The sequence below is a fragment of the Plectropomus leopardus genome, chromosome 18 (genome assembly GCF_008729295.1).
Source record: "Plectropomus leopardus isolate mb chromosome 18, YSFRI_Pleo_2.0, whole genome shotgun sequence".
NCBI classification, from domain to species: Eukaryota; Metazoa; Chordata; class Actinopteri; order Perciformes; family Serranidae; genus Plectropomus; species Plectropomus leopardus.
Window position 1 is genome coordinate 5,721,463 of NC_056480.1, and position 121,896 is coordinate 5,843,358.

The 121,896-nt window shown below is 38.9% G+C and overlaps 5 protein-coding genes and 1 long non-coding RNA gene across 6 annotated transcripts; 3 read left to right on the forward strand and 3 right to left on the reverse strand.

Moving 5' to 3' along the window:
• Positions 1-35,235: 35,235 nt before the first annotated feature.
• Positions 35,236-73,853, forward strand: nedd9 (neural precursor cell expressed, developmentally down-regulated 9). The gene is made up of 7 exons (XM_042506507.1): positions 35,236-35,453; positions 53,604-54,014; positions 66,451-66,549; positions 67,768-67,893; positions 69,258-70,421; positions 71,124-71,213; positions 72,876-73,853. The coding sequence occupies exons 1-7, from the start codon at positions 35,442-35,444 to the stop codon at positions 73,425-73,427; spliced, it is 2,454 nt and encodes an 817-aa protein (XP_042362441.1). The 5' UTR covers positions 35,236-35,441; the 3' UTR covers positions 73,428-73,853.
• Positions 73,854-80,306: 6,453 nt separating this feature from the next.
• Positions 80,307-81,464, reverse strand: LOC121957555. The gene is made up of 3 exons (XR_006106789.1): positions 81,419-81,464; positions 81,262-81,323; positions 80,307-80,371 (listed from the first exon to the last, which is right to left on the reverse strand). It is a non-coding gene; the product is annotated as an uncharacterized LOC121957555 (long non-coding RNA).
• Positions 81,465-82,513: 1,049 nt separating this feature from the next.
• On the reverse strand, positions 82,514-87,380 carry smim13 (small integral membrane protein 13). The gene is made up of 2 exons (XM_042506612.1): positions 86,918-87,380; positions 82,514-83,706 (listed from the first exon to the last, which is right to left on the reverse strand). The coding sequence occupies exons 1-2, from the start codon at positions 86,991-86,993 to the stop codon at positions 83,516-83,518; spliced, it is 267 nt and encodes an 88-aa protein (XP_042362546.1). The 5' UTR covers positions 86,994-87,380; the 3' UTR covers positions 82,514-83,515.
• Positions 87,381-92,474: 5,094 nt separating this feature from the next.
• Positions 92,475-104,239, reverse strand: zc3h12ab (zinc finger CCCH-type containing 12Ab). Its single transcript, XM_042506573.1, has 6 exons — positions 104,142-104,239; positions 102,575-103,075; positions 97,440-97,579; positions 94,507-94,741; positions 94,318-94,418; positions 92,475-93,517 (listed from the first exon to the last, which is right to left on the reverse strand). Exons 2-6 carry the CDS (start codon positions 103,039-103,041, stop codon positions 92,628-92,630), a joined length of 1,833 nt encoding a protein of 610 aa, XP_042362507.1. The 5' UTR covers positions 103,042-103,075; positions 104,142-104,239; the 3' UTR covers positions 92,475-92,627.
• Positions 104,240-111,080: 6,841 nt separating this feature from the next.
• On the forward strand, positions 111,081-117,681 carry oscp1a (organic solute carrier partner 1a). The gene is made up of 11 exons (XM_042507211.1): positions 111,081-111,192; positions 111,382-111,411; positions 112,640-112,794; positions 113,170-113,337; positions 113,552-113,632; positions 113,749-113,852; positions 115,423-115,551; positions 115,653-115,707; positions 116,591-116,736; positions 116,823-116,880; positions 117,559-117,681. The coding sequence occupies exons 1-11, from the start codon at positions 111,081-111,083 to the stop codon at positions 117,679-117,681; spliced, it is 1,161 nt and encodes a 386-aa protein (XP_042363145.1).
• Positions 117,682-119,081: 1,400 nt separating this feature from the next.
• Positions 119,082-120,865, forward strand: lsm10 (LSM10, U7 small nuclear RNA associated). The gene is made up of 2 exons (XM_042507029.1): positions 119,082-119,184; positions 120,180-120,865. The coding sequence occupies exon 2, from the start codon at positions 120,217-120,219 to the stop codon at positions 120,631-120,633; it is 417 nt and encodes a 138-aa protein (XP_042362963.1). The 5' UTR covers positions 119,082-119,184; positions 120,180-120,216; the 3' UTR covers positions 120,634-120,865.
• The last annotated feature ends 1,031 nt before the right edge of the window (positions 120,866-121,896 follow it).

Genomic DNA, 121,896 nt, shown 5'->3' on the forward strand with positions numbered 1-121,896 from the left:
TGGTATCAAATTTAGTAAAGAATTCCAAAAAATGAACCATATTTATGTTATGTTGTGTGATTAGGGATTTAAAGTACCAGTGCAGGTAAGACAAGACTGAATAAGACATTTCATTAAATTATATTTGCACACAAATCAAAAAATGAATGTAACTAAAAAAAAGTGCACTCAGTAGGACGAGGACCTCTTAAAGTAAGAATATGCTGAAATAATGATATTTATGGCTCACTGTAGGTTTTTACAGAAATAAAGTGTATTACATTTTACAAATTCATACAAGAGCATACAAATTGATTTTAAAACTGATTTTAAAACACCTGAAAAAAATAACTTTGCTAATGACTCTAAAAAATGAAAAAAACAAATGTTTTGGGGCGTAAATATTAGGATTTACAGGCTGTTCTGTGAAGTTGTTCACATCCTCATGGTATTTTTTACAGAAAACAACAGAATCTCTTTTACAGTGTAGCCACTGCAGACAGTTCCAGCAGATGCAATGCAGCGTATTTCAAATACGTCCCACAAGCTAAAAAAAGAAATAAAAGAAAATACACGCCTCGTCTACTTTTGACAAAGCTGCGGTGTGTTGCACAGAGCAGATCAAGTTCCTCTACTAACAGCCACTGTGTGGAAGATACAATGTAATTATACCTGAAAGGCAGCCACAAATTTTTGAGCCATGTCGCTCATAACTGGACTTTTAACAGAATTAACTTTGTCTGTAGGCTGCAGCACAACAACAAACAACTAAAATGGAAAAAAGAAACCACTAACGCCAACCTACTTACTGATCATAGAAGCACAAATATCAAGAAAAAATGACAAAAATTAACAAAATCTGCAAATCTACAAAATCAGGCAGCTAAAACGCCCTGATTCTGAACGCTCCAGATATGGTATGACACTGCAATGGACAAAACCAGATTGCAGCCGGCAGAAAGCTTAAAAAAAAGGGTATTAATTCATCTCCAAACATGCCTAACTTCAGAGTTTCGTACCATATTGGTTATGAAATTAAACTGCAGTTTCTCCGGTTCAAAATGAAACCAAACTGTTCCATGGGCGTCGGTTTTTGGTCCATGATGAAGGCCAAAATGTGGCATTCAACAGACTTTTCGGCTTGTTGTTTTTAGCCAAACCAATTTCTAAATTTCTGAACATTTTTGGTTAACATTTCTGGTTTGGACTGAATATTTCCACAACTACCTAATGGATTGCCATGCAATTTGAAACAAATATTCATGCCTCCTTCAGGATAAATTGCGTTAACTTTTGTGATCCTTGAAGGCCAAAGTGTGGCCTACAACTAGGCTTGTTATATTTTAGCCAAGTTCAGACAATTTTGGGAAAACCCGCTTCCAGTCAGCGATAAATGACAGTGTAAAAGTGAATGAACCAGTTCTTCTACAATTGTGAATCACTGCAGCCACGAGAGATTTTTTAACATTCAGTCATAAATTTGCACACACAATATTTGGCTGATTGCGCCAGTAGTTTACAATATTAGCTGCAGACAGACGGATACACACAGTAAACTGACCTTTTAAGGTCTGCATATAAACAAACTAATTTTCTTCTTTACAACAAAGTTTGATTTATAAAGACTTAAGCAGCTCACCTGCATTGTTTTTGAACTTCTATCAAACTTTAATCAATGAATTGCTATTTTAAAAAAAGAGAACCTAGTTGATAATTTTGCACTAAACATACAAGCCTGACCAAAAGTACTTAAAAAAATGGAAAAACACAGTAAGCTAAGATTTACAATGAAAAAATGCAAGAAATATTAAAGCAAATGGAGCAATAAAATACAATATAATCCTTTTTCAGATTATATAAATGAGCTTCTGATTGTAGCCAGAGAGAGTAACTGCAGGACTTCAATTGTTTTTATAGACCTTCTCAACGTTGTTAATCACAGACGTCACTTAGTTAAACTACTAATAGAGCCGACATGTGTCAGTGTTTTTGTGACATAAACGCTCAGCCGATGACAGAGACAAGCCTCCGTCCGTGTTTAGACAGGCGTGTCACAGAGTCTCGCAGTGAAGCTAAATGGCTGGTTTTTGCTTTTTCAGGTGGAACCACAGACAGTCGCTGAGGTCAGATGGAGACGGCAGCCTCCTGCACACTCTGCTGCTTCCTGTCTTGCCTCGTCTGTCCCACAATATCGATACATCCTCCCACAATCTGCTTTAAGATTTATTCTCACATGGCTTCACAGTGTGGCCCTTTTTTAGCATTTTACTTTAGGTGATTTATTGATGCATTGTGTATTGTATTTTATATAATTTTTGCATTTTACTCTACGCACAGACTTTGTCATAGATTTTAAAAATAGCTGCTTCAAACCAGTCCAGATGTTTTGGTTCATGTATTTTAGTGCTTTTTGTTGGACGGACCACAACAAAGATGGAAATAATACATTAGCCTGCGAATAATAATTTTTCATCTCCTGACGCTCCTCCAACACTAAATATTCCCCTCGGTTACCCCACAGGGCTCGCTGCTGTTTCCATGCACATCCCGCTCCATGTTGAGTCCCTGATGACTCAAACCGAGACTTAGTAAATCTCCCAGTGACGCGTTGGCGAGCCTCTCGTTGAATGATAAACTGCACACATGTAATGTCTCCTGCAGTAAGTGGCAGGCTGTGAACGCTGAACCAGAGGCTGCGTGATGAGGTCATGCACGAATGACCCGATGAGCTGAAACTCGTGCTGTAATTTTTCTATGCACTTGAACACCATAATATGACGGTAATTAACAGCGACGATGTCATGAAAGATTTGTCTCGGCTTGTAATGTTATAGGTAAAGTTCTTTGGAAAACCCCTCGACAGCTGCACTTATCCCATCCACTTTCATGCAAATGTTTCTGTTGCAATTTTTGCCATTAGCTCTGGCACAGAAAAATATGTCCTTATTGTAAGTTTGTATTATAGTTAGCTTTTCATTATAAATTTACGTGGTTTTGCATCTCTTCGTAGTTGTTTTGTGTCTCTTTGTGATTGTTTTGTTTCTCTGTGTGGTTGTTATGATGTTCTTTGCAGCAGTTGTGCATCTCTTTATAGTCATTTTCTCTGTTTTGTTTTTGTGTCTCTTGTTATGTATTTTTTGTAGTAGTAGTTTTGCATCTCTTTGTGGTAATTTTGTCTCTTTGTAGTCATTTTGAGTCTCCTTGTGGTTGTTTTGAGTATCTTTGTAGTCGTTTTGTGTCTCATTTTGTTTTTGTTGTGTTTCTTCGTGATCATTTTTTGTCTCCCCGTGGTTGTTTTCTTTGTGTGCGTCTTGTGTCTCGTCATCGCTTTGTGTAGCTTTGCTCCATCTCTCAATGAGCACAAGACCAAAACAAAAATCTGAGAACTAGAGACCATCGTTTAACCATGTTCTCACGGTGAATTAAACAGTACAAGAAGTTATTATTAATACTGCTATTCAGTGAAGGTCAATGTAATAAAAAACAAGGTAAAAATAACTAAAAAAAGCAACATTTAAGGTTTTATTGTAAAAATTGTTACAGCACATACCTCCCTCTAAAACCACCACTGTTACTGTTTGTGTGTATGGATCAATTATAATCAAACTAAAGAGAAATAATGTGTTAAATAGTGAGCTTTCGAGATGTGGGTGGATAGATTTTTTAAATTTAGGGGAGAGAGCTGTTTCAAGTCTTTGTGCTAAGCTAGGCTGATAACCCCCTGTCTCATCTTGCTCTTGAAATGAAAGCAAATATTTCATCACAATTGTTACTTTAGAAGCAACTTTATCCCCGGCTTAAAGCATTGCAAAGCGGCGGTTTGGGTGAATGTGCTGTGTGTAGTTTACAGGATTTGTTGGTATTAAGTTCAGTTTCTCAAGAAGTTACCACTTGTTGCCATTTGGAGCCGATGTCGTGCAAAGTGTAGCTTCTTAATCTTTAATATTCAGTCAACATGTTGACCTTTGATGAAAGAACTGTTGAAGTTTCATCACTCTCCTGCTGCTGCTGTGGTTTCACCCGCTGAACTTCTCAGTGGGAGAAACATAAAAAACAAAGATTTAAACCTCGTCTGGGTGCAGAGCTGGAAAAACAAAAACCTCATGAGTAAACAAACTCCATTCATCATCAACATGGTGGCGCTAGATTTTACGTCTGAGTGACGTTTGGAGCAAAGGGTCAGCTGTCTAGTATCTAGCTTTCGGATGGGGGCATGTTCACCAGTACTGACTGAACTCTCCTGAGGCACAAAAGAACAAATGTAGTGTGTTTTTTTGAACAGGAGACGTTCCCTAAAGAAAACACTCTCTGTCAGCTCATGGTCCCTCAGCAGCTCTGAGAACACGTTGTGCTGTCAGTCTGTCTGCGGATGAATCCCCAGGGATCGTCCGGAAGACAAGATGAGTGTGAGATGTGTGATGAGTGCAAAGGTCAGAGGTCACAAGAGCCTGCAGGGGTCGGGCTTTAAACTTAAACTATACACTCTGTACCTGCGCTGCCTCGCAGACGCCACAGAGTCAATCTTACAAACTTGCAGCCGGCTGCAGAGCAACATGTTAACATGTTTAAGGTCAAGCTGTTTTATTTAGGGGCAGTGAAGCCATATGTGTTGAATTATAATTGTTATTGTGTGTATCATGATCACGGAAGAATAATAAGACAATAGGCCTCTGAGCATAAACATGGAGAAGGTCTCCCACTCCTCCTGAACAATGGTAAAATGAAAGAGACACAAAACAGCAAGACTTTGCTGTAGTTTTGTTGGATTTTCTGTGGTTGTTTTTGTCTCTTAAAGCTGAGTTATAGTTGTGCTTCGGCTGGTTTATACTTGTGTGGCGATGTCTGCGTCGCTCTGCAGTTACACTTTCAAAACACTAGTTGGCGGTGAGTTTTCTGTGTCTCTGTGTGGAGTTTCTGTGAGTCGCTGTTAAGTTTGATTGATTCAAAACAAACCTAAAACCCTCATCAAACATGACATCATCACAACATCTTGTTAAAAATAAGTACAAAATTTGGCTCCATAATTACTAAAAAGGTGAAGCCCAGGGTCCCTCCTGACAGTTTGGGCCCCTGAACTTGTGCCCAAACAATGGATGCGAATGGCCTGACCACTGAGGATACTTAATAGTTTTAATGCTCATCGTGCTTAATACTTACATCTATCTCTCTGTTGTTCAGCGTCAATGAGTCATAACGGGATGCAGTCATGTCTGTCACCCACACACCGCATTTTCTCTCTTTCAGAGAGCGTCATTGAGCGTCACGGTGACATATGCCGTGCTCAGTTATTGTGTGTCCCCTCAACTGTCCCCAAGGACTTCTCTTAACAAGGTGGGGAAACACCTGATCTCTCTTGTCCTTTAAGTGGTTAACTCTCAGGTTACGCTATCCGCTGGGGGTGAGGCTCTTTCCCACAGAACCTCAGAGGCCTCGGTACGTTATGTCCTGCATCATGAAACATTGGAAACCAGACCCTCCGAGCTGCAGGGAGATCATCTTTCAGCTCCCACGTCTGACTCTGGTTTACCTGAGAGAGCCACGTCAGGTTCAGGCCTGTCAGCGCTCTACTGTAGCTGCAGCATTTAGCAGCTCAGATAGTTTAATCCCCAACCTTTACTGACCTGACCTCTTCTCACACACTGCTGTGAGGCGTAATACTGATAAGTAAAGCAGACATCCAACAGAAAAGTGCAGTAAAGTTGTTTTTATAGCCACCATATGAAATATCAAAATGATTAAGTAAGGCTTCCTTGCTCTTGGTATCTCCATTTAAACAAGATCACATACTGGATTTTTTGATTTTTTGAGAGAAACGTGTATGAAATGGAGCTGAATTTGGTCAAACACTAAGAAGAAGAAGCCACTGTGCAGGGGACAGGACCTGAACTAATCAGGTTTCTGATAGAGATCATGGACTTCATGGACTTTGTGGCTCTACAGCGGCTGTTTTCCACCTTCGCTCCTGTCATATGTGAGAAGACAGCCTGCAGTGCCAAGGTCACATGATAACAGTCCGCAAGAAGCACCAATAACATCAACAAGCTGCAGACATTCATAATCCAGTGTCTCAGACGCATCCCTGCGATCTACCGGCCAAACACAATCAACAAAATCAACCTGTGACAAAAGAACAAAACAAGAGACACTTGAAGTTCAGATAAAAGTGTATAAAATGGAGCTGAATTTGGTCAAACACTAAGAAGAAGCAGAATAGGAATATAAGCAAGCAACTCAGCCTACTCATTGAAACATATGTAAATTTAAATATTTTGACTTTTGGTTTTCAAACAGGACACAAACTCCAGTCTCCTGGTCCAAAGTCCTGTGTTTGTTTGACCCTGTTGCTGCCAGATCTGTGCCAGAAACCTCATTTGATCTGCGCATTTTCAGAGATGGTTGGGATTAGACACGGTCAGGACAGCCCATTGTGCAGGGGACAGGACCTGAACTAATCAGGTTTCTGATAGAGATCATGGACTTCATGGACTTTGCGGCTCTACAGCAGCTGTTTTCCACCTTCACTCCAGTCATATGTGAGAAGACAGCCTGCAGTGCCAAGGTCACATGATAACAGCCCGCAAGATCATAATTTATGAGTTCTATACAAATTATAATGCATTACTTTTTGTAGGTATAAGTATACATTGAATGAGAGCGAATGAGAACTTCGAAAACTATTTCCACTTGTTGAGTTTTATTGAACTCCACATTCAAGATTAAAGCTGTCTGGTAATCCATAATTCTTCATCTAAAATTTTCCAATAAAATTGTTTTCTGAGGATTTGGAGACTCCAACAAAAAACAGTCAAAATAGATGGATTTCTAGTCTGACACACAGCTGGTCTTCAGTTCAGTTCAGTCCAGCCCGTCATGGTTCAACAGGTGTTTTTACCATCAGACAGACTCGACACCAAAACTGCTGTTTCCATCTCTGTGTTTCACCATCTCTGAAAACTGCAGGAACGACTCAACTTTAGCTCGGTTGGACTCCACATAGTTTAACAACTAAAGAAAACCTCAACAGAAATATTTTTCCACTTGCTCAATACCCCAAGAAGCTGAGCGCATTTACTCAACTATACCTAAGTACAATTTTGGAGACAATTTACGTAAACAAATATTATATTGTTGTGCACATGCATACAAGTCAGAAGTCAAAGTATTGACTTACTATGTGATGACTTATTAGGTGGAGAGAAAACAAATCAAACAGTGACTTTCAAAGCCAACTTGAGATACTTGTCATGCAAACTGTACTTCATAACTTGTCATTTTGAATCACTCTCTTAATCTCATAATTTGGATTTAATTTATGTCACCAGTTTCTACTACTTTATACTTCTACTCCAAAATATTTCACTCCACTACATTTATTTAACATCTATAGTTAAAAGTTACTTTGATTTTACATTCAGTACAAATACTTGTTAGATATGTTGCATGATTATAGATTTAATGGCCTTACATACCTTTTCAGATGTTTTCACTTATGTTGCTGATTAGAGGAGCTCAGCTTGGAGTTAAACAAAGTCATGCTGGAATTTATTTATTTATTTATTTTTAATCTTATCTATTTATTTTTGTTCTTGTTGAATCTTAAAAGGGGACATTTTGCACAGTGTATAGAACATTTACTTCTGATACTTTACTACTACTACTACTACTTGCGTACTTTTACTAAAGTATATTTCAAACACAGCATATTTACTTGTATTATTATACAGAGTATTTTTTCACAGTGGTATTGATACTTTTACTAAAGTAAAGGATCAGAGTACTTCCTCCATTGCTGTCTGGATGGAAAATTTTATTCTATTAAGATCTTTGTGGCAAAAATCAAACATAGCAGCATATGAACCAAGCTTCACTAAGTTGAACCATCTCTGACAAATAAAAGAAAACTTGAAAGCCTCATGGTTCAAGTTGTTTTAAATCATTCAACATTAGGATATTTAAAGCAAAGCTACTCTGGAAATACGAGACTGATGGTTTTTATATTTGGATGCTTTAGCTTGAGATCATCAGAACTGTGCTGCTAATAATTTAACCACCTTTTTATTTCCCTCTACATCAATGCTGACATTGCATGAAGTGGATTTACAACCTCCTTTCTGCGACCTAACGTCCCGCTGGCATCAAACCAAAAGTCTGGTTCTTGAAATAAAGCAGGAATTTTGTGCTTCAGCACAATGGGGATGTTTTATTTTCCGGTGGAGATGCACACGCACAGGGCCTAGTATGTGTGTGTGTGTGTGTGTGTGTGGGTGTGTGTTGTGCACATTCACAGGTGTTAGTGGCTATAACAGCAGAGGCCAGAGTAGAAACAAGAGTGTGTTAAGGAAGAGGATTTCTGGAAGTGAGCATTTAACACCACCATACCACTCTCACCCTGACCGGCTGCTCTGTGAGTCACAAATCAGAGTGTGTGTACAGAGGAATAAAAAGACACTCATACACTCCTAACCATACTAACTTTGATGATCCTCTCACTTTTACTCTATCCCCACCATTAGGGTTTACATTTGTGGTTTGGGGTAAATATCTCCCAAACTATGGTGATCCCCTGAAGGCCAAGCTGTGGCCTGCAACAAGGTAAGACTTGTTGGTTTAAGCAAAGACAATTTCCAGAAAACTTTCCAGTAAAAGATAGTATAAAAAGGTTAATAAAACAGGTTTGTCAGCAACTGTGAATCAAAGCAACCACAAAAGGTCCTTGAGCATACAGCTGATAATGTGCAAACAAAATATTAGGCTGATAGGTCCAGTAGTTTATAAAATTAGCTATGGCCAAACAGACACGCACACAACCAAACGCATGATCCCCACATGGCTATATAAAAAAAACAACAATAAAAATAGTACTAAAAGAAGAAATAAAGAAATCTATCAAACAATTACATTTTATTAATCTAATCATCTTTTTACCTTTGTACTATGTTGCAAAATTTGCCCTAAAGTGGTGAATTAAATTTTTTCGCTGAACTGTATTCAGCATAAAACAAATGAGTAAGTGGTTCAGAGTTTTAATGTCAAACCACAAGATTGTATTTGTAAATTTTAAGTGAACAAAATCAGATTTTACAATCAGTTCATCTTGAGGACAAATTGAAAACAAGCATTAGTTCAATAAGTTTTCATTTAAATCTTAAACTTACAAATCAAAACCTCAGAGGCTTCAATTACCCGGCGGGGCACTGCAGCATGAATCCATCCTTTTATAAAAACAATGATACCACACACTCCAACCACCAGGCACAAAGCCATGCCATGGATTACCATTGTAGCTCAGAAGCTACAAACTGGTTTCCAGCATGAACTCAGTCTGGATGAACATTAGGATTCTTGGTTTCCCTCTTTAAGTGCTTTTTGTTCCTGTGATGGGGGCTGCTGGGAGGGCGGAGGAGTACATGGGAAACATGCTTGTTAATTCAACTTACAGCAGGATTTCTATGGGCTTCTCTTAAACAGACAAAAGGAGGCGAAAACAAAAACCAACAGGCTTTTCTTTGGTTTTGTTGTGCAGTAAAACCAACCAGTCATTGAGGCACATTCCTCACAGCGTGAACAGACTTTTAAACATCGGAAAGTAGTTAACTGTGGCCTTTGGTTCAGATTTGAAATGTAAAACATGTCTATTAACTAGAGCTAAACTATATTTATATTTTAGATAGTTTGAAAGGTTCTGTTTCTTTGATATCAAATCAAAAACACAAGAGCAAAACTGTGAGGATTAAACTGTTTCTCTGCTCTTAGCTTAGCATGTCCAGCTAATTAGTTTACCACCTACAGCATTAATCAAATTTAAAATAAAAAGCTAAGCTAAGCTATGTCAACCCTCATTTAAAGACTTTAGAGTGCTGTTTTTACCATCCAAAACCAAAAACATGAGAGTACAAATGTATGGACAGGCCTTTTATCTGTTCTAACATTAGCTGCAAATGTTAGCATGTAAAGCTAACTATCCTTAAGCAATAATCAAAGGCCAAGAAGCATTTATTTTCAAATTTGAATTAAACGCTTAAAAGCAATCAACCTTAATTTGAAAAGTATGGAGGTTTAGAGCTACTTGTAAGGACTGCATAAAACTGTGTGTTTATTGTTGGCTGCTAACGTTAGCATGTCCAGCTAACTAGCTGACCTACAGCATTAGTCAAGCATTACTTATAAGCCTAAAGAGCATTTCAACATAACTTTGTTGGGTTTCAGGTTACATTAAGAAAAAAGCCTTTTTTTTTTTTTTAAATTAGCACACTGTGCAGTTTTACCTGGAAGCTGTCAGGCTAACTTAGCAGCTCTGCTAATGGTTTCCAAACACACACAGCCTTTCCTAATCTGTGTTCGTGCCTGTACTTGTGTTTCTGTTTCCCACTACACAAGTTTTTATTTCACCACAAGGGTTTGTTTGGGTTCATTGTTTTATTTTACAATTTGTGATGAAATTTTAATACTACATTTACTTCTGAGAATATTAGAGGCAAGAAATCAGTTGTGAATATTAGCAGCTTTACAAAAATGATAGCAAATTCAAAATGTTTTCGGAGTGTAAAAGTTCAATGAGCGCCTGCAGGTGTAACTAGCTAACTGGCCAGTCAAACCAGGCTGCCAGGAAGTACGCAAAGCTTTGAAGTCAATTTTAGCAGTGGCCAAACTGAGGAATTACATCTCTCAGGTCCGTAAGGTGACACCATGTAGCCCAAAAAGACTTTTCCCCATTGACTTACAATGCAGAAGAGACATCTGCATACACTTTTTTCACTCCCTAAAATGAGTTTGATCTATTTTGGTCAAATAACATTCCTAAATTTTAGTGGAGTTGTATGATGAAATCATTTTATCCACATTTAAGTTAACAGAGCGCTAAACCTGAAGTAAGCCGCCCCACAATGCACAATGCGAAAGATTTAGGAAATTTTGAACCCTGAAAAAAGAGCTTTTTTGGCTCCACACTAAGCAACATAAATAAACAGGGCATAAACAGGGCCCCACCTCCAACAATGTATCAAGGTCTGTTTACTCTCATAGCTCTAACAACAAGGCTATTTTATCTTAACTTATGATGAATTTTCACTGCATGTCATAGACAACTCGACTCCTACTGGCCTGGTGTGCATTTGGGGTCATTTTTGCTTTTTAGCGTCGACAGTGGTGATATTTTGTAAATGAAGGTCATGTCGATAGTCATTTTTAAAGGATAAAAGAAAAAGCGTGTGTAGACAGGGCCTTGAACAAATATCCTCTCTTGATTTTATCGAAACTAAAAGGCCAAGGTTAGTTGTGGGTCTGAAAATTAAATCTGTATCCGGGACATTAAAGGTCTAAAAGTTCAGTTTACACTGAAACAAGCTTTAGGATGTTTCCTAAATAACATGCACAGTTTGGAGACGCTCCACAGGTAACAGGGAGATAGAGAGTCGCTCCTCAGTAAACATTACCTTGAAATGGGACTTAAATCTTAATGGACGGGAGATTTTTCACTATAATCCAGAAAAAGGACACTAATTTAATGCTTTGTTGCATCATCAAACAATTTAAATGTTGCGTCCAGGAGATCCAGCATGAAGCCGTCATCCCTCGGTTAGTTTGTTGACAGTGAAAACATGTTTGTTGACCTCAGTTCTCCCCTGGGCGCTCTACATGTTCTCTGGGATAAAGACTGAGCACCAGGAAAGCCGGCAAGTGACCTCAACCATCAGCCCGAGGCTGGAGGGATTTCCCAGCATATAAACAATGGTGTGATCCCTTTGAGTTCACAAATACACATACACAGCCGATATTATGTCTACAGGTCACGTGTCTGAGCAGAGAGGATGAGTTGGAATAAACCCAACTGGGGTTAAAACTCAGAGCCAAAAAGCCATTTTATGCATCCTTGTGGTGCCAATATTCACATTCACTATAAAAACAAGCAAAAAGTCAATTTGCTTTTTTTTCTGTTTATATTATTCTGAATTTAATACAATAAGGATGAAAGACTCAGTTTTATTGGCTAAGTACGTGTATACATTCAAGGAATTATTCTAATTTCAAGTTTCTCTCAATGTAAATACACACAGATTAATCTACAAGAAGATATAAACAGACATAAAGCTAAAAACAAGGACAACAACATTAATTTATGCATATGTTTTGCATAAATTCGGTGGTTATGCTCAGTTCATACATGTAAGCACCTCGACAACAGGCTTGAAAAGGACTCACTTTATCTAAATCATGCAGTCTTGATAGGGCAGAGGGTAACTGGATGATTGTTTTGTATATTTTGATGCATTTTTTGCACAGTGACTTTTTAGAGGCTGCTCAAAAATCCCTCTCTTTGTCAAAAACTGTTTGCCTGATGAAGGGCTAATGCTAAAAGGCCGCATTAGAATAATGATTCTTGCAAGTAAGACGCAGGAGGAGTTTTTCTCTTAAAAAAACTGCTGATTTTTTGCTTTTCTTTGTCTTACCTGGGTATAAAAGGTTATCTTTGGATTTAAACAGTAAGTCAGGAAAAACAACAAGATGTATCGTGGTTATTTTGCACTTTTTGGCGATATTTTTTAGACCATATTATCAGCAGATCAGTTCACATTTATAATAATAGTTGCAGACAACCAGTTATTTTTGTACAGTTGGAAAAACAATTTTCTCCCAGCCAGTTTGTCACAATAAACATAATGATGGTTTTTTTTCTCTCTATCGTCTCGTTTCATTGTGCCCACGTTGCATTGTCGTATCACTTCATTATGTTTCACTCAGTTTGCTGTCAATCAGCCGCTGCCTGCACAAAGAAACTGTCAGTGGAAATTTGGGTGTCTTTGTTTTGCTGGAACAAGAAGTTAATTTCAAGCTTGGTTTGACACAAAAAAATGATAAGAAATATGTAAATGTAAGAAGAACCTGCAGTACAGCAACAGACTGGGCAGGCTGTAAACTATAGAGGGAAGTAAATAGTCGATAAGTGTAGAACAGAGGTTGAATTTTTGCGTGTGGTGCTGAGACAGCTCCGTGAAACAAAGCTGCATCTGTTCTTGTGTTCAGAGACGGATGTGAGAGCAGCAGGGGAGCAGGTATGAATCCCCGCAGGCCTCCACACACTCGCTCTGCTCTCTCCTGTTAAACCTCGGACCAATATTTCATTGATTTCTGTGACAAGGTAGAGAAAAGGTTTCAAAGACATCAGATCCTCAGAGCTCTAACCTAAATGTAGCAGCGGTGGAAAAGGCTTGAGGTTGTTGTGCCGATGGGATTCGGCAGTCTGGCCAGGCTTTACCGTCTGGTGAGGAAACAGCTGCCATGACCCACTTCTCTGCTCCGCGTGACGCTCGTCTCTGGATCTGATATGACGTCCGTGGTGATTTATCTTTATGATTTCTTACAGTTCGGACCTAAAAGTGGCTGCACATGAAGGGCAGCTGAAGCTGATCGATAAACTGTAAACTGTGGTGGATGTTCTAAAAGAGTCCTGTTTTGAGGCTCTTTTCTTTCCATTTCTATTTCAGTCCCTCCTGAATTTCGTGGGCTGTTCTGGGGATTGTTGCAGAAATGCCTGATATCACAGCAGCTTTTTTATCAAAATTTGGATGTAAGTTCCAATGTTTATAGTTGTGTTTTTACAGTGAAATTGTGGGGGCAAAATAACAAACATTGCTGTGACCCTACCACGAATGGGAAATATTTATTATTTATAAGTCAAATTTGCAGTGATTGGACAAAATGACAAGGTCGCACAGAATTTATGGGAATTGGCTGAATTTGTGTCAGTTTTTGCAATTGAAAGGTTACTATAGTTACTAGTTGCTTTGCAGATTATTTATACAAAATATAATAGAACTAGGCTGTTCTCATGCATTGTTCGTACCTACAAAAAGTAATGCAAAAGTAAAAAGTAATGCAATTAAGATTAATAAAATAGTTCATGGTTATTATGAGCATATGGCGTGTACGTGTGTTTAAGAATGAAAGGAAGTTTCTAAAGCTTACAGAAAGATAATTAAAGTCTCAGGGTCTTTCCTGTAGTCTCCTCTAATACATCCTATTTGACTTAACTTGTTGGAAGCCATAAAAAAGCCTGAAACTATTTTCTTCTCCGTGTCCTCTCAGTAACTTTAGTTTGCACACATACAGTCACGCACACACACACACACACCTGTGTTAATAAAATTTAGCTCCTGCTGCAGACTGATTACATCATTTAACAAAAATTCTGGTAAAATGTCTAAAAATGTCTCCTGCAGTTCCAGTTAACCTCAAAAATCTTTCTTTTTATGAGTCTTGGAAAGGAGAAACACGAGCAGTCATGTGATCTTAAACCAATCACAGACAGTGTGAGGAAAATATTTTGAGCTGACACCGGCTGTAATGATGACAGCAGAGGTTTTCTAATGTATTTTATCTGTATCATCATCTTGAACCGCCAAATTATGAAGAAAACCTTTTTGACTTTGATGACGTACTGATGTCTTTATTTTTATCTCAGATTTCTGCAGAAAGCGTCTCAACACTTCAGCCATTCCCGTGGAGCACGGTAATAAAAGGGCTCAGGTTGCCTCTGTGTTCATTCAGTGGAGACGCAGCACAGCAAACAAACAAGGAGAGTGAAAGGCTAACCCTGTTGTTTGGAGTCAACTACATCCTGTACAGTATAATCCCTTAACGGAGGTCTTTTGTTGTGAAGGGCTGAGCTAACTGCAGGGCGTGGTGGTGTTACTGAACTGTACCTCGACTGAGCTGTCAGGGTGAAATATAACTCACACCAACCAAAACCAGGAGAAAGAGGAGACGAGAGAACCAAGGAGGCTGATATGTACCAAAAAATACAACCTAAAATAAAGGCTTTGTTGTTTTTGTCCTGGAAACAACACATGGATTATAGTTCAGACAAAGAAAGGCCTGCGGTCGACAAGCTTAAATCATATTCATAGCTTTCAACAAAATCAGGTCATTTCATAACGTTGCATCCCAAATGACAGACGGATCCAGCCTCAGTGTGAAAGTGAATTACAGTAAACGCCCCGGCAGGGTGGAAAAGGATGGAGGCGACGGATGGCGATGATAAGTGAGAAAACGGCTTCAGACGGACGTGTTGTTATAACAGGACGCGGCCACATCCAGCTGCAGAATTGCATAATATGAGAAAAGGAAATTCTGCTGATAAACTGTCTATTGTTCCAAAGTGCCAGCAGACCAACAAAATAAACACAATGTGGGCTCGTCCGCCCGGCTGGTACAAACAGCAATACTGGATTCATAACATGGATGTACCGGAGGTGTGTACCGGAAAATTGAAAGTTTATTTTGCACATTATAACATAACTGCAAACAACAGCAAAAAACATGAGCTGATTTCAGTCAGAAAAACTATTGCCAAGAAACTGAATAAATAGCGACGCCGAAATTTGGAAAGGCTCAACTCAGTCAAAAAATCTGAATAACATTATAATTGGATGTTACTAAATCAGCTGGAGCCAAGCAGCTGAAGAATGAGCTGCTGATTGTGAAGCACAAATGAAGCAGCTGCCAACCAGCAACTCTGTCGCATGAATAAACACTGCCACTGCATATTTCTGCAAATCATGCATATGTAACATTTGTACATTACTTTGGAGAAATATGTTGAAACTTAACCTTTCTCTATGTTTAACAACACTGTGGTTAACAGGTGGTTATATGTGTATGTATGTATGAAAAACCACTTGGTTATGATTTGTAAAAGATCATGTTTTGGCGTGAAATACCCATTGCTTTGGCAAAATCGCCACTGTACATCCCACCAATGTCTTGCCTAAAAAAACTCACTATTTTGGTGGCACAAATGTCGCTGGAAATGCCGTCTTTGTCTTGCTAAAAAACACCTAGTGTGATGGCATAAATCACAGTTGGGAATGCCGCCAATGTCTCACTAAAAAAAACTGATTTTATTGGCACAATCGCCAACATGTTGATGAAATGCCGATGATGTCTTGCCAAAAAACACCCAGGTCTGTTTGCACAATTGCTGCTGGTATTGCAACCATGTATGTCGTTGTTGTTGTTATGTCCCACAAAAAATGAAATGAAAAAATAAAAAGTTTAGTTTGCACAAACATGGCCAGAAATGTGACCAATATATTGCTAAAAATCACCTAGTTTGGTTGAACAGTTGCCACTGGAAGTGCCGCCAATGTCATCTGCACCGAGGTGAGACATGGTCTACCGTCCCCTCCACCTTCTGATTAGAAACTCAGTTCATGTATCTGTAATCTGAACTACATTTCTTCAAAAATGCTGATGTGATATGTATTCTTGTGATATTGTGATGTTCTAAAATGTACTAATGCATTTGTTGGGAACTATTTACAGCTGCAGATTAATTTGTTGCTTTAGTGAATCTTATCAGCTGAATGATGTGGTTTTAATAGTTTTTGGACAAAAATGGAGCTCCTGGGCCCAGAGAAATTAAGATTAGGTTTAATTAGGTATAAGCAATACTTGTTACCAGGATCGATTCAAAATTTTTATGAAATATGCTGACAATAAGAAACCAACACCAACCTTATCTTTAACTTGTTATTGGTAATTGTGATAAAATTATTTAGAAACTGAAGAGCTGTTTAATGTGTTTACACATGTTGATTAAAAAATGTCCATTGTGTAGCATTTGCAGCTGATTTTGTTAGTTTAAAGTTTTTTCTTGGCGTTCTTAAGGGAGTTTATTATTAGAAAGTGTCTGTATCGTCTCCCATACAGTAAATATAGATTGTTGCCCTTCAAATCTTAACATCTAACAGTCCTCTCGGGGTTTCGTTAGCGCGCCCTCACGACTCTTCTCTCTCACAAACAAACATCCGTCTCGTCTTCGCTCAGAGCGTAGCGTGGCCTCCTCACAGTTCGTGTGTATAATGAGATAAAATGTGGTCTTGGTAAGTGGGTGAAGTCGGGATGCCGAGCTCAGTTCAGCAACAGTGATGCCTCGGGGGGGATTCACGCAGGCGGGTTATATCAGGTCAGGATGGAGCTGGATCCCCCTGCAGCGGCCGGCGGTGTCGGTATCCTGCCCTGTTTTCATTCCAGACGTCGGCTCGGGGAGCAGCGCTGGTGGAATTGGTTTAGCCCCAGGTAGCGGTGGATGAGGAATCCATATTTGCAGCTAAATAGGGAAATAACCTCACCATCAGAAAACCAGACATGTGCAGCTCAGACAAAAGGTTGGCTGTTTGCATTGTTCCTTTTGTGTCTTTTTTATGCACAAGGCATCTCTTTTTCAATCACAAAAAAGTCATCTTACACTTTAAATTCTGGCAAGTTGATTTTTCGCCAGACTATCGCAGAGATGACACATAGAGACAGACGACAATTAACGCTCGCATTCACACCTATTTAGAGTCACCAGTTAACCTGCATGTCTTTAGACTGTGGAAGGAAACCAGAGAACCTGGAGAAAACCCACACGGACATCAGGAGAACATGCAAACTCAACACAGAAGGGCACCCGCACCTAAGGTCCGAACCTCGCCCCAACCCACACGCCACCGCACCACCGTAAATATAACTGTCAGTCTTAATTTATGTTAACTTTACTGTATATCTAACTGTTAAAGTTTACTTAAAATCTAGTTATATTTATTGACTTTGGGAAGTTGTTAAAACTTAAAAACAAGTTCAATTCAATCAATATTCCTAAGTTTTAGCAACTTCTGTAAACCAGGTTTACTATCTGCATTCTGCTGGTTGCAATCGTCAATCATGTTTGTTTTTTCTTAAACAACAAAACAGAACTCTCAAATCTCCAAATGTCATCGTTGGTAAAATCCTGTCATGATCAAGTTCAGTCAGACTAACTTGGTTTCCTGAAGGTGCTAACACTGCGAAAGAACAAGAAATTCAACTTCTCAAATGGCGTAAATACAGCAAAATTATGAGTAAACTGAGTAACTTAAGGAACATAACTTAAAATTAACAGTTTTATTTTCAAGGCAATCAGTTTTCCTATTTGTTTTTTTTTAAAGTAGGATCAGCTTGTCAGATTTTACAGTGTGTATTTTATTGTATTTGAGCTGGTTTGAGCTTTGGGGTAAAACTGCAGACCAAATGGCACAAGATTTAAATTTCCACACGCTGTATTTCATGCTCAACAGAACAGCATTTCCCAGGATCACAACACATCACATCTCCGACTCGAGCTCCAGTTGTTTCATCCACAACTTGGAATTTGAAATGATTTATAGTGAGGCGCGTTTTTCACCCACATTAAAACTCCAGCGAGCCAGAGGAATACAAATATAAACATCACTTAGAGTTCCTGCGCCCAGATGAACTCGATAGCAAAAACAAATGGCCGGTTAAGTCGGCAGCGAGCTTTTCTGCACATTCTTTCACCAAATGGGTTTCTCATCTGCTGCTTTGTCTCCTCTGCAGCATCTGTTGCTCCGAAATCTGAACGCAGCATCAATCTGAGGTGGCAAAAGTTTGTGGAAATGTTTCTCGGGCACTCAGTCTATAAACGGAGAGTTTGGAATTTCATAGGGGAAAGAAATTAGAAATATGTGAATGTGGTGAGTTGTTATAAAACCCTGATTTTACTTTGGTAATGACTAAAAAATGCACTGGCACAAAGAAATGTATAAAAATATGCATTTTTTTTTCTTTTAAAAACAACATTCCTGCCACAAATCTTCATCAGGCTCTAAACTCAAGATATGAAACATCTTTATACTGAAACTATAAAAACCAGACACATACGTGATTGATAAAATGCATCCGTACTTGCACGACTGAAACTAGTTTGTGCTGGAAATATATAATACCAGACAGACAATACAAAAAAAGAAATACTAATAAACAAAAGAAGTTCAAATAAAGTAGGGAGGATGAAACAATATGGCACCAATTACATAAAAAAGAAGCAGCATTATTCCCTGGCTGACAATCATGCTTTTTTTTTTTTTTAAATAACTGCTTTTTATGGGTCTCAGGTCAATTATGAGTGCAAATGTAAATGCACTTTTATATTTGAGCTGATTTAATATCTTTTCAGACACCTTCATGGACTGTTTGGCCACTTCTATCCTGTCCATCAGCTGACAGAAAACACCTTTTGCTTTTTGCTCTCCTTCTCCCCAAGACAGTTAGATAAAGTTAAAAAAGCTGCTGGTGATCCTATAGCAAAAAAATGTCACTTGTCATTCATTTTGTCAGCATGCCTCCAATTTCTGTGTTTTTTCACATATAGTTAAGGAGTAAATGTTAAACTCTCATGCTATCAAAAACATGTAAAAAACCCAATGAACTCTGAAAAACGGCATCGTCACAAAGCAGAAAACAGGGCTGCAGATGCTTAAAGGATCAATTTATTTCACATGTTCGCTGTCCTGTGAAGATGCCAACAGCCCTTTTATCAGCTTTGTGACGAGGCATTTTTCAGACACATTTCAGACACATTGTCTTCACAGGACAGTGAACATATGAAATCAATTTATCTTTTTGGCACCTATAGAACCGCTCTCAGTTCTTCAGCCTTGTTTCTACATCACAGTACGTTCCACAGCTGCCCTTACAAAGTGCGTACTGTTGCAAGTATGCAACAACTGGGAGATAATATTATAACTGTCATAATCTTGCGCCCTGAACTTTGACCCTCATTTTCTTATATCTGTCACAGTCTGTGGCGCAGAATTTGAAGTAAAGGAAAAACATATGGAACGCGGAGGATCTTGAAGTTATAAATTTATGTCACATCGGAGATACAAAACGGTGTTCGCCGAGCTCACAAGAGACGAAGTAGGTCAGCTTGTAGAGCTCTGCTGTTGTCACTATGTGATGTAGTTTTAACTTTGAAGTTAGAACGGCACAAATTGTAGATTCTTTGTGATTAATTGATAGATTACAGTCATTGCAGCTTCTGTCAGCTGTCAACGAGCTGTCGTCTGTTTGCAGCTCAGTCTGTGAGGGCCAGAATACCCAGAAAAGCATGCCGGTTTGCAAACTGCAAATGGAACCAGATGCATTCGGACATCCACGTATTCTTGGCATTTCACGCAGTATGTATTGGGACACACTAATCTTTTTATAGCATATGAAACAGTATGGTAGTATGAGTACTGGAACGCACAGATAAATCTGGTTTTTATACACATACGGTTTTAGGTGACATAGCTGCGGGTGATGTGATAAGGAGGAGTTTAAATTTAAGTTGAGAGTGGAAAACATTGTTTTTATGTTTTTTGCCAATTTCATTGATTGTTTTATTATGTTTGCTGTCTGCACAGCATTCTGTAAATGAAAGGTGCATTTATTAAACTGAAGATGAATTTCATTACTTTTTATCCACATTTAAGCTATCATCTCCTTAATAATAATTGTTTAGTTTTGTCCTATGAAGCATTACGCTAAGTCAGCTTCGACATAAGCATCATGAAATCCTGAAGTTGAATAACAATATGGTCAATATTTTAACCGCAATGATGGTTTGCAGGAATGTGATAAATTAGCGACACCAACACTACAAATAACCACAGCCGCGTGTAAGGATAGCAGCTCTACTGCTTATACAGCTGGAGAAGTTGCATTACTCCTTTGCCATATTTCTCATTGGAAAGTCAAGTATTGATATGCAAGCAGAGGTTTAAGGTTTACATTTATTTACGGCAAACTGTGGGAGTGGAAATGAGGCTTGTGCATGTGCACCCAGCTTCACAATGACTGAGATTTATAAAACAGAACCAGGTATATGTTGCAGCTTTATACATCTAAGGAAAAAATATGCATGCAAATTTCTGTCATGAATTTTGAGCATCTGGCCCATGAGTTTCTTGGGAAACCTGACGTCAAAAGCACAAAATGTCTAAAAGTACAAGAAAGTAGAAAGCAGTAGAAAATCAGGTTAAAAGTATTTTGCAGAGCGGCAACGTCGTTCAACCCTGCAGAGAACTATATTCAGTCTGAAGGCCCGTGTGTAACTACTGTGTGTGTGGCTGCCTTTATTCAGATTGACTCTGACTGCACGGGGGGACGTGACATTGAGACGAAACCACTCCGGATGGCCAAGAGCAGAAACTGGATCGAACCGCTGACCACAAGTTTGGCTGTTTTTGTGCATGTTTGTGAGTCAGACGGAGAGCAGCAGAGAGCGGAGGACTTTCAGGTGATGGCAGACATGTCGGAGGCCCTCAGCTGATTGACTTTCTAAATATAAAACTCAGACGACGTGTTTTGTATCTGCAGACGCTGAGGTTTTCCTCACTGGAACATCGGATTGATTACTGTGTGCTAACAGTCACTGCCTTGTTGTAAACATCTGTTTTGTATGCAAGATAATGTGCTGGCGGCTTCTAGATGAATGTTTTCGGAAACAGAGAGAGGGTCAGAAAGAGAACAGGCCTGAAATCCTCCTTCAGTATCACTCAGATGCAGCATTCCCTTGTTTTCATTGTTTAACATTATCAAGTTAGTCAGCTTGTCAGCTTTCCAACAAAACCAATTAAATATTTGCCGAGTTTGAATGCGAGTACAGTCAAACATGGACAGAACCAAATCAATTATCTTTAAAATCTCTATTAGACAGCAGACAGTAAAGAAATGAAATGAGGAGAGAGAGAGGAGGGAAATGACATACAACAAAGGTCCTTGGTTTAACCACAAAATAAAAATAGCGTTTGAAAACAATTTCAACACAGATGACGACTTGTAGACAAAATTTAGAATGGAGACGTCATCCTCCTATATATTTAACCAACTACTGACTTGTAAAATAGAAAAACAAAAGCATGGATAAGATCAGAGAAAGAAATCAACTAACAAATAAAATGCTGAATGATATACTACAAAATTACATCTCACTCATATTATCAGCCAACCAACACACCCCACTTCAGCTAAATTCTAGTCCCACCATGTGCTTGTGTTGTTTGCAGCATCCCGGGATGTAGATAGCAGATGCAGAAGGACACTTGATTTTCAGACATGGAAGTCCGCTGCAAAGCGGCATCATGTGACGATTTGGGATAAGAACATGTCGCTATTTTCGTACATAAAAGGGGGTATAAATGAGACCTCAGTCTTGCTTTCAGGAAACTTTCTTTTTCCATTTATGTTGTTTAACAGATAACAGTGGTGGTGTGACCTTCAGAGTGGTGCCAGACAAGCTCTCAAAGCCTCCACTCCTTCAGCTCGTTGATGTAATCTGTTTATTTCCATTTCACATTCAACAAACACAGCGTTCGTCAATACCAGAGAAGTCCCATCACGTCTCCTCTGCCCGCGGGCCAACACCACCAAATCCTACTGTAAGCCAAAACGCTCTCTTTACTTCTTTTCAGCCGCAGACCTCGGGCAGAGCTCCGTGTCCTGACAACGGCAACCAGAGAGCAATCAGACTCCGTTCTCAAGAGCCACAATTAGATTTGTAGCGCTCCAGACTTGGTGTTGAGCAATCCGCCAGCCCAGACTACACCCTGCTATGAGTTCATTAAGAAACTACCCACACTACACCCATTCATCTCAGTCAGAAGGGTATGCAGGAAACCAGAACCCCATTTCCAATTCACCGCCAGCCATACCAGAGGCGCACACAAAGACCCCAGCACGGATGGCTTGCATTGTATCCCTCGCTTTCCTTCCTGAGTATTCACGTATTTGCTCAACCTCTTCAGCTATGATTGTGCTTTGTGTTTCGGATTAAGTTAAGAAAACATTTACATGCAGGTATGAAAACAGCGGAGTGAGGCCGCGGTGAACATGAGATGTGCTGGTTGAATGAAGTAGGAGAAAAGGTCAATGCGTACAGTGCAGTTTAAAGTAGGTCAGCTGGCAGAGCGCTGTTTGTCTGGCAACGAAAAGGTGAGTAGCAGGACCGGAGGTGGAGTTAAAGGTCAGGAATCCCTCTTAAAAATGTTCGGTTTTGTGCATATTTAAATACAAACTCCAGAGCGCTGTATTATGAAAGCTCGGAGGCACCGGAGCTCCTCACCGTCCACCAACATGTTTGGGGGGGTTTGTTGCCGCGTTTAGATCCCTCACTTCCCAGAATTCCCACCCGCATTGCGCCCCTGCCCGCAGAGCACAAAAAGGATGGATGGATCCTCTCCATAAATAACCAGCAGAGCAAAGCCAAAACCTCGATGTTTTTCTCTCCATGCTTTGTTTGAGCGCGCCCCCGGACAGCTCGCTGTTGAGAGCGGCCGGCCAAATGTGCTGGATCCATCACATGGGCAGATAAATCTCTGGCACACATTTGAATAAAGGGAAAATGGAAGCCCAGGATTTTGACGCTGGAGGAGAAGAAAAGCTGCAATATGATCAGATTAGAGCGACTTGTCCGCACATGAGATTATAAACAGTGTTGATATGGTGTGTCATGGAGGGTTTGTTCTTTACGAGAAGAGCTGAGTCATCTGAAGCAGCACTTTGGATCAGCGATGAAATGATTAGTCGAATCCTCAATGAACACAAATGTAATCACCAGTTTTGACATTAAAGTAATTGTTTTATGCCTTTTAAAGCATAAATGTCAAAACGTGATCTCCCTCAATCTACTTAAATGTGATGATTTGCAGCTTTTGTCCGTTTAATGCCATTTGAAATTAATACTTTTGGGTTTTTTGCTGGGTTGCTCAGACTACACAAGAAATTATATATGCTGCCTTGGGCTTTGGGAACTTGTGTTTGATTTTGAATATATAAATACGTCTTGATAAAAATCAGAAATCAATGAATAAATACACACAAAGATTTGAAGGTAACGGGGAAGAGTCAAGCAGCAAAATTAAGGGCTGAAAAATTATGCCAAATCAAAAGTAAAGTGGTTGATCAAACTGAGGTCTCCAACACAATCAATCCCCACAACCCCCATGTTAAAACTTCAACTTTACAGCAGAAACAAATATGTTTAAAAACTGGTATAAAAAACACTTTTGGACTCATTCATGACAAATGAAGAGGGGTGAATTTTTATATAACAAATTTATGGATATTTAAGGGCAGGGCTACTTGAGTGACAAGCTGTCTGCGAGGCCTTACTACCGTCTGTGAGTCAGATCCAGCCCTCGCTCCTCCACAGCTCCACCCTTTCATCTAAATATGGTCACTTCTTGCTCTAATGGTGATGCCCAAATTGCCAAATTCATCGCTTCAAAACAGCAGTCCACAAACTAATGGGTGACGTCAAGGTAGCTATGTCCATTACTAATACAGTCTGTGGGACGAATGCAGCCTTGACTTCCCAATTACCAAAACGATGGATTCCACAAGACAGCAGTCGACATAATTAGCTAAGTGTAATTATTAAATGGTAAAATAGCTAAACAGACAGCTAAAATGAAGCCTCCTGCAAACTGTGAGATTATAGTAGTCTTAGTTTAGTGCAGATACACTGTGTACATGGATCTCAATAAACTTGTGTATGACACAAAGTTTGATGTATGCAGACTGTGGATGACATCAGCTACTGAATCGCAGGTTACTGAGTGCGTCCACTGACGTCAATACTCAAGAGCAAAATGTGAAAAATACATGAATCGAGTCCTTACTGTAGTGGCATTTATGTGTTGAAAAAAATCTAAAGAGGAGGAGGAGGAGAATGTGGACGCAGTCGTCGCCGAGGAAAAGAGGCCAACTTGGCATGATAATTTTGCAACGAGAGCTCTAAGTATTTATCAGCATCTACTAGTCAAGCCCCCAGGAAGTGCTCCAGGCCCTGATGCAAATTTTACATGGTGGCCAAATGTGGTCGCCGTAAGTCTCTAGTGCGCATGCCTTATGGGCCTGTAGATCCAGGTATTTTATACCCAGAAAAAAAGTTTTTTTTGCTTCATGTGCCAATTAGCAGCTCTCACAGGAATGAACGAGGCCCCGTCTCTGTTGCTGTATCCAGATTCTTAATATATCCATTCTACTTACATTTAGCATCAGTGGCGTACTGATCAGTGCATCATTTCATGCTACATTTCTATTGGTTGGTTAGTGTACGCAGGTCATATGAGCAGTCACACACTGAGATGCTCATTCAAAATCTCTGACAGTGTCAGAATTTTATCCCGGGCTGTCTTTTATAAAATGACCATGATAATGGCCTTACGTGAACCTTTTTCACTGTGTGACATAGGGCCACCGTTTTAGAGCAACAACCAAAGATATTGCCAAGTTTGGTCATCTTTCATTGAGGACAGCCCAAAATTACACAGAGTATACCGGGCTTTGAACTCTCTAGTAGTATGGTTGCAGAACAACCTAAAAACAACCTATCATAAACAGTGAAAGTAGCAAACCTGGCTGGTGTGGATGAAGGTACTTGAGCTGATCTGTGAGGGGCTGATGGGGGGGATGTCAGACACTAAAGGTCGGAAAGCGCTGGTGTAGGATTTAGAGTCATGCTGTGATTTGAGGGTGATGAAGCCTGATAACGTGTTGACACTCACATTTCTGCTGCGAGATTTCACCGCCTGCTTGGAGGCACGATAAGACCTGCGGTTGGCAAGGTGACAGACTGAGTTTATTGACCCCCTCTGCTCTGTCTGATTGGAGAAGTGTGTGTGTGTGTTTACTGTATGTGGTGTGTTACGGGGATGTGTGAGCGCATGCAGCTTTAATCAGGCCACTAATCCCGGGGAGCTTTGAAGCTGCAGCATTGTGGGAGTGAAATAAGACACTTTAAGCCAAGATTGAGACGATCAGGCTGTTTTTTTATGCCTTTGTCTGTAAGAAAGAGCTGCCATCAACCATCAGTTATATTTCCAATCAATCAATTAAATGTTTAGTCTATTGTTACGACACCAGGTTGGTCGAGAAGACAGGGGAGATAACGTAAAACCATCTGAAGAAAATGAAACGTTGGACTGTACATTTGATCCCCGTAAAACTACGCAACCAGCTGTTATCACAACTATAGTTTCGAAAATGACATCGGTAGAAGGAATACGTCACTTGCTGCCGACTGGTTAGAGCAAAATAAAACAGATTAACATCTCCTCCCAACAAGAAATCAACTAATCTGAACACACTGCTGAATGACGAAAAACAAAATGCATTTCAGTGTGATTGTCATCCAACCAAGATGCCTGACTTCAGCTAAATTATAGTGCTTCTAGGGCTAAAGTTAAAGGGACAGTTCGACCCAACATCAAAACACACATATCTCCTCTAGTTCTGTTTCAGTCTGAAGTGTTTTGGTGTAAGTTGTCGAGTGTTTGAGATCTCACAGCAGATCACACAAAAGGGTTAAACGTAACGCCATGAGTTTATAGTGTAATACTTGAAGCTCTAACATTAGCAGTAATGGTAACACACTTTCAGCTCCTTAACAGACACACCTCCAGTGTCTAAGAGCAGAGAAAACTGCTCAGTTTTCATGATTTTGAAACCTAATTTTATTTAGTTTACACTTGGCAATTTCTTTAATGATTCAAATTTGTCTGGGTGGTCAATAACATATGTTTCTGTAGTTTGACAGACTCATTACACATATTTATTTTTGCTTTACCCGGAAATTTGAAATTAAACATGGACAGATAATATGAATGCCCTCAAAGTGGCTCTCAGATGGACACCAGCAGGAAAAAGGAAACAGAGCCAACCAAACCTGGTGACGAACGGTGGAAGCTGCTGGAGGTCGGTCTCTCATGGGATGAGGCACAGCTAATGAACGCGAAAGACCATGTTTGGTGGAAAAACATCAGCGATGCCTTGAGCCCTAAAGGGGGTGAAGAAGAAGAGCACTAAGTAATTGGTGGTATGATATGCAGCAGGCCGCGGTTATTTCTGACGTAGACAGGAAAAACCATAGTATAAAGAGCAAAAACGTCCATGTGGAAGGGAGATGAATGGGTCAAACAAATTCAGGACTTTCACCTGGGAGCCCACTGTTGGGTTTACTGTGAAATACCAAAAATTCAATCCATCAATCAATTTTAATAACTAAGTGCCCATATGAGTAGCATGCAACGCTAGAGACATATGTCACATGACATTATATGACATTAGTCACATTATTTAAATTATGATGTTTTTTCTAAACCTAACCATGTATTTTTGGTGTCTAAACCAATAAATGTAAACATAAAAACGTTTTTCAACAACTTTTAAGGAGCGCAAACTTTCCATTCCCTGTGAAACAAAATGCATGCATGTAACAGAGACAGGTGAAAGCAGCTTTATTTGTACGGCACATTTCATATAAAAGGGCAATTCAAAGTGCTTTACAGAGCAATAAAACATGTAAAGCGATATAGACTTTCAATAAAAGAGTGAAGAGGAAAGGTAAAAGGTAAATTAATTACTTAATTTTTTAAAAAAATCACGATTAAAAAAAGAGAGAAAAAAAGAGATACACATAAATTGACACGCTGTCCCTGAACGTCCAAAACTGACGCAGGAGGGTAACTTAGGCGTCATATTTTTATACGTGTAGGTCCACTGACAAAACTATTTCACGAGTTGAAATAGGAGCGTGTTGGGCTGGTCGGTGTAGTTTATCTTGACTAACCAGGTCATGATTTCTGAAAAGAGGCTTCACTGTTGAGTCCAAATGTATTTTTTTGGCGCTTGGGGCACCACAAGCTGAGTGCCATCTATTGGACAGAAGGCAGACATGTCTACAGTTGATATTTTCAACACTCGGCAACTCACACCAAAACGATCTTGACTGATAAATGGCACAAGTAAGAGGAAAAAATATAATTTTGAGTTGGGGTTGAACTGTCCCTTTAAATGTGAAAAGTGAAAACACAGAGAAATCCTTATACAAAATGTGTGTGTGCATATATATGTATAAATATCCCAGCCTGGTTTCTCCCCCCGCTGTCTGGCTGAAGATTTCTCTTGCTGTGTAGTGAATTAGAGATGAGAAGTGTTCTCCGGCTGTGGATTGAGTGACACATACAGCGGCTTATTGTTCAGTGGAGTGGATGATTGGGAGCGAGACCTGAGGCTACACTGTGTCTATCATACGTATGACCTCGGTGTCCTTTCATTTTAAAGTGGGAAAAAAAGGTATTTTTCACCTCTCTCGTTTCCACTAATAAAGCTCTGCTGTATGTGGGATCTGTATGTCGTCTGAATTTTAAAACTGCTCTTGACACTGAAGCATTATCCTGCAGTAGCTGGTGACAGGATGATGAACAGTTAGCTCTGCGGCAGAATACAAGACCAATCCAGAGGCAAATTACTCACAGGGGAAGGTGTGCCCGGGCAATGTACAGAGAATGAACAAGTGAGAAGGGAAGAAAAAACAGTGAACATTGAACTCTGGATTTTAAAAGATGGCCTTGGCGCCCGGTTAAGAGTAATTCACGTTCACAGTGAGCGTTTACGTGTGCAGCACAATCTAAGTCTAATTCAGACTTTTATGGCCTTGTTTTTCAGCGACCGTGGATCACTTATATCACTGCCAAGCTGAAGGCCAAATAAAGCTAAGCCTTTAGCGGCGCACAAGGAGCTATTCAGGTCATTGAAATACAACTGTGACAATCAGACGTAAATGAAACCCTTCATGTCAAACTGGAGCCTTGGAGTGGGTCGCTAAAGGCTGCAGAGCTCATAGTGCTGCGACTGTTTCCTCTGATCTGTGGTTGATTCAGCTAATGATGCAGAAGGGAATCAATCTACTGTGATGTTTGAGCAATGTGATGGAGGACATTAAACACAGCACATAATGTGAGCAGAGAGAGCAGTTGAGAGGTGGAAATCATCAGTTAAATCGAATCATTTCAACCAGTTCAGTACAAAGATTTTTAGTCATGATGTACAGCAGTTTGTCGTTACTTCACTTATCCAATGTACATTGAATTTGTCAATAACTTTGTTTTTCTCGCATGCCTCCAGGGTGAACGAAGAGTCCAAAAGCTTTATGTTCTTATCCCAACTCACCAAATATTGCTGCCGTGTCAGCATCATTCACACCCATGTACAACAGGCTAGGTTTGCAACACTTTCTCATACCGAATTGCAAGGAGGTAATCGGTACTGTGTTCAGCGTGAGAACGTGTCACTACATTAGTTACACTGACGATGTAGAGAACAACATAACTTCTACAGCTGCCAACAGCCCACCATCATTCCCAGTTAGAGAATGGGTGAAATCAAAGCAAGGCATTTGGGCTGGGGCACCAGGCCCCCAAATCACTTAATCCGCCCCTAATAACAACAAAAGCAGAGAGCAGCTGGATGAGAGATGGAGAGATGTGTTGCCAAATTTATACAGAATTAATAAGAATCCAGCTAAAGTCTTACTAGTCCTCTGTGGAAGTCTGAAAAAGTCACTTTCCTCCGCTGAACGTTTGACTGTCAGTCTGCTGCTATCTATCAATCAGCTGTGCGATCAGCAAAATGTGTTACTTGTTTTCATTGGGCCTATTTGTTTTTGTCAGAGGTTGAAAACAGTAAATTCAATCTCGGGCTCAGTTACTTTGGTTCGTAAAGACACCTGGCACACAGTATGTATTTAGGCATGGTTTGTAGAAATAAACAGAAATAAAACAATATCTATTTGTGTGCCAATAAAATACATAAAAATGTACTTGAGTTAATGTACTTCATTAATTTGCACCACTGGTTTAAGGTACAAATGTCAGAAAAACATCAAGACCCCTACTGTGAGTCAGACTCATATTTTCTCGCTCCTCTTCTTCTCTTGTGTGTTTTGTGCATTCCTCTCTGCTGCTGCTCGGCCACAAGGCTGCAAAAGGTCAGAGGTCACAGAGAGGGAGACACTGAGGACGAGTAGGGGGCCTCGCCTGTCTGTGGAGTTAGGGAGGTGGGACCCATAAATCTGCCTGAGCTGGTTTGCGAGAGTTTGAGGGACAGTGTTTCACAAGCAGCAGCGAGGGGCCACCTCCCTCTGTCCGTCCGTCCGGTAACAGAGGAGCTGTTGTCAAACCAACGCCTCCTGCTTCTGTCCGTCCACTGAAACAGCAGTGAGGATCTCCGCTTCAGGCCACAGAGCCCTGTGATCTCCACTTATGGAAGATGTATGGCTGCTCTGCTCTCTGTTAAAGCCGGGGTCAGATCTGCGGGGGCGCTTATGTAACCCAAACATCACAGACACCTGGCGGAGATGAAAGCCAGGGTGGCTCATTTTTCACTCGCACTATTACCGGCTATTTCCGCGCTGAAATGCTCCATAATGCCACTGAAAGACCTCTGGAGTCCTTTTCTGCTGGTGTAATACTGTAGGTGTGAGACCACAAATACTGCGGCCCTGGTGGCAGTTGTCATGGCAACCGGGGATCGCTGCTTCAGAGCCCAGATGCCAGTACAAATCTCCCCCTGGCCAGTGATTGTTTGACTTCTCCGCTGAGATTCAAAAGGAGGATTTTGGGCTGTAATTCAAGCTTGTAAGAGGCTCTCTAATTCTCTCATTTCTACACTCTGAAAAATAAAGGTTCCAAAAGGGTTCCACCTGAAGGGCTGAGTTTAAACCAGCAACCTCTTAACTCTGACGAACACTTTTTTTTTTTTTTCTTTTTACGAGATGGTTCTTCAAGGGTTCTTCTTGAAAAAGATCCATTAAGAACTAAAACTATGGTTAGTAGGAGAGAGATCTATGGCAGAGGTTCCCAACTGATGGGTTGCAGTCCAAAAGTGGGTCGCAGGTCCATTCTTAATGGACTGTTAGTGACTCGTGAACATGCCAAGTTTGTAAAAAACGCAATTTATTTTGAGGAGCCTCTGTTGTTCTTGTATTCCTGCAAGATGTTTTATTTCTTTGTGTTCTAGCGATTGTTTACAATTTGTGAAATTAAACTGAATATGTGCTCATTTTGAATGTGTGGACTTTGAACTCTCTCTGTAAAATACCTTCGGTGGGTTCTTGTTAGCACCCTTAACCTAAATTACACCAGGTCCGTCAACATTGCGCATTACAGCCATGGCACGGCCTCTGAAACCAATCGTGGACGTCCTAGACATTGCTGGTGATTCCACCGGATGCACCTCGAAACGTCTCAGAAGCATCCCAGACACGTCTTGCCGCTCTGCTCTGCGGAAAATATGCGCCAGGTCTATTTCTGCCGGAGATGGACAGCAGCCAGATCAAGCCGCACAGAGTAGATCATACCAGACAGGAAGTCAAGCACTTTCAGAACAAAACGCCTAACACGGATTCAGGATCATGTTTCACTTAACTGAAACATTTCATCAACAGTATCTGCTCCTTCTCCTTCCAGCAGCCCGCTGTATTTTGTCTAGGAGAAGCATTAATGCTGCTACTAACAGGCGCTGTACATGAAACAGACAGATGGTACATAATAACCAAGAAAAGCACTGTATTTTTAACAAAAACAGGTAAAATCTCCTACATATCTATTTTGTAATTGAATTATTAATTTTTCATCTGTATAGTTATTATGATAGGTATGTTTTTATATACAACATAGCCACAAATCTTCTATCTATTCCATGTTTAACTGGAATTTTCTTTACACTGATGTGTATAATCATCAAAATGTTTTTTGACTGACACACGGCCAAATTTCTTTGATCTACTTGGTTCATAGCAGGACTGTAGACTACAGCATAACAAAGTGGGTAAAAGTTGAAAGTTTGAACTTTAAGAAAAGGTTCAACGGAGAAGCCAAAAAGGTGGGCGCAATAGAAGCCTATACAGTTCTAGTTAGCACCTTTATTTCTAAGAGTGTACCAACGACGAGCTGATAATGCGCCGAAATGACACGCCATTAGAGACTGAAGACTAATGGACTCATTGAATCGAGCCAAATGTTGTGAAAAGGGGATAAACAACCTTTTTTTGGCTGATTTCAGGCTGTTTTCTTCCAAAGCGCTGATATAAACAGATGGGAAAATGAGTCGTGTTTGTCATAGGAAACAGGTGCTCACATGCACATAATCACATGCCTTACACAGAGAAGAATAGCCCCCCAGTACCCACTTGTGGCCCAGAGAATGGGCTCCAGCTGGGCACGGTGTATGTTACACAAACGAGTGTTTTGAGTGCCTTTACAAGAGGCATTCATCTGAGGATATGACTGTTCAGAGGGGGACAATGAGAGCCGATAGGGTCCCTGTGATTGTGATAAATGAGCTGACACAAATTAGAGCATTCGGAAACACATGAGAGGCAGGATAATTACAGGAGATTTCAACCCATTTAGAGAAAACAGACTGTGTAACAAACAAACAGGCCCACATCAGGCCTGTATGTGTGCAAGATGTTAGAAAAAACTTCTTTTGCATTTCTGCGTTTCACAACTTGCAGATCTTGAGTGCAATACTTTGCAGAGAGGAGAAGTGTGCGCTGAAGAGGTGTTAACAGGGTGATGCACAGAGGCGAGGGCTTTGCTGACAGTTTCTCAGAGATCAACCCGGGTGTTTTTTGTCACCTCCATTAGAGACTGAGCTCAGTGTGTGGAGGTGACATCTTTGCAATCAAACGTGCCGTCTTCACTCGAGTCAGGGTGAGTAGCAAAGATATGCTGTACATAAATCTAAAAATAATCTGTAAATTAGTGTGAAATAATATGTAGAATAATACAAAATAGCTTGTAAATTAATGTAAAAAAAGAAACCCCTAAATATCTCTAAAATATCGTGAAATATCTTTTAGATTAATGTAAAAATAACCTGCAAATTAATGTTAATTAATTACTGTAAAAATAACCTGTAGATTGTTATAGATTACCTGTAAATTAATTTAAAATAATATGTAAAATAATGTGTAAATTACTGTAAAATAATTTGTCAACAGTTCCAAAAAAGAACCATAAAAAAATCTTAAAAATGACTTGTAGATTGATTTTAAATAATCTATAAAATAATGTAACATGTAAATTAATGTAAAATCCCCTGTAAATCAGTGAAAAATAATCTGCAAATTAATCTGAAAGAACCCTGTAAATTGATCTAAAATAATTTGTGCTTTCCTGATTTTTAAAGCATTAAAAAAAAATCATATGTAAATTCATGTAAAATCACCTGTCAATGAATGCACAATAATTTGAAAATAATAGTGTACATTAACGTAAAAAAAATCTGTAAAATAACATGTAAATTTATGTAAAAAATAATCTGTAAATTTATGAAAAATAACAGGTATTGTAAGTTATCAGGAAGTTATTGGGATTGTAAATTATTTTAATTTACTCTAATTTATGATATTTATCATGCTTCGTGATTAGTTTATTTATATTAATGAAATATAAAAACACAGGGTTCCAGGTGGTACTGGTGCTCGCTATTAGCACAAAGACATCTTTTCTCCTTGTTTATCCGTATCTTTTCATCTTGTAATCTAAAACTTGAAAACACCTGAGAGAAATAGAGAATGACTTGTTTTTTTGTGCAGCCACTGTTTTTAAACAAGCTGCAGTGATTGCAGAATAGGTTACAGCTCAGTGAGAAACTTATTTGTTTATGTATTTATTTATTTATTCATTGAAGGGCAGGTAACAGGGCAATACCCAGAAACACAGCTTCACCAACGTTTCCGTGCAGAAGAAAATGCTACATAATCACACTTCCTTCACCCTCAGGGTTTCACTGTTTCTCAGAAAAACCACCAAAACACCAAAAGAGCTACAACTTCCTGATATGCAACCAGTGAAATCATGCTTTAAAATATACTGTAGCTACTGTAAATTTAGCATTTAATGTAAATCAAACCTACAATAATAACTTATAATACTAATAACTACCTTATTAAGATGGTTTGTTATATGATCCATTAAAAATGCTTAAAAATCACTCTAAAACTATTAGCCTGTGGCCTCTGTTTGCATCAAAATACTTCTCTGCCACAGAAATGATTTTTTGATTCATTGTGACGTTAACTTCCAGAGCATAAAATTTCTGATGACATCGATCCTGAATAAACTCTCATATATTCTCAAAGAAATCACAGGGAAACTAGATTTAATACTGCATGGTTGCATGCCTCTGTGCACCAATCAGGTTGCAGTTACAGTTTATATCCATATCTGTGAAAACATGGACGCTTCACACAGAAGATCTATTCAGCCAGTACAGTTTCAAGATTTGTTTCACCAATTCAGTATCTGACCAAATGTCTCTCTTTCTGTTCCTAAGATAGGATGTTGAGTAACAGACCGAAATATGTTTGCACAACACTATGATGTCACAGTTGACCTGTGACCTTTAGAAAATAAAATGTCATCACCTCATCATTTTATTCCATTAGACATTTAGCACATGAATAATCAAGTTAGGGCCAAAAACGTGTTTTATGAGGTCACAGTGACCTTGACCTTTGACCATCAAATTCTAATCAGTTCATCAGTCCAAGTGGACGTTTGTGCCAAATTTGAAAGAATTCTTTTGAGGCCTTTTTGAGCTATCATTATCATGAGAATGAGACAGACAAGGTCACAGTGGTCTTGTCCTTTGACCTATGACCACCAAAATCTAATCACTACATAATGGAGTCCAAGCGGATATTTGTGCCAAATGTTCAAAAAAATCGCTGACATGGAGCCATAAAAAGGACGTCAGAACTTGATTTAGAATCAACACATTTCAAAGACTCTGGAAACGTGTTTCAAAATAGTAAGAATGCACATATTATATCAGTTTCTCTCAAGTATCTACAAAAATCAGAGTGAAAATAAATGTTTCCGTCTATTAGAAAACCCGGTTCAAAACAGCTCATTTTGAGGATAACAACATTTCTCCAAACTGTGAGTGTGGCAGACGACATATATTGACTTGCGTAATATTGATCAGGCATAACCATGTCCAAAACAACCCAGCTTCAGGAAACTATGAAAAAACCTAAAACAATAATATTTTGATTTTGATTGAGGGTAATGTCTGATATGCATTTAAATATGCATGTAAGACCCTAAATTACATATTTCTGGTGATTTGGGTTCCCATAGGCTTTTCATCATTGCAAAAGCAATCCAGTGACACATGTCTATTAATCCATGGGTTCATAACAAATAGGAACTGCTAATAAAAAATAAAAACAAAACAGCCTTTTAATGATGCTGATTTAACAGCTCCAAATCTTAACCTGCAAAGAACTAAAACAAAAACTGACAAAATCCATCAATATGAACTTTTCTCATGTTGCATTCTCATTCTTTCTTTTTTCATTTACGTTACTGAGCGTCTACATTACTCACTGTTGGAAAAAAAATCGTTTTTTTATTATAAGAATATATCAACGGTTCCAGATAATTAATCTACTACTGTTTTCTAATAATGACGTCAGATTTGTAACATAGAAATATGCTCGGGGGGAGAGGGGGCGGGGACAGAGAGCTCCTCCAGCCAATCAGCGGCTCTGTATGTAAATGAGCGGGTCCGGGCAGTCAGTGTGGGGAGCAGCAGTCTGCCGTACAGGAGGAGAAAGAAGCGGTGCTGGTTCGCAGAGATTCCTCCGTGCGTGTTTCTCCGTCTATGAAACTCTGGATGGCTGGTTAACCACACAGAAAAACACTCCAGTCCCTGCACTTTTCACTCAGATGTGCGCTCTGTGAACGCCATAAAGCGGATATTTTACTCACTGTTTACTGGGAGTCACAGAGAAAAGCTGCAAGATGAAATACAAAGTAAGTGAAGCGCTACTTTCGCTTGTCCTGTGTTATAACGTATACAGGAAAATGATTGCAACAGAGCTTTTTTTGTATGAAGAGTCGACGTGGATGTTGTGATTTGAACTTTTCCACTTCTTGTTTGAAGGCGGTAATTGTAAGTTATTTAAATGAGTGCGTCCGGGTTTGTGTCAAAAATTGAATTGGTTAAAAAGGGAAACTGCTGCTGAGAGGATGCGGTCTTAGTATGTTTCTGGTTCATTTATTGGTAAATGTCTGATTTTGAGGCTATTTGATTTGTGTGCATTGTATATACCTTCAGGCTACATTTACTGCCATAACAGGGGCGTAAATAGAGTAAAACGCACTCCCACTCTAGAAGAAGTAGTAGAAATAGGAACAGAGACAGAAATGTGTTTCGGTTTCTGCCATCCCTGCTAAAATCATCCAGCAGGTATAAAAAGCACACGTGCACAGTTATTTTTGCTTCTTAGTGTCATGTATGTCCTCTTCAGTGATCCCCTCTTGTGGTGGTTGTTGGACTTTTCTTATTTGTTGCTGTATTCAGCTGCGATTTGGCATTAATAATTCTGATGTATTTCATTTCTTTAAAATTTAGTTCAAAACTGTTTTATTAGGGCTGTAAGTAAGTTATTTTCTATTAACTATTACTGTACTATAGTAGCCTATTGTGTCAAATGTTAAATACATTGTCTTAAAAATTAGAAACTGGCAACAATTTAAATGTCAACTCAAAGATTCTCAACTCTTACAATCACATTATAAGAAAAAAATCCCAGAACTGAGAAGCTGGAAGTAGGGAGCATCAGTGGTGCCCCAAAGGGGGGGCATGGGGGCCACTGTGATACAATCAGGCCCGCAGAAAAGTCGCTCAGACTTGCTTTTAATTTTCTCAGTGGAACCATTGTATAAGAGGCATTAACAAGACTGCAAACAATGTCAATTATTACCCATACTATAATTATTGTTTTGATCTATGGAGGTTATTTATTTGTGAAACTTTCCTCAAACCATAAAGAGCAAATTAAAAATCTGTGACGTTATCATAACGTAAAGTCTATGAGCCGAGCAGGAACTAGGAAGAAAAACACTAAACTGCATAGTCAGTGCACAAGGAAACCTGGATGCTAGAAAGTTTCTTTTTGCCATAATAGCTAGGCGAGTAACTCTATGGATACAATTGGTGACCCCTGGCGAAAGAAAATTTAAGGCATTTTTCACTTAAAGATAGTGGCACTTTGTAAAACAAGACAACCTTAGGCATTCATTTGGATTAACCATGTCACGGCAGCTTCTCAGACAGGGGGCTAAATAACGCTCTAAAATTAGGCTAAATTTTATTGTGGGAGCAACTGGCATGGTCAAAGGGGTACCTTGAACTCTCACCTCAAGATATCTGAATAAAAATGGGTTCTTTGGGTACCAACGAGTCTTCCCTAAACTGAAGAATGATTGTTTCAAATAAATGTTTGGTTCCTTTCAATCCATATTTTACTCAAAAAAATTAAAGCTGTGTATTTGTCTTTCTAAGTGAAAGGACAGCCTGTATGAAGTACAATGAATTGCCTAACATTTAAAGGTACATTACACATTAAAACAGGATGTTGTGAAACTCAGTGTCAACTGTACTGGTATTAAGACCTGATTTCTCATTTTACAGCTAAAGGTACTAAAGTATATCAGTATGTGATTCCTGAAGTCTGTTGATACAGTTTTTAACTCGCATCAAATTCCTGAAATTCAGGTGTGGCTTTTGGTTTTGGTGCCACCCCAACAGTTTTGCTGGCCACCCTAAGAAAAATTTCTGGTGGCACCACTGTTTGGGCCAGGTCAACTGTACATCTTACTGCACTTATTGCTCAGTACTTATTATATTTCACAAACTGTCCAATTCATCGGTTTGCAATGATCACAGATGAACTGAAATCAATTGTTGGCACGTCCTAAGAGCCAGTAAGCCGAGCCATAAGGGAACAACACAACAAACCATTGAAGGAGGTTCAAGAAAAATAGCCTGAGTTTGATTGCAAAGTCGTTTGAATACAATGGGATATCTTTTTAATACCACAGGGAAACTTTAAGCAGTTTTGCTTGAAAATCAACAGAAAGAATGTAGTTTCTTTCAATGAACCAGTGAGTTAAACTACTAAAACATCATAAACCGGATGAAACAATCCCATTAATGCTAGTAGTCGACAGATTATCAGCCTGGCTGATTATTGAGGCTGATAATTGGCATTTTGCCGATTATCTGTATATGCATTTTATTTTAATGTTTAATGAAAAAAAATAGCCATTATCAGTCTCAATAACTACTAATAATTGCTACCTGAAAAAACAGCATCAGTCAACCCCTAATTAATACAACCTAATATAATAAGAGCTGTTAAAAGGAAAAGAAGCCCAAAGTTGAATCCTTACATCAAAGACGGTTTTGTCATACTTTCCGCTTCCAGCTGAGATCATTTCAGCCTTTCACTTAAAAATGAATCATGTCCTAGTGAAATCGCCTCACTGCTGTCAGACTGCCCTTTACTTAAGCACGCAGCCAATCAGAGGATCTGTTATGTCTGTTAGTGTTATCATCAGCTTGACAACAGGGTTGACGTGACGTACAGGATTCACTGTTGTGTTAAGTTGACATGTCTTGACCCCTGCTTGCTTTGTGAATGCTCCCGAGCCTTCAAAAGTATTTGGGAAATGCAGGGCATTTAGCAATAGACTCGTTGCCTTCAAGTGTTGCAGTCTGAACTCTGCTTCACCATATTAGGGAAGCAAAAACTCTGCAGTCTCATGCAAAAACTGTGCAATGTCTTTGGATGATTCATGGGTTTTCAAGGCAGTGGCTGTTTTCTGAATTGTGAAGTGGCCATCTTGGCTCAGACTTGCTTATTCTCCAGTGGGCCTGGTGTCACCCTGTAGCAGGGTGGGGTTGTGATTGGAGGGTGGTGAACGCTGTGTGTCTGCGTCATGGTCCCAACTGAGTCATTGTCCGGTTAAATTCACAGAGCCAGAGCAGTTGAGCGTGATGGTTTTTGGCGCGAGGCCAGTGAGCATAAAAAGGAAACCGCTTTCATCATGGTCACTGTTTTCATCCTGAACAAGAGTATTGATCAGTGGATGTTAACAGACGTGATCAACACCAGTGGTTTCCAAGCTGTTATCTGTCAATAGGAAGGATATCTGTGACGTGGAACTGCGTCTCCACGTCTTTGTTTGCCTCAGGAGAGATAAGGCAAGCATAGAAATCATGCAGAGCGCTCTTTGTTTATGATATCTGCATTATGCAACACCGCCAGAGCAAAGTAGGGTGGCAGGAAGAGAAACGTAAGGTGGAAATTAGATGACACATTCTGCGTCACTCCTGTGTGTTCAAGTTTCTTGCATGTCTCAAAGATCCGTGTTTCTGTTAAACAATCTGTTAAACAGTGTCAAAGTTTAGCGTGTGGCCTATCAGATCCCTGCTCTGGATCTCAGCCACCATGAATTATTCACAGCTATATTAAGCGCTCTTTTCCTCGCAGAGTGGTAATGTTTCAACAGAAGTCCCGTCACATGCCCTGAGGTGAGGCGCTGCAGTCTGGCCAGGCGCTGCCCCCCTCCCCAACCCCCCCTCCTGGTTTCCAACGTGTGTTCAGGTGTGAAGGGAAGGCTTGTCTTCCATAGGTCACCTAATGCATATAATCCCCCTGATGGGACGGCAAACAGAGGGATCTCTTACAGCGTCAGTGAGGCCCAGCAGTTCATGAGGAGGAAGAGCACAATACCTTAAGTAGTTTAAAGGAACAGTTTAACATTTTTGTAAAATACACTTATTTTCTTTCTTGTGTCATCACACAACTTTTCTGGGGCAAAATACGTTTTTAAAAAAGTTTTACCTTCTCTCCCAGAGACTTCCACAAACTTTAAAGCCATTCCTTTGTAGCTGACGTAACTGTTGCAGAAATAGCTTCACAACCACTGTGAAGAGTGATTAGGTGAACCCACATTCAGGCCAATTTATGTGTGTGTGTGTTTTTAGTGTTTCTTTTTTATGGGCTCAGGCTCCAGGCACTGGTCCAAAAGCAGAGAGGGTTGGAGGAGAGCGCAGCAGACATTGTTCTGAGAGGGAGGAGGAGGAGGAGGAGGATCTGTGATGCTGAAAGGGCCTGCAGAAAATGAAAGAAAAGAGGAAGTTGTGGGGGGAACGAGAGGGCAAACAGAGTTGGGTGTATTGGGTCGTGCTGGTGGGGGAGGGGATGGGAGCCTGGAGGTCGAGGAGCGCCCCGTGAGAATGAGAGCATTCCAGGCGATCGTGCGTGGGAAGGTTGTGTCGGAAGATGCACATAATTGTTTCAAGGTGCCCCTTTACATTGTTAATGAGTCTGGCAGCACCGGGATACTCCGTTTTTTCTTGTTGTGATTGCAGAAGGAGACATTCGTATTCTTCGAAAAGAGAACGAAGTTGTAACGCACACAATCAAGCAGTGAAATAGCTTTTCCTCAGGCTCTCTGAGATTGAATTCAGCACAGACCATTTACTATCCCACTGCTAGTTAAAAAGTCCTGGTATTTTCATGCCGCAACGTTGGTTTTCAAAACAGTTTAGTGCTCCAAGTTTGCTCCTGTGCAGGATTTTCAGCGAGCATGAAGAGCTTCACCCCCAGCCAGAATGAATAGCAGTCCCTTCAACCCCCCTGCGGCGCCCTCGCACCGTGAGCCAGCCATTAACATTTGAAAACGGTCAGCGGGGAGACTGACTACATTGTGTGCTCGGTGCAGCCACAGAGAGAAAGTGTGAGAGAGAAAGAGACTACCTAACATAAGCAACAATGCATAATCATTTCCATGTTTGACCTTTGGCGGAAATCATCCCCCCCCCTCCCCCCCCCCCCAGGAATGCCAACTATTTTGCAGGGTCATCTCAAGATGTAGCAGGCCTCTGTCAGCTCGGTTCGACCCTGTGGAGAGTCGTTCTCCAGATAAGAGGAGACATGACAGCTAAGAAAAGTGTTTTTTATTACGGCAAAGAATTGGTACACATAACCTGTAGTTACTTATTTTGGTAAACAAGAAACAAGGTGGTAGGTTTCTGCTGCAGAGATTCTTTAGCTGGCTGAATATCTCATGAAAGTCTGATAATCAATTCATTGTTTCAGTCTTTATAGACCTTTTTACACCAAGATCACATTATAGAGTTGCTATGAAGGTCCTTCTTTACGCCACTGTTGCGTTTTTACACAGAGCTAAACAACGGCAGCATCATGCTGCTTCAGTGTGTGATTTTAGACAGCATGCCGGCATCACAGAGGAGTGATGGGCGTCAGTTTTAACACAACATCCGCCTCCAGTGTGACATAAAATACAAGGGTAGGCAGCACTTTCTAACAGTAACAGTTATTTATCAGTCCTGTTATATGACGGCTAATCTCATTGTCTGCTCGAAGGGTAAGTACTTTCCAGACCATATTGTTTTCCCAATATACAGATATTTACGGCTGCTGTTCTTCTTTGAACTAGCTGCTGCTTTTTAAAATCTCCCGTGGTGGAATGCATCCATAAGGTACTATCAAAACATCACACCAGTTTATGATCCCATCCTGCTGGCTGTACCTTTTACACAGATGTTTCAGCACTGTTACTATCTCTGCTGCTGCATTAAAGGTGAGATAACTCTGTTCAGCACTTGCACCTTATATACAGGACGGCGAGATGACATAACGCCACAATTTTCTCACCTCGAACAGGTAGTGTTAAAAAGGCTAATGTCAACCAAAAATCCAAACAATCTGTGGTTTCAGCTTTTCAATTGTAAGAGATTTGCTGTTTTCTTTGTCATATGTGAAATTTAATGGGATATCTTTGGATTTTTGATTGTTGGTGGTTGGTTGGATAAAACAAGTATTTTCGTCCTCCCTCACCTGCTTTTATTCTAACTTATTATTCCCTTGATTCATTTTCCTTTCCTTTATTTAATGATGGGATGATAGGTATTCCTACTTTCTTAGTATAGTTTGTAATTTCCAATGTTTTCTTTACTGATAGCAACAATATTTAGATTTTTTAAAAATATTTCTACAATCTGGTCTACAAAAGATATTGCTGTGTAAATTCACTGCCTTTAAACCTCACTAAAGTATCAGGAAATAAGTCAAAATGTTGTTATATGCAGAGCTAAAACAATCACTTAATTGAATAAACATGAACTGGCAACCAGTAAGTATTTTTAAAGCAATAATTCCAAATATTTTCTGGTTCAAGCTTTTCAAATGCCACTATTTAGGGTTTTTTTTAATCAATGTAAGTGGGTGTTGGACTATTTGTAAAATAAATCAAGACTTTTAAAGACAATAGCTTTAGTTCTGTTAGGTTTCCAAGGTCATTTTTCAGAGTTTACTGACTTTTTATAGAATAAAAAAATTAAAAGGGGCTTTTGCACATTCAACTATCTCGATGCAGGTGAATTTGTTTCAGTCTAGAGGGAGAGAAATCTTAGTCTAACCAATAATTTGTGATGCTGAGTGCAGTGAGCAGGATCTTCTGTTCTCATCGAAAAATAATTTTAAAATAATTTATAAGAAAGATAAAGCATTAGCTGAAGCCCTGATCACATGGGCAACCTCTGACAGAGATGAAGAAAATACAAAATCTAAAAGGACATCATCATTAAATGTTTTCAAAGGGGTATTAAAGTATTAAAAATGTTAAATACTAAACAAAAGATTCTCCTTTTATCTCTGATGCCCTTCATGTGTCAAAGGGGGAAGATGGCAGCCTCAGTTGTTTGTCTTTTTTGTGTCTGTGAGATCTTTTGCGTGGCGTGAAATCGGGAGGACACTGGAGTGAATATCATCTCATTGGCTATTCCTATATGTAAAAACTATTCAATGTGGCCCTGTGGAGATACCATGAAACATATTTCACATGTCTGCTAATGCCCCCTGGGGGGATTAGCGCTCGTCTCCGGGGGTTACCACGATGCACTCATGTACCCTCGTTTGGCATCAATGCCAGGCTTGGAAATAATCCACCGCTCTGTTCGCCAGCACTGAGCGCCTCTTGGCTGGGGCCCCATGAATACCATCCATACTGTTGTTTTTTGTTTTGCCTATTTTTTGACTCCTATAGGTGCAGTAAATTGTCCTGTGTAGGTCAGAGGTCAGCGTCAGCAGCCAAACAAAGCCCCCAAAACATACAGAGGTTCATAGCTTTGCTCAAAGACGCTTCAGCAACATGAATGGTGGCTACAAACGTGTCTTCAAACTGAGGGACAGTGTCTCTTCCTGCAGCTTCACAACATTCACAGTCCCAGAATGACTTGGCAGAATATGAGACGCAACATTGCACAATATGTTTCCCCAGCAGCCATTCCAGTTCACAGAATTGATACATATTTTAGGGAATATATCCAGTATGGATTTCACTCCTAATTATAGGCTGTACTTGGCGTTCAGGACCAGAGCGAGGGAGTCCAAGATGTGAAGTGATAAGAGGTCTCTGCAGGAGGCAGGAAGTGCTACAGGCTAAGGAGGAGGGCGTCATGTCAAGTTACCTTGTAGTTTATGTGACAGTAAAAAAAATAAAGCAGCTGTGATGAATGGACAGAGTGCGGAAGAGAACAGTCATCTGAACTGAGAAGTTGCGCAAATCACTTCCTGTGACTTAATCAAATGGTGGCTACCGGCCCACATTGTATTGTATCAGGACTTTTACTGCTGGTTGAGGTTCCCTCAGTTCACAACAAGATTGGAGGAAGCTGGACACCTTAAACAACAAATGAATCTTCATTAACTAATCTCACCATTATATTTTTTTCTATAAAATATCAGAAAATAGGTTAATTTTTTTAAAAGACAATCAGAATTTCCTAGAAATCACAAAATGACTTATTGAAACATATTGTTATGTTTGCCAAACGTGCCCCAAACCCCAAAATATTCAGTTTACCTCTAACACATATGACTAAAATCACAATTAGTCAACATTTGAGATACTGGAAGAAGCAAATGATTACAGTTTTTGCTTGGAAAGTCATTGGAAAGATGAATCAGTTATCAAATAGTTCCTTATTAGTTTTCTTTTAACTGGCAAGTAGATATACTAACATAAGTGGTGACGGTTAGAGATACAGCAACAATCGTAATAACTTTTTTTTTTTTCAAGACATAAGCCTGCATTGAGTGATAAATGTCCAGCCAACATTTATTTTATATGTGTGGCTCGTGTGGGTAGTAAATCGGCTCAAAGGACCTTATATGAGATTGTCCCCAGGCTCCATAATTGTTGATTCTTTGAACAAAATATCAGGGAGGACCAAACTGCACAGTTTGGAGGAAAAAATAAAGTTAGAAAGCTTGTTGCTGATAAGTGCCAGAGTGGCTGGCTTGTGAGGTTGCATGTTAGCTCCCTAACTATCCCTGCGAGTAGTATCTCCTTTACCAAACTAATAGCACAAAATATTTCACAGTTTATACTGTGACCAGGCCTTCAATGTAAAATAATGATGATATCATACTTAAATGTTAGCTTAACACAAGCAGCCACACTAGGACTAATATTCTGGTTATTTTTGCTTTGTTTTAGGGGAAACTCCACATTTATGACCCAGTTTTAGTCATGCACATCCACTGACTGAACAAACACTTGAGCTCTCAAACAGATATGTTTTGAGCATCAGCGGTTTGTCACAGCTTGCAGTGTGGTTAGACGCAAGATGGCACATCACATCCTGCCAAGCAGACCGTCGCCACACTGTTGCTATTGAGATGTTTTTTTGGGGGTGTGGAGATTTCCTCGCAGCACTGCAGCAACTCGTGAATCACAAATGAGAGACGAGGGGAAGGTGGTGGGTGTCATATTTACACTGGGGATACAATAGTCTTTTATGCAGAATGAATGGAGCCTTTTCTCTCAGCCTCGAGGAACTCGGTGTGCTGTGTCTTGACGTTTGTGAAGATTTTCACTTGACCACCAAATCACAAAACAAAAATTAGGCCATTCAGTGCGTTCAGAAAGAAAAAAACAAGCAAATTACGTGATTTATATCAACTAAGACGCTGTTCTTTTTTTCTTTTAAGAGAAGGGGGTGGCTTGTGTGTGACTTTTTTATGTTTTGTTTTTTGTTTGGTTGTTTTGTTTTGTTATGACCCTCCCCGAAGCTCCTTGTGCCTCCCTAAATTAACATTTATTTTGAGTCCTTGAAAAGTCAGGGAAAAGTTTGGTCCTTCCCGAGTGCATAAAAAATATTTGACATGCCTCCCCTATTTTGCACCACCCCCTCTCCTCTCATAAATAACAAACAGCCCCTAATCAATGACCATGGTGAAGGCCACAAGCCTGGAATGAGCTATTGATTGTTTAGCAGTTTGTGCCAGTGTAACTGTGTCATAACGATTGATTCAAAGCTGCTTGCATAAGATATCAATCAGTCATTGTGTGGCAGCAGTGTTTTGGATCACGTTTCCTTGGGTATAAATGAAAGCTCCAAACTTGTGACATTTTCCGAAATAGCGGAGGTGAAGTTTCACCAAGACTGCTATGTAATTACGTTAATACACGGCCAAGTGGCTGAGGCTGTAATCAGAGGGTCAACCTTCCTGAAAACTGTCCAAATGAAGAAATTACCATGTGCTGTGAGCTCTGAACCGCTTCCCATGAGCCCTTCCTACCCAGAACCCTTCACACGGCCCATTTATTTGAACTGGCTCTCACCCGCACTCTGAGGAACGGCTCGTAAAAAGTCATCAGGTCCTCATTACCGTCATTACTATAATTATTTTCTATATTTAACCATGTGAAATGAGGCCAAATGAGTGTGCTGGTTCGCCTCTTTCTCTGCGAACCATCCCCGGGACACGTGTTACAGTTGGTACAGCCCTTGTTTTTTCACCGAAATGTGATGTTCTCACAGTCGGAGCGTACCACTTTTTTTTGGGAGCAGGTTTGTTGTTTGTTTGGGTTGAAAACATCCTTTGAAAGTTGGACCGTTGCTGTGGGGACACTGTGTTTCTGCTCTGTGGTGTGGTTGAGTGTTTGGCCGCAGTAGCAAGGGAATTTGAGTATTTGTGAGCTTGTTTAGCCAAAGCCACCTTCATTATTATTAGATTGATGTGAACCCCAGAAAGGCCCAGCCAAAACCACCCAGAGAGCGCTTACTGAAAGCTAAAAGGTGGGGCCCTTTCAGCCGGCGGTGAAGTTACATAAGGTTTTTATTTTTGGACGGTCAGCGTAGGCTTTCCACACAGGACGTTTACACTGTTTGTGTTCAGGCGAGACGCTGGTGGAAAAAATGCCCCGTTGATGTCGAGGTGTGTGAGTCAGAGAGAGTGGAGGGGCTCAGACAGCTGGGTCTTCAGGCTTTTTATCGAGCTCCAGGTGCAAAGCTGGACAGCTCAGCTTTGCACGATTCCTCACTTTCTAATGACGAAAACATACGCGGCCGTGAGAGCTTCCCTGGGGCCAGATGTTGTTGCAGAGGGCAGCATGAGACCTCTTTTTATCTTTGAGACTCCTTAAGTATCCTCTGGGTTTGAGGTGTTTTACAGGCTGAAGTTTGTCAGACTTCATCTTTATGAATGAATCGATTTGTTAATGAATTGATTTGATGATCGACATAAAAAACATTGGCATTATTACAGCAAATAAAGTGAAAAAAATACCAAACCTCCTCTGGTTACAGCTTTGTAATTTTGAGAAATTTCTGCTTTTCCCTGTTTTATATCGCAGTAAACTAGAGATTTTCATGAATAGCCTTTTAACTGTTAACTGACAGTAAATATTTTGACTGATTCATTTAATTAGATTAAAAAAAATATATTGAATAAAATATACTTGTGCTACAGGGGAAGATGATAAGACAGATGAGTCCACTGCTGTCCAGGGCTGGAGTTGTTCAACACCGCCAGGGCAATGCCACAATAGGCGGGTTTCCATTAACCCTTAAATTGCGCGAACTGAAATTGCAAATATAAATACGCCCCCACCCTCCCACTCGGTATATTTTAAAAGATACTGAGTTAGCCTTATTTCCTGAGACATGTTGTTCAAGAGAATGTATGAAGCAATTCAAAGGCTCTTATGGGCCTTGAAGGTCTGAAATACAGCAAAGAGCGAAACCATTTAAGACCTTAACAGTCGTCTTAAGATAAGGTTTTGTTTTTACTATCTAACCGACTCTGTAGACCTCTGCCAGCCTGTGTTATTTTTTTAACATTCGAGGTCAGGACCACAAACTCTTCACATTTAGATTAGGAAGCAGCAGAACGCCTCTCGCCTCGCTGACTTATAACAGATAACTTCCTGGAAGCTCGTCTGTGGATGAAGCAGAAGGGGCCCTCCCCGCCTGCCCACTGACAAATGGCAAACACGTGTTTATAGGAGGATCAATGGCGAGCGGCGGAGTCACCGTGTTGTGACTAACCAATGTTTATGCCAGAGATCTGACACCCGCTTTAATAGTCAGTTTCACCTGCTGCGATTACAGTGATGCAGCGAAGCAAAGAAAAACATGACAACAGGAGGAGCGTCACTTCAAAAGGCTCTGCGTGTTGCTGTTAGCCATCACAGCTAACAACATGTTTGCTCAGTATGATCAGGGCTGATGTTTTCTGTTTCACATCACCCATCAGATCTTAAATCCTCCCTGACTCATGACTCAGTCTTTACTGGTCGAGGTGCTATTAAAATGATCACGAGTTCCATATATATTGTTTGTAAGTTTAATTTCCCACAAACTCTGCCCCATTAAATAAAAAAAACCACAGTGAGAGCGAAGTGTGTGAAAATGTGTTCCCTTTTGGGATCTTTGTGGTCGTCAGACTCACCGCTGTTTGTTGCAGCATTTTTAACCAAAACTCTGAGTTTTCTCGTGGACAGCCAGTGGTGATTACAGCTTTTTAAAAGGTGTTAGTAATCCTAATAAACCGACCTAAAATAAGCCCCACCTAAAAAAAAAACAACTAAAAAACACCCCATCAATATAAGCTTTAGTATACACTATATTTAAAATATTTTTGTAAGACACAACAGAAATATTAGTTTAGTTAGACCACTGTGTTTAATTCTATGTCTTTACATGTTACAGTTACGGCTGAAAATGACAACAGAAATAAACCAGTTTGCAGAATTTACATCAGCAATTGAATGGGAATTTCTAATCTAATCTAATTCTAATCACAGAGATTCAGTCTATAGATGTTTAAGTATGACATTGCTGCTGTAATGGTTAAGGCACTCATGTTTTGCTGAAATTAGCTTTACTTCTCATTTACTGAGTTGTGAACATGATATTTGCAAAATCAACCAATTTATTAAGCTTAGATATATATAAGTGTTGAAGTGGTAACTTTAAGCCAAAGGGACGAAATACAAAAATCAACATAAAGGATTGTTATTACACACCAAATTACAATCTATGTTTTCCAGTAGCTGTGTATCGTAAATTTGGACATTTTTGCGAGTCCATGCATGCAATGCAGGTATAACTTTATTAGTTCTTTTTCGTCAGCAGCAGTTTGAGGAGTTTGAGACGCAGTGTGGATAATTGATTGGTCATTATGGTCAGAACTGATCATATCAGATCAATGCATGAGAGGAGCAGCTGTTACAGAAGTGAATTAAAGCAAACTTTCAGACACATCACAATGAGCGGATAAGTTTACTTTCACTGTGCCTGACTTTCTCCTGCTCCATCTGTGCCCAGAGTATGCTCTGCGCTCTGAGATTGTGGTGCAGTTAATAACCAAACAACAACTATGTTTCAGCAGTGCTCCTAATAAACAGTCCAGCTCCAAAAATATAAAATCACTCTGTGACGGAAGATGTTTTTTTAATTGTGGCATGCTGCCACAGATAAATGAATGTGTGGGAAACCCTGCCTTCGTGGCCCCTAAAGAATGACACAAAGAAAACTGAGGAAATTGTGTTAAATTCACCATCTGACTCTCATAACGTTCCTATTGTTCTCCCTAATGGAAAAATGAAGCAGGTATTTCCCACAAATACCTGGGGGCAATGATAAACCATTTGTTATCTTGAAAAGACCACACTGAATCTGTCTCAGAAGGACAAAACAAAGCATTTATTTTCTCTGCTTAGCTCTTCTGGGGCGAGGAGAAAAATCCTCTTTTGTTCTTTGCCTCTGTGATTCTGAGTGGTCTACAGTATTGTAACACGACATGATACAATGGTTTGTCAACCATTTAAAGTCAAAACTGCTCCAAAAATCTGAACATAGGTTGTAGATCAACCCCCAGAGAAACACTATGAATCATCCTATCTTAACAACATATACAGACTGGCCAACAACACTCATCACAGACCCCAGTCATGTCTTGAAAACAGTGAATATGAATTGCTGCCTTCAAATCGAAGATACAGGCCAGGTCCAACACTTTAATAAGGTTAGACTGAAGCACTTGTTTGTGCAGCAGTCATTCCTAAAACTAACTATGGAGCTTATTCCCAGATCAAAAGCATGTTGAAGTATCTTAGATCTTGTTAAATGTATGTATCTTTGCATTCTGTCTTTAATGTTCATCATTTTGACATTGCACGTGTAAAAAATTCAGACTTGATCTGATAATAAAAGCATCATCGTCATCAAACCTAAACACACTGCAACTTAAAAAACACATGCAAATACACAAAACATCACTTTTCCTTCTCTTGGTTGTGTTGTTTTTGCAGCATTTAGGTTCTGCATGTCAGATTGATGAAGATTTTCTTAAACTGCAGTCTGCTGAGCTTCCACCACTAGCATTCACTTGAGAAAAGGGAGTGCCACATAAAAGAGTAATCAATCACAGATATAGAACATATGAAAATCCATCATATTTAACCATGTTTTTCAGAAGTAATTTGTAATTTTCTGCAGAGGACCTTTCAAACATAAGTTTAAGAATTGAGAGTTTAGGTCCTCATATTTATCATTATAAGCACTTCTCATAAAAGTAGGAAAAGCTATGAGGTACTGAGGTGACGTCAGGATTAAGTTCAGTCTGATTATATGCACCGAGGCTTCACACAGTGTGAGTATGTTTGAGTGATTCTGTCTCTGAAACCACCGTGAGAAACAAAATGAGCACCTCAGTGCAGTTTAGAGGACAGATGCTGGGCCACATATTCTTTCATACCACCACTTATATCTCTGCAAAGCATAGCTGAAATACCCACATCTGCTCAAATACAGATAGACCAGTACGTTTTATGTGGGAGTGTGGTTGTAGTCTATGTGTTGGTTTGTGATTGTGTGCACATTCTTGATTTGGCAGCAGGTTGCAGGGATCACTGTAATTAGCGGAGACAAAAGGAGCGTGATGCATGCTGTTCTGGTGTCTGTGAGGTGATTTAATTTCTCCTCCGAGCATCAAACACGTAGCCGTTAATCACAGCGGGACAGCAAGCCTCATGCAAGGAACATGCGTACGAACAGGGTCATTCTGAAGTAGCACCTACGAGTGATTTTAAGGTGCTGTATACGACATTAAGAACATTAATATGAAAAAAATGTTTTTAAAATGCTCTTATCACAATTCCACTTAGTGCAGCATTTTATAAATATAAAATAACCAAATAAACAAACTAAAATGTCGTTAGAAATTGCTTTCAATTTAACTTAGTGCAGCCTTTGTTTTTTTTTTAAATAAAATAACTAGGTAAACACTAAAATGTGTCTTCAGACAAGTCCACTTCAAAAAAGTGGTATAGCTGAACTTTAACATTACCAGTCACACTTTGGCTCATTACATCATTATAGTAAAACTAATTCACCAAAAATTTCAATTTCACTTTTAGAAGTTTAGCAGCTTACGCTGAACATGGAAAAAATACTCAGTTTCTACTTTTTGGAGAAGCAGCATTACAGTAAAACCTAAATATCTGCAGCAAATCTTACTCTGTTTATGACACCTCTGTGTTGGTGGATTTAAACAACGGATGGGATTGGGTACATGGTCAAAGTAACCAATCCTGACCAATTAAAAAATGCGTTGATCGGGCCTAATAACGACTCCTTCCGATCTGGTTGGGACATAGTCACATTCATGAGGCTGAAACGAGTGATTTATGACAAATTTGCGTAGAAAAAAAGAGTTTTGTAAGTCCGACTTATAGACAGTAAAAGATGTTTAGGATGAGAACACAAAAATGATCTTGCATGAGGCCAGAAATCAGCTTCACACTCGTCTCTCATTTCTTAGAACAAATATATTCAGACTAATTGGAGCTGCAGTTGTAATCAGCATCTTGTTTCCTCATGGATGCCTCTGCCAGCCTTGATCAAATTATTGCAATGAGCATGAACATCCAGGTCCGCTCCCATCGGGACGGCGTCGACCTCAGGGGGTCACAATTGAACTTGTTGCAGGGAGCTGGTAGCGGGGGGTGATTGTGAGGGTGTAATTGTGCGACAGGTGTTGCTGGCTAATGGCCTCAACAGTGCACTTAGACAATAGCCAGGGAGGCCGGGCCCACAGTGAGAGATAACGATGTCAGAGGCAGTGAGAGTTTCACATGGGAACCGGCTGAATCAGAGCGGATAAGAAAGCGGAAGGCTAAAGGGGGTTCAAGAAAGCCTCAAAGTGGGCTTCCTGATTCTCACACAGTGACTGAGGGGTGAGGCATTAATGACACCAGCTAAAAAAAAAGGCACTGAAACAATAAGTGAAATCGAGTGACACTTTGCTGCATTTCGATGCTTTAACAGTTGAAGTCACTGTTTCTTGTTTACATGCCTCTGATAATCCTTAATCTGAAAAAAATGTATTAAAATGTATTTTTGATCCAAATTTGCTTGTAGTTTACTGTCAGATTAGGAATCAGATTTTATCCTCTTTTTAGCTCATTTCATCTGATACAAATGAGTTTAATCCAAGATACAAGATGAGAGTTTATGAAGATTTAAATCCAACAGCACTGTGGTTTCAACTGCTCTGTTTTTCACTGGTTTGAAATACAATGTAAGATATTTTCATGCCTCTACACCGGCTGTAGCAGTAAAACATCTTGAGGGAATTGCTTCACATTTGGCACAAATGTTCACTTTGACTCCAAGATGGACTGATTATATTTCTGTGGTGAAAGGTCAAGGTCACTGTGACTTTGTCCGTCTTCTTGTGAACACTACATCTCAAAGACACCTTAAGGGAATTTCTTAACATTTGGTTAATGATGCTCTGACACTTTGAGGGTCACAGGTCAAAGTGACTTTGTCTCTAATTCTTGTAAACACAATATCTCAAGATGGCCTGGAGGGAGTCTCTTTAAATTTGGCACATCTACTTGGACTCAAGAATGAACTGATTAGAATTTGGCAGTCAAAGGTCAAGGTCATAATGACCTCACCAAGCATGTTTTGGCTATAACCCAAGAATTCATAGGCTAATTATGACTAATGTCTAATAGGATAAAATGATGGAAGTGATGACAATTTATATCAAAGAGGTCAATGATCAACTTCACTATTACATCTTAAGGGTCAGCAAAAACTATTTTCTGGTCCTTATTCAACAACATATCTGAGGAGCAGAAAGGGAAACATTTTGTCGGATACTTAATTGATGTGTGTGAGGCATCCGCGTTTCCACAGACATGGATGTAAACTCTAACTGCAACTTTACTTGTTTGTGGAGGCATACGACTGTGAGGCGGTAATTCTAGTTTAGTCATTTTATTGCTGAAGCCGAAGCAATAAATACGCAAACAAACTGGTTTTTGCTGTCTTTACAAGGCCCATCTGACTGGCTGGTGGTGCTGCAAAACTAAATGAAGTAGGGTTGTTCGCTGGGAAAACCAGACAACAAACACTCCCTTAGTATCTCCCTTAGTATCTACATTAAGGTGCCCTTGAGCAAGGCGCTTAATCCCTAATTGTATTTATGGAGCTTACATAGCATAAAGTACAGGACTGTTGTGTCGGGCAGCTCCCAGGAGTAAAACGTTTGTTATTATGTGAAGCAGCTTAAAAAGGAGTGTTCATACTCAGTTAACTCCTTCCATGGGTGAATAGAAGCTAAAGGAAAAAGACTGATGCATTTACTGAGGCAATTAGTCTTTAAATGCCTCTTTCAGACAGAGAAGTGGCACACTCGGGGGGTTTTCCTATCTCCAAAATCTGTGGTTTTGAGTCATTATCCCTCACCCCTCACTGGCCCTTTAGATAACTGTGCCCTGGAGCAGAGAGCAAGCTGAGAAAATCCCATCAAGTTCAGATTGGTTTGAAAGACATCTGGTATGGAGCTGGCGGCCTAATGGGATCCTGCATGGTAATTTGAAGTGCAGAGGGAAGTTCACCGACATTTCATTTACCAAAACTAAAACAGACGTTTGGTAAATGTTGGTTAACTGTTTTTGAAGGAATAATTTAACTAATTTTAGCAGGGAGACTGTGGAAATTGATAGCACTCTTGTATCTGTACACTAAATATGAAAGAAGAATACAATCTTAGCTTAGCATAAGGACTGCAAACAGGGGTCAACAGCTAAATATGAAACTATAACCAGTAGGGGATAGGGTGAGCTAAGCATAAATACTGAAAACAGGAAGAAACAGCTAAATATGAAACTACAGATGACAGGATAGCATAAAATTAGCTTAGCTGTATGGACGCAGGGGAAACAGTTAAATGTGAAGCTACAGTGAGCTCGATATAAGCTCAGCTTGGACTGGAAACAAGAAGAAACAACTGAATTAAACTACAGACAGCTTAAAACTAGCTTAGCTTGGCATAAATACTGAAAACAGGGAGAAACATCTAAATATGAAACCACAGACAACAGGAAATTGGCTTAGCTTAGCATACAGACAGGAAACGAGAAAAAACAGCCAGCCTGGCTCTGTGCACAAGTAACAAACTCTACCTGCCAGCACCTCTACAACTCACTCATCAACACATTATGTCTCATCTGCATAAAAACAACTGTGGTTGTACAAAGACTTACGTGCCGAGGTTTTGTCGTCACCTTAAAGTTGTCAGGCAGTTGTTAACAAGTGGCTAAATGAGAGTACAGAACATCTACATCATGCTGATTGGCCTGAAAAACATCATCCCTTCAGCACCTTTTACAGATAATATGACTTTCTAAAACTGGATCTTAAAGCTGTTGCTGCTTTGTCAGATCAAATGAAGCACAGATCTTCATCTAAAGGATGTCCACTCTTTCTTTCTGCAGAACCTGATGGCCAAGGCGTTGTACGACAACATGCCGGAGTCCCCGGAGGAGCTGGCCTTCCGTAAAGGGGACATCCTGACCGTTATTGAACAGAACACAGGAGGCCTGGAGGGCTGGTGGCTCTGCTCCCTGCACGGCCGCCAAGGCATCGCCCCTGGCAACCGTCTAAAGCTGCTGATCGGACCCATGTTCGAGGCCCAGTCGCCGGCCGCCTCGGCTGCCCAGTCCTCCCCTCAGAGCTATCAGCAGAAGGCCGGCTCAGCGAGCGCTCAGGGGATCTACCAGGTGCCGCCGTCCCTCCAGAGTCCACAGCAGCAGAGTCAGCAGAGCATCTACCAGGTGCCTCCAGGACAAGACATCTACCAGGTCCCACCGAGAAGTACGCTAGCTGTTGATAGCACCCCAAGCAAGGTGAGATGGAAAGAGAGCTGCATTTCTCCAGGGCGGCAACTAATGACTATTTTCACTATCAGTGTATCTGTCAGTTAGGCTTTTTAGTCTCCACACTATGTGCATTATGTTTTCAGGTTGTATGTCCCTCCGTCTGTATGTCCATCCGTCTAGCACATTCTTGTGAACGTGATATCTCAAGAACGCCTCGCGACAATTTCTTTAATTTGACACAAACATTCAGTTGGACTCAACTGTTAGCTGATCAGATTTTGGTTGTCAAAGGTCAAAGTCACTATGACTGTCTTTCTCATTCTTGTGAATCCATTGAATGTTAACTGTAACTGCAACTTGACTGGTATGTGGAGGCATACAAACATGCGGCAGTATCTAGTTGATTAATCATTTAATCAAGTCATGCACCATGAATCAGCTGATTGCACTCATTGGCATTCCTTCAAGCAGAGAGGGGATGAGCTCATAAGTTACACAACCTGTGGACTATTGGCTCGCTATGGCACATTATCCTCCATCCCTGGTTTAGTCAATAAAATGTGAAAGAAATGGCCATCACAGCTACAGTCCTCTGTGATATCTTACAATTTTTGTCCAACCAACAGTCCATAAACTAAAAATATTCCATTTACAATCATATAAAACAAAACAAAGCAGCAAATGCTCCCATCTGAAAGACTGGAACCAGAGTATTTGGGGCATTTTATCTTGATAAAGACAAAAATAATGGAATGCATAAATCAAAAATTAGGACATTGGGTCAATTTAGAGAAAAAGGAGGCTGTTGTATTTGTTGACCTCCGGAGGCGGCTCTTTGGGATCAGAGCGGATTTAAAACAAACTGGTGGGTGTGACCTTCACTGGCGTTCACTGGTATTAGATGCGATACGACATGGCATTTATACATTTACACCGTGACCCGTTATCCTGCCAGTCTGCCACGACTCTCATCAGTTTGATTGCACACACAGAAAGCAGAGAGGCCAAAGAGATTGTGGGTCTGCCATGTGAAATGTGGACAGGGTGTGCCGGGTCTGGTGCTTACCACAGAGCAGGGTAGTGTTTTTGTGCAGGGCTCCCATTTGGCTTTTCTGGTACATTGGCACACTGTGTGTAGCAGAGCCAATCTAAGCCACAGAAGGGCAGTGAATATGGGAACTTGTGGAAAAGCAAACAGCACAGAGCTGTTTTTTGGATTTTGGTGGAGTCCAGCTGCCTGAAGTAGTTTTTTATTCTGTATTTAAATGCTGTACACATTGTGGCTGGCAAACCCATTACACCTGGCATGGTTCTTTACTGTATTGCTATATATACACAATCCTCCAAGCAGTGTATTCATTGTGCATATTTGTTGTTTTACTGGCTGGATGGTAGAAAATTTAAAGCATATATCTCAAGCTGGTCTACAAAATATAACCCATTTTACACAGAGCTAGACTAAATCATGCTTATATAGGGCATAGAGGGTTTGAAGCAAGACTATTTAACTTTTGAAAGACGTAATAACAGCATTTCCCTTTTACAAACAAAAAGTTGAATTCAAAAGAAGTAAAATCACATCCTTAATTAATTCAGTACACTTTAGTTTTTTGCTTCTACAACCTTACATATGTGACCAGTCACTTATGGTAGCTTGTGTTTGCAGATATTAACCAATTAGACACTACCATTGTACCACTGACTCATCTCTACTTGTTCTACAGTTATACGCTATTTTATCATCTTCTCTTATTCAGTAATTATCATTTATGGCCCTTTAAAGTTATTGGATAAAATGCACCAGTTAAAAAGAGTGAGCACAGAGATCCTCCATTACAAATGGAAGTCATTGCCAGGTGTGTGCTTAAACGTGGGGGATGAATTTTCCCGTTTATTCAACCACTTAACTAGTTTTAGCACCTCGGACCAGATCATTCCTCCAGGAGACGGATAGTAATTATATGCTGGATGAGCTTTTGAAATCCCGAGAGGATTTTTTTTTAAACAAATCAGCTCAACCTATCATAGAAATTAGCTAAGGTATGCATTTTCAGTAGGTAAATAGACAGCAGGCACCAAGGGCTTAGAGGACTTAGTGTGATTGACTGTGTGATAAAGTCAGTGAGAGCTGGGGGGCTGAGAGGAGAGACTTGTCAATCAACCTGCATCAACCAACACTTCTCTTTACCACCACCAGGCCTCCAGGCTCAGCGTACATGAGGAACGGTATTAAAAGAGCTTCGGTGATAACATGGAAAATTAAATGTGCTTCTAATGAGAGTGCATATTGTGCTGTAATCATGTTATTGGAGAGATTAAATTAAGTCTTGGACGTTTAACTTTCCCTCCAATCTGTGGTTATCAAAGTGGTGCAATTTTCGGCGGTCGTTCCTGTCTATTAAATAGAAAGATTTTGACTGTGTCAGTGTATTGCAGGAGTTCAGACAAGGCTCTGTTGTTTTCCAGTGACGTATGTTGACTGTTGGACCGAGCAACGTGAGTCTCTGTGGCCATAGTCGGTCCTGTTAGAGCCAAACAGCAATATCTGTAGTGAAAGGTTTATAGAGTGAAAGCTGAAAGAGTTATTTTGGGCATTCAGGGTTTGAAACGTCCCTTTTTTGCATGTTAATTTTGCCTACCAAGGTTTGGAGGGACATGAAACCACCTGAATCATCTGTAGGCTACTAAAGATACATGGGGCATTAATTTAGCTCTTTTGGTTAAAGAAGAAGTTAAAGATACAAAGATGAGAAGACTCACTTAAACTGTAAGCATTCACAGCTAAGGATGAGCAGAAGCAAACGACTGATGATACATTTACCAGATTTGGTCAAATTCTTTGATAACTAATAGCTATTTCTTTCTTTGGGAATGACCACTTTGACTTAATCAGCATTAAATATGTTGTGCAACTCTTATCCAACACTCTGGGCTTAAGTTTACCAAACATTTGTGGCTTTCTTGCTTGTCCGTCCCTCTCCCTCGTGAGGTGATATCTCAAGAATAACTTGAGGGAATTTTTTTTTAATTTGGGACCAATGTACGCTTGAACTCAACAATAAGCTGATTAGAATTTGGTGGTCAAAGGTCAAGGTCACTACACAATGTCTCAAGAAAACCTTTAGGGTTTTTTTTTTTCAGATTTGGCGCAAACAACTACTTTGAGTCAGGAGTCAGCTGATCACTGAGACTTTGTGTCTGTCTCATTTTGTAAACACGTTACCTCATTAAGGCCTTGAGGGAATTTCTCGTTTTCAAACTACAACAGTTTTACCAGAGGAATGTTTAAACAGGTTTACTCATTATTTTTAACACATTAAGGACAATTAAAACTTAAATACGTTTTTAAAAAAGCACATTTAATTTTCAATACTTTCCAGTTACTTTTAGTTAATTCAAAAAGTTTGGGTTTTATGTGGTGCTTTATTCCAAATTTCATCAACAAAGCATTTACAGATTGTGTTTCCTCTATATAGCAACAGTGGCAAAGGTTTGAATACTTGGACCTATCACTTTATCCAAACTAATGGAGAAAACAAAAATGTCCAAAAGCTAAGACAATGGCCACGATATAAACCTGTATTAAAGTTATAATTATCCCTTTAAAGTGGCTCCCTCCACTTTAAAACTCCATGAGTAATACTGCCTCACAGTATTTATGGAGATGAGTTTTGTTGGCGTGAAATCCAAACCCTGACCTCTGCCCTTCAAAACACTGAACTCAAGTCTTGTTTACTACTGCTTGTCTCTGTGCAGCAGTATTGATGACAGGCTGCAGAGCATTTACTCACGCTGCACGCGGTGTAAATCTGCTAATAGCTGACAGAGCTGAAGGGAAAACAGCCATTTTCTTGTTGTCAAGTGACACTCACTTGCTTCCCAGATGATTATAGAGACTGATGTGGGCTTCCTAGACTGATAATCCCCTCTCATGTAACTCTAAAGCCTCCAGTAGAGAACTGTTCCTGCATGTCCTTCTCCATGTGTGTGTAGAGTCATGCATGCATGCGCTCTGCTTGGGTTTGCATGCCAACCCCGCAGTGCAAATCCAGATTGGCGACTGGTTGTTTTCCCTTCATGTGGTGTGGGGCTCTGGTGTATAAAAGGCACACTGAGGTTTTGGCACTCTCTTGCTCTCTGGCTGTTTGGTTTGATGCTGCAGCCTTGTCCTTGGGTGACCCTCCTGCGGCCCCCCCCCTCAAGGCTTCAGAGCTGGGGACCGTGTGGGACAGATGACTGGAGCACTCGGCCACACAAAGAGCCTCCTCACATGGAGAAGCCTTGTACCGCCTTTTATCGTTCAGCTCTCAGAGGCCCGTTTTTCATCTGCTGCTCTTGATTTCCTCTTTCGTCTTCAGCTCTGAAAGGTGTGTCTGTTTCACGCCGTCAGTTTCTCTTTAGCGCTTCCTCTGACTCAGGCGCTGAGGTCACTCTGTTCAAAGATGGGTTGGGTTCAGAGTTCAAAGATCTCCGCCGAGCTCCTTATCTACTCCTACCAGACGGCCTTTTCATTCCTCACTTCCTGACCTCGAGAGGTCTGCTCCTTGTACGGGTATTTCCTGCGTTCACTGTGTCATACCCGTAGATCCAATCTGCTCATTGGAGCCCATAAAAAGGTACACTGTAAAATCTGACTTAAAATAATCTTGGAAACTGATTGCCTTGCAATAGGAAGGTAAATGTAAGTATTAATCTTAATTTATGTTAACTTTATATCTAATTGTTAAGTTTACTCAAAATTTGGCTTTTTACTTTTTGTGAAGTTGTTTCAACTTAAAAATGACAAGTGAAATGACGTTGTTCTTTTTAAGTGTCAGCAACTTCCGTAAACCAAGTTAGTCTGACTCAACTTTATCATCACAAAGATGATTCTGCCAATGATGAAGTTTGGAGATCTGCAACTTCTGTTTTCTTGGCATGTTTAAGAAAACGCAAATATGATTAACTAGTTTTCAGCTTGCAAAATACAGATATATAGCACAGCAAACTTGGTTTACTGAAGTTGCTAAAACTTAGTAAGATTAATTTAATTAAATGTGTCATTTTTAAGTTGCAGCAACTTTACAAAATTAAGTAAATATAACAAAATTAAACTCAGCAATTTGATATAAACATAAATTGAGACTAATAGTTATTTTAATGTACATTTTTCAAAGCAATCAGATTCACACATTTTTAAAAAATATAATCAACATGTCAAATTTTACAGTGTAAGGGTGCAACAAAGGGATTCATAAACTCCCACACAACTCCAGGAAGTGGTCTGATAGCCGTATATGGGCTGTAAAGGGTGTGCCATCCACCTTGATAAAAGTCCCCCGTTGGAGGTAACACAGTTATGTGAAATGAATGGCTTGTTTGTTTGCCAGGGACATATTTTCTCGGCCTAATCATGCACATGACAATCTCAGCACCAGATAAGTGAGTTATTTCTTCCTGGAGCAAGCCGGCTCCTTGAGACGCCTGTCTGCTCACCATTGTCGCAGTTGTGATGAATCGCTGGCCCATGAGGTTTGACCGGAGGGGGGCGAGGTCATAAATCAGTGGTACCAAAAGTAATCTGCTCTGCCGTGTGTGCATACTGAGAGGACTTTCTCCCCTTGAAAGTTTTAAAGCCGAGGATGTGATAAAGTTACAGGACTTTTGCTGAAAGTCATCTTGTAGGGATGGAAACTAAAGCTCAAGCTTATGTTCAAACTGCCTTTTTCCCCCCAACAAAATAGAAATATTCAGATTTAAATGCAGAGGCAAGTGAATTTTGTGGCAAATTTAGCCACAACCGACGCTCTATGGATGCCACTGTCAGTCTATCTATTGGAGGCCCATCACATTAATTCAGAATAAAATAGCTTAACAACTAATAAACAAATGAACTTGAAATGTTGCACAGATATTCATGTCCCTCAGAGGATGAATCCCTCTGACATTGGTCATTCTCTGACTCTTCCTCTGGCACTACCATGAGGTTGATGTTTGTTCCAATTGTACCAATAATATACTTGGGTTTATGGGTACATACTATAAAACTAATGAGCATGCTAACACGCTAAATTAAGATGGTGAACATAGTAACATAACTGCTGCTAAACATCAGCATGTGAGATGTTTGTGAGCATGTTAGCATACTAGGGTTAGCATTCAGCTCAAAATACTAATGTGTAGAAAATGTTAGATTACCGAGACTTAAGTTTATGACCAGCCTGCACACTATAAAACTAATAAACGTGCTAACATGCATGTAAGCTTTGTCTTTGTGAGCATGTCATCATGCTACTAGCTCAAAGTACATACTAGCATGGCTGGAGACTCAGTGGAGTCAGTTAAGACATTTCTCATTTCACATTATCCTCTTTTTTTCTCCGAACTGTCTCATGATATAGTTTTCTTGGAAAGTAACACATCTTTTAGCATTACTTCTCTTCAGATAATCATACCGCCGGATTATGAAGCGGCTTTGATCAGAAAGGATGAACGATGATCCTTATTAGTGCTAAAAATCAGTGTGTTCTTTTTTTAATGCTCCTCATTAAGCCCGCTGTCTGTTTGGGTTTAGCCACTTGGATATGTTATGGAGAGACTGCTGAAAGCCTCGCAGGATTCACGAGTTAATTACCTGCATTAATTAGTTTGCCACTTTAATAGGCTGCTGCAGCTTCGAGTGGCTGAGGGGAACATTATCGAGCAGTTCTGGCCCACAACACTGCCAGAGACGTCTTTGTGCTGTGATTCAGCAAAGCAGAAAAGGGCAGGTTACTACAGAGCAGGAACACACCCTACATTTAGGCGACGCAGTCATATACAAAACACCACTCTTAACTAATATATGAGTGATAGAACCATTAGTTTGGCGCCCTTAGGTGAACCCACATGCACCGTGCTGACAGAGCTAAAGGCAAAAACTGTCTGGACGTCGACTGTCAGATGCATGAGAGCACAAGAAAGCAGATGAGGAGGTGTGAATAAGAAGATGGATGGATGACATTCAGTAAAGTGCCACTTTGACGACAATGTCATTGTTGTCCCCGCCTTTTATAAGCAGACCTTTAGCGAAAAGCCTCGTTAGGGTTGTTGATTTGTGTCAGCGGGCACATTAGCAGGGAGGAAGTGGTTGTGCGTGTATGTATGTAACGGATGAAAAGGTGTGACATGATGATTTCCTGGTAAGTCATGCCACACACTAAGTGCTTTTTACCCAGAGGTGAATTATGCCAGGTCTGAAAACACTGCATCATTTTTTTCATACTATAACCTATTAGTGACAACTTGTGCCACGAGTGGGAGATACTGCTTTTGTTATTGTATATTTCTTCACTTCACTTATTCAGCTTTCTTTTTTGTTGTTGTAAAACCACCTATAAAAAGGCAAACTGATGTTTGAGGCTTGTTCTGCATGTGTATGAACAGGGTTTAGAAAATAGAATAAAATAAGAAATTAGAGTATGCTAAATTGAAATAAACATATGACTGGAGATTTAAAAGTTACAGTGCAGTACAAGATATGAATAAGTAGTCACAACCTTAACAGCAGCAGACAGCCAGAATAATATCAGTAACTTGGCACAAACATTACATTTTAAAAACTTACCCTTTGATGTTTAAAATTAAAAATGAAATCATTTTTCACTATTACTATTAACTATGTATGCAGAGGTGCAGAATTTATGGGGTTTTTTTTTTACAGGATCTGGATAATCTGAACTGTTATTCTTGTGTAGAATAAAGTAATGTTGATGAAATATACTTTTTTAAGTTAAGTGGTTATGTTTCCTGATGGAAGCGCTTGTGGCGTATGATGTGTTCAAGGACCATCAGAAATTTGAAAGTCCAACAGTAATTGATCATTTCCCACAGATTTAGAAGCTACGTGTGGTGATAGCTGGTGACAAAGTGGTCAGTGTCAGTAAATTTTCCATTTCGTGTCCCTTCTATCATTCTGTGTCACCTCTTTTTTGTGGGTTTTTTGCGTTGCAGCTGATCAGAATTGTCACTTTATTAACAAATAGAAAAATTGCAAAATCAATGAATTTGCACACAGGAAGCTAGCGCATCTAGAGTGACATGTTTGCCTTTGTAAAGCGATAATAGACTCATATAATAACAATATGTCACTGCTGAAAGATGATAATAATAATTCATTGTTGTTTAGCCCGTCAACACACACTAAATATTGCCTATCAGTACTTTAAATCATATAACAAACTCCTGAGGTCATTGTTGACGTTATGACGACACCTCTCAAATAACTCTGAAGTAAAGCTGAAAAATCCTACCTGCCAAAAGCTGAGCCTGCCAGGATGTTAAGTAAACACGGTGTTGCTGAAAGAGCCATGAGTCACTCACCAGAGCGTGTAGGCGAGTTAACAAGGCATCTATTTGGCTCCTCAGGGCACTAGTTTAAACCTGATCCCTCTTCAGTTTGCTCTGCCTCCTCTATGAAGGAATCCTAAGCGCCTATCACCTGAGTGGGAACAAATGTTTGCTCAGTCGCCCTGGCTCTTCATGATGTCATCGCTCTCTGAAAAGGCCTGCCACTACTGCCGCCGCCACTGTGCGAGCGCCAACCTCATTGGGCGCGGTAAATATTTACCCACCAGCAATTACTGCAGCGCCGGGCGGCCTTAGAGCAACAGCCTGCTGGGTAAACAGAGGGCAGAGATGGGAAATAAATGAGCAGTGTGCATCTGGCTGCGGCTGAGAGGAGTCACTGATGGGACGAGTGCTACTCAAAGCGATGACATGTACCTGTGGAAAAGGTCACCGAGGTCTCTGACAGGCACCTCGCTGCCATCTGCGTATGACAGCTGAGTCCAGACATCCTCCCTTATCATCAGCACACAGACTCAACCCGCAGGGATGGCACACGGCTACAGTGACCTTTTACCATTCAGCACTTTGTTGTTACTCAGTGAAAGGACAGCTTTCTGTCTGCTGCCTGCAGAAGTTTTAAAAGCCTTTTAAAAAATATGAACACATTTTTCTCTTGCCTAAGATGAAAATATATATAAAATGCAGCTCTAAAGCCTGGCTAATAAAGCACAGTGTTTTTAACACTCAGACTAATGAGTGGGGCACCAACAATGAATACTTTGTACAAGACAAAACAAATACTACAGTCTGGCCTGACAGCCTGAATTTTGCATCAAAATTTGCACTCAGTGATAGTTGTGTACATCTATGAGTGCACTGCAGTGTGAACAGCTAATAGCTACTTATGCGTACTGGCAACAAGTACGAAAGATAAATACAGGTTTTAAGATGAAACCGATTCAAACCACTGTAATTAACTGACTCCATCACAACATTATACTTCCACTATACAGTCCTGAAGTCCCCAAAACATAGCATAAAAATATTAATTAATTTTGCATCAAAATTCGCACCTCTTCTGAGTCATGAACACAAATCTGAACACAAGGACATGATACTTAGATTTTTAAATTATGTGTGATTTACACTTCCTGAGGATATAATTATCATCAGTATCCATCACAACTAAACATCCACAACTCCACATGAACTTATAGAAAAAAGGCGCACTGAGAACAGTCAAGATTTTAAGTTTTCTTTGGTATTAAAGTCATTTAGTTATAGTTTTATGTATATCCATGGATGTACTCTAAACATGAACTTGTAATGGCTTATGCATCATACTTTTAATGGTGACAGTTTGCCAAATTGTGAACAAACACTGGCTTAAAAAAAAAGAAAAGAAAAAGGTTGCAAAACACTAATGAACTGACTCCATGCCAACATTGTACTCATTGTTTACAATCCTGGAGCAGGATTATCCCCCAAACTTAAGTAAGACAACAAATATAGAAGTTACAGAAGCCATTAATATTAACTATTTTTCCTGCACTGTCAAACTTTTGATTTGGCAACAATTTGCCAAAATGTAAACAAACAGGCTTTTAAAAACCTGAGTTCAAGCTATTATTGAGACTAATAGTTATTACCTGGCAACATATCAACATCACATATTATGTTTACACCGACTATGCCCCCAAAATAAGGAATTTTGGTTCACTTGAGAGTATGACTATCTTCCAAACTGAAGTAAGACAACAAAAAAACAAACATTAATTTTAACTTTTTATGTTTCCTGAGTATTTCCAAATAATGAACATTTTTAAAGTGCTATACAGCCAGATACTACATCCATAACAAATGGCAATAATAGTTTCCATGACTGTTCTCTCTACACTATAAAGCAGATGAAATATCTTTTTTTCCCCACTTGTAGCAGCCTGAAGTGTGCGAGCGACAGTGCGTGAGAAGAGCCAAAAGCAGCGGGGCTATTTATTCCTTCGCCGGTTTATTTCAGACGCGTTTTTAAAGTCCACGGTGTACGTTTCAGCTCTGACCCCACAGGCCCCGCTGGGATGATGTACGCACGGACAGGAATGCCAACAATGAACACCTTAAATCACCACGGGGCTTGTTCAGTGTCGGGCTTATGAAAACCATATGGACTACTGTTAGTCAGACTCCGGGCTCAGATGAATGGCATTCCTTTCCATACTAGGCGACGTATTCTCATTTTCCGTTCCTCTCACTTTCCACCGCTGTTACCTTTTTTTTTTTTAAACATAAATCTCTTTTACAAACCCTCCTCCTCTTCATCTCTGCTGCTTCCTCTGAAACATTAATCGCATTCTTAGCTGGCCGAGGTTACGGCTCCTACTGCTCAGACAAATGTACGAGAGATTGTATTAGGATATTAACTCGGCTGTACAGCGAGTCATGACTGGATACCGGGACTTATGCCTCCCTGGAGACTTTCTCCTCTGCCAGGAAGCCACGGCTCCTATTTTCAAGCCCTATTAATGAACAGAGTGTGGCGATAGTTGTGCACGGGGGCAGAAGAGGAGCACTGGGCTCGGGGAAGGACATTCCCAGCATTCCTCTGTCTGTCTGACGCAGCAAGGAGGTCTGATTTTAGGGGGGGAACGATGGCGCAGGGGGAGGGGGATGGAAACATTGGGATTAGGAGGTGTGGAGGGACTGATTAGCACTGACGGGAAAAGAGGAGGAAAAATGTGGTGAAAAAAAATTAACAGGGGCAAAAAATGTCACAAGCAGTTTGTGTTTTGCTTTCCAAGCACGCCATTATTCTGCAGCCTGTCTGCAGCACGGTGTAAAATATTTTAAAGCTGTGTTAAATCCTGCTGCACAAAATGCCAGGGGTTGTTTATCAGTGGCCCGATGATTGCCTCACCAGGTTTTAAAGCTCAAAATGCAGTCAGTAGTACAGTAAAACGGCTTCTCATTTAATCGTAAAAGAGTTCAGATGAAGTCCTTCAGTTTAAAGTTCCTCACTGTTTTCTTAGAGTGCTGCTCAAGTTTTACTTTTGCCCATTTTATCGCTCAACTGAACAACATTAGTTTTTATGTTTTTAGTTTTTATTGCAGAAAAGTTTTCCCTCTAGAGCCACAACCCATCAGTTATTTAGTTCTGTGTTCAGTTTTCTATAGTTTTTAATATTGTGTCAGGTTGTGCTGCTTTTAGTCTTTTATATCATTGTAAACTGAATAATTTGGACTGGGTTTTTTTTGGACAAAACAGGATATTTTAAAGGCCCTGAGAACTTGTAATGGGCATTTTTTATTATTTTATGGACGAAACAAGTAAAATACAAAAAAAACCAATACTAAATATTATTGCTAGTAAGAGCCCTGTAAAGTTATTTTTTTCTTCGTGCTGGCAATAGCTGTGACCAGCCACATAATGTTTTATAGGCTGTCCGTGCGTCCATCCGTCTCTTATATCTCAAGAAATTTCCTAAAATTTGGCACCAACATCCACTTGGACTTGAAAATGAACTGATTAGAATTTGCCAGTCAAAGGTTATTGTGACCTCACGAAACATGTTTTTAGCCATAACTCATGAACTAATATGCTAATTATGACCAAATTTCACAAAAACATCTAAAAGATTTTGAGATTCAAAAGGTCAAAGGTCAACTGTGACATCATAATGTTCTGCAAAAAACACTTCTCTGTCCATTATTCAACATCATAACTAGGGAACAAAGAGGAGACATTTGGTCGGATACTGGATTGGTGAAACTGTACTGATTGTATAGATCCTCTGTGCTGCTGGGGGAGATGTGTGTAACGCATCTATGATTTCAGAGATAATTTGGTGGTAATTCTAGTTTTGCATTACTTCTTCCTCTGCAGCACCAGGTTTCTTGACAAAAAGCATGCTTTCCAAAAAAAAAAAAAAAACAGGGAGGATGTTGAGGATATCTGCATCAGCTGTAATCACTTACTGTCCCAGGGTCAGTCGAGGACTGGGAATGAAAATGGACAAAACAAAAGGAGAAGGAGGACAGATGTACACAAGTCTGGGTGGCAGGAGGATTGTGTTAGTCTTGAGCACTGCTGTGTCCCAGGTGTCGCTTTTTAAGACAGCAGCTCTGACTGTTTCCCTCTCCCTCCCCTGCTGTGATTGGACAGGTGGTGACCCCGACCAGAGTGGGACAGTCCTACACCTTCAGCCCAGGCCAGCACAACCAGCAGGACCTCTACGATGTCCCACCCAGTAGATCACAGGGGGTACGTGTCTCATGCTCCCACAGCATGTACAGTCTACCAGTTTGACCTATTCTGCCTGCTTAATAATTTAATAATAAAAGTAAATCTAATAGCCTGCATAACCACCAGTCTACAGTCTGACTGAGCTCAAAGGGATTTAAAGGGACAGTTCACCCAAAAAACAAAAATAGATATTTTTCCTCTTACCTGTAGTGCTATTTATCAGTCTAGATTGTTTTGGTATGAGTTGCCGAGTGTTGGAGATATCCGCCATAGAGATGTCTGCCTTCTCTTCACTATAATGGCACTGGGCTTGTGGTGCTTAAAGCGCCAAAATGTTTATGAAAAACTCAACAACAGTGTTGCGAGCAAATCATGTAGGAACTATTTTCTGTCTACGAAACTACATCCACCAACCACCAACACTGTGCAGAAATTTACTGTAATATATATATATTCCATACCTGCAAACACACACTGGTACGGCTCTTTAATCTGCAAAGGGTAAAATAGTTTCTCTATTGTGGTTTTGATCAAATCGGTCAGTTTCGGTGGTAAAAGATGTGGAAAATGTCATGTGCAGCTTTTGCACCAGTACACTACAGTTCAGCATTCGAAATCAACAAATCAATCGATTAAAACAAAACAGAAATGTCAGTGGTCAAAACACCAAGAATAGTTTTTAGATAAATACAGTGTTGGTTATAACAAAACTGTTTCTTTGACCCTCAGCTTTTTCTGTATCCCCCACACATCCTGTTCTCTGCATTGGCCTTATTTTCTCAGAAAAGATCCTTGACAGTTATAGTTTTGTCCTGTCATCATGCCTTCAGCTAATGAACGCTGCAGTTACGACATGTTGCATTATTTAAAGCAAAACAAGATGTGGAGCTTCTACAAAATAAAAGGCTCTTTTACCTCTGTCAATAATAAAGAGCTCCGATTAAAGCTTGATATATAATTAAGAGAATATTAAATAAAGTTTTCTGGACATTTTTCAAATGATTTTTAAACTAATAACTATTCAAATAATTCCCTCCAGCTAACTTTCATAGCATTTCCTTGTCACCCTTTACTTTTTTTTCAGTTTTGGGGACATTTCTTGCCAAGTGCCAAGTTGCTCATCATGTTTTTCCTTTTTTTTTTAATTAAGAAATCAAATCAAATTTAATTAAGAAATTAAATCAATTTTCTTTTACTCTTATTTGGTGTTTATTTTCTTTGTCTGTCATGTTTCAGGTGTACGATATTCCACCTGGTCAGATGTTTTCTGGTGCGAGAAACCAGGGAGTTTACGACGTTCCTCCGTCTCAGATGGACCCGAGGACACAAGGCGTTTACGACATACCTCCCTCTTCACAAGGGGTGAGACAACGCTTCAACAACAGACACATCCTCGACCACAATGATCAGTCAGACATTCAAATAGAGTTTGAAAAAGGAAGTGGTGGCTGCTTTAGATATTTATTGATACAGTTCCTCATGTTTCTCTTAATTGTCTGCAATAAATGAATAATACGTCAAATGTCATATTTAAGACATTTTTGCGGCAGCACTAAATTAAAGCTTTGCCTGCCAGGAGAGTTTAACCATAAACTCTATGAGTCGTTCTGTGTCTGAAATTTAAAAAAAAAAAAGGCCAAGGACATAACTCTTCTGTTTCCAGACCCTCTAAGATTTCAGCAGACTTCCAGACCCAACCGGGCACTGGGCCATCAGTTTGTTTGTAATAACCTGAAATATGCCGGGACCTGTTATTTGCGTCGCTCCTAATTACAGTTTTGGGCCGGCCTGTCTAGCTGTAAAAGAGTGCATTTCAAGGCTGATGGAAATCACTTACAGGGCACCGTTTTATTCAGCCCCCACTGCGCTCCTGTTGAGCTGTGCCATGTAACGTCAAACTCTGCTCGCTTAAGTTAGTGGGAGGCTGAAGCCTTGTTGTATTTTGCCTTAGAGGAAGGAATCAAAGGCAGAAAAGTTAAGGTTTCAAATGTATCTACATTTGCCAGATGGTCTTCCACTTCCTCAAACTCTAACTGAAGAGCCGCTGCACAAACCGTATCCGGAGAAAAGCCGCTGACATTCAGTGTGCAGACTTCTTGCAGCGAGCTGGTTTCTTAATTGTCTTGTCAACTGGTTTTCTTAATAGGGATAATAGAGTAAATAAATCTGGGCTTCGCCGGGAGAATGTTATTTTTTTTGGTGTAGGTTTAACCACATTTCTAATCGGTTTTCTATAAGTGTGCATGACAACAGACTGCAGACAGAGAAAGTAACAGCAGAGAGACCGGATGTCAGGAGTGTTAATACAAAGTCAGAGTACAACTGAAACTTCCAAACTAACAAATGAATCTTAAGAACTCTGAATAAGTCAAATTAAACTGCAGAACATTTGACTTTTTGTTAAATTCAGGCAATCATACAGTGAGACAAATTAACCATTATCAGGTGCACTACGGCCAGCTGTACAAAGACAGGTTATCTGATTTGTTATGTGACTGAGACTGAAGATGAAGTCCGTTTCATGTTTTAGTACGTGTATATGATGGTATTATGGAGTTTTATAGTAAAGTTTGGAAAAGAAGACAAGTATGAGTAGTATATCAAGAAGATACATGTATGAAAAACGTGTCACAACTGCAACTACGTTTTTGTGTAAGAAAAAAACATGAACACAGTGATTGTGCTGCATGGTTGTGTATTTACACTAACTGCTGTCATTTCTGCAGGTGTACTCGGTGCCTCCCTGCAGGACCAACCCCGCCCTCCAGGAGGGAAACTACGACTTCCCGCAGCCTCTCAAACACAAACAGGAAGGCATCTACGACGTACCGCCACCTGTCCTAAAACCCGCACAGAGCCCTCAGTCGCATTATGACTTCCCCCCCAGTGTGGAGCCTCCCGCTCATCACCAACACACAAACACCAACGGCAACGAAGGTATTTACGACGTACCTCCACCCGCCCTTCATTCAGGGGCGGGGTCTCACAGGGACGTGTACGACATCCCCCGCGGCATGCAGCCTTCCCAGCACAGAAGCTCGCCCGCCGACAGAGACGGGAGCAAAGGCATCTACGACATCCCCGCTCAGGCAGTAGCAGACGTGACGGACGGCGTGAATCGTCTGTCGTTCTCAAGCACTGGCAGCACGCGTAGCAGCATGTCCACCTCCTCGTCCTCCACGGGCTCCGGCTCTGAGGGCCGCCTCGCTCTGGACTTGGACGCCGCTCTGCAGAGGTTGTATCGCCTGCAGCAGGCCTTGGATGCCTCAGTTGGGGCTTTGCTTTCAATGGCAGCTTCCCCGCACTGGAGGACTTTTCCCTTCATGGAGCGCCACGCCAACGACATCCGCACAGTGCTGGACAGGGTCCGGGCCGCTCTGGGGGACTTTGTTGTGTTTGGTCGAGGTGCTGCGGCAAACGCCACGGCTCTGTCGGACTCTAGCCTGCACTGTAAGCTGAGACGGCAGCTGGGACGCCTGGAGGATTCACAGCAGATCCTCCTGCAGGTCTACCAGGTCCTGGAGAACTGCAGCTGGGCTCTGAATGCCCTAGCGTCCTCCAGCAAGCACCACAACAAGAGCGACGACCTGGACCGCTTTGTCATGGTCTCCAGGACTGTCCCAGACGACGCCAAACAGCTGGTGTCCACGATAAGCAACAGTGCTGAGCTGCTGTTCAGGCGGACGCACATGGACGGGTCGTTCTCGATCGGGAGCACGCCTGACGAGAACCTGATTCACCCACTCACCTCCCCCTCATCAGATAACGACAACTACGGAGGACAGACCAAACCCTTCCCCGTCCCCTCCAGCCAGGACAAAGACAACATGAACAACAGCGAGAAGTGCGTCAAAAGCTGGATGGAGGACTACGACTATGTTCATCTGCAGGTAAACCCTCAGAGTGAGAAAAGATTGAGCTAAGGGTGTTTTGTGCAGTATTTTGGTGAAAAACAGGAATATTTTACGCAGTTTAACCCTTTGAAACATGAGCAAATCGGTTTGACTTCTTTTTCAAAAACATGGGATGACAGCTATAAGCAACCAAAAAAGAAAGGACCCAGTTATTAGCAAGAATTTTTTAGTTAGTTACCAAAAATGCTCTAAAATTAGCAACAAAAAAGAGAGAAAGGTAAAATAAAACAGAAAATGACCTAAAAAAAAAGTGTGAAAATAAAATGAATAGAAATCATAAAAATTGTTTTTAAATATTTATTAATATAGTTTCTTGAGATTTTTTTCCTAGTTATTTGATTATTCTCTAATGAATCTCTCTCTTTCATTTTTTTTAATCTAATTTTTAGAAAATTTTCCTTTCACCTGTTGTTGTTTTTTTTTTTTTTTTTTTGGGTTTTTTTTTTTTTTTTTTTTTTTTGCAATATACCTTTTGCCTCTTGTTTTTGACAGTCTCGGTCATTCGTCTCGACCAGAATCTATTTTTTTAATACCATGACTGGTCAGAAATGTTTAAATTCTACAGACTATATTCGACTATAATATACAGCCTGTCTTTTTTCTATGAATCAAACTGTGAAACGCGACTGTGTGAGTACCTCCGAACGCGTCTTCTCATCGACTCGTCTTCCTCCGCAGGGCAAAGAAGACTTTGAGCGTCAGCAGAAGGAGCTGTTGGACAAAGAAAACATCATCAAGCAGAGTCAAGTCCAGCTGGGTCAGGAGCAGGTGAGACATTGTTGCACAGCTGGATTTTCTGTTAGCAATCATACATATGTATGTATCCGTTCTGTCAGATTCACACAGCTGTTGACATTTAGAGTCTCATGGGTGCAGAGAATTTGTATAACAAACAGGGAGTCGAACATTTGTAGACATTTTTTCCCGACCAGATGGCACCGCACTGCAGTACACAGTACATAGAAAATAAGTACACTGCGATTTGATGTGATGAAAATATATTTTCTCAATCAGCCTCTTACTATGTTCTGCTGTCTGTATGTGCTCCTTGGAAATATTGCATTTACAAGTTGCGAGCACATGAACAGCGTGGGAAATTGGGAAATTTCGATGATACCCGAGTTGTGATGTTTGCGTGACTTTTCATGGCAGAAAGCAAGTAAACAGTCACAACAACTGACCATAAAAAAAGGATATATATAGTGTTCTTTTGTGTCATTACTTGTTTCCATCATTTACTTTTAGTAGTTGCACATTTTAGTACATGCATCTATTATCTGTAGCAAGCAGCGATCAATCTCTTTTTAAAATGCTCAGCATGAAATGCAGCCCATCTTCTTTGCAGCTTCCATGTTGTTCCCACTTTACGACCTCAAAGCACAAATTCGACTTTCCACCTCTGAAACTATTAAATTCTGACATCACATAAATGCAGCAAGAGTTGCAGCCCTTCATGAACACACACATTTTTGAGGTTTCGTTAGAAATATCTGTGTTCTCCTCATTTGTGTTTGCACAGTCAGGAAAAGGTGATGTCCCGTACTTCTGTGCACCAATAAGCATTTATCAACAATTAATCAAAATAAATTGACAATCGTTGAGTTGTTTGCTTGTTTACCAACTTCTGTCAGTCGATTTGGTCAAATAACACTCACACAGGTCTGATGAGGCACTTTAGCTGAATTTTGAGGCTTTATCTCTTTATAAATAATAACCAAGGATGTTGTTTTTTTTAACTTAAACTTAAATTGTTGCTGATTTTGTGATTAATATTTAATGTTGTTGACAAAATTTTTAAGTGCTCTTAAGGTATTAACCTTTGTAGTCATAACTACCCCAAAATTTGTTCCTGCTTGACTGAACCTGTTATTTCTCCAAACTGACTAATCGTTAAGTTTATGAAACTCAAAAGTAGTGAAAAAAAACATCAAAACCTCACAAAGCCCAAAGTGATGTCTCAAACTTGTATGTTTTATTCAACCAAATTCAAAAACAATTTTTTGTTTATTATGGTACATGATGAAAGCAAGCTGCAAATCCTCATATTTAAAAGCTGGAACCACAAAATATTTGTCTACATAATCGCAGCAGGGTGAAATCAGTCACACTGCTCAGATATTCTCTCAACTCAAGTTGTAAATTTATGTGAAAAAACTTGCAATTATACTGCCAGAAAGTCAGTAGTTTGAGGAGCGACACAGTAAGCGAAGAGATGAAGATGTGGTGGATTAGTGGTGCAAACAGAAGAAAAGTCACAAAGGCTGAAATTAAAATAATAATTGTAATGGTAATAATGGTCACAATTAAAATTTTAATCTTAGATGCATTTTTACAAAAATATGGCTTCATACAAGCATCTCAGTAATATCAGAAATATAAGGCACGTGTTAACAAGCTCAGACAATAACGTGAATCTGTCGTCTTTCACAGATCAATCAGTTCAAGAAGCTGGAGCAGGAAGTGATCAAACCGGTGGAGAACGACGTCACGCAGTGGATCTCACACCAGCACTCTGGCGTAACCTCGGCGCCCCCCTCAGACTCCTCTCCCTCCACGCTCTCCCCCTCTACCCACGTGTGCGCTCGGGACCGCCAGCTGCTTGGCTTCTACTCGGAGCAGTGCGAGCAGCACTTCGTGACGCTCCTCAGCGCCGTGGACGCATTCTTCGGCTGCGTCAGCGCTGGGCAGCCCCCTCGCATCTTCGTGGCACACAGCAAGTTTGTCATCCTCAGCGCCCACAAACTGGTCTTCATCGGAGACACGCTGTCCCGGCAGGCCTCGGCACCCGAGGTGGCCAACAGGGTGATGAACTCCAGCAACGTGTTGTGTGACTTGTTAAAGACGGTGGTGGCCGCCACGAAAACGGCGGCCCTGAACTACCCGAACACGGCCGCCATCCAGGAGATGGTGGACCGAGTCACTGAGCTCTCGCACCACGCTCAGCAGTTCAAAGAGCAGCTGCTGCAAATGGCCAACTTGTGATTTTCACCCGTAGACTCCATGTGTACATTAATCTAACATAAATATATATATTTACAGTATATCTATATATATATTGCTCCTCATCTTTAAGTTTTGTTGTAAATAGTCTCTGTTCTGTAAATATTTGCTCTATTTTTGTGTAGATTGTTTTATATTATGGTATGAATATATATATGTAGATGCAGTATTGGTGTCTCTGTAGTTTTACTGTAGTTTTTCATAACATTCCTGTCGTATATTATGAAGCACCTTACGAGATGTCCTGTGTTTTTCATTTTCGCCTGTAGAGAGTCATTGATGTGTCTTACTGCTGGTGTGACAGTAAATCTTGTACGTCATGTTAATGTCGTTATAAACTGTACGTGTGTGTGTGTATGTGTGTGTTTGTGGAGCTCTCCACAAAGTAAAGGATTGTTCTTAACCATGTGACTGTGTCCGTTAATTTCACTGACATCACAGATTTGTTATAGTTAAGTGAAATTCCCACGACAGGAGTTGGAGGTTCAGGATAATCAGGATAAATGTGACACTTTAAATAATAATCATAAGCAAAAAGTCATTAAATTAAATTTTAGCAAAGTTATTTTACTTTAAACAATTAAATCATAATGAATGTTTACTTATAAGTAACGCCTTCATTTATGTTATTCTGGCAGTTTACTATTGCCCACATTATAACACTATACTATATATATATATATACATATTATTTTTACCCTCTGTGACTGACAAAAACCATTTTTGTCTTTTTAGGGAGAGCTGAGGATCTTTAGGGGGAGACAGCAGGTCAACAGTATACGCCACATATAGGTGGTTTAGATTATCTGAAAGATGGGAACCTGAGGATTATTTTGAGATGCGGATCAGCACTGTCTCCAGTTTTTTGATGCATAAATATGTTAAAAACAAATTTTGTTTCAGTTAGAAACCTATTCAAACTTTAAAAGATTAGACTGCACCAGGGCAGCAGATTGGCCCCCGTCAGTGTTAAATTATCGTATTATATATGAGATTTTTTAACATTGTAGCTCATAGGATTTTGTGATTTTAACTACTTCATATACTATTGGGTAATTATTTTTCAACAATATATTTAATTTGACAGTTTTCTGTACAGTCTTAATGTGAAAAAGTACAATATTTGCCTCTGAGAGGCAATGGAGCAGGCTATCAAGTTGCATAAAATGGAAATACTCAAGTACAAATACTGATAAATTGTACTTCAGTACAGTACTTGAGTAAATGAACTATCACCACTGGAATTTACATGACGAGTTAAGCATGACTCTGCGGTTAATAAATTAGAAAATTATATATCAGTGCAGGTTTTAAGCTTTTTATATGAAACCGTAGCAGCCCAACGTCTTGTCAAACTCCATCACGTCCTTGCGGACGCCTGCGGATGTTTTTGATTTCGCGTCATATCTGATCAGAGTTAGTTGTACCCCCTAATCTCAAGAAAAGGGTCGGTGAAAGATGGCGGCTGGACGAGGTGTCTGTGCCAAATAATTCCTCACTTTGCTCGCAGAACATTAGATTTGACACACGGAGAATAATGAGGGGCGAGGAAAAGGACGCTACATATGTTCTCTGGACCGTGAGAAACGTGTTTTTCCAGAGTGACCTGATCAGCTGCAGCACATTTTTTCTGGTTCAGTGTGGTGAATGGATGAAATGTACAGAAACGGACTCTTGGGAACATAAAGTTTGAGTCCCGGGCGTGACTGGCTGTAGGATGCAACTAAAAAACAGTGTTTTAACCTGACTGAAGGCGTATTCTCTCCCTGTGGAGGAGAAGCTGCTTCACACACAGACTGATGTGTGAAGAAGAGGTGACCACAGCCAGACTTCAGCTCCCAATCACGAAATCTCATTAAAAATCCTTCAAGCTCACACAGGCTGGTGCTTTACAACCAGCCCAACTGTTGTTATTATTCACTCTGAGCTCTCCAGGGAGACGAGAAAGAAAGGAATCTGCAATGACTTTTAAAAAAAGAGTTCGTATAAGACGAACTGCAGACAGACTGTAAATCAGGAGGCTCCATTATCTGCTTCTTCATCCCTCTACTCCATTTCAGAGGCAAATATTTTTCTTTTATTTACAACTTTAGTTACTTTAAAGATTCATATTGTCATCAGATAATCCAAATCAATTAATAAATGATCATACATTATTGTAGGTCAAAGCAGCCGGCAGTAATTAACCCTTTAACACCTGGATCAACATCAGTTTTCTTGTGCTGCATTCAGATGCTTTTTACAATCAGTTTATCCTCTGAAACCTGAGAACATTTTTTTGATTTCTTTCAAAAACATGAGAGAAAGATAATGGACAACTTGGCAAGAAATGTCCCACAAAATACAAAGCTAAAAAAACACGAAGGCAGTGACGTTTTTCAAAACAACTTGGCACGTGAAGGCTTCAGGACACTTGGATTACCTCAGAGGAGCAGTATGGAGACATTTTGTGGTTTTGTTATTTGTTTTTTTTTTTAAAACATTTGAATCCTGGACACTATTTGCTTCAATTGTTTGGCAGGTGAGTGGACAATAAAGCTTCACCTGACTTTCCATCGGCATGAGGGTGAGAAGATAATGTATGAATTTTCTTTTTTTGAACTATTCCTTTAATGTTGCAGCTTGGTCTATAATAATACATCATTACTTGCTGATTATATTTAGTTTTTTAACATCTCAATCTGCACCTACAGCTGACAGATACATTTAGTGCAGTAAAGACGTTTCTCTCTAAACTAGTATAGGCCTAAGGTAGAATAAAATGCTAACACTATTGACAATTACAAGCAAACTGCACTTAAGTACAATTTAAGTACTTCTACATTGTGAGCACTTTTTACTTGGCTACTTAAAGTATATTTCTATGCTAACACTTTTATATTTTTGCATGAGTAATATTTTGAATGCAGGGCTTCTATCTGTGACAGTTTTACACCGCAGTATTGCTACTTTTATATAAGCTGAAGCTCTAAATACTTCTTCCACGGCTGCATCTCAGGACATGTTTTGGCTCTGAACTAGTGAGAAAAATAGCTTTTGGCCGATAGATGTTTGAGACTTGAGGACAGATCGGTGAATCAATGAGTTATTTTAGTCCTGGCAGCTCTAATAAAACCATTCGGGCCAGAACACACAGTCCTGAGCTCCTGTGTGTGTGTTTATGTCACCGGGGCAGCGTGCCAAACATCTCATAAATTGCTGTGTTCGGTTTACCACAATTGCACAACGACGTAAAGGTGCAGCGAGACAGAGAGCTGAAGCTGCATTTTGCTGAATCCCCTGGAGCAGCTGTCCTGCTCCTCGATGAGATACCGTCTAGTCGGGCCCAGAAACAGCCAACAGGTGTTGGGACTGCTGAGGTGGAAATTTAGCAGTGACATAACGGATCACACAGTCAGCTGCTCACCTGTCTGAGTGAACAAACAAACAGCGAAAGGTCATCGCAGAGCTAATGTGTAATTCCTGCAGCCAACAGCAGGAGCACAGAGCTCAGCTGCATGTAGAGGAGAGAGGGGAGCGCTGCAGAGTCGATGTCATTTCCTTGGTTTACCACAATCATTTCCTGTGAAGTATTTGCAGGCTCTGAAATTACAGCTTCGTAGCTAAGCAGGAACTTTTTCTGCAGAAGCTGCTGCAGCTGCAGGCAGAAACGCTCTGAGGCCGAGGTGGCATCATTAGTATGAATAAAACGAGCAGCGAAGGTTTGCCTCAAAGTCAATTTACTGTGCGGGTGGTTTCTTAATTTTCTGCATGTGTTCCCAGTAGATGATGGACGCAGCAGATTCTCAACATTTGACTCATACCACAGTGAAAGGTATCAATTACTGCACTTTAAATAATGAAGATGCATTTTAATTAGATTTATGTTCCTGCAGTGTTGTAAGAAGTACTAAAGTACCCACAGTTTACAAATACTCTGTTACAAGTCAAAGTCCTGCATAAACTCAAAATCAGCAGTGGAAAGTAAATAAGTCCATTTACTCAAGTACTTCAACCTTTGAAACCTGGATGACATTAGTTTTCTTGTGCTGCATTCAGACGCCTTTCACAAGCTATTTAACCCTTTAAAACCAGAGTAAACTGGTTTGATTTCTTTGGATATAATGGGGGAAAAAGCCATGACCAACATGGCAAGAAATGTCCCACAAACTGCAAGAAATAAATCAAATATGACAAGGAAATTATCTAAAAATATCTTTAAAAGGATGGGAGGATTTTCAGAAAATTATCCAAAAAAGGGGAAGAAATATCCCGAAAACTATAAAACGCACGCTTCCTTCTGCGCAGTGATACGGGTGATGGGTGTAATTAAGTCGACAGAAAATAGTTCCTACATTAAACTGCTCCCAACAAGGTCTGTGGTTTATCCTGACCAACCAGGCCATAATTTCTGGAAAGACACATCGCTGCTGGGTTTTTCAAATGTATTTTTTGGCAGTTTGAGCACCACAAGCCCAGTGCCGTCTAGATCTATAATACTGAAGAGAAGGCAGAAATGTATGCGCCTGTTTTCTCCAACACTCAGCAACTCACACCAAAACTATCTAGACTGATAAATAGCAGTACAGGTAGGAGGAAAAATATGGATATTTTATTTTGGGGTAAACAGTCCCTTTAATGTTTCAGTAATTAGAACCCAATAATATAATAGAGATTATGGGCCATTGTGCATCAGAAGTACTTTTGGTACTTTCAGTACATGTTGAGAAAGAAAAATGTATATGTATAACTTTTACTCCTACCAGTACTTTTTATGCTACTTTTACCAAATTGCAAAGTAAATTATCTAAGATTCACTTTAATGTTGCAACAGTGCCTATGATTATGCATTGTAATTTATTTATTTCTTAACTTGTTCTAATACATCAATAAATTAATATGCAAAGTCACTATGGCTGTGATGATACATACAGTGTAATCAAAAGTACAATATTTCACTATTCATTGTAGCAAAGTATAAAGTGGCAGAAAATGAAAAACAAAAACAGTACAGTACAAGTACATCAAAATTGCATGCAAGTGTGGTACTTGAGTAAGTATATTGAGCTCCATCACTGTGTTTGTGGTGCATTTTTGGCTTTAAACTGCAGATATAAAGTTAGAACTGCAGATGCAGGATAAGTTTGTTGTTGCAGTCAAGAGTGACATTATAATTTGAACTTGAAAAGAGCTGACTGGCACAGAAAAGGATCTAAAAACACACCAGCTCTGGGGAAATTCAATACATTTGTCCGTCTGGATATATATAACTTTATCCCTCTGTTCCTCAACAACAGTTTAATCTTCAAGCCTCAGTGAGTTGTGTGTTTGCAGTCACAGTCGCTGCATTAAGTACGACTCTTCAGAAATACGCTAATGACCCTCGGGGCTGAAATGGATTAAGTCTTGTCAGAGACTAAACTGCTCTTTTAAAGCTCGACAGACTCAAATTACATTATACATACAGTAGATTAATTCACTGTACTGAGTCGTGGGGCAGTAATTTATGGCAGCAATCAGCCGACGGAGCTTAAAGGGCACAGAGACGAGGCATCAGCACATGTGTGTTTTAGTGTTTGTTTTATTTTTAGTGTTTTATTTGTGTGTGTTTTAGCATCTGTTTGCATCCATGAATTCCACTGAAAAACAAAAACAGATGCACTGTTAGAGAAACTTCATGACCCCTTCACTGATGACAAATGGGCAAAAAACCCATTGATAATCATTTTAATTCGTACCATTTTCATTTTTTGCTGTCAAACTAGAGATTGGAAAATATATTTGAAAATATTAGGGGAAAATATCTAGAATTAATTAATCAATTAATTATTAATTAATTCCATTTACATTTTTTTTAGCATGTTTTCCAAGTTTTTTTAACCATTTTTCTTTTCCTGTTTTTGCTACTTTTCAGTCATTTTACTTGTAACTTTTTCCTAATTTCCTACAAATTCAGTGTAATTTCTTGTTATGTTTCCCATTGTCTTCTTCACATGTATTTGAAAGATATTAAGCCAATTTGTTCAGGTTTCAAGGGGTTAAAGATCACAAATATAGTTTTATATCGGTCTTGTTTTCAGTTAAAAGATAGATCAGATCAAAGATCCAGCTGAAATAATTTCCGTCTTTATCCACAGTTCACACTCAGTTACTGAACAGACACAGTGATAAAACATGTACTATCTTGCTCATTTGGTCCCTTTTAGCTGCAACTCTGCAGTTTGTTAGTGTTTGTTTTCCATCAGTGCGATGCCGCCACCTTGTGTTCAAGCTTTATACGTCAGGGAAGCTGTTAGACCTGGGAGATTTCAGGAGACTTTGGGAGTGCTTTAGTTCACACAAAAGTCGTCAAGGTGACTCAAAGCTTTTTATCTGTTCATAAAAAAATGAAAAACTACTCTGGTACTGTGCTAAGAATATTGAGCTTAAACATCTGCAGTAAACTCTTCTTCTGCATTTCTAGAAGAAAACTTTACTTTTCCTGGAAGCTAAAGTCTGCAAAAGGTGTTTGATGAGTTCCAGATCTCCAGAAGACTAAATTAACATTAAAAAAGTAAAGAGATTTCTATAATTTTGTTCCTCGAGTGCTACACAAAAATCAGCCCTGTTCTCATACGTAGTAACAGCCCTGATGATCAGTGCTCAGATATAACAGGCATTTTAATGTATTTGGTTTAAAATGAGCTAATTGTAACCACTAATATACACTGTTTTGGAAATAAGTAAACTAACTAAACTAATTCTGTGTTTTAGTTGCAAAGTTTGAAAGTTACTTGTTACATTTGTACAAAGCTGCATGAAATGAAAGTCCTCAGGTGAAGTGCTCTGTTGTTGTTTTGACATACACCTGACTGCTGTCCCACCTGTGCCATTTTTGAAGACCTCATGACTCCTGACTCATCAACTCCACCGACTGGAAACCCCCCGAACCAGCTGAGTGATACAAGCTGCAGGACACACACACACACACACACACACACACACACACACACACTGTTTGACTTTCTGCTTTCATGTTAGTGAGACTGTACTAAAAAAAACAGACAAAAAAACCCAAAAACTGAATGATAAGGAAATGTGAGAGGAAACAGAGCAAGATATGTGTGTGTGTGTGGGTGTGTGTGTGTGTGTGTGTCCTGCACCTCGTATCACTCACCTGTTTTATATATATATATATATATATATATATATATATATATATATATATATATATATAAAGACGGTTTTTGGTTGTTTTTTTTAATTTAGGATGTTTCTAGGATTTTAGTGCATTTCTTAAAATTAGGACATTTCTCGGATTTTAGGACGTTTCTAGGATTTTGGGCCCTTTTCAAGATTTTAGGACATTGCTAAGATTTTAGGAAGTTTCTTAAATTTTAGGACTTTTCTCAGATTTTACAACGTTTCTAAGATTTTAGGACACTTTCAGGATTTTAGGACATTACTAAACAATTGATGAGATCAAATGACTAATATTTGTTTTTAGTTTTTTTTTCCCATTTTTGTTTCAGAAAGGAAAATTTAAACAGACCAAAAAGTACACTGGCTGTTTGGCTAGCCTCTGAACATCAGAAACATGTCCTGAGGACCTACACGGGCTACCAGAGCACCAGACACCCCACCTCACCGTAAACTTTTTGGCGTTTTTTAGGTCCTACAGTCGGCTACATGCACAGTCATTGAGCTAACAAGCTAGTAGGCTACTACGTGCTCGCAAAGACTTCCATCAAACACAAAATAACTGAATGTAAATGCCACTATAAACGCGTTACAGCATGTTTAACAACACAAACACAACATAAAAGTAAAAAAAAAACAAACAGGTAATTCTGTTTACCTTTCTCCGCGTGCGCCGCCATATTGCTGCGACGTCAAGTTGACCGACGCGGTCTACGGACTCTGAAAAGGTGCATTAACCCGTTTTAATGTCAGCGTGACTGGAGAGTAAAAATTTAAAGTTGTAACCTAAATGATTTGTGCTAACTTAACTTAACCTTTCTTCAATAACGGAAAATTTCTGAGCGTGCACTCAGAAAACGAGCCGCGCGGGGCTGAGGCGGTTACGAAGCGCGCGACACGTTCACTGCTAGTTCCCGCGAAACCACGCCCATCCGGCCGAAACAGCACTTTAAAAAAAAAAAAAAAAAAAAAAAAAAAAAAGCCCTATCGATACCACAAAGTTTTAGGGCCACACTGAGGTAAAAAAAAAAAAAAAAAAGAAAAGTTTTTTGAGACATCAAGAACAAGGATAAAGTCGTAGTTTCACGAGAAAAAAAAGTCGTACTTTTATGAAAAAAAAACTCATAATGTTACAAAAATAGTCACAATTTCACGAGAAAAAAGGTTGTAATTTTACAATAAAAAACACTTAATTTTATGTGAACAAAGTCATAATATTACGAGAATTAAGTCGTATTTTACAAGACAAAAAAGCTGTAATTTTACCGGCACACAACAACAGGGACAGTGGTTGCAAATGTCATGACCTTGGAAAAGTGTCGTAAAAACTTTAATAATTTTGTAACACCATTTTAAATACGTAATTATGATAATTATGTAGTTTCTTCCCTACTTTTTTTTCCTTCCTAAACATTTGTCCTTAGCTTTTTAAAATAATTTTCAAAATCTATTAATTTTTTTAAATTTTTCTTTTTAATCATTTGCTCATTGCCTTTATTCCCATGATTCTGAAAGAAAGCTACATGAAAAAAAAGTGATGCTGCTCCAGGTTTCAAAGGGTCAAAACCATTCAGTTATCAGAAGATTTGATTGTTTATCTGTCACAAAAGGGATAATAAATAACAACAAAAAAACATTTAACAACAAAAAACATCGCTATCAGATAAAATAGCCAAACTATTACTTTAAACATTATTAACCCAGATTTTCACCATCAGTGCATCCCTACGATGTATATTCAAAATTTTTCTAAAACAGACATTAATTCCAAAACCATTTCCAGGTCTGGAAAAGTTTTTCTAATTTCATAACCTTTCCAGGAATTTTATGACCCTGTTTGAACCATCAATCACATTAACTCCAGAGTGACTTTTTCCCCAAAACACAAGAAACAAACAGGTCAGAGCTGGTTACATTTATGGCATTATTTATTTGAAGCTTGCGCTCCACTGAAGAAGAAAATAAATCACTGCTGATAAAAAGGTGCAAGAGTTACATGAGTTGTACTTGGAGGGAGAATAATACATAAATATTGATTAGTTCAGCTTTGTTTCGCCCTGCGATGCAAACCAAGCTGCTGTCGGCTGTACAAAAAGGAGGCCATGTGACAAAGTGGATGCCATCTAGACAGGCACTGGTGCAGACGGAGGCACGGGGAACGGGAGGGTTCGGACACCGCTCGCTCGGGCAGCAGGAAGCCTTGTTTCATCGCTCCTAAGCTGATAATGTGTTAAACTGAACACTGACAGTTCCTTGAAACGTTCTCCTGACTCTTCAAGTATAAATCTATTTTTAAAAAAAAAAGGAAGGAGAAGTTGCAAGAAAAAGGTCACATTTTTAAAACTGGAATGAAGTTATTTGTCATCTTTAAGCGTTATCTACCGTGTTTCCACCTCGAAAAGTCCACAATATGCAGAGGAACAACAAAATGACAGCACAAACATTCCTTCCATTGCACTTTGTCAAAGAAAACAAACGTGTCAGTTGCACGAACCACTGTTTCAGTTTATCTTCAGTTGTTCTTGTTGAAATGACGCAGACGAGCTCACTTTTATCGACCTACACAAGATTAAAACATTAGAACATCTGTGTGTGTGTGTGTGTGTGTGTGTGTGTGTGTGTGTGTGTATCTTCAGACTCCTCGTGGTGGCAGGAAGCAGCGTGGCGCTCGTGAAAGCCGGCCGTCACTTTAGCAGGATGACAGTGGAGCCCCAGACTCACAGCTCGTAATTAAACATAAAGACACACAGAAATGGACAGTAATGGCTTTTCCCTTTGAAACCAGGAGGTCTGCCTGGTCAGTGTAAAGTGTCTTGGTGAGGAGGACAGCTGAGTGTCCACACGGTCCTTGTGTAGTGTAGAGCGCGGGGTCGAGAGGGGTCATGGAGGGCGCACTGTGGCGTGTGGGTGATCTACGACGTGCTTTCTGGAGCAGCAACTCTTTGGCGTGCGGTCCTGGGCCGACTTCTTGTCGCGGCGTTCGCTGTACGTTCGCTCTTGGTTTCGGACGGCTGCGTTTCGGCCTGCGGGGTGCTGGCGTCCCCGACAAGTTCACGCAGGAACTTGAACTTGGACAGGAAGAGCTGCCACACTACATACCAACCTGAGGGGCAAAGAAGGGAAATCTCTGTCACACACGATAAAGGCTCTTACAGCCGCAGGTGCAGAACAGGGTCGAGCGTTTCCTTCCAAATAATCGCCACCCATCACCAGAAGGTCGTTTAACAGCACTTCCTGCTGTTTTAAGGTATTTTAAAGAATCCTCAAACTTTATTCACCAAGATGCAGGACTGAGCGCTGCAGAGACGTTCCTGCCTGCTGCTGTTAGACTTCTCAATGCTCTGAAATAACCATTGTTTCCAACTACTGCACTTCAGCACACTGAAATTTTATAATAATAGTTTTTTATTATTGGATATTTTTCAGAAGTGAGTGTTTTTCAGTATGTATTATTTAGTATTTATTTTAGAGATTTTCTTTATTTTTCCTGTGGATTATTGCTTCTACGTTATGTGTGCTTAGCTGTAAATAAACTGCTGTATCAAAGGTAATTTCCAAAGGATTAATAAAGTATCTATCTATCTATAACTGATCTTTCGTTAACTGATGTTTTGATACAGTATCCCTTTTCACATCGGATTCATTACATATTGTCAAACTTTTCGGTTTTATTCACCAAGGCATACAAGACAAACATTTTCTTCACAAACGTAACCCTTAGGGACTGTTTGGCACATTTTACACGCTTTTCAGTCCTCTTTTTTGGATAATTTTGGCTGTGTTCATGCATGATGTGGCATACATTTGGTAAAATTATGTATTATTTTTTAATATTGGAATTTCCAGCTCAGCTCCTTCAATTAGCCTGAAACACCCCGTGTAAACAAAATTGTTAAATTCATACTGTGAAGTGCAAGAATTGCTCCATTGACACCCGTTCAAATTGTGACTTTTTGATCCCACGGCCATCGAAGCATGAAAACATGCATTGTATTATGTCTTGGTGTCATTCTGGGCTTTTGGCTTTGAATTTGTAAGTTTTACTATTTTCCACCTGATGATGTCATTTTTACCATATCCGGCATACGGAGAAAATACATGCTTTTTCCACGAGGTGCAATCAATGTTGCTGCAAATCACTGACATAACCCAGGCTGTGATGATAAAAAAATCTACTTTGCATGTAGTTTATTGAAAATAATTCATTTTTTTGTGTTTTTTTCCCCCATCTAAAAACATACTGGCATCATGTCAAAAACCTGGAATTTAATGGTTTGAAATTCTGAAAAGTAGTGAATATTTGATATTTTGATTTTGAAAAGTGCATTTTGTGCGCAGAGCAATACTAGTGTGTGTAATACTGAGGCACACCCTAAAAGTTGACTTTCACCTACAGTTGAGGAGATACGTTTGGAGGAAGTGAAACTCATGATCAGAATAGTCTCTCATATGAGTCTTACTCACAGTGCGCTCACTTCTGCGATGAATTAAATAGTGAAAATTAAATATTCCTCATTTTTCTGGGGAACCTCAGAAACTATCCCAAGGACCCTGTGTTGAGAACTGCTACATTAAACAACCAAACGTCAGTTTAAATTAGCTCTGACTTGCCCAATTACTGTTTTAAATTAACTCCCATGTACACACATAATAATACATCAATAATAATAATGATGCAATATTATTATAACATGACACACAGGAGCTGAATGCTTTTACTTTTGAATCTTTTGGTACATTTTGCTGATAACACTGCTGCACTTTTACTTAAATAAAGTTCCGATTTCAGAACTTAAAAGATAAAATCATGCCACATTTTCCATCTTTCTCTGCTCCGCCTACACCTGATTATCTGGCTCAGGTCTTTCCAGATGGTTAAAAGCTCCTCGGGTGCAGCAGAGGAGGAGCAGCCACGGTTTGGAGGCGAATGATCCGACTCCTCTGCTCCTGATAAAAATAGAAACTCCTCACTGAAATTGAAACTTGACGGTCAAAGACATTCAATACAATCTGACCTGTCGTACAGATTTAAAGGAATAGTTGTACATTTAGTGGAAAAACTGTTATTCTCTCTGTAAATATTTGTATTTATCATATACACATTTAGGGACTGTTTGTTACTTATGAGGGGGGAATGGATGGAGCAAAAAGGGTAGACCTGATCAAATAATTTTTTTATCCACTGGGGAGGGACTAATGTGTTTTAGTTTGGGTTAAGCGAGGGCCATACATAAATGGTTGACATTTGAGTTCATTTTACCAGCAATTTTTCATAATAAAAAAATGAAGAATTCAAAATTACACCATTTATCACAGCCAGAAACTGTAAAAGCAGAAACTATCATTGGATCTTCACATTTCTGACAGTCCTTTGTGACATAATGTGTAACGAATGCTTCTGACAGAAAAAAAATAACCAAATCTCAGTTAAAAATTTTGTCAAAAATCAACGTTTGCACGAAGTAACCAGCGTGGCCAAGAAAAGTACAAAACAAAGGCTTCATATATTTCATCTTCAATGTATAACTTTCAAACATTAAGTTTTTAAAATTGTATTTCTAATTTATGGTAGAAGGACCACTCATTTTCCTCTAGTCATTCAGGAAGGCTGAAGAAATAATATTTGTAGCTTCAGAAAGGGTTAAAAAATAAAAACACAAAGCACAGTCACACCCAAGCTACCCAACTCCTCCTGATAAATAAAGAACAGTCCCTTGCTACATTCCTGTTTATATTTATTTGCTGTTATTGTCTAATCTATATTACCTTTTAATCTTTTTATCTTTGCACCATTTCTAATGGTGATAATTATTTATAATTATTATAATTATTTTACTTTATTTTTAATCATTTAGTAATTAATTTGACCCTTTATATCTTATCTCTTAACTTTCTTTTATTGTAAATCTGTATCCTCCTGCTGTGTAAAGCACTTTGAATAGCCCTGTTGTATGAAATTTGCTATACAAATAAAGCTGCCTTGCCTTGCCTACTTTATTAAATATTTAAACTTGCTCTTTTTTATGTTTTAAATCACATTTAGTTTACACGTGGTAATTTTTTAAAACATATTTCTGTTGTAGAAGGAGTGGGACTTAATATTTCCACTGGCAGAGACTGCTTCAGTATAGCTGTTTAGCAAATGATAAATAAATAACTTATCATCTTTTTAAGTCTCTTATTAGCTTTCAGTTTCGTGTGCACGCCAAAAACGGTTTCCCAATGCGATGACCAAGCATTTCCAGCAGCTACCGTGTGGCTCGGAGAGTTAGCTTGTTATGTAAGTAACTTATGAAGGTTATTTTTAAACTCACCAAACAGCATGAAAAGCAGCGCACAGACCAGTGTGGCCACAATGACCAGCAGCGTGAGCCCGACACTCTGCCACATCTTAGCCGGACACCTGACAGCGACACCAGCATAAGGAGGAGGCTGCGGCGTGTTTTCGGACCGCAGACACACAGACGCGCAGCTAGCTGGCTGTTAGCCGCCTGGCAGCGGAGTCAGACAGCCGGCCTCAGAAAAACAAACACATCGCTCAGCCGCTTGTTTGCTAGCGGCTCTGCAGCTAACGTTAGCTCGCTGGTTATAAACGGAGCCGTTTAACAGACAAAATGTAGCTTTATCTAAAGTTAGCTGACGTTAGCTGGTTGCGGCAGAGTAAAGTCCTTCTTCTGTGTGCTACATAACTGCGACAGTTACAAGAAAGTCCTCACAGACAGAGACAAAGCTGTAGCTACAGTAACTGGGTTAAGACAACAATATCGGCGTCATGAGACCGACTCAAACTGCGCCTGCGCCAACTCCATTTGACCTCTGGGTAATGAAGTTTATTTTAGGTTTCAAGTTTTAAGTAGTTTTAACTCTGTAACCTGGATTGACGTCAGTTTTCTTGGGCTGACGCCTTCCACAAGCATTTAAACCTTTGAATATATATCATTGTATTCTTACTTATGTATATCTGTTGTCCATTGTAACATTGCACACATATGTATTTTTTTTGTATTTGAAATTACATACTAGATTTACACATTGTAATGTCGCATAAGGCACAGTTGTATCTTTACACACTCAGCACATTATCCATATTGTATTTTAAATACAGTATTCACATATTAGCGCAAATTTTCTACTACTGTATTTCTTCCCATTTATATTTTTACACACTGACGTTCTCAGCATATTATACATACTTTATTTCTTTTTAAATATTTAAAATATTACATGTTGGACTGATTGGTTACTATTAATGTATTCTATTTTTACATTTTCATTTTTACATACTTGCTATTATTCTATACGCTGGCATCAGAGTGACTGTAATGAACCAATGACCCTCCATTCCCCAGGTCACGTCTCTGCAGACTGAGCCACTGTCACCCCAAGCTTAGGCACTCTGACACCTTATTTACATTCAAAGTACAAGAAAAAAAAAACCCTGCAAGAATCAAACTTATTTTCATTGTAAATTAGAAAGTCGTTGGGACCCCAGCACCCTATTGAGGACCACATTTGGCCTACGAGCTGTAAACTGAGTATCACTGAATACAGATATCTTTATATTTAGTTTGGCTTCCACTTACTTTTGCAATATAATTTTAAAGCTCTATTGCATTAATGCAAATATCCAGCAGGAGGCGTCATTATCACACATCTGTTACCTGCTGAATTGTTTTCAGGTAACACATCACTTAACTAAAATCATCCGCCTCATTTTTTAGATCATATGCATTTGTCACTGCAGCAAAACATGTAAGTTGCATGGGATTTTATGTTGACAAAAGTAAAGACATTTCCACCACAAGCTGATGCAGAAAAAGCACAAATGGATACATGGAAATTCACAGAGGTGCAGAAAATGAAGTGTTTGATACTCAAAATTTTGTTGTTTTACATCATTATAGATTAGATTATGTTATTCTGTTATTATCAATGAGAAAGAGCAATCTGATGCTGTTTTGTCCATTTTAGATAGTCAATATACTACTGAGTAGAAAAATAATAATAACAACAACAATTATCATCATCATCATCTATTTATAGTCTTTTTAAAAACAGAGCTTACAGTGCTGTGACAAACAAACAAAGCAATGGCAGAAACATGTTACTCGGGAGATAATACAACAAACATAAGAGAGACAAAACTTGGGTAGAGTTCAAATAAGAGGGAAAATAAAGCAAAATAGGCCTACAGGATGCAAAATGTCAGTAATTAATAAATGCATATAAAAAGACGAAAAGCGAAAAAAGCAATAAATCAACAAAATAAACAGGAGATAAAACAAATTTCAAATAAATAAAAAGCAATACTGCATTATATATATATATATTTATGTGTAAAAAGCCAACATTAACTATAAGTATGAGAAAAGGTCAGTGGGGCAAAAGTATACAGTATTTGTCAGTATAAAGTAGCATATTTTAGAAATACTCTAGCAAACTACTTCAAAGTTGTACTTTATAACAGTATTGAGTAAATGTACTTGGTTGCATTTTACAGCTGTGTGATTCAGCATGTGTCCAAGTTAAAAACACTGCTGAAAAACAAAGTGAGATGACCTTTAATATAAATAAATACATATATATTATAAATAAATTCAGGAGTATATAACTAGTAAGAGTTTACGCAGTGTATTCAGGTCCACGTCACCCTGTCAGTCACAGCCACTCCTTGTGTGAGCTCGAGGGACAGACATCAGGTCTCAACTTGTGTGCCCTTGCAGTGAAGCGTACCCGTTCACGCAGAGCGAGCAGCCTCAGGATTTGCATATTATACTTAAGTGCAGTGAGAACATGAGTCACCCTTCAAGATGCCATTTAGATCACGTGCTAGTGGAACGCGGTGTCTCGCCAAAATATGTGCGGTCAGCCCAGAAGAGTCTGTGTTTGTTATTTCAACTACATGGTTATAGTTTAATTGTTTAAAGTGGTTATGACTGATATTTTAATAATAATAATTAATAATAATAATAATAATGCATCAAATTAACCCTTTGAAACCTGGATCAACATCAGTTTTCTTGTACAGACACTTTTCACAAGCTATTTGACCATTTTCAAACAAACATTTGTTTAATTTCTTTCAAAAACACAGGGAAAAAAGAGGTAATGGTCAACTTGGCAGGAAATGTTCTACAAATAACAGAAGTCAGTAAAAGGTGACAAGATAATTAGCTAAAAATTATTTTTAAAAAAGGGGATTATTTGAAAATTGTCCCCCAAAAAGTGGAGAAAATACAATAAATATATATAAAATATACAATATAAAAAGTAATAATTTTCAGCACTTTTTAAGGTCATTTTTTTTCAAGGTAATTGGTTTCCAAGATTATTTCAAATGAGAGCAACCTGTCAGATTTTACAATGCAGGTTGAAAGACTTGTTGTCTAAAATATAGAGTAAAAGTACGCATTTGTCGAAAATTAAAATACTAATATACAGTACAAGTAGCTTCAAATTATACTTGAGCCGAAATGCACTTGTATATCTTTATTTAACACGTTAAAAGTTTATGTGGCCCTCCTGTTTTCATCGATAATCCACTCTTCTTTTTGCTGTTTGTTGCTTTAGTGTCCTTGTTTACCCACAAATCATTTTTATCTCTCATTATCTACAGTGTGCTGAAAGAACATTTCCCCATTCCACATACTTATTCGTGTGTGTGCGTGTGTGTGTGTGTGTGTGTGTGTGTGTGTGTGTGTGCGCACATAAGGTGCCAGTGTGTTAATATGTATTTAGTCAATATCGAATTGCAGCGTAAGCGGGGAAGTACACTGACAACACATTCATGGAAAACTGTTTCCTTGAATGAGTCATAAAGCAGCTTGTTGTGTTTGTTAAGTGGCCCACATTGATCACACTGTGTGGGAAACAATATGTGAAGCAAACAGCGACCACACAACTGCTCATTAAATTTCACACCTGCCTCTTGCAAACACAATATATGGTTACTGACTTCATGACGATTAAAAATTTTTTAATGTCTGATCTCAGTAATACTGATGATTATCTGTTGCTCTTATAAACACATATTTGACGGCTCAACGTTCCTCCTGATGTTTGTTCAAACCTGCCATTACCACAGATGAACTTTTGACTTGATGTGTTCAAACTGCACAGAAGAGATGTTTTACAGAACGTATGGCAGGTAAACATCAGTGCTATTCAAAGACGGTGAACCTGCTTTGCATATACACTCCTCAGCTAAGCAAATTTACTCACTGTGCTTAAGTGCAAATTTGAAGTATTTGCACTGTCATCAACATGTTTCCAGTTTAACACTTTGAGCAAATTGGCTCGATATGTTTGGGTAGAAAGGGATGCACAATTTAAACAAGAAATGGCCCAAAAATGATTAATAAGTTTGTAAAAAGTTATTAAAATTAGACCTGAAAATAAGCACAAAAAAAGAAAGAAAGGTTCAAAAATAAACTAAGGAAAATGACGTCAAGGGAGTGCTAAAAAAATCATTTTTAATACGCAATTAAGAGAATTATACATTTTGTTTTCTGGACATTTTCCCCTTGTTTTTTTTCCCTTCAGCTAATTTTCAGATCTTGTCCGTGTCACCTTTAACTTTTTTTGCAGTTTGTTGGCCATTTCTTGCCAAGTTACTCATTATGTTTTTTTCCTGTGTTTTTGAAAAACATCAGACCAGTTTTCTGTGGTTTCAGGGGTTGAAATGATAGTGAAAGGTTTCTTCTTACTTCAACCCAGAAGGTATTATTGTACTTTTTACTTTACATCATTAATCTATTGAGCTGCAGTGAGATTTTTCATTAAAAACACACAATGACCTCATGCACTGATATAGACCACATTTAACAGGGTGAGACCAAGTCATTGTTTTGTTGTAAGTCTCAAGTCTTTGCATTTAAAAAAAAAAAAAAAAAAAAAAAAAAAAAAAAAAGAGGAATTATTATTATTATTATTATTTATATGGGACTTTTCAAGCTGAAGCACAAAGTGATTTCCAGATTTAAAAAATTACGGAATAAAAATAAAATATCAAAATATCAGAAACCCCATGTGGCCTCCCCAAAATAAAGAACATTAAAACACAAAAATCAAACAGCACTGCACGCACGCATGAGCAGATGGAGGTGCGAGTGTAAAAATACAATTTCATTTATAAAGTTACATTTGGACAAAGGTATCACAAAAACAAATGCAAAAGCACATTCAATGAACAAGTTTTCACTTATTTTTTTTTATTTATGGTAAATCCTGCCCTAAATAATTGTGCATCATTGTAACTCAAGACTGTTAGTTCACCTTGACATTTTACTCGAAGGGCTAATTAAAGGGAATTATCGCCCAACCCTCTGAGCAGTTGGCAGTGAAAGCATAAACATACATGGTGCCAATATGACACAAAAATTCATTATAATAGCTAGACGCAGATTTTTATGGCTGAACAAATCATATCTGTTTGCATTAGGTGTATCCAGCAGAGTGGATTATGAGCGTACCTTAACAGGGTGCTATCCTTTAAAACCTTTTTAGTGGCATTAAAATCCACTTTTTCCCCTTAACATTTTTAAATAAAGATACAATTTGTATCAACACATACTGCCTCTTTTTATCCAGTTCACTGAGGCAACTTACAGTGCAACATACAGTACTGTGCATAAGTATGAGGTTACCATACATTTATTGTTTTAGCAAAGTTGTAGTATAGTAGTTTTAGCTCTATCTATCTATCTATCGATCTATCTCTCTCTCTATATATATAATATATATATATATATAAATATCTTAATACTGTGTACATATTTCCTGTATGTTCTTGTTGTATTTTAATAAAGAGACTACTGAGAAATAAATATGTATGATCATTATAACCTTGCTAAAATAAAGTTTAAGGTGGCCTCAGACTTTTGCACAGTGCTGTAGTTTTAAAAAAAAAACAGACATTCAAATACAACAAGGTGGATACCACAATACATAAATACACAAACTCATGTTTATCTTTTCAGTCTTCCCACTGAAAGACAAGGGTTCACGCCGGCGCTGGACTTCATCTCATCTCAGGGCCCGGTTCTGACTCTGCATCTTGAGGATCTCAGCGACCAGCATCTGTGGATCCATCTGCTGAGGAAACATGTCCATGGCCGTGTCCACCAAGTCAGCGCTGAAGATGCCGAGGAGCTTCTTCCGGACAACCTCTCTCTCCTCTCCACTGGGACGCGCCCCCTGAGGAGGCTCCCAGTTCGACCGCTGGGGAGGATGAGCCCCAAACGGATCGGACCAATACTGCTGCCTCTGGCGGTCGTCAGCTACGTTGTGCTGGAAATCCGTCGGCTGACTGTACGGAGGCATGCTGACTGGGTACGCACAGTAGCTGGCGTACTGAGGCGGGTAGGGAATGCCGTAATGCTGGTTGCGGTGCTGGAAAGCCGGCGTGGTTCCCCGAGAGGAAACGCCACGTGAGCAGCAGCTGCAGGGAGGGCAGTACTGCTGTCTCACACTGTGGCTGTGCTGAGAGCTCCCATATGTTGCACTGTATTTGTGATCACACACACTCCAGGGGGCGTCCATTGGCTGACTGTCTATGGAGCCCAAACCAGAGTCCAGCTGGTGTTCTGAGCCGTGTTCAACGGACGAGTGGTGGCCGCTCTTCTCTTTTCTAGACGTGGCCTTCTTGCTGCAGCGCTGACCCATCTTCACATGTTCGTTTTTATGATCTTTCTTTAAGGAGCCGCTCTCGTGTCCCAGAGTCAGTTTCTTTGCCATGTCCTCCACCAGCGAGAGGCTGTGTCCCGGCACAGGACTGGAGCGAGCTGAGGGCTGTTTCACTGCCGTGGACGGTGGTTTCGCGCCTTCCCGAATCTCATCAGCAATCGAGCGGTTCGACTGTTTGGTTCGCTCAGGATGGTGGAATTTACATTTAATCCCATAGGTACATTTCTTTCCTGAAGGAGAAGAAGAAGTTCAGTTTGGATCAGTGATGGACCACCACTCTCCTTCGTTTTCTGAATGCCTCTTATGCTGAAATTCTATAAAAACCTATATAAACACATGTGAACACATTGTTTTCACAACTTAAAGTGAATTTTTAGTCTTCATCTGACAGAACAGGACAATAGTTAGGAACTCACCGCAGAGACAAAACCAAGTATTCCTCTAATAAAAGGTCCAGTGTGTAGGATTTAGGGGCATCTATTGCCAAAAATGGTATATAACAATTATAATTATGTTTTCTTCTGTGTATAATCACCTGAAAATTGAAGTTATTTTGTTGTCATTACCTTTAAACAGTAGTTCACAAATGGTCTAGCCATGAGGTCCAGATTTCTGATTAGTCATTAATTTAAGGTCCACACATAAGATAAATTACCACATACTCAATTTTTTTCCCACAAAATCTAAACAACACTTTGACTTTAAGCAAAATAAAACAAAACATATTGCAAGTATAAGCAGAGACACCACTTCAAAATAAAAGTTCAAATGTTCAGTCACTTGCGGTCCATTCAAAGTGGACCCGCAACCCACCAGGTGGGAACCACTGATTTATATTTTATACAGAATTTTAATGTAATTTTTACTGAATATTTAAAGGTGAATATAATTATATTTATGTGAATATATAAAACTTATTTTGTTGTATGTTCTTGGAATTATTAATAATATATTTTCAGTTTTTTTTTAATTTTAGATAGATCGATAGATCAATACGCCCTCTGTAACCGTGTTTTAGAAGTCCTCTTACCGTAAGGACATAGCTGTTTTTTCGTAGTCTTTGGAACCCTCCGCAGGAAGTTCTCCAGGGTCGGTCCATAGCGGCCCAGAGGATCATCAGGAGGCATAAACCTGCGTTTGGGTAAATATTTCAAGATTGGTAAAACATTTTCACACATAGTGTGGCGAAGCCCCCCGTCTTTAAGAAGGCAGAACTGACTTGTTATTAACGAAGGAGTACATCAGCAGCCTCTCCTCGATGAAGCGCTTCCACTCGGGCTTCTTTCCCTGAAGGTCTCGGTACATGTCGTTAGACACGACGATGCCGTCAGACTCGTAGCCCAGCTGGACGATGTAGAAATCATCATTACAGACCACCCGTTTGCCCGCGACACGCCTCGACGGCGTGAACACTAGAATATTCCTCTTCTCCAGGTCTTGCAGGATGTGCTGATCTGTAAACCAAATGTGTCATATCACACAGTTGTTAAATAACTCCGATTATTGATTTTTTTGTCCACTTAGTGGCAGAGGAAGAGTAATTTCTTACGGTAATATGACGAACTTGTTGCATATTTCCACATCCAGCAGTTACAGAGCAACATTATCATTCATTTGGAGTCATGTTTGTGTCCACCTAATTAACTGAAGTCCAATATTCACTCTCTTTTTGCTCAGTTTTTGGTCTCCACCAACTCCTGAAGGAAATAAATATGTCTCTTCATCTGCTAAATGCTCCATTGTGTTCATCAGCTCTTCACTTACTGTATCTGTCTGCTGTTTGGTGCTGAACAGGTCATGTCGAGCAGGATTTGAGCTTTTTCACTCAAAACAGTGGTATCAGAGTGGTGAAAGTAAGCCAAAACCTCAAACCTGACAGCTAAACAATGAGCTGAAACTCGCCAAGAGGAGCTGCAGATTCAGGTTATCATTCTCTGTAGGTTCATTACTAAGAGCAACTCCTTTAAGACTGTTACACTGCAGAGGGGTGGACTCGATTCACACTACTTTGAATCCAATTAGACTTGAGTTAGATATTCAATGACTCGACAAAGCCAAAAAAATTAGACCTTAAATTAAAATTGAATCAGACCTAAAGCCATCGTCTCATGACTTCACTTGGCCTTGAACCTTTTGACTTGAAAATTCTTCATACCTTCCCCCACGCCTGAACATAAAAGCGTGTTCTTTAAAAAGTGTGGCGACACAAGATCCACTTGGTTTTACTCAAACCGACAGAGGCCCAAAAAGTTGCAGGAGAGAACCATTAAGAACTAATGTTACATCATTAATTAATCAAAATTATACCAAAGATAATTCAATTTGTGTACAAAAACTAAAGGTGGTCAACAACAATGAAAAAAAATTGCAGTATGAAAAGCGTGTGGGCCCTTCGGACAAACTTAAATAAGTACACTTTTTTCATGCATTTTCAAGCATTCATGAATTTTGTATATTTAACATATTACTACTCTGTAGTTAAAATGGCATTACATTGGTTGAAAAGCACATTTGAACTTGTTTAGGATCTGAAACTTAACAGAAAAGTTATAACTAGAAACTTGACCTGGGATTTAAGTAAAAACACTTGAGGTCTACCTGTGAGTTGCAAAACAATGACTTGGTCCCACCACTGTCACCACTGTTATTGTTTGTAGCCACTTTCAGTAAATCATAAAACATTCTACACAACCACAATTATAATTTTTCGGGAAGAAACTGTTGCATTTTAATTTGGGTCTTTCCCAGCAGACAGATTTGACCTGATTAAATATTGACAAAGGGCCTTAAAAGAACATCCTGCAACTAAACGGTCTATCAGCCTGAGCAATCTGCCTATAAAGCAAACAGGAGGTACGATGTTAGTGCCCGCTTCCTGTAGGTTGACCAAAAGCTGTTAGTCACTTAAGTTCAAACGATTATCTCTTGGTAGCACAAACCATCGGAAAACCCCAACATTTATATTGCCTGAGTTTTAACTACATACTGATTACAGATAAGCTTTATTTACTTATCATTTGGAAAAAAAACCTACACAGGGTATTTCCCATTTTGAGAAATAAAAATCTGCAACCCTTGCATTAGAGGAAATATCATGTCCTGCTATTTTAACTGAGCAGTTTTTAATTTCGTCTCTTGCTTTTGACCCTTTGAGACCTGAGCAAATTGGCTTGATGTCTTTCAAAAACATGGGAAGAAGACAATGGGCGACAAAAGAAGAAATGACCCAAAAATTAGCAAAAACAAAATTGGAAAAAGTACAAGAAAATTACCTGAAAATTAGATAATAAAACCAAGAAAAATCAAGTAAAAGAAAAAAAAATGGACCATAAAATAGTGCTTAAAAATAATAATAATTCTGTTAAACAACTTCAAATATATAATTATTATAACTATAGTTTTTCAGACATTTTTCTCAAATGTCTTTAAAACTAGTTTTTTAAAAATCTACTTATTCTTTGCAATTTGGCGAGCAGTTCTTGCCAAGCTTCTTGTAGCCTTTTTTTCTCAAGTTTTCAAAAGATATCAAACCAATTTGCTCAGATGTCAATGGTTTTTAATACTCATAAAGGTGTTTGAAGGCAAACAATGATGTTACTCCAGGTTTCAAAGTTGTTGTTTTTTGTTGTTTGTTTTTTTTCTTTTTAAAAAGGCTGCTCGATGACAATAATTTTCATTTTTCATTATCCTGCCAATTAGATCCTGCAATAATCTTTTAGTCTTTTATATAATCAGTTCAGTAAGTTGAGGTTACTGTGCTCACACTTGTTTTATCTGTATAAAACATTTTTTTTAAAAAAAAGGAAAAATGGTCTTTAAAATTTCTGAGGAAAAGTGAAATATTGCAATGACCAGCAGTTGAAAACACAGATATATTTTCTTTACAGTGATACAAAACACTTCATATTGGCAAATTCTCACATGCTACAAGCTAGAGCCTGTACATTTTGGTCATTTTTGCTTGAAAAACAACAAAAACAAGAGGCACAACCTGCTTTTCTTAACACAAAAAAGAGCACAATAAGACCTCACAACAACTTCACCATGCCTTGGTATTCAGTTAACAATGAGGGCAGTGTTTTGTAAGCCACGGTGGCAGGCAAAGAGGGAAGTAAAATAAATTAAAACAAATGTGAATTTCCGTTGACTTACCTGTGATGGGGACATCTGGCCGGGGCTGCTCCTTCCTCCAGGAGGGAACAAACACAGTGATTTCAGTGTGGCCTCTGTCGGCGAAAAAGTTCACAGCCAGCTGGATTCCCAGACAGGAAAAAACTTCCTTGTTCCCGTGGCTGTAAGGACAAATATAAACCAGAGAAAAAGGAATGAGAAAGTGGAAAATATTCATACGTTAACCTTTAAACAGGAACGTCTGTAGCAGTTCAGAACAAAGACAGGTGCTCTTTGATGTTCACAGCTGTTTTAAATACGCCCGATTGAAACATTGGTTATGTAAATTTTTGGATCACAATGAAACAAACACACTGGTCTCAAACAAGTTGATGCTGTTTGAAACCTGCGTAAATTGGTTTGATTTCTTTCAAAAACATAGGGAGAAGGCAACAAGAAACTTAACAAGACATGGCCAAAAAATTAGCAAAAGAATTGAAAAAACAAATTACAAGAAAAATAACTGAAAATATGCAATGTGAGAGAGAAACAAAAACAAACCAGAAAATGACCTAAAAAAGTTCCAAAAAATAAATATATATGTATTTTTTTCTGTAACATAATTTCAAATATAATATCATTGTAAGTAAACATACAGCTTCAGTACATTTTCCCCATATTTTGAATAATTTTCTAATTATCCTCCACTCTTTTCTAAACTATTTTTAGGTAATTTTCTTGTCACATTATTTCTTGCAATATGAAGGACATTTCTTGACAAGTTGGTCATGGCTTTTTTTTTTATGATCCTTGCCATTAACAAGTTTGTATTTTTGCCTTGACCTTACCTTATCGATATTTTATTTTTCCTCTCTTTCCTACTTTGTTCTTCAACTGCTGCATTTCAATTTCTATTAGAATAAATAAAGTTTTATCTTATCACCCAATTAACGGAATACATTTTGGCATTGTACTTTTCTGCAAATAATGATTACACAACATTTGCCAGTTATACGCCATCAATCCAGATACCTTGACATTTTGTAATTCAACATTTCTGTGGCTAATGTGGTTCCATTAAGGTACAAAAATAACTTGGTTATGGTTTGCAAACCACCATGTCTTGGCTTTAAATACTCAGTTCTGTGGTCACAATCCCAGCTGAGAACGCAGTGATGTGTCAGTAAAAAAAAAAGCCCTTCTTGTGCAAATACTGGGCCAAGAAACGCAGCGATTTCTCGGTAAAACCACAGATGTATAATTATAACTAGATACTCGACCAAAGATGCTGCCTATCATTCCAAGGATGTTGTGCACCTGGCGCTGGCCCCACCCACGAGTTCCCGCCCAGCTCATAGATCTTTATTATTCATCTCTATTGTGATGACGTCATGGATTTTTAAAATCAATTATCCCAGCTCAAAGAAAGTTTTACAACTATAGAACCATTGTGGCTCTAAATGTATAATAGAAAGAGTCATAACTGACTTTGTTTGCAATTTGAGGTGTCCTGTGTTATTATGCTTCCCTCTTTACCTGCTGCCATGTCTCACGAAAGCTCACAGCTGGCCTCACTCACTTCGGTGGAAACATAATCAGCCTACCAGCACCTCTAAACCTCACTGATTAACACATTGTTTGTTTTAGTTGTACTTAAACTTAAGTGTAAAAGCAGTTGTGGTTGTGGTTCAGCAGGGAGTTACATGTCAAACAGTTTCTTGGAAGACTTGGTAACTTCCCGGAGCTCTTGTCATGCTGAGCTCACCAGGAAACCAGCAGAGTTGCTCTGGGAAAGTGAATGAGTGGATTTCCCAAAATGTGTAACAGGTCAATGTCAGCGGTTTGACCAATGATTGTTTTTTTTAAGCTTAGAGAGTCAAAATTGTGTGCAAAAACTAGACAAATGTCTGAAAAAATACATTTTTTAATTTTTATTCATTTATTTATTCACTTATTTATTAATTATCTATTATTTTTTAAAGATTATTTTTTGGGTGTTTTTGCCTTTAAAACAGTACAGAAGAATGACAGGAAAGGGGGCGAGAGAATGGGGATGACATGCAGCAAAGGAGCCACGAGCTGGAATCAAAGGACTGGGGTGCACATCCCGAAATGAAACAACATTATTCATCTCTGACACCTCAGATGTAGCCTGTCTTTTGACGTGAACTTTGATTAGAAGCCAACGCCCAGATGAGTCTGGCAATTGTGCTATTTTGGCAGCAGATCTACAAATCTGAAGCAGCAGCAAACAGTGAAAACAAAGCATTTACCCTGAGGAACAGTTACAAATCTTAAGACATGACGCAGCGTCCCAGCATATTTACTTAACTCTAACTGTGACAAACCGTTGTCAGTGTTTGGAGCCCTCAGGGGAGTTTTTAGACTTGTCAAACTTCGAGATGAGATAAATGACAGGACAAGGAAAGCTTATACAGTACGACAGTTGTGGTGTGAAATGCTGTTATGCTCGTTTTCGCTTAAACTCTATAAGCAGCGTCGGTCTTTAAGGAAACAAGAGGGCACTTATACGCAGCCTGATTTGCATATTGGAGAAGACTGTCGACAACGTGTCTGAACGGGCGTGCCCGGCTGGGAAATACAAAAAGGACAGAGGTGTGTGTATGTGTGTGTGCATTCTCCTACCCTTTTTCTCTATTCCTCAAACTGAGTGCCTGTTTTTGCAAAAGAGGATCAATAAGAGAACATGTTTTTTTGTTCCCTAAATTACTGGAAAATATATATAAGTCCAGTGCTAAAACACAGAGCAGATAACAACAGTTTCTGATTGTCTCTTATGACAGCACACCGAAGCTCTGGGTGTTTTTTAGAGAGTGGGAGAGGCTGTGGCACACAAAAACACACAAACACACACACACACACAAACTGCCCTTTCCTGCCAACCACATAAAAGATAAATGTTGTGTGAAGCCGTTGACTGTGTTTGTTTATTGTCCTCTGTAAATAATTGTCATTTATATCGAACAATCCCTCAGGTGATGCAAATACAGAGAGAGACAGCAGCGTGACATACTGCAGCTCCTGGTGAGCTGGGACCAGTTTGTCACAAAAAATTAGTTGCCTGTGATCTGTGAAAGTGTTATTACATTTAGTGTTATTAGCTCTGCTGGCAGCAAGGTGAGGCCGACATTTGTCTTGACAACTGTTGGATGGACTGCCATTAACGTTCATGTTCTCCAGAGACTGAGGTGATCCCCTGACCTTTCATCCTGCGCCAACACTGGCTCAAGTTTAGTTTGGATTTTGAAGCCAATATAATTGCACAAGAGTAAGATTTATAGCTGTGCTTCCATTAAAAGCTTTCATTATAGTACCTTTGGAACCAAAAGTAACCCTTACGAACAGGTACCTAGACCATAGATCTGTTTAGCATTTCTGCTGCACTCTGAACTTTAAGGCCGGATGTATACTTGCTATTAAACCTTGCATTAGTGTACACATGCAGCAGCCTCATGAGCGTTTTTGTACAGATAGTTGTATAGTACACGACGTGTTACTGGAGGATACTGCTAGAAGGCACTCTAGAGAACTCAGGACATATACAACCACCAGAAAAGACAGACATGGTGACACTCGGGGGGGGTAACTATCATGTTAATGCTGAGATCAAGGAAGAAAAGGCGACAACGTTGGTGGTACGTACGGCCTCTAAATCAAGCCCGTCGGGACAATGGGGAGTACGTGTCTCCCGTGCTGTGTTAACTCTTTAACATCGGCTCTGCCTCCACACTGCCCCTGCAGTTTACATACATACTGCATCTTGCATCCATGTTAAGTTGATTTTTGAGTACGTGCACAGCCGACGTGCCAAACCGAAGCACGAGAGAAGTGGCAGCCATTATGCGTGCACGTAGTTAACAGCAAGCATATCTCCATCCTTACATGTCGTGCTCCCAAACGATGGGACGTGATTGGTCAACACTAACTGGAGTACATACAGGAACCACTTTTTATACCAAAATCTTGTTGTTGCTCACAGATTCTGTATACATACATATGCAGAACCTGTTTATAGTGATTAAATGTGCAACTAACACTGTTAGATATGCAAGGCCAAGGTGATCAATATTTATGCACTTCCTGAACAAAACAGCTCCCTTATTTAAAACTATTATACAGTGCATATTTTTATAGTATTTTTTCTTATTTTTATTGTAATTTTTCCATTCTATATTTACGTTTCTTGAACTTTGCAGTACTTTGCTTTATTTTTATTTCCTCTTTATATTTTTATTGCATGCGCCGAATTCCCTGTGTGGGAAAACCCACTCAGAAATAAAGTGATTCTTATTTTATCTTAGTTTATACAATCTTAATTTCATAAACCTCTCGCTACAGTGTGTCTGCATGTTGTATTTATATCAAAATAAAAACTCATCACATCGATGTGAGTTAGCGTTTGGAAGCTCCCCTCGTTACCTTTTATGCACATCTGCTTTTAGCTACACTTCACCTCATCACCTGAATCATCGGTGACTTGAGGTGAAACTGAACGTTTGCATGTTTCACTGGTGACATTTCTATTAGTGCCTAAAGAGACTTTTATGGGAGAAATTATCAAAATAACTATAAGTTACAAACAATGAATAAACACAAGTAAAAACTTAAAAGCTTTTCTTAACTAAACAGAATGACCGAAAGCTTTACTCATCCATCGTTATGACTCTTGTCCTCTGTCCTCAAGCACTAAGCAGGTGTTGAAAAAGTCAAAGCCAGGTAACCGTTCCCTTTGCTTGTTTAAAATCTGTGTATGAAAATAAATCAATTCTGCCTGCATAGTCCCTACCTGATGCATGTCTACAAGCTGTATTATAGTTCTGCCATTGTGAGGTGAAGGTAAAAAAATGCAAAGTGGTTTTGCTTGATTAATCAATATTGTGTAGCCGGCCATATAATATTTTAAAAGTCAAGACGAGGGCAGCTTAAAATTGGTCTGTGGGCCAAATTTGGTCACCAGGCCAGACTTTGGACATGCCTGGGTTAGGGAGAGTGTATGAGCTGTGCACAGCTCTACAATGAAAAAAAAAAAAAAATCAAATCAAATTTCCATAAAACTTCCTGCCCACCTTTAATTTTAGTTATGATTTTTTTTAATCAATTAAAAAAAACAGCTGCTGATTATTTTTTAATCAAATGTTTCAGCTGTAATTTCTCACCTCATGGCCACGTTGCTCCCATCTATAACGACCGGTCTCAGAGCGTCTTCGTCCTCACAGCTCTCCTCTATGCTCTGAACTGGTGCAGTTAAAGGCAGCTGCATGGTGGGGCCCTGAGGGTCCCCTCTGGGCATCAGCACCGATATCGTGGTCACTAGTGTCTGTTCGGACCCCTGACGGCCCTCCTGATTGGCCCGGATCCTCACCAGCTCCCCCAGAAGTTTATCTGTGTCCATGTTGGGGCCAAACTTCTGCTGAACGGCCTGAACTTGAGCTGTGGAGTACCCGAGCTTGTGGAAGAAGTCCAGCTGGGCCTCTGGGTGCTGGGGGTCGGGTTCACCGGGGTACATTTTCTCACTGGGGGGACAGGAGGAGTTTGGTGCTGCTGTGAGGAGTGAACGGAAGATCCATGTAGAGGCGTCAGAGTCTGTCAGAGGTGCAGTGTTTAACTCCAGAAACTTCAGCATTCATGTCTTCAGCTTCATCGCCCTCATCATCAGCCTGTTTGGAAAAACACATTATAAAGTCCTCTGAAGTACAAATACCTCAAAAATGTACTTGAGTATTTCCATGTCATGCTACCTCAAGCATCTACTCCATTACAATTTGGAACAAAATCCTGTACTTTTTACTCCACTATATTTATTTGATAACTGTTGTCGCAAGTTACTTTGCATGTTCAGATAACTGATACAAAATAAATTAATTATAAAATATGCAACGTTAAAGTGATGAAAACACAAATGCGTAAATAGTTATAAGCCAATAAAAGACATGCTACTTTATTTTAAAACTGGCCATTCTGCATACTCTTTAATACCAGCAAGATTCTGAATGCAGAGCTTTTAAATACCAATGGAGTATTGCTACACTATGGTACTGATACTCCTAAATCTGAGTACTTTTTAAGTTATTAATCATAAAAGACTGAGCAGTTTTTTATGGTGCTGGATACGATGTGCCGATTTTTTTAAAAAAAATCATCTAGGATGGAAAAATTATTGACAGAAAATTAATCAGCAGCTTTTTAATCATAGATCAATTATTTCAGTAATTACTACTAACTGACTAATTATGCTACTTCACAGTTTCTATCTATCTATGAAATAGCAGAATGCAATTTTAAAATGTAATTAAAAAATAAAATCAGCAATCCAAAATCCAGAAAAGGAATCACTTTAAAACTATTTAAAATATATTTAAAAACATCAAATCCTCACAACTGAGATGCAGAAACCTGTAAATATTTGTGTGATAAATATCTTAAAATGTTCACAGGTTATTAAACTAACCGCAGACCATAGATCCTGACCATAATATCTTTACTTCATCATATGACGAAAGGTTAGCGCGAAAGCATTAAAGGAGAAATGAGAGCGGAAATAAACAGATTCTAATGTCATCCTCTCACTTTCTAAATAAATGAAATAACAGTGAAACTTCTCATTATGTGCAGAAGCTGTTGTAAATACACGGCAACTCTCCAACTGCCCAACAACTCTCTAAAAAGTCGCTACTCCTGTTTCCGACCGAAACTTTAAATTCAACAGAAGAGACAAAAACTTACCTCAGAAACCTCAGACGAGCTGTAAAATGCGTCTTTCTGCTTTAGAGCCACTGCAGCTGAAATGAGGCGAAGAGGCGCTTGAAGCTGCTTTTCTGATCGGAGAGCCGCCGGTAAACAAGGAAGTCGGGTTTTTCCTCTTCTTGACATCAGCAATAAGGCGACCAACGTGGAGGTTTGGGCGAGTCACATGTGCCGCGAGACCAGTTATAATATCTCATCTGACTCCCTCTGTCTTCACACTGCTTACTGACATTATTCACACACGCTAGAAAAAGTTTAAATATTTAAAAAAAAAAAATACAGCAACAACACTGGATACAGTATCTTCAACTGCTCAAACCACAGTGTAAAAACAAACAGCTTAAAGTAAAATAACTTTAGTAAAAGTATTATGAAATCAAAATTTACATTTAAAATACCAAAAGTAAAAGTATTCATAATGCAAAATGTCCTATTTCATGTATTTATTTCTATTTTTTGTTTTATTTTATATTATTCTGTAAAAGTTTTTATGGTAAACACTCAATGCTAAAGCCTGAAAAGTTCTATATAAATACAGTTTTCTATTATTATTACTATTATTATTATTATTTCATAATAATGTGTGTGTGTGTGTGTGTGTGTGTGTGTTAAAACCACTGGACTACAATTAGTCATGCACCATATGTATACATTACTGATGTTACAGCTGGTAAAGGTGGAGCTCATTTCAACTACTTTTTATACAACCAGGTGTTGCAATTCATCACATCATATAAGACTTTGTTAGTTGATTTAGCCAGTCAATAACAACCTGAATAACAAAATGTTAGAAATTATTAATTGGAATCTGCAATGTACTAATGTTATCAAATAAATACTAGGGATTAAAAACTACAGTATTTGCTTCCACGATATAATGTATAAAGCACCAAAAAAAAAAAAAAGAAATACAAGTATACCATAAAAATATTAATATAAAGTACTGATTATGCAGAATAGCTTTGTTCAAATTAATGTATATTATATTACTGAATTAAAACTGTTAGTGATGGAAGTAGCATATAACATATTAACATAACATATTATATTAACATATACATATATACACCTATTTATATGATGCAATGATGTATTATAGTACTAGTCTACCCAGTAGTATAAAAAGTACGTAATTTAAAAAAAACTCTGAGATGTATTTATTAGTATGAAAAACAAAACAATATAGAAATGTTCTGTAATAACTCTTTTAAAGGAGGCAATCCGCTAATGACTACTTTTACTTTTGATGCTCAAAGTTTTTCATTTTTATGTTAATAAGGACTTTTGTTTGCAGCAGAGTATTTTTACCATGTCATAAAAGAATTAGAAGGACAAGATACTTTTTCCAACACTGCTTTTGGCATGTATTTATCTGCTGCCAATACTTATTAACTTAAGTAATATTGTGAATTCACAACTTTAACTTCTAACTTTTATGTAAATCTGTGAGTACTTCCCCCATCACTGATAATTACTGAAGTCATGTGCATATCACTTTGTCTGCTGATTTACAGTCTTAACTGCGGTGGGACAAGAACACTTTTTTAATTACAGGTTTCATGTTCAAGGTGTTCTGCATTCTTCCTGTCAGGACTTTTACAGACATATGATACGTGGCATGCGTTTACTTTAGGTGAGTAGTAAATCATTATATTCTACATATAATTATACAGTATGGAAACATGAGAAAAGTAATTGAGAAAAATGTTGGAGAAATAGTTTGAGTGTCAGTATGCTAAAAAAAATGTCAGTGAAGACCAATGTTTCACACATTTAAACTGATATTTACATCACAATTCTGAAAAATAAAGTTGTTTTTTTATTACTGTATACTAAAAAGTGTGATTGAAGTTCAAAATTAAATTAAGTCAGCAAGTCAGTCTGCCTTTTAAATTTTGTCTCAGAATTCAAATTCAATTCAAAATTGCCTTAAAATTAGGCTACTTGAATTAACCTGAAGTATCTGAGATCAGTTATGAGCAAACTGAAATTACTCTCAGATCTCAAATATTTGAACTCATAGCCCAACTCCTTTTGCCAAAAGCTGCACACAAACTGTATTCAACTGTCATTTTTAATTTGGTAATTTTGTTAATTTATTGCTTTAAATAAAATCCACCTATAATTAAATCCAAAAGAAAAATGCATCACACAAGCTCTTTGAACCGCACAAAAAAAACAGTGATGCCGCTGAGGAATGTTTTCACTGCGGCTATAAAAACATAAAGACACCACCTTGGTTATGACTTTGTCTACCTTTACGTCACTTTACAAGAATGCTAAAATGATCAATCATGTGAATGACAACTGAGATATGAAGTAGTTTTACTTGAGGACTGTTGAAGAAGTATGAATCATAGACTGCTGAAAATATTCAATTTTAATTTCTCATCCTGGATAAATGAGGGCAGGTATAAATACGTAGTTTGATGCTTTACATTCCGTCCTTCATTTACCCTCGATGACAGTTACGTGTTCTCCACTGTGGTGCTAGCTTGTGCTCTGTTATAAGAGGGATGCTGGGGAGAACAGCTGGATGTGACTCAGGTACCGCTGCAGGGAGAGTGGCTGGTGGATTTATCAGTTGTGGTTGGTGCTCTGCTGACTCAGGGTTATGTGGGTGTTCATCTTTATTTGTGGAGTCTGACTCAGGTGTTACTTTAAGGTCAATGTCAGGTGTTGGTGATTCAGCTGCTGAAGGTGAGGTGTGTGAATAACGTTGTGGCTCTGAAACTGCTCCAGATGTTTGTGATTCTGTTTCAAGCACCTCTTTAGATGTAGGTGACTCTTTTGCAGGCTCTGATTCAGATGTAGATTCAGTAACCTGCCCCCATGTTTGTGAATCTTTTGAAGGACCTGATTCAGGTGTTGTATCAGAATCCTGGACAGATGTTGTAGACTCTGTTGTAGGCACTAGTTCATGTGTAGGTTCAATATCATGTTTATATGTAGGTTGTTCTGTTGCAGGCCCTGGTTTGGGTGTAGGTTCAAAATCTTGCCCAGATGTGGATTCTACTGAACTAGATGTTGTGGATTCTGTTTCAGGCACTGGTTCAGGTGTTGATTCAGTATCTTGCAGAGATGTTGTGGATTCTGTAACAGGTGCTGGTTCAGAAGATGGTTCTGAATCCTGCCCAGATGTTGTTGATTCTGTTGCAGGCATTGGTTCAAATGTAGGTTCAGAATCCTTGACAGATGTTGTGGACTCTGTAACAAGCACTTGTTGAGATGTAAGTTCAGTAACCTGCGACCATGTTGGTGATCCTTTTGCAGGATCTGATTCAGTATTTGGTTCAGAATGTGGGACAGATGTTGATGGTTCCATTGCTGGCCCTGGTTCAAGTGTTGGGTTCAAATCATGTCCAGATATTTGTGATCCTGTTTCAGGCACCTCATTAGATGTAGATGATTCTGTTGTAGGCTCTGATTCAGGTGTTGCTGCAGAATCCTGCTCAGATGTTGGTGCTTCTGTTGCAGGTTCTGGTTCAGATGCACGTTCAGAAACCTGCTCCAATGTTGTTGATTCTGATGCAGATATTGATTCCGGTGTTGGTTCCTGCCCAGATGTTGATAATTCTGTACCAGTCACACTTATTTGAGGCATCTCTCCACCAAGTGTAAGTCCTTTTTCTGCACCTTTACCACAATTGCATGATTTGAGTTGAGTGATGGTTTTAATAAGTTCAGCACTTGGGAAGTTCATGCTTATGACACCCAAGCAACCTTGGTTTCTGGAGCTCTTCTTATGATGCACCAGAAAGTTATTAAGCTGCCTGTTAACACTTTTAGCCAGCGTTTTAGGACTTGATGTTGCCCTCACTGATACTGCATAAGTCAGCACAACGTGGTGATTACAGAGATGTGATTTCAATGTCTTTATTTTGTCCTCAACATTCTTTAGTTGATCATATTCGAAGAAAAATGATTTCTGGTTTGCTATTCCAGTAATGAACGTGTTACTCTGGAGAAGAACAATCTTGCCTCTAGCCTGCTGCATGTTTGGTATGGAAAACTTTGTCCATATTTTATCTTTGAATTGGTCGATCAATTTCTTAATCCGTTCATAAACTTCCCTCTTGTATAAACCTTTCAGTGTCACTTTCAAGAGCACAGTCTCACTACTATGAAATGTAAGGAAATTTAAAATGATATCTAAGACCTTATCAAATGTAAACCGTTTCCAAAGTATCCAGTGACTATCCTGGATATAAACATTCTTTCTGACAGGCAACAAACTTCCAGCATGCACATCAAAATATCGAATTCCTACATTAAGTTGGTCCTGTAATGTCCAAACCTGACATCTGATAAGTAGTCCTCCATGTAATGACAAGCTTTTATGTGTTCCAGGAATGGAGATAGCAGATATTAGAGTATTGTCAGGTATAGACTTCATCCAGTTCAGGTTGTAAAATTCTGGATCAAGGGCTGCTTTATCATTGAAACCTGACTCCCAACCTGAACAGGAGGTTATTCTGGTGAGGAGAAAATATGATATTTGCTAGTTTTGAAAAATAAAATGGAAATTTTGAAATATTTCACAACAGAAAAGTAAAAACAGAAAAGCTATTGTAATATGAAAGAAATATTTGTGATAAAGCATATTATTTTATGCAGAAAGAGGAGATACGGTAAGAAAAAATGACAGCACAATACAGTTACCCATATTAGGTTTGACTTACATAGAGAGAAGCCAGACGTTAAAATGGATCCCCATAATCGGTTTGTTGGCTAATCTATGGTCCGGTGAACTTCATCAGGATTTTGCTTAGCTCCTTTTGCCAGATGTGTATATTTTCGTCGCAACAGTCAAATTTTTAAAACATTTCAAAAGAAAAGCTTGTACCTGTGGACATGACTGTGACAAACTGGCAATGGTCTCCTATGAGAGTGAGCTGCTGTAAAGGTGAGCATAAAGATAAGCTTAAATTTGCATGTTTTTTACTCTAATCTGTTATTTAGAATGGCAGGGAGGGAGAGAGAGGACAAAAGAGACAAAGACGTGTGGACATTGTAAAAGTGCTTAACTGTTAAGTTAGTAAAATGTGGCCTCTGCTAGCTATCCTTGATATACGCTGCACCTAAATTACAATGCAAGATTTCTGAGGACAGTCCCTTTTTATGCCACAAATATCAGTATCCAATATCTGTGCAGGCAGCTTCATAATAATATCCAAAGAATAAGGATACCCTAGTCTACATACTTTTGCATACTTTTGGTTTGAGGCTGATACTGTCAAATTTTAAAGCAATTGTACATAATTTTTAAAAATACGCTTATTCATCTTCTTGATGAGGTCAAGATAAGAACTACTGAAATTTACATTGTCATGTCTGTATGGTAAATTGAAGCCAGCCATTTAGCTAAGCTTAGTATAAACACTGGAAGAAGGGACAAACGCTTAGCCCAGCTTTTTATGCCATGTGTCTGCCAAAGCATTTTTTTCCAAGCTGAAAATGCCTGGCACTCCTAAAGAGACACCCAGCTTGTAGAGCTTGGGAGCACGTTAGAGGCAGAGCGGGTTTTTTTCCAGCTAAGATGCTTTGGTTGTGTCTGATTGCTATGATAAGAAATACTTTAAAGTGTAAGGTGCGACGGTTGGTCTTTACGGTATTTTTCCCGCCCCTGCTCCACTATGATTGGATGACTGGGTAAAAACCCAAAGTTGAACTGTTTTCAGCTCTTAGTGTACATTGACAAAATGCCAAATGTGCAGTGCTTAGCGCAGAATAGAAGCTCAACGCTCGTCACACTGCTGGTGTTTGTAGTGTAGCATAAATACACAGCACTTTCATTGCAAAAGATTGGAAAATATGCAGGGCACAGGTTACAACAGTATCAATATCTGCCTACCAGCACCACTAAAGTTAAACAAGCTAAATCTGGTTTGTTTAAGCCTTTCAGTAACTGAAGTGTAAAGACCAAACCCTGATGGAGCTGGGCTTTGAAACCAATTTGACATAGTGGTCAAACCTTGTAATTACAACTTCCAGGTCCCTCACAATGCCATTGAGTTCATAAAGACTTTTTCCCCATAGACTTCCATTTTTAAAAAAAAAAAAGTCTTTAAGTCAATGAATATATATATTTTTTGAGGTACATCAGCCTCCCAGCAAAAACATTTAAAAATCCCTTTTATAAAATTCACCAATAGCCATATGCAGCCATATTCTCCCTCAATCATTCAGATGAGCAAGTCGAGACCATCCGAGGTCCGGATAATTTTATAACCCAAAACCTAACTTATTTTTGCTTCATGTGCAACTGAGCAACTATCACTGGTATGCATGGGACCCTGCCTTCAACACGAAATCCAAATCTCTTTACTAGGCACACATTTCCCAAAAGAGTGGAAGAACTTATGGCAGCAAAATTATACCTATTGTTTTGAAATTAGATGTTTAGCAGTAACAAATTTTGTTGAGGTTATCATATTCATGTACATATGTAGTGTTTAATCATATTAGTACTTGTTTTTTAGACCTTTCTTTCATGTTTGTATCACATTGTAAATGTTGCCAATAGGTCTATAAAGCACCAACTCTTGTGATATAAAGATGGCTTAATGATCTTTTCCTAGAAATTAAACATATATATGACTACTTACCCTCTGTAGTTGGTTGGTTGTGTTGCGTCACGTCATCCTTATCCTGGCCAATAAGCTTGTGCCTGGCTTCTGCTGATCCTCTTCCTCACCACCTGTTGCATCTTAGTGTGACAGGTTATCTGCAGAGGCAAGATCAGATAAGACTTAACATGCACAATTTGTTACCTATAGCAGTTCACAACAGAAACAATCAGATAATGTCTTTGAAATGACGAGAGAGCTTCTGATGTGAATGAGGCTCTACTGCTTTTGACGCCTACTTCAGCAGCAGCTTTTGCCTAGGAGTTAATCCCTTCTTTGTCTCTGCAAGATGTCTGTGAGAACTCTGCCCCTGGTTTTCATTAATCTTGGTGGAGAGATGCTTTACATACTGGACCAACGCCTGCAAGCTCTCAACACGTCTGAGGACAATTCAGAGAAAGGTAGACGTAGCTAGAGAAATGACAGGCTTGGTAGGTGCATAAGTGTTTAGCTCCTAGTCATCCGTCCTCCTAAAAAGATTGTAGCTGTCAGATTATAAACTGAACACATATATATCATATTTCTAATGCCAACAACCCCAAATGACAAGTCCATTTTCTTTCTTTTCCTTCTTGGAAAACCGCATGCAGGAGTGTGGTCAGAAAATGACAGAAAAAGAGGTATACGGGCTATACTTCAGCATATTAATGTCTAGTCAGCTCCCTCTACCCCTGTAGCAGTGTTGGTAGCAGTCTTCAGATCTTTTATTTCAGTAACATTACTATAAATGTAGCAATACACCAGTGCAGAGATACTCTGTTACAAGTAAAAGTCAAGCAGTTTAATTGTACTCAAGTACAAATGTATAAGCATCAACATATAGGCCTACTTAAAGTGCCAAACAGAAAAGTAGGCAATACATTTTGCAGAATAGCCTGTTTAAAAATAATGCATTTTTGTGGTTTATAATTGTTATTACACTAATATTTACAAATGTGTTTGTAAATGGTGGGCTAAATTGTATGTAATTTATAGCTTAGAAATTATATACCACTTTATTTACTGCTGGGTAGCTTGTTAATTTCTCCCTCAGGATCAATGAAGTCATATCTAATAATGGTATATGATTTATTTATTTATTTATTTTTATTAGGCTACATTTGGTATCATTAATCTAAATTGGTAATGTAATTTAAGTTATTTGTAGTAGAGCAGAAAATTAGGAACATTTGCCTTGTACAGGAATAGAAGTAGGCCTTTAAGTAGAGAAGCCTGTAAGTACCTCAGAATTGTAGGCTAGTTAAGTACAAAGCTCAAAACTGTACTTCAGTGCAGTACTTACGCAAATGTAGTTATTAACTTTCCACCTCTTCCCTGTAGTATCCACTAACTACGATAAATTGAGGTCCATTGTGAGAATACAGGCCTAGGTCTACTGCCCTAAATAGCTTTAACACAGCAGCTACATCTTGGTTAAAAGAGTTAAGACAGGAATATGATTGTGCGGCATCCATTTTACCATATAAAAAAATGACTGCGTCTTATAAATGTAGTATTTTTCTGTGAAAACAGCATGTAAAGCCGTCATAGAAAGACCAGCAGCTAGATAGCTAACATTAACTGGAGAGCTTTATTAAGTGTTAGCTAGCTAGCCACAGCTAGCTAAAGCTAAAACTGAATATAGCCTTTTTTTTATTGATTTGGCTCTGTATGAAAAACAACAAAACAATTTTTTTAATGATCCACCATGTTCATAATTCTGTATTTTTATTCCAAATTACTAAATGGGGTAGCTAATACAATGCTAATACAATGATGAAGGAGGAACAAAGCTAAATTCTTGCCATTTCAGTCAACTTAAGGCAGAATTAACCACCTTCTCTGATTTTGTCTCTTCCCCACTCACAGTTATGAACGACATTGTCGGGACCATGTTTAGCAAAGACTTTATGGACGAACTTCTCAAACCTCAGCAGCTGTATTCTCACAGGACAATGAAAACAGTGCTAACTCGGTTAGCGCACGCCTCCATCATGAGGTTGAACCCGGCCAGCATGGACAGGGTATGTACACGATAAAAGAGAGATGTTTTTGAACAATTTAAGGAGAAAAGTCAGAGTTAGCATTCAGGGTGAGTTATTCAATGATGTCAAATCCAAGCATTTTTCTTTTAAAGTTGTGTTAATAGTGTTTTAAGACCAAGATCTTGTAATTTATGCTGAATACAGCTAAAGATTTAGCCAGGTTATATTTTTGAGGAATCATGACTTTCAGGAGCAAATTTTTGTGTTTTAGGTCCAAATCTTAAGTCTGCAGCTTTAGTACTAGCAATTTGAAAAAGGTGTAGGGAAAATTATAGTTAAGTATGCCTAGATATGTTTGATTGCAGGGATGACATGTCCATAAAGTTTATATGTTTCTTTTTATCCCTCCTGTAGCTTTATGAGCTGATGGTGATGGCCTTCAAATATCAGGTCTTCCTTTGTCCACGACCTAAAGACTTGCTGCTCATCACTTACAACCACATAGATAACATCAGAGAATTTGTAAAACACACTCCTGTTCTCGTGAACCAAGTGGATGAGACACATAGGAAGATCATTGAGGTACATTGAGAGGTTTTAAAACGAACCTCTAATTATCATTACAGAATGCTTTAAACATTTATTACCCAAGGATAAAAGCATGTCTGTACAGTCTGTAATCCAGACAGTATGTAAAGTAATGTACAGACTGTACATTACTTTACATACTGTCTGGATTCCAGGTTTTAGCACCTGTATCTTGTGTGACCTGTTTATGTTCTCCTTCATACTTCAGGTGTACACGTCTTTATCAGAGGGTGAATTCCAGCTTCTCAGGCAAACACTGCTCATATTTTTTCAAGACATGCATGTTCGCGTGAGTCTTCTGCTTTGTTTTCTCATCCCTCCATTCAAGTGAGATGAAGATAGTTTTTTTTTTTTTTTTTTTTCAAGAATGTTGGCATTTCTGTTTTCATTTTTATTCCCTTTTAGGTGTCACTTTTCCTCAAAAATCAAGTCCAAAATCCTAACGGACGTTTTGCCATGTCCACATCAGGCCCAGTGCCTTATGGGATAGATGTTCCAGGACTTATTAGGTAGGCCGTTAATGTAACGTTGACATATTGAATGTGTTCTGGCAGAAATACTTTTGTATCTTTAATTTCTATCTTCTGCATGAAAATAGTGACAGACAGGCCCTGTCTAAGGATATACAGATATTTTTGAAAGCTTAGCTTATAGTCCACACACAAACACGTCTGCGGTCATTAAAACTGAGATTTTTTAAAACAACTTCTAAGTTACATTTTAACTGTGTTGCCATGAAATTTGATGCAGACATTTAAAGTCTGAATCCTAATGAAGTATTTAGTAGACAAAGTATTTAGTAACCAGTGAAGTATCTCCATGTGGATTGGAGAAAAAAATGGTACAGACATTCATGTACCTTTTAGGATGACTAGTAAAAACTTTGGTGATCCCAAACTTTAGCGGCATTAGTCCAGTACATTTTGATCGGTTTAGTTTACAGCTCTGTAAGTTTATGATATTTACAGGTTTAGTTCAGCGAAGTCATCTTTACAAATTAGCACCACTTATGTATTTTTTTTTTTTTAACCGCAATTGCTTGAAGTAAAACACTAACTTGAGGCTATGCCAACTACATCACCGTTGCATGATTGCAGTGTCTTATTTACTGGCAAATTTTATGTTGTAAAACAAACACAAAAGTCTCATCAGCTTGATGTTATTTCAGACATTTAACCAAAAAAAAAAAAAAATAAATAAATAAAAAACATGAACTTCCCATTTGTTAAAACATTAATTCACTACTGAGCTTAAGGTCTCATTCCTGCGACACTCTATACCTGCAAAATTGATGACAATTAGCTGTATTTTGTGTTTAGTGCAATTGGTGCGCCAAACATTAGTGAATATTAGTATGCTGAGACACTAAACTAAGGATGCTTAACACAATAAGCATAGTAGGCTAACTGCAGTAGCTACCTTAGCATGCTAATGTTAGCATTTTTCTTAGCGTAGCCTACAGTTGTGGCTGTATATTTTGTTACTCAAATGATATATTGGAAAAAGTATAGATATCCATTTGATTAATAGAAATGGGCATGTTCAACATGTTTAACTTCTCAAAAAAGTGATAAAAAGAAGTCGTCTTTGAGACTTTCTAGCAAACAGAAGCCAGCTAGGAAAGCTAATTATGGTTCTAACGTCTTTTCAACACAACTAGATTATCATTTCTATAGTAGATCCTTTTGAAATTTCCAATAAATCTGTTCTTTTTACATTTTTACCTAACCTATATGTCAATATATGAGCTAGCAGCCATCCAACAATTTATTTGATTAACAAAAGTAGTAGTGTCAAATCAGGGTAACTGGCCAGTATCGCCAAGTAGTTTTACTGTTTCACAACTAAATATTTTCATGACCTTTACACGTCAATATTTTTTTTGTAGTATGGTTGGGCATCATTTACACACACCAGATGTGTCTACTTAAGGTGTTTGATGCAACTGTGAATGCTCCTCTGACAAGTTCTTTGTCCTGATTTGAAATTTTCTTATGTTTAGTCTTAGATTTCTTTTGCCTGCTTTTAAGAAATATCTGAATATTCCCGCGTGAAGTCAAGTGCTTCCTGTTTCCACAGAGCGTTTGACAACAAGGGCCGAGAACTGAGACGCAGTGAGTTCCCCACAGGAGGAAGTTACACCAGCCCCATCAGGAAGGGATGCTTTGAACTGCATGGAGACAGAGTCCTCAAACTGGGCATGAACATGTACGTATGTGTGGTATTGCACCACAAACACTACAGCTTATATCAATAATAAAAAATAAGTTGATAAGAAGATGGCACTGCTGTGTTTTGTGTATTAAAAGGTACACTGTGAACCATCTAGAGGAGACGCAGACATCCAAGACTCCCTCCGTCAAGGTAATAATAGTAAAGTTCAGAAAATAAACAAAAAACACATTACATGCTTATATGTGATGCATAATTACATTAAAATACCCTTTTATGTACTTGTTAGTGATAGAAACATAACATTATAGGCTAACATTATAATAATATAACACTGTGAAAGGAGCCATTCTTAAAAATTAGTATCTTTACTTTTGCTTCTTTATTTAATTTTGTTGATAATCTTGTTAACTTTTACTTAAGTAAGATTTCAAATGCAATTGAGTAGGCTACTTTGACAATGTGGTATTGTTACTATTAGTTAACGATCTGGATAACTTTTCCATCGCTGTGCAGTTCCCTCCGTCGTCTCACATTATGTATCACATATTGATCGATTTGTTTATTTAAGTGTCATGTCATGTCATTTATTGTGCCCAACCTCGAATTTGTGAAGAAATCTCTTTCATGCCTCCACAGCAAACAAAAAATATATTTATAAATCGATTCATCTGGAACCATGTTAAAAAACAGCAAAACTATATTTTAAAATAAGGAATAAACAAAGTCTCAATTAGGCTCAGTAATTCCTAAATACACATATCTGTTGCTAAAAGCTTAGAATTTAAAACTGAACTGTGAGTGAAACTTATTTATACTCTCTTCAATGCCAGACTTCAATACAAAGGTTTTGGGTTTTTTTTTAGCAAAAAATGCATGTGTTTGGGAAGTACTGAAATCAATGTTTGCCGTTTTCTGAGGAGGCACGCAAGAAAAACAGTGTTGTCTTCACAAATTAAAGCGAACACGACATGACAAACTTATTTACAAATGGTCATTTTGTTGGTGATGTATTTCTTTAAGACAATCTTATCCATGTATAACCTTCCTGTACACCTCCACCACCCCGCTGCAGACAGATGACGCTCCCAACCTGCTGGCCAAAGAGGAGCTGAACCTGCTGGCTCGTCTGATGGGCAGCATGAAGGCTGAGAACAAGCCCAAAGTTGAAACTGGCTTTCGGATCAACTTGTTTACTACAGACGAAGAGGAGGAGGAGGCGTGAGTGATTTTCTTTTCTTTTCCTTTTCTCACTTTCTGCTGTTAAATTATTTCAACAAATTTTATTTTTTTATTTTGGTTTACAGGGTGGCCTCAGGTGCCGAGGAGTCCATGTTTGGAGTGATAAATATTCAAGCAATGCAGGTAGGGCAATGTAGTACTTAAGCTTTTCATTATAAACTGTCTTTAAGAAAAGTCTAAACCTGAGAGGACTTCTTGCAAATCAGCAGCAGTTACTGATGCAGCAAAGACGGTATAACACATGACGTGCATTGTAACTGATGAACTCATATTAAATAAAATAAGAAGTTTATTAAAAAAAAAAGAAGTAAAAATAAAAATTACACAAGAGTAATTAAAGACAAAATTACAAGGCAAAAGTGACAGTGGTGTGATTAATAAAAGATAAGTGTCAAATAGATGAAGTGAAGCAGAGGTATAGTCATATAAAATAGAAATCTGTAAGAAAAGTAAAAGAATAACAATTGTACTTCAGTAGATAAATGTACTCAGTCCACCACTGATGATATGGGATTTTTTTGTTGCTAATTGAAATCTATTGAGTGAGTTTGTGTTTAGGTTATCATTCATTTCTATTATCTCTATTTTGTTTTATTTTTAACTTTTTTTGTTTTGTTTGTTCTACATGTTTAAAATTATCTATATATCTTTTTTTCTTTCTTTCGGGACTTGGTCATGATATTTATTTCCACTTTTCCTTTATAGACTGTAGTCAGCCAATTTTTAGTCACCCTCTCGGTAACAGCCCATCAGTGTTTTGTTAAAACGTGTTTTGTCATATTCGTGTTATGTTTGCTTCAGGATGAACAGGCTGCGACTGAGCTGGCTCGAATCGCCGGAGAGTTTGCAGAAGGAGAAGAGCAGCCTGAACATCTGAGCAGCAGCAAAGGAGACGACCTGCTGGCCATGATGGACGACCTCTGACCTCTGACCTCTGACCCTGCTGTTTCAATGAGTTTCTTTTACTGTTTCAACTTAACCACATAACTCTTTATCTCAGGGGAAATCACACGATATGTTACTGTAAGCTTCTGTTAAACCTGTAAAATATGATGTTTTTTAATGTATTCAGTTCTACGGCATGTTGTTTAAGTGCATTAGAAAATAAAATACAAATTGAATACCTCTTACTGTAACAGCTCAAAACACTTTATTCTGTTTCATTATTTTAATTTAATAGCACTTGGAAAAGTATCGCATGAATGCAAAGCAAATTGCAAGACGTGCTCCATTTGATAATGTATTTTCTATATATTTTTAATAAAGTATTTCTTCAGATTTTTTGTTTGTTCTGTTTTAAATCAAAGAAAGACTAAGAAACTAAGGAAGACACCGTTGTGATGTAAATCCGGATTGGTTTTATATGTTGTTTGTTTGTTATTTGTTAACTTTGTTAAATTTGTTAACTGGAGATTTGGGCAAGTATGGTGCATGTAAATCAAATTCCCACAGGGAAATCCAAAATACATTCTTTTATGCATTAGAAATAACTTACAAAAATATATTATGACAAATGTGTGAATTTATTCAACACTTATATTTGTTTACTTTTAAGAATTTTAAGAATTGCTCTTCTAGTTTTAAATGATCCTTTTGAGAATTATGATCCTCAACTATTCTTATATTTTATATATTATATGTTTTCATATGTATTCATCGACTGATTAGAAAATTAACTGGCAACTATTCTGATGACTGATTAAATTGAAATTATTTTTCACGAAAATGCAGTTTGTGGTTCTAGCCTCTCAAATATTAGGACTTTCTGCTTTTCCTTGTAATTATTTTTGATTTGTTAAATTGACTAAAATGCTTTCTACACTGAGTAGTTATACTTTTCCTAATAGTACTCTTACTTAAGTAGGCCTACCATTTGCATTTCACATTTCCTTCAAAAAACTTTAATGAGTGACAGTATTTTTACAGTGTGGTATTAATACTTTTATGTAAGTAAAAGAGGTAAATACTTACTCACTGTCTATAACCTCTGTGTGCTGCTGCTATCTTGACCAGGACTGTCCTGTAAAAGAGAATTTTTTAAAACTTGGTGAGGTCTTTTCCTGATTAAATAAATGTATATGACAAAAAAAGACAAATGTTTTAACAGATGATTATATCTTTATGGAATAAACAGCATATGGACTTTGTTTTCATCCACAGCATCTACACATTGATATATCTTAAAAAAAGGGGGGGGGGAAAGTACAACTGTAGCAGCTTGTTTTCAGACGCTGCCTGCAGAGGGAGCTGTTGTTCTTGTGTTGACGCAAATCTGCGACGCAAAGTGAAACGTCATCACGCTGCTCTTCCTGTTTCGGATTTCTTGCGGGAAAGGGGATTTGTTTACATCTTATTTGAACGGCTTGTGTCCACTTTCAGCGGTCTAGCGGTGGATTTTCACGTGAAAACGGGGTCTAACTAATCCAGGTGAGTCTAACACACATTATGAACGTGTATTATATATATTGTGTGCTCTGTAGAGGCTCTGCCGTGATTATTTTGGTCGCTGCTAAAGCTAACGGATGATCATTGAACTTCTACCAGGTTTGTGTCTCATGATAAAACAGGTCATTTTGAGATGATGCATTAATTACAGTAGCTGCATCTTCTAATTATAAAATACTCCACAAACCCATGCCAATGTCTCACACTCAGCTCAACTGACGTCAATTTAAGGTCAACTACAAAAAATATAAGTAGCAAACATGTTTTGGAGTGATGCTGATGCTGTTTTTTAAGGTTAGTGTTAGCTCATATCAATAGTTTGTCCATAAAGACAGTGCATGTGTTAAAAGAGATAATCCCTGTCCTGTTTCCTCCTTAATGCACTTAAAAACACTAACGTCCTCTATGTAATATTTCGGGGTTTTTTTGTGATGATTTATTGCTCAGAATAATAATATCTTACAGGTTTTCTATACTGAACTCCACACTGGCTGCTGAGTCTCTTAAATGCTGAATTACTGACATGTAATCAGTGCCCTATTAAATGCAGGTGTGCTAAAATCTGTGGCTATATGTGGGAAAAAGAAAGCACTGTCATCATTTACATTGTAATACAAGTGCCTTATTAGAGCGATTAAAATGGAGATTATCACATTCACAAACATCAAAAACCAGACACCATGGATTACTAGAGCTACATGACATTTTTTTGTATATTACGCAGCCCTAAAAAAAAGGCTATTATGAGATAAAAATGTTACAATTTTGCAAATGTAATGTTTCTTCAATAGGGTCATCCATAAAGGCCACAAGTTGAACCACTCTGGTCTTGCAATAGAGCTGTTTTTAATACAAGTGTTGCTGGAGCTTTGACCTATTTTGATTTATTTCTCTTCTCCCTGCACCTTGGTAGCAGGTGAAGTTGTGCCAGAAACCGTCGCCCTGCTTCTCATGACTGATCTTCCTTCTGTCTGCAGGTACTTTGACGTCTGGAGATCCTCTCTGTCAGTGTCCATGGAGTCAGAGGGGACTGACTCCCCGCCCTCGGGCTTGGTGCCTGTAGCTGAGGTCGTCAACTCCATCCGGGAGCGCACAATCGCAGAGAACAGCATGGTGGTCCTGCTGCAGGGTCTGCAGGGAGAGGTGACCACGGTGGATCTGAGGAACGAGAGCACGGCGAGGGGCCGCGTGGTCAACGTGGACGCCTTCATGAACATACGTCTGGAGGACGTGCTGTACCGGGACAGACGGGGTAAACTCACCCAGCTGCAGGACCTGTTCATCACGGGCAGAAACATCCGCTATGTCCACATCCCAGACCACATGGACATAATGAAGACCATGGAGAGCCAGCTGGCCAAGATCCACAGAGTCCGCAACTTCGCCAGTCAAGGTGGAGGCAGAAAAGAGTTTGCCAAGAAAAAAAAATAAAACTTACTGGATGCTGTGACTCCTTCAGACCTGCCGCAGAACTGTTCACAACTCATGTACACCGAGGCAGCTGCAATGACAGATCACTGGAAAAATAGGCAAAATGGCCTTTCTGGATTTTGTATGACAATTGTTTTTCATTATTATCTGCTGATTATTTCCCTGACCAACTGATTAAAGGAGACATATCATGCTTTTTCTTGGGTTTTTTGCCTTATATATAGTGTTACAATAAAGGATGTTCATATTAACTCTGAAACCTGGATCAACATCATTCTTCCTGTGCTGCATTTCTATGCATATTAAATGTATTTAAATCTTGGAACAAATGAGCGAATTGGCTTGTTTTCTTTTAAAAAAAATAAGGGGAAAAAAAGGCAGTTGGCAACTTGACAAGTGGTGTTCTGCAAATTGCAAGATATTGGTAGATTTAGAAAATTATTGCTAAAATAGCTATTAGAAGAAATGTCCCAAAAAACAGTATTCATAATTATATTAATTATATATTTAAAAATACTTTACAAAATTATTTTTTATTTCCAGGTCATTTTCTTGTTAGTTTTTTGTTGTTTTTACTTTTTTCTTGTCATAATTTTGTTTTATTTTATATCATTTCATTTTCTTGCTAATTTTCAGTTATATTCTTTGTACTTTTTTATTTTTTGTGCTAAATTTTGGGTCATTTGTTCCTAAGTTGCTCAGTAAGTTGCCATCTTCCCATGTTTTTGTCAGAAATCAAGCCAATATGGTCATGCTTTAAAGGGTTAAATGTGGCCAAAGTTTCACATAATGAGGTAAACATATGTAGAAGTATTTCCTGTCAGCAAAACCAAACCTCATTGTTTTCCCAATTTGCAAACATTTTTATCCGCTTTTCTTCGAGTTAGCTGCTGACGAGCTGCTTTTTAAACCTAACGTGGTGGGTTGCATACATTACACGTCGTCAAAATGACGCACCCATCCTGCCCACAGAGCCTTTTACGCAGACTTTGATTTGATGCTATTACTAACCTGCTTGTTTATGTTGGGAATATCGTGCCATGATGCTACCATGCCATTTTGTATACAACATAAGATTTTGGAACAGGGGTACAGAGTTGTCTTGCCTTTAAGCTGCAACTGGAGGTAGTAACAGTGCCGAAACGGTGTCTGTATAAACAAAACAGCCAGCAGGACGAGGCCATGGGCAGGACAGGTGTAACACACTGTCAAAATGTCAAACCCATCCTGCCCAAAATCACGTCCTGCCGGCTTTCCTGTTTA

Excerpts from the sequence above, each read along its gene's own strand:
- nedd9 (XM_042506507.1), top strand. Across the intron at positions 66,550-67,767 it reads CACCCAGTAGATCACAGGGG|GTGTACGATATTCCACCTGG; the intron begins GTACGTGTCTCA and ends GTCATGTTTCAG. Across the intron at positions 70,422-71,123 it reads ACGACTATGTTCATCTGCAG|GGCAAAGAAGACTTTGAGCG; the intron begins GTAAACCCTCAG and ends CTTCCTCCGCAG.
- smim13 (XM_042506612.1), bottom strand. The coding sequence starts at position 86,993 with ATGTGGCAGAGTGTCGGGCTCACGCTGCTGGTCATTGTGGCCACACTG. Across the intron at positions 83,707-86,917 it reads GCTGCTTTTCATGCTGTTTG|GTTGGTATGTAGTGTGGCAG; the intron begins GTGAGTTTAAAA and ends TTTGCCCCTCAG.
- zc3h12ab (XM_042506573.1), bottom strand. The coding sequence starts at position 103,041 with ATGCTGAAGTTTCTGGAGTTAAACACTGCACCTCTGACAGACTCTGAC. Across the intron at positions 97,580-102,574 it reads GGGAGCAACGTGGCCATGAG|CCACGGGAACAAGGAAGTTT; the intron begins GTGAGAAATTAC and ends TTGTCCTTACAG. Across the intron at positions 94,419-94,506 it reads TACTCCTTCGTTAATAACAA|GTTTATGCCTCCTGATGATC; the intron begins GTCAGTTCTGCC and ends ACCCAAACGCAG.
- oscp1a (XM_042507211.1), top strand. The coding sequence starts at position 111,081 with ATGTCTGTGAGAACTCTGCCCCTGGTTTTCATTAATCTTGGTGGAGAG. Across the intron at positions 113,853-115,422 it reads GATGTTCCAGGACTTATTAG|AGCGTTTGACAACAAGGGCC; the intron begins GTAGGCCGTTAA and ends CTGTTTCCACAG. Across the intron at positions 115,708-116,590 it reads CCAAGACTCCCTCCGTCAAG|ACAGATGACGCTCCCAACCT; the intron begins GTAATAATAGTA and ends ACCCCGCTGCAG.
- lsm10 (XM_042507029.1), top strand. The coding sequence starts at position 120,217 with ATGGAGTCAGAGGGGACTGACTCCCCGCCCTCGGGCTTGGTGCCTGTA.